Below are 141,891 nucleotides of genomic sequence, written 5' to 3' on the forward strand. Positions count from 1 at the left end.
CAACAACAAAGGAAAGCCCCACAGCCCTGTTCTGCAGTTGGGTAAACTGGGAGCAACAATGTGCACAATCTCCAGATATCAGGAGAGAATTAAATCTGGGATTACCCCATGTTCCTCTTCACCTCTTGCTGTAAGGCAGAACTGACTCCTGCATTGCCCACAACAGAGCCCCCTGCTCCCAAGGACATTTTCAGGCAGCATTAATCAGAACTCTTGAAAGTGACCTGCCAAAGGTCTGCCTGGAAGTGGGCAAACGTGTTAGGGGGTTTTAATAGGAAATTGAAATAGTTTATTCTTTAATAACTCTGTGGTAAATTATTACCATCTTTCTATTCCTTGGGCAGGGCCCCATGCCCAGAACCAGCAAATGCCCAACAGCAGCTCTGTGAGCGAGTTCCTCCTGCTGGCATTCGCAGACACACGCGAGCTGCAGCTCCTGCACTTCGGGCTCTTCCTGGGCATCTACCTGGCTGCCCTCCTGGGCAATGGCATCATCCTCACCACTGTAGCCTGCAACCACCGCCTCCACACCCCCATGTACTTCTTCCTCCTCAACCTCGCCATCCTCGACCTGGGCTGCATCTCCACCACTCTCCCCAAAGCCATAGCCAATACCCTCTGGGGCACCAGGGCCATCTCCTATGAAGGATGTGCTGCCCAGGTCTTCTTTTTAGTCTTCTTGTTTGGAGCAGAGTATTCCCTTCTCACTGTCATGGCCTATGACCGCTACGTTGCTATCTGCAAGCCCCTGCACTACGGGAGCCTCCTTGGCAGCAGAGCTTGTGCCCAGATGGCAGCAGCTGCCTGGGGCAGTGGCTTTGTCCATGCTGTCCTGCACACTGCCAACACATTTTCACTGCCCCTATGCCAAGGCAATGCTGTGGACCAGTTCTTCTGTGAACTTCCTCAGATCCTCAGGCTCACCTGCTCAGATTCTTACCTCACAGAGATGGCACTCATCATGTTTTCTGTCTGTTTAGGTGTTGGTTGTTTTGTTTTCATTGTGTTATCCTATGTGCAGGTCTTCAGGGCTGTGCTGAGGATGCCCTCTGAGCAAGGCCGCCACAAAGCCTTTTCCATGTGTCTCCCTCACCTGTCCGTAGTTTCCCTGTTTCTAAGCACCATCATGTTTGCCTACCTAAAGCCCCATTTCATTTCCTCTTCATTCCTAAATGTGGTCATGGCAGTTCTGTACTCGGTTGTGCCTCCAGCAGTGAACCCTCTCATCTACAGCATGAGGAACCAGGAGCTCAAGGATGCAGTGAGGAAATTCTTTGGATACCTGATTCTTTAGCATCAGTAATGTGCCTATAATGCTAATGGGACACACAGGTTATTGGGAAAAACAAAACAAAACACTCAATACAATATCTTGTAATTATTTTATATCATTATTTCCTAAAAGATGTGATTTTGATTTTATGTTATTCTTAGCATCTTCTCTCTTAATACATTTATTTACTTTTCCCAGTCATCTCATGTACATATAGCAGTGGCTTCCTGTGTAAATAAAGACAATAAAGAAGCCCTGAGAACTCAAACAGTCTCAGCTGCCATTTCTTCCCTTCTCCTCTGCAGCTGGGGGAGAAGCCCCAGCATGTAGGAGGGGCTCAGGACCAATAGCCCAGCTTCCACATGGAGGAGCAGCACCAGCAGCCCTTTGGGCTGCCCCTCAGTGCCAGTTAGGCTTTTCCCTGGCTGGAAGGGGGCAATTTTCCAAACTGGGGCAAGCTGATGGGTACCACCACGGCCACTTGAAGGGACCTGCCTTTGAGTCTTTCAGCCTAAATTTGCCACAGATGACCCAGATGGTTCATGGATGTTCAGGTGTCTACAAAGAATCAGCCAGAGTTTCTCATATTCCAAATGACAATTTCATCTATGAGTCCCAAGAACCCTCTCACTTCTCTTTGAAGGAGTTTCATGTGCTGGTCTAGGCTGCAGTTACAGAGACAAAGACTACTGCTGGCAGTAGAAGTGCCTTGGGAACTCCACTTGGCTCTATCTGAATTTCCCCCAGGAACTCTGGTCTCCTTCAGGTCCTTTCTGACAGCTGCCAGACACAGGAAAATACTCATATAACAGAGCTCTGCAGGTGTCACTGGTTGCTTATGGTCAGACAGTGAAGCTCTATCTGAATACCTGAGAAATTTCTTCAGTATTTTTAAAAATGAGCACCTACTCATCAACTGAAATGGTTCAATCCTTTCCATAAAGTATCGCAGGATGAATTTAATTTCTGCTAAGACAAAACATGAATTTGTAGGATGTGTATTCACTATATTAGAAGAAAGTGATCTTCCCCTCTAGTTGCAGCGCCACTACACTGTCGATTATTATGTGCATTTAGTTTCCCTCATCTTCCAGGTACTTCCACCTGTCCTGGTAACCATCCTGGAAGTCCCCTTTCCAGCTGCCTATCTGGACCTATGCACATCCCATTGTTCTCCAGATTTGCCCACCACATACTCTTGGAACATTCATTCCCCTCTCTAACCAGTTATTGCTTTGAGCTTCAGGGAGTTTAGACTTACCTGTTTTTAAATAGCCTGTCCAACTGTATCCTTAGCCAGCTCCTCAAATGCCTTTATATTTATCTTTGTAATCTAGCTGTTTGAAAAAAATTACTGAAAAAAAATACAATACATCTACATCTACACTCCTGATACATTTATCTCATGTGAAAAATGAGGCAGCCTGGACTTGACACGCAGCTGAGGAACTTGTTCCCTGTTTTGGTAAATTGTATTATGGTTTACTTTTGTTTGGGTCAAAATAAGAAAAACCCTTCTGTGCTTATGTGCAGCCGGACCTCTAAGGAAAGCAGGTAGGAGTTGGGGCAAAGGTGAAGTGACATTCATCTGATGATTTCAGTGGGGAAGTCTGGTGTAAGGAAAAGCAGTGCAAGTCCCAGGTAGTCAGAGAGAATTGGCTGAGCTGGGCAGGTGAAGAGGTTTGTCCAGACAGTGTCCTGCTTCAGTATATTGCTTTTCCTACTTGCCCAGACCTCCTAAGAAGACACTATGGATCAACATCAGTGGGGGAATGTTGCTATCACTTTTTGCCTAATCTCAAGAGCAATGAAAAATATCCGTAAACATGAAAAAAATCATTCTTTATCAAGTGCTCATTGCAGTCTTCCTCTTTAACTACATTTCTGAAACTTCACTGATCAGTTTTGCAAGTCTTGAAGACTTAAGGAAGTTGCCAGAACAGACATGGCTTGTTAGGGTGTTCGGCATTTTAATGACCCCTATGGTGTATTTGGTGCTCAGGTACTGTGAGGAGACTGAAGAACCCTCTCCAGAAGCTAAAGACAGAGCAAATAACAAAGATTCTTGGAGAAACACACTGGCCCCACTTAGGGTCAAAATTGACAAAGTTTCCGAATGGACATATCTGACCAGATAATTGGAGACCATGATTTTAGATTGGCTAAGAGAATTGTGCAGATGGCTCTGATGCTGAGAAAAGCCTTAGCTTTTATGAAGCAGAAAGGCCAAGCCCTGAGCCCAGCCCTGGAAAGAGAGATCCTGTCCCTCATCTATGCGGAAGTGGGATGTGGGCTGTGTGATGCTGAGTGCAGGACAAAGGTATGACACCACAGGACCTGTCTGCGGGGTGGCAAGAGGCAGCAAGGCCTCAATGTCATGAGGACAATGTGTCTTCTCATAGGCCTCAGTGGCAGAGACATCACCCATAGCCAAGGTGAAAAATAACTTCATCCTGATTGACTCTCCTGTCTCTAGCTGTCTCTCTGCTCAATGGCCCTCTTCCCAGGAGCTTTATCTGTCCCAGGAGCCTGGCCCCACTTAGCAGCACAGCACCTGACCATAATCAGTCTCTGATCTCTCACACTTGGAGTCAGTGGGAGCTTTTTGATCCTATGGTTAAATGCATCACAGGACTTTGCTGGAACTAATCTTTTTGTAATTCTATAATATCACTTGCTCTGTCCCATTGGGCTCCCTTGAAGTGTCCCCAAGGCCTCAGGGCTGACAGACTCTCCTGGGGTCTGGTTTTTGAAAGCAGACTGAAATCTTCACCAACTGCTCCTCTCTGAGCAGGAAAGACAGATTTTAGAAGTGTGGTTTATAATTAAATAATAGTATAATCATTAAGGTTTGAAAAGACCTCGAAGATCATCTGCTTCAACTGCCCCCCTGCCACCAATATTATATACTAGATCATGTTCTCACATACCACAACCAAACTTTCCTTTAACACCCCAGGGACGGTGAAGGGGAAGCATACGGTAGGCGAAAGTAGCACACCTGTTAGTAGAATCTGCCTAGCAAGCGACACACAAGGCAGTTGCTTGCCAACAGCTGAGCGATGGCCATCAGGTCATGTTAGCAGTGAAGGGGAAGTGTGTGGTAGGTGAAAGCAGCGCAGTGGGGCAGGCATACTGGGGTGGTTGTGCTGGGCGCTGGCCTCCCCCCTGCAGTGGTGTGGGCATGGGTGGGTGTAGGGGGTTAGTGAGTGTAGCATTGTGAGGTGCAGAGCGTGTGTGAAAGCATGGTGGTGTTGGTGGCAGTGAAGAAAAAAAAAAAAAAGAGTTGGTATGGTGTGGGGTGTGTGGGAGGTATGCAAGGCATGTTGGGCATGTCAGGTTCAGGTGGGTGCAAAAAAGGGGGTCAAGGGGTCAGGCATCTCAGTTGGGTGGGTGGAAAAAAGGACACTGGCTTAGCGTCCTGGGTCTGGGCTCAAACCCATGACCTCAGCCTTTGCCCTGGGCCAGGTGAGAGGTAAGCATCACAAGTGCAGTGTTACAGTTGGCCCCTGGTAAGGAGGGGCACCTGCCTCAGTCCTGTCCTTGTGGTTGATTTACAACATACTCTGTGTGTTAGCTAAAACCTGCAAAATCAACATGCTTTCCCTTGTTCCCTGTCTGATGTTTTCTTTTCTTTATTCTAAGCAAATTCTTTGCATACAACACTCCTTCTTCATTCAAAGTTTTCATACAATTCTTACCAGTTTTTATTTGGTGCTTGATTTGGTTACGCTTCCAGGTTTCATATTCATCTAGTGCTTTTATACAGCACCAAAATGCACACTGTACTAAAACACAGGTTAAGAATACTAGTAAAAGCAAGATCCATATTCCTATAACCAATTGCTTAAGCCAAGAAAAGTTGGATAACCTTCAATTTGTTCTGTAATTCTCAAAAGCCCCACAAGGTGTCATCTTGAACTACCTTTTGTAAGATCTTGGTCTTTTCCCAAATATTTTTGAGATCAGTCTCAACTCGCCCTGCCTTATTTATATGCATACAGCAACTAATATTTATTAATGTGCATACTCCCCCTTGGGAGGCTAATAAAAGATCTAGTGCCTAAAACGTTCTTATTGATTTGTTCTAGTTGCTTGCCCAAAACTATAATATGTTGTCATAAATACTGGAATCCTACTTGTGTTAGATCTTCTCCTTTGTATGGCATTTGGTAAGGCCTGCAATACACTGGTTCTGGGAACACACACCATTTCCTGCCCAATATCTGGTAGCTGTATGACACTCCCATTTGCTCTAGTACCTGCCACTACAGGCCAGGGGAATTTAAACCCCCAGTCTGTTCCCTAATCCATTCACACTGGTGAAGCAGTAGCTACTATTAGCATAAAAACTGGTCAAAGAAACTCTCTAAGACTCAATTTGGAGATTTAGAAAGTGGGCATTCTTTGATTGTGTGCCAAACACACAGGGCATCAATCCACCTACTGTGCGTGCTGAATTGTTCAAGCTACAGGAGTTGCATACAGTCAAAACATACATAGTCATTAGATTTCCTAGAAATAATCAACATACTCATACTATTTCCCATATCTCATTAAAATATTCAAATGTCCCTGATATATGCGCAATTGTTTCTACTGGTTTTTCGGGGGTCTCTGGTGGCTGTCAATAGTTTTCCTCACTATGTTTGCTGCTTGAAACCAGTTCTTGTGCATGCTCAGACCATAACTTTCTTTTTTTATCTTCTTGTTTTAACTTAGGCATGCATACTAAGCTAAGTCATTTACACATCCAAAGACACGGGCATACTTTGAGTTCCTAACCTATTCTTTTCAGGCACATCCTCCAGGCCTAGGTTATGTTGCCCCCCTGACCTGTCCTGGGATACAATTCTGTACAGTCTTATGGGTAGGGATGACTAATTAGTGAGTAAGGTATCACCAGAGATACAAAGTTTCTAAACTTCCTCCTATCTAACTAAACATAGTAAAGGTTTGGCCTATCTGTTCATGAAACACTTTGGATTTGGCTCTATTATTCTATCATGGAGAGAAACGTATGTCCTGATTCAGTATCACTAGCCTCTAGACATTGCAGCCATCTCGCACACACATACCAACACTCACCCTAGTATCTGTTTTTTGGGACTCACACCATTCCCATCTCAGGATGGTTGGTGGGGATAATCTTACTGAAATAAACATTCTGACATTCCATTCTGATATTCCATCCCCACTTATCAATTAGGATTGCTGACCGGCTTGTTTCTTGTTACTGCTGTGAGGGCCCAGAGAGGACAGTCCTGGATGACCCACTTAGAGGTTGATGTTCAAAGTACCCTTGGGCTGCATTAAGGTGACATAACACCAAACAATCTATTGAAAAACTTTATTGATGACAGAAACTATTCTGGCAGAAACTGATTAAATCTTGTATTTAACAGGAGCTATTTAAACCTTGTTATTTAAAAAACAAAACAAACCAAACTAACCAACCAACCAAACAAACAAAAACAACAAGAAAAAACAAACAAACAAACACCTGAACAGCCCATAACATTGAGAGAGAGAAAGAGAGTTAAAAAGGCAGAAGTAGAGGAAAGGTCCAGATAACCAGCCCGGGTTCCAGCAACATCTCTGCTCCAGTCATTGTGTCTGTGATGATGGTGGGGGCACATGTAGCCCCTCTGAGTTGTGCTATTTATGAATTAGTCCCCACCTCCAGCTCTTGCTTTGTATGCTAATTATTCCAAGACTGTGTCCCAAGACCTTCTTGAGAGGGTGTTGGTGTGGTGGTAGGGCGTTGCTAATGCCTTTCTCCCCCAGCTACAGACCACTCATGCCAAGGTATCTCTGATGCTTATCCTAGAAAAGGAAATAGGCCCCAGGAAAGTGGTATCCCGCCGCCACAGGATCCTCTTTTCTGACAGTATCTTACCCTTTGTTAGCCTTATAACACCTTTGCTCTGACAAGTTGACAAGTGTTTGAGGTTTGTTTTTTTTTTTTTTTTTTTGGCTTTTCAATCTCTTGCAACTGCCCTTGTCATTTGTTGATCAGGTATATCTCTCTATGGTTGTGTTTATTGCTTCCTCCTTTTCTCATCATTCATTTTGTTTTCATTGAAAAGGCCCTTGACCACATACTGTTAAAGGAACAGATGTTTTGTACTTCCATATAACTTTAGAGAATTTAAAGTTACTTGTCTTACTTGTTTTCAACCCTGTTATATGAAACATAAGATTATGTCAATGTAGGGCTAACAGACACAGTATTGTTACAGCAAGTATTGTTGGAAGTTGCAGTTCTTTCACATACAACTTCAGTCAGTTATCACAGAATCACAGAATTTTTCTAGGTTGGAAGAGACCTCAAGGTCATTGAGTCTAACCTCTGACCTAACGCTAACAGTCCCCACTAAACCATTTCCCTAAGCTCTACATCTAAACGTCTTTTGAAGACTTCCAGGGATGGTGACTCCACCACTTCCCTGGGCAGCCTGTTCCAGTGCCTCACAACCCTTTCAGTGAAGAAGTTCTTCCTAACATCTAACCTAAAACTCCCCTGGCTCAACTTAAGCCCATTCCCCCTCGTCCTGTCACCAGGCACGTGGGAGAACAGGCCAACCCCCACCTCGCTACAGCCTCCCTTGAGGTACCTATAAAGAGCGATAAGGTCGCCCCTGAGCCTCCTCTTCTCCAGGCTGAACAAGCCCAGCTCCCTCAGCCGCTCCTCGTAGGACTTGTTCTCCAGGCCCCTCACCAGCTTTGTCGCCCTTCTCTGCACCCGCTCAAGCACCTCCATGTCCTTCTTGTAGCGAGGGGCCCAAAACTGAACACAGTACTCGAGGTGCGGCCTCACCAGAGCTGAGTACAGGGGGACGATCACCTCCCTAGCCCTGCTGGTCACACCGTTCCTGATACAAGCCAGGATGCCGTTGGCCTTCTTGGCCACCTGAGCACACTGCTGGCTCATATTCAGCCGACTATCCACCATCACTCCCAGGTCCTTCTCTGCCTGGCAGATCTCCAACCATTCCTCTCCCAGCCTGTAGCTCTGCTTGGGGTTATTGCGCCCCAGGTGCAGGACCCGGCACTTGGCCTTGTTGAACTTATGAATAATTGGTTCTGTAAAGGTTTGGATGACTCTTTTTTAGTAATAGCCAATATTCTAATATTATTTTGAAAAAAAAACAAAAAAACAAAAAAACACACACACACACACAAAAAAAAAACAAACACCACACATACACACAAACAAATCACAAAACCACATTATTTTGATTTAAACAAAAATATGTATTCCTCCACCAAGATCCTTGTATCAGAGCAGAATAGTTTTCTGATGTGTTGGGTTTAGTCATCAAAGCGCTCCCATGTATAGGAAGGATCCATTCACACACAAAAGCAACCCTGTAGTAGATTATTCCTTGAAAAACAATAAACTGGCAGACCATGAGCAGTCAGGTGATGACTGAGCCAGCAAACAAAACTGTCTTAGTGGTCTTACTCATCTATACTGCCAGGAGGAAGTGTGTTTTTCCCCATTACACTCTAACCTGCATCTCCTCAACCTACCGACTGACCTAACAGTATACAAAACAGCTTGTTCCTCAACCCTCTTTCACCTTGTTGTTATTTAAACATTTGATCTGAGGATCCAACACTGGATCAAGCACAGCAAAAAAAAAAATGAACACAATTGCAGTGGAAAGTACTTTACCTAGTGTTGGTGCTGAATTGTTCAAGGTACAGGGGTTATATACAATTAAAACATACATATTCATTTGATTTCAAAGAAATAGCTAACATATCCACACTTTTTCCCAGAACTCATTAAAGTATGTAAATATCCCTGACATAAGGAAATAGGCCCCAGGAAATTGGTATCCCACCTCCACAGAATCTTTTTTTTTTTTTTTTTTTTTTAATGCTGGTTGGTTTTCGGGTTCTTCCAATGTTCTTCCATAGTCAACTTAGGCATGCATACTAAGCTAAGTCATTTACACGTCCAAGGACATATGAGCTTGGACCACGAGGACCATGGTTTGGGCCAGAAAGACCATGAATTCCTCTACTAATCTTTTCAGACACATCCTCCAGGCCTGGTTCATCATTTACACATACAAAGTTTCTAAACAAAATTTCCAAAAATCCTGAAATTTCTCCATTTGCTTATGGTGGATCATAGTATAAAGCTACGGCTCAATGACTACTAATTTAAAATACATTTGCTTAAACTTTTCAGTTAAAACAGAATTCATTCCTCCTCCTTTGCCCCTTCCTTTCAGGCCTTTCCTTCACTACATCTCCATGACTCCCAGCTAAATCCTCAAGAGATCTTCATGTGGTGGATTCCCTGGGAGAGGTTTTAAAGAGTGGTACTTCATCGGTTTTGTTCTCCACCCTACTTGCTGTTGCTGGGTTATGAAAACATCATTCAGTGCACACAGGCAACATAATTGAGACAGACCATGAACACTGTTGTCACAAAAGCAGGAAATGTCAAGAAACACTTGTGATACAGGAAAGCAAGAAAATAAACTAGATGGTATTATGCAATAAAAGACACATTCTAAGCAATTTTTGGAAGCTTTTAAGATTCAATTCTATGTTCTTTAAAGAGTCTGTGTTCTGACACATTCATACCAGGGACGGCAGACACCGAGGAGATAAAATTGTATAGCACTTTCAGAAAAACTTAGATCTCTAAATACAGAAAAGGTAAGTTTTCCAGTTTGTCTGTTTTTTTTCTTTTTTTCCTTTTTTTTTTTTTTTTTCCCTTCCCTTCCCTTCCCTTCCCTTCCCTTCCCTTCCCTTCCCTTCCCTTCCCTTCCCTTCCCTTCCCTTCCCTTCCCTTCCCTTCCCTTCCCTTCCCTTCCCTTCCCTTCCCTTCCCTTCCCTTCCCTTCCCTTCCCTTCCCTTCCCTTCCATCAGTCAGATATATATTTTGTAAAAGGAATTTGGTGGTTGTGGCAGGGACCTTACCAAGAGGGATATGCAGTAAAGCTGTATTGTTAACAGGTTGTATCTTCACAATCCTTTCAAAAAAACATACACCTTTATTTTTTAGCTTAGGAATTTCCTATCTGCCATTGTTCCAGAATTCAGTTTTCCTTGATCACTTATCTCTTGATCATTCTTTTCTGAACAGCTGATTACCTAAACATGATACAAGGACTAGTGCTGTTTGCTTCCAGTTCTGCTATTGCCTGGTTTGAGCCCAGATATTTATTTTCCCCTAGGTAACTGTACTGCCATAAAGGTGTGATTATGTAATATTTTATGCTATTTTCTGGAGAAATTTGCGCTATTGCTAAATGAAAGGAGGGATGGAAAGGAGCAAAGCTTTGTTTTAACAGGTAGAAATTGATATCCTGTTGTTCTTATTGATCCTTATTTTTATTTATTTTATTTTATTTTATTTTATTTTATTTTATTTTATTTTATTTTATTTTATTTTATTTTATTTTATTTTATTTTATTTTATTTTCTTGGAGAGATATCAGAAGAAGAATATCTTTCACATAATGCAAACACAGGAAAAGTCACTAACTATCTCCACTTCTTCTCTAGACTTTACTTTGTGGGTTTGAGATTAATCATGGGATTTCTCCATTTCTGTTTCTGTTGTATGATTGATCAGCTTTTGCTTGCAGCAGAGTTTGTGATGTAAGTTTAAATTGTGACCAGAAAATTTCAAGTAGTTTTAAATTGTGACCAGATAATTTAAACCAACTTGTAAACTTAATATTAATCCTGTATATTTTTAGTCTGTATATACTTCTGATACTAATTCATTATTAATAATGAAAAAAGTGAAGAATAATGTCCTTTTCTTTCCAGGTGTATAGACTGTATATTGTATATTGCCAACCAAATGATTAACATGGAGAATGCAAGCAGTGTGAAGGAATTCATTCTTCTTGGACTTTCAGAAAATCAAGTAATTCAGAAAATATGCTTTGTTATGTTTTTGTTCTTCTATATGATTATCATGTCAGGAAATCTGCTCATTGTTGTCACTGTAATGAGCAGTCAACATCTGAAATCGCCCATGTATTTCTTCCTTTCCTACCTATCCTTTGTAGATATCTGTTACTCTTCTGTCACAGCTCCCAAAATGATTGCTGACTTCCTCATTGAAAATAAAACCATCTCCTTCGTGGGTTGCATAATGCAGCTGTTCGGGGTACATTTCTTTGGCTGCACCGAGATCTTCATCCTCACAGTGATGGCCTATGATCGTTACACTGCCATCTGCAGACCTCTCCACTACACCACTCTCATGACCAGGCGTACTTGTGACCGGATGTTGATCTGCTCATGGGTGGCAGGTTTTGTGCATTCCATGGTGCAAACGCTCCTAACCTCTTTTCTCCCCTTTTGTGGCCCCAACAAAATTGACCACTTCTTCTGTGATGTCCACCCCCTACTACAACTGGCTTGTACTGACACCTATGCTGTGGGCATCCTTGTTGTTGCCAACAGCGGAATGATAGCTCTGAGCTGTTTCTTCATCCTGGTCGTGTCCTACATTGTCATCCTGGTTTCCTTGAGAAGACAAACATCCGAAGGGCGACACAAGGCCCTCTCTACTTGTGGGTCCCACATCACTGTAGTGATTCTGTTCTTCGGGCCATGCACATTCTCCTACATACGCCCTTCCAGCAATCTGTCAGAGGACAAGAGTGTGGCAGTGTTTTACACTGTCATCACACCCATGCTGAACCCACTCATCTATACATTGAGAAATGAGGAAGTGAAGAGTGCCATAAAAAAACTGTGGAGTAAAGAAGCAGGACATGAAAAGGGAGAGGTGTAGAACAACAGTAACTTTTCAAAAGTGTCAGAGATCAAGTATCACTCACGATAGTTCCTCTTCTGAAAATTTCCCAAGAACTCCCTCTGAAAGACAAGCTGTATTTTAGCTCCTATTGTAATTAGGAAGATCTGAAGGTGTATCTTCTGATTTGAAGAACAATATAAACTGTAACAAGAAAGGATCCCTTTTCTGTTCTCTTATACTGTCACAGACCCAGGCCTAGCGTTCCTGAGCACTACCGAAACACTAGCAAATAAATAAATACTATCAAAAGTATCAAAAATGTCATCTAGACCATTACTTGGAATTCTCCCATATATAAACTTTCAGATAAACTTCATCTGCTCTGTAACCCTGGGAAGAGAAGACTACCCTAACCTGCTGCTGGTAGCAATCACATCAAAGTAGGCCCCTTTCTGCTAGCTGTAAATTCCTTTTCCTGAGAACAACATTCTGTTATTTTGAATCCATATATTAGCAATTAAAAACCTGATATTAGGTGCTAGTTATGTTATTTTCTGATGCAGGTAACAGGAGGAGAATCTTCTCCCTTCCAATTCAAAGGCATCAAGTCCTTCTTGCAGTATTTCAGGTGTCATTGACACTATCCTGTGGTGGTTTTACCTTGAGAGGGCAGCTGAAAAGCAAACCGCTTTCTCACTCCCTCTCCTCAGAAGAAGAGGGGAAGAAGAAATTATGCTGGAAAGAAAAAAAAAGAAAAAAAAAAAAAAAGGCTAGGCTCATAGGTTGAGGTAAGGATAATTTAATTAAAGGAAAAAGGAAGAGGAAAAAAGCAAGCAAAGGCCATGCTGATTTTTTTTTTTTTTTTTAAATATATTTTTTAAAAATATCGCTCTCTATTTCCCATCAATTAGCAATGTTTGCCCATGACCCATAAAGCAAGGCCACAATATACGTAGAGGTAATCTGGGAGGACACATGTCTGTAGTGGGTTTACGTGGCAAGGTTTTGGTAGCAAAGGGCTGCAGGGGTGGCTTCTGTGAGAAGAATCCAGAACCTGCCACATGTTAGATAAGGGCCGGTTTCAACAAGCTCCAAAGGGACCTGCCACTGCCCAGAGCTGAACCAGTAAGTGATGTTGATTGTGTCTCTGTGATAGCAAGAAAGGGAAAAACCTGCTGTGCAACAGCAGCCGGGAGAGTGAGGAGTGAGAAACAGCCCTGCAGGCACCAAGGTCAGTGAAGAAGGAGGGGCAGGAGGTGCTCTAGGCACTGCAGCTGAAGTTCCCCTGTAGCCTGTGGAAAGGACGATGGTGGAGCAGGCTGTCCCCCTGCAGCCCATAGCGTATCACAGTGGAGCAGGTTTCCACTCTGCAGCCTGTGGAGGAGCCCTTTCTGGAGCAGGTGACTCTGATCTGAAGGAGGCTGCGGCCTGTGGAGAACCCCTGCTAGAGCAGGTTCTGGACCAGACCTGTGGCCCATGGAGAGGAGTCCATGCAGGAGCAGGTGATCTGTCAGAAGCTGCTGCCTGTGGTGGACCCAGGCTGGAGCAGTGTGTTCCTGACGGATGGACCCTGTGGTACGGACCCATATTTGGAGTGGTTGTTTAAGACCTGCTGCCTGTGGGAAGGCCGTGCAGGATCAGTTCGGGAAGGACGGCATCCTGTGGGAGGGACCCCATGTTGGAGCAGGGGAAGAGAGGGACTGAGAAGGAGCAGCGGAGACCAGGTTCTATAGACTGACCACAAACCCCATTCCCCTGTTCCCTTGTGCCACTCAGGGGGAGGAGGTGGAAGAAGGTGGATGGGGGGGTTGAATGTGTGTAGGTTTTTTTAATTAATTAATTAATTAATTAAATTTATTTATTTATTTATTTCTCACTTCTCTAGCTAGTTAGTAATAGGTAATAAATTTCCTTAATTTCCCTATGTTGAACCTGTTTTACCCGTCATGGAAATTATTAAGTGATCTTCCTGTCCTCAACCCTTGAGCCCTTTTCATTGTATTTTTTCCCCCTTTCCCTTTGAGAAAGGGGAGTGAGAAAGTAGTTGTGGTGGGGCTTGGTTGCCCAGCTGAGTAAAACCACTACAACATCTTCAGAGCCCCTCCTCCCCCCTCCCACCCACCTTACCCTTTCCCACTTTTTTTTTGCTGAGTGTGACCTCACATGGTATGGAATATCCCTTTGGTTGGTTGAAGTCACCTGCCCTCCCTATGTCCCCTCCTCACCTCTTGCCCATCCCCAGTCTGCTGGCTCTCGGGGGGTTTTGGAGGGAGTCCTGATGCTGTGCCAGCCTTGCTCAGCAACAAACAAAACACTGGCGTGATACCAATGCTGTTCTAGCTATAAGTGCAGAGCACAACACTATATGGGCTGCTGCAGGGAAAGTTAATTCCATCCCAGCCAGACCCTGTACAAACCCTTATTCCATAGCATTTGTGTCACACTCAGGTTCCATGTATTTCAGTATTCTCATCACCACCGTTCCCTGTCCTTTAACAGATATATATACAGGTACTTCTTTTCATTTGATAGGCCTCTCCCAAAATGTTCATAAGAACTGTTGATGATTTAGGTTTCATCTGTGAAAGTGGTCACTCAAGACAGGCAGAGTAGGATTTCTGGACACCAGCAGCAGCTTAGCTTCAGTCGCTGCACTTGCCCAGTTCCTCGTGAAGTTGACCTGTCATTGGTTCTGCAGTGTCTTCCTACAACACGTAATTTAGATTACAGATTATTATTTTTTTTTATTATTTTTTTTTTCCCAAGCTTAAATCTCCTTGAGTCACACACTTGATACTCCCATCCTTTTGCATCACCCACCACAAGTAGTCCATTTTTGGGGTGAAGACAATCCCACAAGTGGATTTGCCTCTTCCCTTGGGAGCAACCCACACTGACGTCCCCAGTCACTTCCCTACATGCACTATGTGCACTACTTTAGCTCCTCCCACAGCATGTAGGGGTTTTGTTTCAGCAGGACCAGGATGGTTGTCAGATCCCCTGGTGTTCACTAGCCCAGTGGCTTCTGGTAAATTAATGTTTCAGTGTTTCCATGTCTCAGCTCCTAATGCTTATTACATGATCTTTAACGGCCCATTGTATGTCTCAACCTTTCCAGAGGCTTGTGGGTGATAGGGGATGTGATACACCCACTCAGTGCTATGCCTCTTGGCCCAGGAGGTGACAAGATTGTTTTGGAAGTGACTCCCACTGTCTGATTCAATTCTCTCTTGTGTACCATGATGCCACAGAACTTTCCTTTCCAGGTCAAAGATAGTGTTTCAGACAGTGGCATGGTCTACTGGGTTTGTTTCCAGCCACCCAGTAGTTATGAAATGACAGAACCCCAAAATGGCCAAGGTTGGAAGGGACCACTGAAGATCATCCACCCCTCTGCTGTACAGCATCACCTAGAGGATGTTGCACAGAATGGCATCCAGGTGAGTTTTGTATATCCCCTGAGAGGGAGACTCCACAACCTCTCTGGGCAACCTGTTCCAGTGCTCTGTCATCCTCACAGTAAAGTGCCCTCTCATATTCAGCTGAAACTTCCTGTGCTTCAGTTTGTGCCCATTGCCTCTCGTCCTGTTGCTGGTCACAACTGAAAAGAGCCTGGTTCCATTGTCTTGACACCCTCCTTTCACATATTTATATGCATCAATGAGATCTCCCCTCAGTCTTCTCTTTTCCAGGCTAAACAGGTCCAGTTCTCTCTGCCTGTCCTTGTACAACAGGTGCTCCAGTCCTCTAATCATCTTTGTAGTCCTCCTCTGGACTTGCTCCAGTAGTTGCTTCTACCATGGTGAGAGTTTACCAGGCATCACCATATCGAACTCCTAGCCACCGCCCCCTATTCCAGGGAGACATGGCTCTCTTGATCACAGCACAGGTTTCACATTTATGGGTGACCTGTGTGATGGCCTCAATGGTCAGGTCCACCCCTCAATCACAAGCCCATCTGTATGTGGCTTCCCTCCCCAGATGTCCTGATATTTCATAGGCCCATCAAGCTACAAACAGCTCACCCTTATGTCCGCAGTCCAGGTCCACCTGAGGCAATTCAATTGTCAAAGCTCGGTCCACCTGTCTATTATTCTGATGCTCTTATGAGGTTCAACAAGGCCAAATGCAAGGTCCTACATCTTGGCCAGAGCAATCCCAAGCACAAATACAGGATGGGTGGAAAATGGACTGAAGGCAGCCCTGATGAGAAGGACGTGTGGGTACTGGCTGACAGGAAGCTTGACATGAGCTGGCAATGCACACTTGTAGCACAAAAAGCCAACCATATCCTGGGCTGCATCAAAAGAAGCATGGCCAGAAGGTGGGTGGTAGGCAATTCTCTGCCTCTACTCTGTTCTCTTGAGATCCCATCTGAAGTGCTGTGTTCAGATCCACTCAGTCCAGTAAATCTAGTTGTCACTTTCCTCTTACCTATTGTCCTATTACTCTTTGACAGGTATAGGCTAGGCCCCAGCACAGTGCAGCAAGCTGGAGTTCTCTGGCATTGCCAGGATCAGGACACACATCTTTCAAGCATTCTGTCAGTTTTTCAGGATTTCGCACTTGTTCAGGGGTAAAGTTCAAAATCATCAGAAGAGACAACCATGACAGGTACTTGCCCATATCCTCCCACACACCTTGCTGCCCACCACCACACTTTTTTTGGGGCAGATTCCAGCATGGCATTCTTAAGTGATTGTTTAATCTTAGGAAAAAAAAACAAAAAAAAGAAAAGAAAAAAAAGAGAGAAACGCATTCCTGAAACCTAGCAATAGGAGTATTTTGGTTACCCATAGATGCTAGAAAAACTCAAAAGGTGCTTTAATTACCCCAAAGGGAAAGAAGGATATACCATTCCTGATATCATTTACAAACTGACTTCCCCTTTTCCCCCTGCCTTTCCTCTTTCCCTTTTTCCACCTTTTATTGCTGAGTGTGTCATAATATAGTATGTATATCATGTATGGTATATGGTATATAGTATGTATAGTATGTACAGTATGTAGTATATATATCATGTGGAGTAGAGTAGAGTAGAGTACAGTACAGTACAGATATAGTAATATCTCTTTGGTCGGTTTAGGTCAGTTGCCCTGGCGATGTCCCCTCTTCACCTTTGCCCACCCCTAGCCTACTGGCTTCTGGGGGAGTCAGAGGGAGTCTTGCTGATGTGCCAACATTGCTCCACAACAGACAAAACATTGGTGTGATAAGAGGGCTGTTCTAGCTCCAAGTGCAGAGCACAGCACTATATGGGCCGCTGCAGGGAGAGTTAACTCCATCTCAGCCAGACCCAGTAAGGAATCATATAGGAAAGGAACTCAAGTAGGACAGGGAAGGACAAGAGAACTGCTTGAGAGTCCAGCACAGAGCCACAAGGATGATTAAGGGAGTGGAGCATCTCCCTTATGAGGAAAGGCTGAGGGAGCTGGGTCTCTTTAGCTTGGAGAAGAGAAGACTGAGGGGTGACCTTATTAATGTTTATAAATATGTAATGGATGAGTGTCAGGAGGATAGAGCAAGGCTCTTCTCAGTAACACCTAACGATATAACAAGGAGCAATGGATGCAAGCTGGAATATAGGAAGCTTAAAATATGAGAAGAAACTTTTTGATGGTGAGGGTGACAGACCACTGGAACAGGCTGCCCAGCGTGGGTTGTGGAATCTCCTCTAGAGACATTCAAAACCTGCCTGGATGTGTTCTTCTGTGACTTGATCTAGGTGTTCCTGCTCTAGTAGGGGGGTTGGACTAGATGATCTTTCAAGGTCACTTCCAATCCCTAACATTCTGTGATTCTGAAAAAAAAAAAAAAGGAAAAAGAAAATTATTCTCCTTAAAACTGATGCGAATAAAGTGCATATGTCTAATTGCAGGAAAGGTGGCTCCACGGGGAGCCCACAGAACATTTTAATGGTCCCGTTGTGCCTAGTCTACTGTGTCTTGGATTCAGAGACTCTGTGGCCAACCAGAAATTCAACAACCAAACAGAGCACAAGTATATGAATGTGCATGTAAGCTGCTAAAATACCTCCTTTTTGATAAGGAACAAGAGATTTTCTTCTCCTGCAGGTACACTTTCTCTTTGTATCTATACAGATACAGTATATTTTTCATTCTAGTTTGAGAGAATGTAAATCCCATAGTGTCAGGAGTCAATAAAGACTATGCATCTTGCATTCAAATCTGCATTAGCTGAATTTCCTTTTTCTTTTACAGGACAGTCCACTGACATGAGAAGAAACACCAGTACACCCAAGCATGCTACAGTGTTTGTAGCAAGGTAAGAACAGGCTTGGAAATAAGAGTTTTGTGATGAACACAAATGCCTAAACATATTTTATACTTTTTTATTATTATTATTATTTTTTTTGTGGGTTGATTCCCCCATATCCATTCCTTACAGTATAGCAATATGAGTATTCTTGAAAAAAACTATATATATATTTTAAATTTATTTATTTTTTCAAATTGTGGGAGCTGAGTTTACTAGCTTTCTCATTTTGATGAGTTTCTCTTTGACATGAGAACACACTCTTTAATTCAAGACAACAATTTGGGGGCAGGGGGTAAGACAGAGCAAGTCATTTTCATTTTAATTGCAATGGGAAAATTTAGGTTAATCTCACGGAGAATACTAACTATCATGTTTATGAGATCATACTTATGTTTTTGAGAAGAAAGGCCGAGAGAGCAGAGGATGTTCAGCCTGAAAAAGAGAAGACTGTGGGGTGACCTTATTGCAGCTTTTCAATACTTCAATAGGGTTTATAAAAAGGTGGAGAGAACTTTTTGCTCAGGCAGACAATAAGAGGACAAAGGGAAATGGTTTTGAACAAGAAGAGGGGAGATTTATATTAGATGTTAGGTGGAATAGCTCCACTCAGAGGGTGATGAGACACTAGAACAGGTTACCAAAGAGGTTGTGGATGGAGGTGTTCAAGACCAGGTCGGATGGCAACTCTGGGCAACCTGATCTAGTGGGTGGCATCCCTGCCATGGCAAGGGGATGGGAACTGGATGATCTTTAAGATCTCTTCCAAGTCAAGCCGTTCTATGATAACATTCTATAAAGAAGCAAAATTAGTAGGGATCATGGGCAATCTATTGGAGAGTTTAAAGAACAAATCAGACAAATATTTTCATAAGTTACATCAACAGAGTTCATTCTTCCTTGGAAAAGTGAAATGGACAAGATCAGTTCTTCCAAGGTCTCTACTTAATTTTTTATTCCTGGGCTTATTTCTAGCCTTCAGAAAGCGAATGTGCTCAAGAAGTCAAATGATTATAATTCTCATGTTATTCTTGAGTTTTTGAAAATAATAGCAGAGCAGAAGTTCTGCTCCCTTTCAAGCTGAAATGCCATTAATATTTATAGGTGAGCTATTCCAAACCCTTAGCTTTGGCTTTCTGCTTACCATAATTGACCTGAAATTTTGACATAATTATAAGGTGTATATGTCTGACCCCATTTCTTTTGATAGATTTTCCTAGTTTAGCATGTGTTTGACTTTTATATATTATATATCATGTTATAAAAGTTATTTATATATAACTTTGTACATTGTTATGTACAAAGTTAATTATCCATATGGGAAAAATGAGTATTTAAAGAGCATCCTGCAAATCATGTTTGAGTAAACATCTAAATTATGTGAGGTGAAACATATACTATGGGGTTAATGTTAGCTGTGCAGATTACTCATTTACACATTAAATTAAGCATTTGTGGAGGAAGAGGTAGTGAGATCTGCAGTAGTAAGTGTGATTTGTTAACCTGTGCTCATTCAGAGTACACTGAAATAATACAAGGCTTTGAAATGCAGGAAATGAAAATGAGATAATTTGAGTTCAGAACTTAAAAAATGTAAATAGGAAGACTGGCAAAGTTATATCTTTACCTTACATCAGCGCCTGACTCCAGCCAGTTTGATGTATTGATGGGCATTTACCTTTTTTTTTTTTTTTCAGCATAACTCTGTCTTTTCCTATCAATGATAGATGGCAGAAGGGAATCACACCGTGGTGACTAAGTTCATCTTATTGGGATTCACCGACAACCTGAAGTTACAGGTTCTTCTCTTCACAGTGTTTCTACTTATCTATCTGTTGACCGTAGTGGGAAATCTGGGGCTGATTGTGCTCATCCAAATCAACTCCAAGCTCCACACCCCCATGTACTTCTTCATCAGCAACCTTTCTTTCTTAGATGTCAGCTACTCCACCATCATTATACCCAGTACACTCATGACCCTTGTGGCTGAGACAAAAGTCATATCATACACAACATGCACAGCTCAGCTCTTCCTGTTCTGCATCGCAGTGACAGGCGAGTGCTACCTCCTGGCGGTGATGGCATATGACCGATTTATAGCCATCTGCAACCCCTTGCTCTACCCTGTCATTATGTCTAGGAGGTTCTGCATCCTCCTCGTGTGCATGTCCTACTTCATGAGTTGTGTGAATGCAACCATTCAGACTTTATTTATATTCCACCTGTCCTTCTGCAATTCCATCATCGATCATTTCTTCTGTGATGTGCCCCCCATCCTGAAGCTCTCCTGCTCTGATACTTACATCACTGACTTGGTACATTTCACCTGTGCTACCGTGCTTATCATCTCAACCATCCTTCTTATTCTCATCTCCTATATCTGCATTGGGATTACAATCTACAAGTTGAAATCTGCCAAAGGCAGATGCAAAGCCTTCTCCACGTGTGCTTCCCATCTGACTGTTGTTGCCATCTTCTATGGGACAGGCTCCTTCATGTACTTACGGCCCAGTTCAAAATACTCTATGGAGTATGACAAGATCATCTCTGTGTTTTATACCCTGGCAATACCCATGCTGAACCCTGTAATTTACAGCTTGAGGAACAAGGAGGTCAAAGAAGCCCTTCGAAGAACAGTAACAAGTCTATATTGCTCTCTGTGAGTACTACAGAGATTCAGGAGTCCAAGTGGGAGTGAGAGAACCTGAGAACTGTCAAAACAGAATAATTAAATATGCAATAGTTTGGTTCCTGTCTGACAAAGAGAAAGGAAACGGGAATAGTACCTTAGACATTTTTTTGCCATACCTGCATGATGTGAGAGAGTAGGCAGCCCCCCTTTGCCATTGCAGGGCTTCTTATTTACACCCTCCTAACCCCCCCTCCCTCCCCCTCCCTGAGGGATGTGTCACTGAGTAGTCTGAAGGAACTAACTTTTCAGATGGTGACAGTCACTATTTCAATAGCAATAGGCTCTGTAACATAGTAGTGCCTTACATCTGATCTCATGTTGTGACCTCTGCAACTATAGACAGTGTAAGACAAGTCTACTGGGTATATTCATAGGCATTTTTATTCTCTGCACCCCATCCCCCACCCCCATTTGGAAGACAAAGATAGTAGAATAGATTTCTCAGCAAACTTGCTAAGGATAAATTCAACTCCTGCATCCTGATCATTGATAACAATGTTGAACAGGACAGGCCCTAGAACTGAGCCCTGAGGAACACTGTTAATGACTGCCCACCAGCCAGATGTAGCCCCCATTCACTATGACCCTTTGAGGTCATAGTGAATGGTCATCTACTGATGAGCCAGTTCATTATCCAGTGTAGACTGAACCTCTTCAACACACATTTGGACAATTTGTCCAGAAGGATTGTCCTGGTTTCAGTTAGAACAGAATTAATTTTCTTCCTAGTAGCTGGTGGAATGCTGTGTTTTGGCTTAGGATGAGAAGAGTGCTGATAACACCCCGATGTTTTAATTGTTGCAGAGCAGTGCTTATACCAAGCCAAGGACACCTCAGACTTTTGCTCTGTCCTGCCAACAGGCAGGCTGGGGGTGCAGTAAGAGCTGGGAGGGGACAGACCCAGGACAGGTGACCCGAACTAGCCAAAGGGGTATTCCATACCATCTGACGTCATGCTAAACAATATATAGGGGTGGCTAGCCGGGGGGAGGGGGCCGGACTGCTCAGGGTTAAGCTGGGCATCGGTCAGCGGGTGGTGAGCAATTGCATTGTGCATCACTTGTTTGTACATATTATTATTAGTAGTACTATTATCATCATTGTATTATTATTATTATTATTATTATTATTATTATTTTCCTGTCTTATTAAACTGTCTTTATCTCAACTCACGGGCTTCACTTTCCATTTCTCTCCCCCGTCCCAGAGAGGGAGGGGGGAGGGTGAGCGAACGGCTGCGTGGTGTTTAGCTGCCAGCCGGGTTAAACCACGACAAGGATCCTGTGAGGGATGGTATTTAAGGCCTTACTAAAACCCAGAAATATTATATCCATTGTCTTCCCTTCACTCCACTCACAAAGAAAGTGACCTTATCATACAAGGAGATCAAGTTATTAAGGCAGGACTTTCCTTTCATAAATCCACGTTGACTATGCCTGGTAATTGCTTTGTTCATTAACTGCCTTTCTGTATACCCCATTAGAATCTTCTCAATTTATCTGCTAGGTACTGAGGTTGGACTGACACGTCTGTAGTTTTCTAGGTCTTCTCTCATGCTCTTTTTGAAAATGGGTGTAACATTGACTATCTTCCAGTCAGAAGGAACCACCCCAACACTAGTCAACACTATTCAGCACCCTTAATGGGAAGAGAAGGTCTCTGGATCTCATCCCACCTCCAAAACATGTTCTGTTGATAATCCAACTCTGGATACAGACATTGTGGCTAAATCAGAGAGCCAGCCATTGATGCTCAGTTGTCCCTGTAGTCAAAAAGAAACATAGAATCACAGCATCATAGAATGGTTTGGGTTAGAAGGGACCATAAAGATCATCTAATTCCAACCCCCTGCAACAGGCAGAGACACATTCCACTAGACCAGGTTGCTCAAAGTCCCGTACAATCACAGAATCACAGAATTGTCTAGGTTGGAAGAGACCTCCAAGATCAACTAGTCCAAACCTCTGACCTAACACTAACAAGTCCTCCACTAAACCATATCACTAGCCTCTACATCTAAATGTCTTTTAAAGACCTCCAGGGATGGTGACTCCACCACTTCCCGGGGCAGCCCATTCCAATGCCTAACAACCCTTTCGGTAAAGAAGTTCTTCCTAATATCCAGCCTAAAACACCCCTGGCACAACTTTAGCCCATTACCCCTCATCCTGTTGCCAGGCACATGGGAGAATAGACTGACCCCTACCTCACTACCTCCTTTAATGTACATATAAAGAGCAATAAGGTCACCCCTGACACTCCTTTTCTCCAGGCTGAACAAGCCCAGCTCCCTCATCTGCTCCTCATAGGACTTGTTCTCCAGACCTCCCACCAACTTTGTCACCCTTCCCTGGACTCACTCCATGTCCTTCTTGTAGCAAGGGGTCCAAAACTGAACACAGTACTGGAGGTGCAGCCTCACCAGAACCGAGTACAGGGAGACAATCACTTCCCTAGACCTGCTGGCTACACTGCTTCTTATACAAGCCAGGATGCTGTTGGCCTTCTTGGCCACCTGAGCACACTGCTGGCTCATATTCAGCCAACTGTGAAACAATACTCCCAGGTCCTTCTCTGCCAGGCAGCTTTCCAACTACTCATCTCCCAGTCTGTAGCTCTGCTTGGGGTTATTGCGCCCCAAGTGCAGGACCTGGCACTTGGCCTTATTGAACTTCATGCAGTTGACCTCAGCCCATCAGTCCAGCCTATCCAGATTGATCAATCTGCCCTTTGGTTGTATCTGTGCCCTATGGTGTGACTATTTAACACAAGTGCTAAGGGGAGGAAGACTGCGCAACCTGATTCCTTTTTATATTGGCAAAGATCTAAATCCTGGAAAATTAGAGACCAAAAGACAGTGGTCACGCAATCCTATAAACAGTGATCCCAAACAAGAACTCTTTGAGCTCTCCAGGGTCTGCAGCGGGCTGCACCCTTGATCTCCCCCTGAGCTGGGCTGCTTGTCAGGGGATGTACATCTCACGGCTAACTGAGGAACAAGCTCATCTACCAACAAAGGAGTAGTGTGAGTAATTCACACTAGCAGGTATTTTGGAAGCACGTGACTTCCATTCCCCTTACCCCTGGTCTCAGGTGAACCTTGTCATTCATGAGTCTTTAAATAAATTGTTGTTTCTATTGTAGCAATTTTCTTTAGATCATTCTGTTAATTGACTAATAGATACTGATTAAGTGCTGTTAAAATCATATAATTTTGTTATCTGCTATAAAGATATAGAATAAATCCTTACTTGCTGCTGCATTAGAGTTGCATAAATTTAATTCTGCAATACTCATGTATGGTGGCAAATGCCCTTTGGGAATGGTTACAGCAATGGAAGTAGAGTAACTGTCAGTGCTAAGGCAAACCCATCTGGGCTGCCACATTGTGGCAAGATATTGCTGCCCAGGTAGAAAAGCTGGTTGTAGAAGTATGCCTTCTAAATGCTAATATACCCAAGAGTAGTGCCACTGAAGAACACCAAAACAACCAGCAGGTGAATCAGGCTGCTAAGATTGAAGAAGCTCAGGTGGATCTGGACTGGCAATTTAAGGGGAAGTTATTTATAGCTCAGTGGGTCCATGACACCTGAGAATATCAAGGAAGAGATGCAACATATAAATGGACTTGTGATCAAGAGGTGGACTTGATCTTGGACACTATTGTACAGGTGATCCATGAATGAAAAACATGTGCAAGAAGGACATGGAGGTGCTCAAGAGAGTCCAGAGAAGGGCAACGAATAGGTGAGGGGTCTGGAGGACAAGTCTTACGAGGAGCAGATGAGGGAGCTGGGTTTGTTCAGCCTGGAGAAAAGGAGGCTCAGGGGTGACCTTATCGCACTCTATAGGTACCTTAAAGGAGGCTGTAGCGAGGTGGGGGTTGGTCTGTTCTCCCATATGCCTGGTGACAGGACGAGGGATAATGGGCTAAAGTTGTGCCAGGGGTGTTTTAGGCTGGATATTAGGAAGAACTTCTTTACCGAAAGGGTTGTTAGGCATTGGAATGGGCTGCCCCGGGAAGTGGTGGAGTCACCATCCCTGGAGGTCTTTAAAAGACATTTAGATGTAGAGGCTAGTGATATGGTTTAGTGGAGGACTTGTTAGTGTTAGGTCAGAGGTTTGGACTAGTTGATCTTGGAGGTCTCTTCCAACCTAAATGATTCTGTGTGATTCTTTTCTTTCCTTTCTGTTCCATTCTTTTTTTTTTTTTTGTTCTTTTTTTTTTTTTTTCTTCTTTAATTAAACTTCCCACATCTCAACTCATGCCTTCTTTCACACTTCTTTTCGATTTTCTCCCCCATTCCACTGAGGGGGTGGAGGAGTGAGTGAATGGCTACACGGCATTTAGCTGTCTGCTGGGATAAAACACAACAATTGGACAGTTACTCATGGAGCCTGTGGCAGAAGTCCATGCTCTGGCTGAGGCTTGGGCTTTTCATGCCTTTTATCCTCCTAAACCAGGGCAACTGCAGGGTGTGAGGACACTCATTGGATGACTTGATGTGGAATCCTGTTAGTTTTATACTACCAAAGGAGAAAATATTCTGTAAATATTATGTTTTCACCAGACATAGTTGCCGTTGTTGGGAGAAGTAATGAAACTGCTCAGGAAATAAAGCTGTGGTGGCTTTACCTTGCTACTCATCTGAAATCCACCACAACTGCTCTCTCACTCCCCTTCCTTACAAGAAGAGGGGAAGAAGATAGTATGCTGGAAAGGAAAACAAACAAACAAACAAACAAAAAACACACAACAAAAACAACAACTCAGGAATTGAGATAAGGATAATTTCCTTAAAGGGAAAAGGAAGAGGGGAAAAGCAAACAAACAGAATCATAGAATATAGAATAGAATCATAGAATATCCTGAGTTGGAAGGGACCCTTAAGGATCATCAAGTCCAACTCTTGACACCGCACAGGTCTACCCAAAAGTTCAGACCATGTGCCTAAGTTCACAGTCCAATCTCTTCTTAAATTCAGACAGGCTCGGTGCAGTAACCACTTCCCTGGGGAGCAAAGAAAACAAGCAAAAGCCATGTGGAAGTACAAAGAGGAAAGAAATGATTCTCTACTTCCCATCAATAAGCTGTACTTGACAATGTTCCTGAAGTCAGGCCTCAGTACATGTAGCCGTTGTTTGGAAGGACAGACATTTTCATAATGAGGACCCCTCCTCATCCCTCCTTCCCCTTTCCCATCTTTCATTGCAGAGTGTGACATCATATGGTCATTTGTTTGGTTGGTTTATGTCAGCTGCCCTGGGGATGTCCCCTGCTCACCTCTTGCCCACTTCCAGCCTGCTGGCTCTTGGGGGAGGTGGGGGTTGGAGCAAGTCCTGATGCTGTGCCAGTATTGCTTGGCAATAGTCACAACACTGGTGTGACACCAATGCTGTTCTAGCTACAAGTGCAGAGCACAACACTATAAGGGCTGCTGCAGGGAAAGTTAACTCCATTCCATCCAGACCCAGTACAAAAGCTCAGCTCCATCAAGCTTTCTGTATTTTCATCTTTTTTTCCTGGGCTGGCCCTGATAAATAGCTTTCTTTTCAGCCTTCAGATGATGCACTGTCAGCCAGTCCCAGGTAGGTGTTCTTGCTACTTCAGGTTGTTGGACAGAGTTACATTTGATTGTTGGCCCTGCGTTTGATTAACTGAATTGATGTCTAGATTCTACACACATTTTTGTCCAATTCATCTTTGCCATATAGAAAGTTTGGGTGGTCAGTGCCTACAAACATTTTTAGGTGCCTGAATGAATGATACTCTTAAATATTAAATATTGTTGTTTTTATCTTCAAACTGAATCACCTAATTTTTCAATGGCTACAGTAAAGCAAATTAGTTACAGCCATCCATGTTTGTGTACACATTCACTTCAGTTGTATGCATCTGGAAAACACTGAAGATAAGGTTGTCAAATTTTCATCTCTGGGAGTTTGTGTCTGCTAGGAATCAGACTGCAAAGCCTAGGTAAGCTGGAGTTTTGTTTTGTTTTGAATAACAGCTAAAGTTCAAAGTTACCATAAACAAGTTCTTTTAGAGATAAAAATTCTTAGCTTAACTGAAATATTTCAACACATAGATTTCTTGAATCAATTCAAGGCTGTTTGTTTGGTCCATTAAACATACTTATATGCCTTCACGCAGACCCCCAGGACGTGCAATTTTGTATTGAGTTTACATGGCAAAAGTTAATTAGCAGGGACGCTGCAGTGGTGGCCTCTGTCAGAAGAGTCCAGAATTCCCCCATGATAGTTAAAAGCCAGCTCCAGACAGCTCCAAAAGGGGCCCACCACTGGCCAGAGCTGAGCCAATGAGTGACATTGGTTGCACCTCTGAGAGCATTTTAAGAAACATAAAAAACCCCACTGTGCAATAGCAGCTAGAGGAGAGAGAAGTGAGAACCCACCATGCAGACACTAAGAGCAGTGAAAAAGGAGGAGAAGGTGATTGGACACTGGAGCAGAAGTTCCCCTGTGGCCTGTGGAGAGGCCCATGGTAGAGCAGGTTATCTCCCTGCAGCCCATGGTGTGCCACAGCAAAGCAGAGTATTCTGGAGATAATTATTGGAGATAATTAGAGATAATAAGCTTCTACACCCTCCATTACTTTAATTGGTAAAAGACTTTACTAGCTCAGACCTTTTTGCTGCAAGGGAAGCTTTCCCATAAAAGAAGGGGAAAAAAATAGACAAAGAGAAAGAGAAGAAAAACAACCAACCAACCAAAAAAAAAAAAATAAAAAAAAAATCACGGACTCCTTTAAAGGACAACCCTTCAGATAGTTCAGAAAAACTCTATCTGATACCTCTGCTTGTTGCAAGAGTTTAATGGCCAAATGCATACTTGGGAATCCTGAATTGGTAAGCAAGTCTTAATGTTTTCTTGTAGTAACAGATGACACAAGAAATCACAGATCCATTCTGGTGTAAGTTATTGATCTGAATGCTTCAAAAACAATTTATTCTTTGTTATGCCATGTACTTCATGTAAACTGACAGTTGTATGATATGGGAAAATAGCTGTAAATTAAGAGTAATAGCAAAATGTATTAAGTCTTTTCATCAGATTTTCCCTCTTAATTGAAAGTGCAAGAGTTTGAAACTGCTGAATGCTAGAACTCCTTGTCTCCAGTTCTTTTGTCATCCCTTAATCAAAGGACCATACTTATTCAGGTAGGTAATGAAAGAAAATAGCTAAAGAGTATGTTTCTGTTCTCAGTAAATAAGTACATCTCTTGTGTTGACATCTTTCTTTCTTAGCTTTCCACAAACTTGCTTGTATTAATGAGCTGTAAAATCTACAAGCAAGTAGATTGGGATGAGGTATGTTTGTGTGTTAATTATATGTTCGTTTCCCTTAAAAGCAGTAAGAACAAACCTTATTTTAAATCCTCTATTTTAAATCATCTACAGTTCTACTATAAACAATGGCATCTACTTAAAGGTTAATCAAGGGTCACCGAAATCTCTAGAAATAGGCATTTCTAGAGTGCAAATACATTATATATTTTAGCATGTTACATCTGAAGACTCTGTTATACTCTAGGTTATGAATGCTCAATTAATGCCTATTGTCCAGGTATCCATTGATGGAATATCTGAAAAGGAATCTAGAGCACAACAGTTAACAGAAACATGTAATGTCTACTTTAAGTTATTGAAATTAAAACATCCACTAGATAGATGTCTAGAGCTAAGATGAAGATATCAAAGTGGAAGAGAGAATTACTCTTCTCTTTCTAAGATGTGTTTCAGTTAGATGAATTGTGGGCTGAAGGAGCCAGTCTTGCCACTCACTGAAAATCTCATTTGACTTGCTTAAACATAAACTACTAAAATCTGTAATATTTTGAAAATGATCTGTTCAATTTATATTATTTTTCTTAAACATTTTTGTCTACATACTCTCTGAGCTTTTGTGGTGCTGTTTTCAGCAGTGTGAATGTTAGTCTTTTTTTTTTCTTTCTGTTTTCTTTTTTTTTTTTTCTTCTCTATACTACAAGAAAACAGATAACTTTAAGAAGGTCTTCTGGTGCTTTTTCGTTCATTTTTGGTTTGTTTTGCTTTTTCCAGTGTTGCTATTAAAAGCGAGATAACAAATCAAGGGAAACAATGATGGGTGGACCTCTCACTTCATTCTGGTCATAAATTTTGGTTCTACTTAGTGAAAAACAGTTTCCATGGGAAACAGTTTACTAAGTGACCTAATTCTTCACACAGTCTTCCTTTTGTGGAACTCTTAACATTTTTCTATTTCTTCTGCTTTGACATCTGCAGGGATAGCTGTGTGCACCCAATATGTTATGAAGAACCAAACCACTATCGATGAGTTCATTCTTCTGGGATTTTCCTATGGGATGCAGATCCAGACCTTACTTTATCTGGTCTTTCTTGTCACCTACATGGTGACAATCACTGAGAATGCAATCATTATCTTTGTGGTGAAAAGGAACCATCATCTACAGAAGCCCATGTATTATTTCTTGGGAAACTTGTCCTTCCTGGAGATTTGGTATGTCTCAGTAACATTGCCCAAGCTTTTGTTTGGGTTCTGGTCACAGAACAAGACCATCTCATTCTCCAGCTGCATGACCCAGTTATACTTCTTTATCTCCCTCATGTGCACTGAATGCGTCCTCCTGGCTGTAATGGCCTATGACCGCTACTTGGCTGTCTGTCATCCCCTGCGCTACCCAGCCATCATGACCCACAAGTTGTGCTTTCAGCTGTCAATTCTTTCATGGACAGGAGGCTTTTCTATTTCCTTGGTCAAGGTATCTTTTATTTCACGCCTCACATTCTGTGGCCCACAAGTCATAAACCACTTCTTTTGTGACATTTCTCCAGTCTTGAACCTTTCGTGCACTGACATGTCCCTTGCAGAAACAGTGGACTTTGCACTGGCTTTGGTGATCCTTCTGGTACCTCTCCTGATCATTATTTTCTCCTATTGCTGCATCTTGTCAACCATCTTGAGTATGCCTTCAACCCAGGGAAGGAGAAAAGCTTTTTCCACTTGCACATCCCATTTCACTGTTGTCATCATCTTCTTTTCAGCCACTCTCTTTATGTATGCCAGGCCCAGAAGGATCCATCCATTCAACCTCAACAAGATAGTGTCCATCTTTTATGCTGTATTCACTCCAGCGCTAAACCCTCTAATCTACTGTCTCAGGAACAAGGAAGTGAAAGAGGTTCTGAGAAAGATCATAGTCACAAGCTGCTCTGCACATTGCTAAGTGCCTAGGATGAGGATACTGATGAGCAAGGACACTACTGAGAAGCTTCCCTCTTGAAATGCATATGAGTAGACCTCTACTACTTACTCCTTCATGGTTGCTTCAGTCATCAATGACTTGTTGCACTGAAGTCTGGTAAGGAAGAACTTGTATCATTTTTCTATGTGGAAATATCTCCTTCCTATTTGTGAGGATGCTTATATGACTAAACTCACCTGGCTGTAAATTATTCTGCTACAATAATAATGTAATAATTCCTACCACGTTCTCGGTAATAGAAAAAATTCTTTTAGAAAACCTAATAATAAGATCTATTGTTTTCAAAACCGTGTAGGAAGATGGATATCAATGAAAATCAGTTAGCCAAATCCCTATGGACAGAGATACAGAGAGCTAAGTACATGTCAAAGAAATTGTCTGATTTTCTTATACTATCACAATCTTGCTGTATACAGGAAATGTCACTCTTGCTGTATGTATACTATTTGTGTTAGCCATACCTTCACATGACTTCATGTTTGGCTTATAGTAATCCTGACTGAAAGGCAATTGTACATGGACGAGTTAGTAATCCTAATTAATGTAATTTTTAACCTGAGCTGGCATAAGTTTGTGCCATGCTGCACATACAGCTCAGTGTTCAGGCCTGTATTGTGATGTGTGCATCCATTGGCAACAGGGTAAACTTTGCCATTTGATTTTTAACAGTAGAGCCTTCAGTATTTGTGATCATGCCACTTGTATCCTTGCCTTTATCTAAAAGTGCAGCAAGAACTTCACATGTGAACATGTGTTCTGTTTGGTTGAAACAGTAGAAGAAAACAATTCTATCCAAGAAAATACTATACTGGTTCAACTGGCCAAAAAGATAACATTTTGGCAGAAGGGGTATGCACAGCATGCTATAACCTGATTTGAGGTCTGTTTGATGCTATACAATTCAGGATTGCCAGCACCTGAAAAAGGATGTAAGATTATTAGGAAGAAATGCTTCACTGTAAGGGTAGTGAGGCACTGGAACAGATTTCCCGGAGAAGTTGTGGATGCCCCATCCATGGAGGTATTCAAGGCCACGTTGGATGGGGCCTTGGCCAACCCGATCTAGTGGGTGGCATCCCTGCCCATGACAGGTGGGTTGGAACTAGATGACCTTTATGATCCCTTACAACCCACAACCCAAGCCATTCTATGGTTATTAGTACCCTTTTCTTTTCTTTATACTGGTAGCACCTATAAATTACATTTTGAGCAATACTTTACAAAATCTGAGTTCCTTTCTTACTGGTTTCATAATAAGCCATCAACTCCTGCTGCAAAACACAGGGCTTGAGGCAATTCCATTCTTACCACTGCTAGGAAGGCCATTTAACTCATAAGGGCCAGAACTAGCATGAGACCCAGGGTACAGTCATAGATTTAGGTCTTCAGTGTCACTGAGAATAATACGCACACAAAAAAGTAAAAATGGCAGGTGTTCCAAGCATCTGAAGTGACTTGATTATCTATGCTATCCATTTCTTTACAGTGCTAGCTCCAATAAATGACATTTGAAGGAATATGTTATAGACTGAGTGCTTTTTTCGTGAGGATCATAAGGACCCAGCACTTTCTGGTATAAAACACCTAGTATGGAGAGCTTTATACTAGGAATGATGCATCTTGCTAATGCTTTCTTTTTGATAGATGTTCCTTTAGAAAGCCAGGACCAATTTGCCTTTACCTGGCAATAAAAGCTATATACATTTCATGTTCTGCCTCAGGGATGTACACGGTCCCTCTGTTAGCCACCAAATGATAGCAGCTGACTAGCAGTATGGTCAGGTACCATCACCATTTATCATTATATTGATGATCTACTGATTATGGCAGAGTCAAAACAAAAAATCGAAGTAGCTATCAAATCACTGAAACCACACCTACAAGACCAAGGCTGGGCAATTAGTCCAAAGAAAATACAAGACCCTAGTACTACTGTGCAATTTCTAGAAACAGTCTGGTATGGACAGACTAAAGAAATACCAGAAAAGATACAGCAAACAGTCCAGCAATTCCCTGTACCAACCACAGTGAAACAACTGCAGACTTTCCTGGGACTTTTAGGGTATTGGAGAACCTTTATTCCACATCTGGCAGTATTAATGCACCCTCTGCAAAAAATGACTAGAAAAAAAAAGCTGTTTGGCAATGGACCAAACAACAACAAGAAGACTATGATGCCTACAAAAATGCTCTGAGCACATACAATTATATACTCCAAGGCAGTGATACACTTTTTAATTAGAAATAACAATTCTAAATGATATAGTTTCATGGGGATTATGGCAAATGACTGGGCTGAAAAGTCAGAAAGAACCTATAGTATTTGGGTCCAAAGATCTGCCATGCATATGTTTCTCTGTCATACCCTGATGGAGAAACAAATCTTAGAGGTAGTTTGGGCAGTGAAAGAAACTGAAAGAATTGCAGACCAAGACAATGTAACTGTACATCCACCCTTTACTATTCATAGGTGGGTTACAGGTAATTGTTTTAGGGCCCACACAGGGATAGGCCGGGCAGCCACACATTTACAGCAATGATTCCTGCCAGGAAAACCACATGTAATCACTCCAGAAACCACGCTTGTAGGAAGTGTATCCTTTAACTGTGGGCCCGCACTATGGGAAGCTCCATGCCCCATACCTCCCACCCCACGTACCTCCCCAAATCTCTTGTGGGTGAAGCACACCCTTACAATGAGTTAACAGAAGAGCACAAAAAAGATGCCTGGTTCACCGATGGGAGTGCAACATACACTTCAGCTGGATGAAGACAATGGAGAGCAGTTGCATATGTTCCAGTTTCAGGGATTATATTGCAGCAAACAGGTGTACAGGCATCCAGTCAGTAGGCTGAATTGATTGCAGCATCCTTGGCTATCCTTGAAGGAAAGGCACATTATTTGTACACTGACAGCTGGGTTGTATACAAAAGCCTCACAATGCGGTTACTGTGATGGGACCAAGAAAATTGGCATATACAGAAATACCCTGTATGAGGGCAGACATATGGCAACAAATTTGGCAAAATATCCTTTAAGTATCTCTTAAAAGTAAAGTGTGTCTCACCCCACCAAAAAGACAATTTGTCTGAGTCGCAAAACAACAGGGAAGTAGATGATACAACCTCTGCCGAGGTATATGGTCAAGCTATAAATTGCACATATAGCTTGCGGACATTGATCATCTCATACTGCCTGTGCATTGCTCACAATCAACCCCCTTTACAATTACATATGTAAAAGGCATGTGCACATAATTGTGCTATTTGTAGACAGCTACCTTTAAGAGCATGATATAGACCCCAGGGGAAAATAAAATGGTGTCAGTAGTCTTTAAATACCTGTCAGGTTGATTACATTGACCCCCTGCCTCCACTGAGGGTGTGGCAATATGTATTCACTACTGTTGATACAGTGTCAGGATTACTGTTTACTAAACCCACCAAACATGCTAATCAACATAGCATAATTGAAGCATTGGAGCAACTCATTCATCAACTTGGACCTCCTCAACACATACAAAGTGACAAGGGGGGAGACTACAACTTCCCAGACATATCCTGGAAGCACAACACAGCCCAGAGAAAGCAGTCTAGGAGGTTCCTGGAGTGTGTGGAAAATAGCTTCCTGACTCAACTGATTAGTGAGCCTACCAGGGGAGGTGCCCCGCTAGACCTGCTGTTCACAAACAGAGACTATCCAGGACTGGTGGGAGCTGTCTTGGGCAGAGTGACCATGAAATGGTAGAGTTCTCTATTCTTGGTGAAGTGAGGAAGGGGACCAGTAAAACTGCTGTCTTAGACTTCTGGAGGGCAGACTTTGAGCTGTTCAGGACACTGGTTGGCAGAGTCCATTGGGAGGCAGCTCTGAAGGGCAGAGAAGTCCAGGAAGGCTGAGCACTCTTCAAGAAGGAACTCTTAAAGGCTCAGGAGCAGTCTGTCCCCACATACCCAAAGAAAAGCCGGTGTGGAAGAAGACCAGCCTGGCTGAACAGAGAGTTGTGGCTAGAGCTCAGGAAGAAAAAGAGGGTTTATGACCTTTGGAAAAGAAGGCAGACCACTCAGGAGGACTATAAGGATGCTCCGAGGCTGTGCAGGGACAAAATTAGAAAGGGCAAAGCTCATCTGGAGCTCAATCTGGCTACTGATGTTAAAGATGACAAAAAAAAAAAAAAATTATAAATACATCAACACAAAAAGCAGGGCTAAGGAGAATCTCCATCCTCTTCTGAATGCGGGGGGAAACTTCGTGACAAAATGAGGCTGAGGTGCTTAATGCCTTCTTTGCTTCTGTCTTTAGCAGTGAGACCAGTTGCTGTCTGGATACCCAGTCCCCTGAGCTGGTGGAAGGGGACAGGGAGCAAAATGTGGCCCTCATACTCTATGAGGAAATGGTTGGCAACCTGCTACAGCACTTAAATGTATGCAAGTCGATGGGGTTGGATGGGATCCACCCAAGGGTACTGAGAGAACTGGTGGAAGAGCTGACCAAGCCATTTTCCATCATTTATCAGCAGCTTGGCTATCAGGGGAGGTCCCAGTTGCAAATGTGATGTGCATCTGCAAAAGGAGGCAGAGCGTGGACCTGGGAAACTATAGGCCTGTCAGTCTGACTTCGGTGCTGGGGAAGCTCATGGAACAGATTATCTTACGTGTCATCATGCAGCACTTACAGGGCAACCAGGCGATCAGATCCAGTCAACATGGGTTTATGAAAGGCAGGTCTTGCTTGATGAACCTGATCTCCTTCTATGACAAAGTGACACACGTAGTGAATGAGGGAAAGGCAGTGTATGTGCTCTATCTTGACTTCAATAAGGTTTTTGACACCGTTTCCTACAGCATTCTCCTCAAGAAACTGGCTGTTCATGGCTTGGACTGGCGTACACTTCATTGGGTTAAAAACTGGTTGGGTAGCCGGGCCCAAAGAGTTGTGGTGAATGGAGTCAAATCCAGCTGGAGGCTAGTCACTAGTGGTGTTCCCCAGGGCTCAGTACTAGGGCCAGTTCTCTTTAATATCTTTATCGATGATCTGGAAGAGGGCATCGAGTGTCCTCCCAGTAAATTTGCAGATGACACCAAGTTAGGTGCGTGTGTCAATCTGCTTGAGGGTAGGAAGTCTCTGCAGGAGGATCTGGATAGGCTGGACTGATAGGCTGAGGCCAACCGTATGAAGTTCAACAAGGCCAAGTGCCGGGTCCTGCACTTGGGTCACAACAAGCCCAAGGAACGCTACAGGCTGGGAGATGAGTGGCTGGAAAGCTGCCTGGGAGAGAAGGACCTGGGAGTATTGGTTGATAGTGGGCTGAATATGAGCCAGCAGTGTCCTCAGGTGGCCAAGAAGGCTAACAGCATCCTGGCTTGTATGAGAAACAGCGTGGCCAGCAGGTCTAGGGAAGTGATTGTCCCCCTGTACTCAGCTCTGGTGAGGCCACACCTCGAGTACTGTGTTAAAAAACGTAACTGTGTTAAAACATAAAACTGTGTGTGTGTGTGTAAGGGGGGGCTGAAGGGGAGAGGGGTATTGGCAAGGGGGATGCCTTTGTTTGGGAACTGGCTGGGCATTGTTTGGGTGATGGTGAGCAATTGTGTTCTGCATCACTTCTTTTGTTATTCTTTTAGTTGCTTTTTTTTTTTTTTTTTTTTTTTCTTTAACATAAAACTTTCCTTATCTTATCCCATGACTTCTTCCACTTTTCTTTCCAATTTTCTTCCCCATCCCACTGTAGAGTAGGGGAAATGAACAAAAGGCTGTATGTTGTCTAGCTGCCTGCTGGTTTAAACTACAACAGATACATGTCTTTAAGTTCAATGACAAATACTACTGCCAGGCTGGGGAAGAGAAGCAATTATTTGTTTCTTTGATTGGTCCCTTTGGAAGAACTAACCAAATGCACAAATGAAGTCTTCAGGAAAGTAAAGAAATCATAAATGGATATCAGAGCACATTCTCTCCGAACTTCTCACCTTCTCTTTGAACATCAAGCAATCCATTCAACATTGGGAGAAGGATTCAAATTTGTAAGTGAAATTGTAGTATTTGCTATTTAAATATTTCTTACTGTAAATAAAAATAACACTTTGTGTCTTTCATGTATTATATTGGTTAAGGAAGATGGTAAAAATATGACAAAATGTATACATTTTTAACTAAATATTTTTAGTGAGAAACCACAAAATAAATCTTATTTCTCATACAACATGAATTTTCATGCAAAGAAGAAAAATAACACACACGATATCTTTCAATCGAAGATACCTTTTGTCAATCTTTTCCCTTCCCTTCCCTTCCCTTCCCTTCCCTTCCCTTCCCTTCCCTTCCCTTCCCTTCCCTTCCCTTCCCTTCCCTTCCCTTCCCTTCCCTTCCCTTCCCTTCCCTTCCCTTCCCTTCCCTTCCCTTCCCTTCCCTTCCCTTCCCTTCCCTTCCCTTCCCTTCCCTTCCCTTCCCTTCCCTTCCCTTCCCTTCCCTTCCCTTCCCTTCCCAATTCATTCAAATAACTTTGAGAAAAAGGACTATTGTTACAAAAAGACACTATGAAGACCTCTATATTTAAGCACTTAAGAACTAAGCACATTATGAATGTTAATGTAATAGATTGCAAGAGTTTTGAAACCTTTTTCAAGAAGTTCTTCAAGGTATAATCCATATGATTTGCTTTTAATAACAAAAATATGTACTTTGAAGCCTTTTGAATTTAGACATATAAGTTTGTGAAAGCCAACATTGGCTCTCTTAACAAAGAAAAATGAGAAAAAAACTCAATGTTTTTCATTCAGATACATATGTTATCTGGATTTCAATTTTATTGTTTCTTTTTCTCCCCAATAATTGGACAGCAGTGATGTGATTCAGCTCTCAGAATAAGAATTCTTAATTTTGGGGTCTATATGTAGGTGTCCTCATGTGAGATAAGAGTTAAGATTCAATTGTCAAAGTGTCTAAAGCTGTCTAATACCCCTTGAGATATACTAGATGATAACCTCCAATTAATGATGGGCATGTAACAACTCATGGGTGTATATTGGATAGCTTAGGCTATCTTGAATAATAGTAAGTAACTATTTAGATAACTTAATCAGTCTGTATGTGTCAAAACTTCTCTTGTAGTAGCATGTCAGTGTTCAAAAAGTGTTTGGACAATACACTTAGGCATATGGTTTAACTCTTAGGTTGTCCTGTGTGGAATCAGGAGTTGGACTAGATGACCCTTTTGAGTCCCTTCCAACTGAGGATATTCTATGGTTGCATGTTAGCTAACAGACTTACATCAGTAAAGACAAGAAAGTCAAGATACCAATTTAACTTAACAAAAAAGATTTGAATAAATTGTCCACCATTGAGGTGCTCAGAAATGTTCTGCTCAGCTCCCAGCTGCCATTTCACCAGGTCAGAGGTCCTTTTTAGGTCCTGTGTTATATCTAGCTAAAAGTAATTGATAATTACAGTACCTCATTGTATCTCAGCTGATACACACATTTGGAAATCTCAGATATCTTGAAGTTTCTTAAGTAGTACTACATAGCTATATGTATCCAACTGAATTTGTCCTTGAGGAAAGAGGATCCCAAAACTCAGTAGTTATTCAAGTTTGTACCCTTTCTATACAAGAACTGGAACATATTATGCAAAATGGGAACACACAAATTTTTCAAAATTCTTTGAAAATGTGACACAATATAGAAAATTTTCAAATTGGGTTGTGGATTAAGACCACAATTTCTGGATGTGTGGTCTACAGAGCAGAAAAACTTTATTTATGATAGCTATTTTAATTTCATTATAGTTGCAGCTTAAGTTCTGACTTTTATAAAAATTTCCGCTTTACAAAGTAATAATGCATTGGTAGTGACTACGTAGATGCTGCTAATGATGTTGATAACTGTGATTTTCACAAGTATCTATGGGGATTGATTTTCTGGCAACTCTGTTCACAAACCCACAGATTAGTGCACTGTAAAATTTAGAAAAGGACAAGACAGAGTAACAGATTATTCTCTGTAGAAGGTCAAATAGGAGTTAGGCATTATGTAGCTCAGAGAATTCATAATCCTCTTGAGTTACGGTAATTTTCTTCTAACTAGCATGTCTTTGACTATCTTAATGATTAACGGTACTAGTAAGTATAGCACTATCAACTCTAACGTAGTGTGAAAGAAATGTAAAACAACTGTAAAATGTGAGAGAGATACAGAGAGACAAGTGAATTATATTCACTAATAATAAGTCATTGATGTCATTGTCTTTACAGAGGTAGATGGGAGACATGGAAGTTGGCAATCACACCACAGTCAAAGAGTTCATCCTTCTTGGATTTCCCATTGCTCCTCACTTGCAGATTCTCTTCTTTGCAATATTTCTCATAGCATATATCTTAGTTTTAGCAGAAAATGTAATCATCATTCTGGCTGTCTGGACAAACTATAACCTCCACTGCCCCATGTATTTCTTTCTAATTAACTTGTCCTTCCTGGAAATCTGGTATGTGACAGTCACACTTCCCAAGACAATGCTGAGCTTTGTATCAGAGGCAAAGGAAATCTCCTTCATGGGATGCATGACACAGCTGTACTTCTTCCTCAGCCTGGGAAACACTGAGTGCCTCCTCCTAGCAGTCATGGCATATGACCGCTATGTCGCCATCTGTAAGCCTTTCCATTACTCCACCATTATGAGACATATTGTCTGTGTCTACCTTACTATGGGATCCTGGTTGACTGGTTTCTTAATTTCTGGATGTAAAGTATTTTTTATCTCTCAGTTAACTTACTGTGGACCCAATATAATTAACCATTTCTTCTGTGATGTTTCGCCTCTCTTGAACTTAGCCTGCACAGATATGGAAAGAGCTGTTCTTATGGATTTTGTGGCTGCCTTATTTATTCTCCTGATGCCTCTCTCCATAGTAATGCTATCCTATGCCTATATTATCTTCACTGTTCTTCACATTTCATCTGTACAAGGTTGCCAAAAAGCCTTTTCCACCTGTGCCTCCCACCTTATAGTGGTTATTGTCTTCTATGCAACAAGCATTTTCATCTATGTGAGGCCCAAAACACTTGCAGTTCATGACTCACACAAAATTGTGTCTGCTTTCTATTCTATTGTTGTTCCTCTCTTCAACCCCATAATTTACAGCCTAAGGAACCAGGAAATCAAGGATGCTGTCAAAAAGGTTTTCTTCAACAAAACAGATTCCTTGCAGAAGCATCAGCAGGTTTAATGAGAGATTGGAAAGATAAGAAAACCATATAAAAACATAGGATTTTATAATTAAATCAAGTTATGAAAATCTCTGGTTTGTACTTCAGAAGCTGAAGCAAGCTGGTCCAAAAAAAAAATTTTTTTTTTTTTCTTTAAATTTTGGAATTGCAGGGAACTGAATGATACACAGTCATACTCATGGTCTTATGTCACTATGAACGTCCCCGTAGGTCCTTTTAAGGAGAAATAATAGTAACAGTCAAAGGTAAATGTGGTGTTAAGGTCAGGGGAAAACTCCCGCTTTTGCAGTTCATTCTCCTGTATAATCAATTCTTGTGATTTAACCTGTCATGCAGCTAAGTACCACACATCCATTCACTTACTCCCCTGTACTGGGACAGGGGAAAGAATAAGAAAATGTAAAAGTGTCAGAACTCATGGGTTGAAATAAGAACAGTTTAATAAGAAAAGAATAAAAAAAATAAAAATAAAAGCAAACAAACAAACAAACAAAAAACAATACAGAGAAAAGAGTAAACAAAACAAGTGCTGCACAACACAATTACTCGCCACCAACTAATTGATGCCCAACCAACCCCCAAGTAATGGGAGCTCCTCACTGGCCACCTTCCCCAAGTTTTATTGTTCAGCATGATGTCATATTGTATGGAATACCACTTTGGCCAGTTTGGGTCTGCTGTGCTGGTTGTGTCCCCCACAACTTCTGGTGCATCTCCAGTCCCCCAGCTCCTCTCTACCTGGCCAGGATGAGAAGCTGAAAATTCCTTGACTTGGTGTAAGCAATGTTCTACAACTAAAATATCAGTGTGTTATCAGCATTATTTTTCTGCTAAATCCAAAACACAGTACCATAACAGCTACAAGGAAGAAAATTAATCCTATCCCAGCCAAAACGAGGACAATATCTACCTCTTAGTCTATGTGCATCATGCTCACGTCCCACACTTTCCAATACATGCCAGTTAATCACCACCACACTTCTTGTCTTTTGACATATAAACACAGATATCATACCCTTAGTCTATAAGCCTTCCCACTAAAATGTCCATTGAGTTCATTTAGTTTATAATTTTGGGCTCCACCTGTCTTAATGGGGCATTTCTGAGGGCAAGAGAGATGGTGTATGGTGTTGGATAGTTGCATGATGAAGTCAGCTCTGATTCCATCTCCGCTTCACTTCGCTTGGTTCCACCAAAATCTTTTCTTCATTAGTTTGGATGATTCTTACTGTAATAACATTGACATGACATATAGCAACCATAGCAATGATGGCATCATATAGCAACTAACATCTTACAATTAAAATCATTGGCTATTCTTTGATAAAATCAAATCCCCTCAAGATACATATCAGACTTGCCAAACCCTATGCATTTTTCAACAAGTAGTCCCAGATCTTCAGCAAAAGTAATCCCACAGATGTGTTTGCCTTTGCCTGAGGCAGCAATAACCCAGACTGTCTTCCCCAGCATGTTTTTTGTACGTGCTCTTCAGGGACTTTATCCCCTTTTAAAGCACATGCAGGTTTCAATTGGGAGGACCATATCAATTAGCAAATAATTGAGTATTAACTAACCAAGTGGCTTTTGCTAAATCTGTATCTCCGTGCTTGAATGTTCCATCATCCATTGCTCTCAGTTTTTAAAAGTCCACCATATTATTGTCTTCCCAGGGGCTGGTGCATGACAGGGAATCTTATACACCTACTCAAAGCCATATTCTTTGTTTCAGGTGTCTATGAGGTTGTTTCAGAAATGAGTCCTGTTTTCCGATTCAGTTCTTTCTGGAGTGTCACCTTGCCATAAATCTTTCTTTTCAAGGCCCAGGACGGTGTTTCCGATAGTGGCATGAAGCACTGAGTGTGTTTCAAACCTTCTGGTGGTAGCTTGCACCATAAAGCCAAAAGGTTGTGGTCAATGGTTCTATGTCTCTGTGGAGACCAGTCACAAATGGTGTCCCTCAGGGGTTGGTCTTAGGACCAGTGCTCTTCAACATCTTTATCAATGACATAGATGACGGAATCAAGTGTACCCTTAGCAAGTTTGCAGATGACACCAAGCTGAGCAGTGCAGTCGATGCAATATAGGGAAGGGATGCCATCCAGAGGCATCACCTAATGCATCACCTAATGCAAGGTGTTGCACTTGGGCTGGGGCAATCCCAGGTATTTACATAGACTGGGCGAAGAATGTGAGAGTAGCCATGCAGAGAAGGACTTGGGGGTCCTGATGCGGCTCTAGGCAGCCTGCTCTAGTAGTTGGCAACCCTGCCCAGAGCAGGGGGGTTGAAACTAGGTGATCTTTAAGGTCCTTTTCAACCCAGGCCATTCTGTGATTCTATGATAAAAGAAGGGAGATTTAGATTAGATGTTAGGAGGAAATTCTTTACGCAGAGGGTAGTGAGGCATTGGAACAGGTTGCCCAGAGAGGTTGTGGATTCCCTGTCCCTGGAGGTGTTCAAGACCAGGCTGGATGAGGCCCTTGGGAACCTGATCTAGTGCGTAGCATCCCTGCCAGAGGCACACATTTAAGGTTAAAAAAAAAAAAGAAAAAAAAAAGTTTTCTGCTGATGCACCTTCTCTCCTTTGCCTGTAAAGCTTTTCTAGGCAGCTAGCTCAGTTTGTAACAACTATATTGTAAATGTGTAATGTCAAGACACCCGAATGTAATCCTAAACTTCTTGTAGACAAAAATGGTAAGATTTATCACCCAAACGTAGATTCTACAGTACGTATATCTAATTCTGAGCCAGTAACTCTTTAGAACAGATGATGGCAGTATTAGCTATTTTTTATTAAATGTTTACTGAACACACTTTAAATGCATCTCTGCTTGTTTGATAACAAGTTTAAAATCTGAAATTACATCAACAACTGATTGAAAATTTCCTTTAAAAACTTAGCCACTGAAATTTTGTTTTTCAATAAATATATCTTATTTCTGAAAAATATGAGACACGACCCAACATAGGGGCTTCATGAGGTTTTCTTATTCTTTTTTTTTTTTTTTTTTTTTTTTCATAGAATCACAGAATATCCCAAGGTGGAAGGGACCCATAAGGATCATTAAGTCCAACTCCTGGCACCGCACAGGTCTGCCCAAAAGTTTAGACCATGTGACTAAGTGCACAGTCCAATCGCTTTTTAAATTCAGACAGGCTTGGTGCAGTGACTACGTCCCTGGGGAGCCTGTTCCAGTGTGCAACCACCCTCTCGGTGAAGAACCCCCTCCTGACGTCAAGCCTAAACTTCCCCTGCCTCAGCTTAACACCATTCCTGCAGGTCCTATCACTGGTGTTTACAGAGAATAGGTCACCTGCCTCTCCACTCCCCTTCGAGAGGAAGCTGTAGACCACGATGATGTCCCCTCAGCCTCCTCTTCTCCAGGCAGAACAGGCCCAGTGCCCTCAGCCGCTCCTCATACGTCTTCCCCTCTAGGCCCTTCACCATCTTCATTGCCCTCCTCTGGACAATCTCCAACAGTTTAATGTCCTTCTTGTTCTGTGGTGCCCAGAACTGCACACAGTACTCGAGGTGAGGCCACACCAGCGCAGAGTAGAGCGGGACAATCACCTCCCTCGACCGACTAGCAATGCTGTGCTTGATGCACCCCAGGATACGGTTGGCCTTCATGTCTGCTGGGGCACACTGCTGGCTCATATTCAACTTGCTATCAACCACAACCCCCAGGTCCCTCTCTGTGGGGCTGCCTTACAGTGTCTCATCGCACAGTCTGCACATATAGCCAGGGTTGCCCCATCCCAGGTGTAGGAAAAATACATGAATGCAGCCCCCCTCTACCACAAATTATGCAGTCGAGTTTCCTGCATTTGGGGAAATTGCAGGAGTCAGCACACCCGGAGTGCAGGGGATGAGTCTTGCCCTGGGAAAACCACCTGCCTGATCATGGTGTCTCCCCTGCTAGATAAGTAGAGACACAACCCAACATATGGGCTTCATGAGGTCTTCTTATTCATTATTTTTATTATTATTATTATTATTTTTTCACAACAAAAGGAAGTAGAAAAGGTAAAAGAAAATGGTTAGATTGTTAATTGTTTTCTTTCTAGCTCTTGGTAGGTGTTTTTGTTTTTGTTGTTGTTGTTGTTGTTTTTCCAGATTGATATATTCGAATTTGGGTTACAGAATCATGCTTGGGCAGTATCATTTTTCAGCTAACTTTCCTTCAAAAATATTATTATTTTTCATTAGTTTTACGTCATTTTTCAGTAAAGGATTATATATACCTTTGATGGAATCTGGGAATATTTTACATTTAAGTTTCATGGTTCTTGAATCCAAAAACTTTTAAAGTTTTGGTTGCCTAAAAAATTGAACAAATTAAAACATAACATTGTTACTCGTTATTTTTTAAGCTGCTGCTAAAGCATAAAGGATTTGGATTTACTCTCCTTTTTCTCACTCTTATTCTTATCCTTATTCTTATTCTTATTCTTTTCTTGTTTATTTTTCATGTAATGAGGGAAAAAAAATCAGACATTGTAGATAAAGTGTTGATTAAATAAAAGATTTTTTGGCATAGAGAAACATAATTTCCCAACCCTATGAAATCTCTGGTCAGTAGCTATCCACTATTTCCTTGAGTTTTCTTGACAAGTCTGTGGTACCAGTTGAATATTTGTTTTCACTCTTTGCTTTTGCAAGGCCTTCCTTCCAATACAGAACCATATTCACACAGTGAAGAGAACAAAGAACTTCAGCTTTCTGATGGGTTGGTAATGAGCTTGGAAAATGAAGTATACAAATGAAGAAATGAAGTATCCAAATGGTTGGGCACACTGAGTTCCTCAAGACAAAAAGAGAAATGGCCAGGGGCTACAGTGCAGGACTTCTGGAATGAGACTGAATAGCAAGAGGAAGTGTAGAGCAGAAAGAGCCTGACTTCAGCTCTGAGTTGTGACATGGTGCCCTCACAGACACAGGGGACACAGGGAGAACTAGAGCACTGTCAGTCATCCAAGTAGAAATGTTACCCTCCCATTTTTATTTTATTTTATTTCATTTTATTTTATTTTATTTCATTTTATTTTATTTCATTTTATTTTATTTTATTTCATTTTATTTTATTTCCAGATGTCTGTCCAGGCCACAAATCAGATCAGTTCATGATGATGTCATTGCAGCAGTTTCAGATGTTCTCCTGTCACACACTAATCCAAGGTTGTTCACATCCTGTTCACATTGTCCTGTTTGTCATGGCTCACCACTTCCAGCTACTGTATGCATATGTATTGCTTATACAAAGCAAGGCTATGATACAGCAACTCAGCTAGACAAATACATTGTAGTGAAGCATGCTGAAATTTAGGCCACATACTTAAGTGATCAAGGTGAGGTAATACTTAGCAAGTCACAATGCCAGGCAAAGTACTTGCAGCAGGTACCTGTTTCTTGTCGGGTAAATCCAGTTTCATGCCTGGCTCATAAAGGCTTTGGAAATGGGCTTGTTTCCAGCCCAAGAGACTCCGTCTGTAACAGCTGTCCCAGGGAAGCTGGGGACTGGGCAATTGCAGGCACAGAACACCACTACTCAGTGGCATACACTGTAGGTTCCATTTACCAAGTTGATGTCTATGGCAGTAGATGGCAACTTCTATTCACAAACACATAAATCTGGGCAGAGCTCTGACATGAGTCAAGGTCCGAGATCCCTCCTCAGGAGAGCGAGACACACACTGCAGCTGTTTGAGGTGACAAGACGTGGCTGGCAAGCAGCAATTTCAATACAGCAGTTCCACCTTCAGGACATGATGTTGAGATATGAGTAGCTTAGTGGGTAGTATTGATGATAGGATGTTTGGACTAGGTGATTTTGTAGGTCCTTTCCAATCTTGTGTTTCTATGATTCTATGACAGTCCTGTTGACAGTGCAGGCAGTTGGTGGGTGAATTTCTCCCCCGGGTTACTGCTTTCACTATGTACTGCGTTCTAACGTAGACATTCAACATGAGCTCCCAACTGTTTCACAGGTCACATCACCCCAAAGCCAAATTCAGAGTTTCTCCATCTCCAAAGCCGATTCGCTGTTGTTACCCAGGTTCCTTTCTTACCTCTCCATGCAACAGCCATAATTCCTGCCTCACTCACTGTTTAAATTAATAGATGGCCACACTCCCATTTCATCACATTCTTCCAATAGGCGTCACCTGTGTCACGCTACACCCCCGTTCCCCTCGCTTTGACCTGGGGAGCCGCACGTTCCCCAGCGCCTGCCGGGCTCACGGCAGCCGTTTCTCCGTCGCCACCTTCCCACCACGGGACCCGTCACCCATGGCGGCCGCCTGCCGCCCTTGGCGTTCCCGCCTCAGCCCCTCCCGTCAGCGCCCGCAGCACGCGGGCCCTTTAAGGATCCCCCAGGGGGGTGGGGAACTGCACGCGCCGGGACACCAAGGGCGGGAGGGAGACCGACTGCGCTCGGCGGGCGGGAGCGGTTGCGCATGCGCAGCCGGCAGCAATGCGGGTGCTGGTGGGTGAGTGCGGGGCGCGGCTGCGCGGGGAGCTGTGAGGGGATCTGTGAGGGGGGGGGGCGGCTGCTGCGGAGTGGGGTTCCCCGGGGAGCCGTAGGGCGCAGGGGGGGCTCTAGGAGCTCTGAGGGAGATGTGGTTTGGGAATTGGGGGGGGGAGGGGCTGGGCCTGGATTCACGGAATCACAGAATCGTTTAGGTTGGAAGAGATCTCCAAGATCACCCAGTCCGACTTCTGACCTAGCACTAACAGTCCTCCACTAAACCATATCACTAAGCTCTACATTTAAATGTCTTTTAAAGACCTCCAGGAAATGGTGACTCCACCACTTCCCTGGGCAGCCCATTCCAATGCCTAACAACCGTGTCGGTAAACAAGTTATTCCTACTACCCAACCTAAAACTCCCCTGGCTCAACTTAAGCCCATTCCCCCTCGTCCTGTCACCAGGCACGTGGGAGAACAGACCAACCCCCACCTCACTACAGCCTCCTTTAAGGTATCTGTAGAGAGCGATAAGGTCACCCCTGAGCCTCCTCTTCTCCAGGCTGAACAAGCCCAGCTCCCTCAGCCGCTCCTCATAAGACTTGCCCTCCAGACCCCTCACCAGCTTCAATGCCTTTTTGTGGACACGCTCGAGCACCTCAATGTCCTGTGTGATTCAGCATAATGTGGGTAGCCGTTGGGATCCAGTCACCCTGAGGGATAGGATGCAGTGCGTGGAGCCAGGGTATAGGGAGTGGTGGAGGCCTGCAGTGGGAGGGCTGGGGAGAGGGTGATCAGGGCCCAGTGGTGTACCCTAGGAGGATGGCCATGGTAACAGGAACTCCTGCGGTAGCTTTGCAAGCTGCTTCTGGTCTGTAATATCCTGTCTTTTTCACAGGTGGTGGGACTGGATTTGTGGGCAGAGCCCTGACCCATTTGCTTCAGAGCCATGGTCATGAGGTGACCCATGTCTCTCGACAAGGGGGCAAGAATCGCATCAGCTGGGTACGAAATAAGAGTGATTACAGAAGGGAGACCATGTCAAGGCTGAGGAGCTAGCCTACCTGGCATGGCATGCAGGGAATTTGCAGTGGGGAAACTGTTTCCCACTGATGTACCCTGCATCTCCTAGGTGCTGTACTGGTTGTGGTCAGTTGGGGTGGGTACTGCTGCAGCTCCAAGGAGCAAAATGTTCTCCATTCATGCTTGTGCGACAGGCAGTGTTTTACAAAGGTCAGGAAGTAACTGGCTGGATGTCTTGGGAGCTCATCCTGCTTGGTTGTTGGGAAGGCTTGAGAAGAGGGAAGGCTGGGTGTGTGATGTCTCTGTTACTGCTGCCTAGGAAGAGTTGTCCCGCGTTGGACTGCCCCAGTGCGATGCAGTGGTGAACTTGGCTGGTGAGAATGTCCTCAACCCTTTCCGCAGGTAATGTAGTGTTGTAACTTAGTGTTCCATAGTGTTGTGGGGACAAGGTGAAGGCAAGACAGCCCAATGTTGTCAGAAAATGTGGAGTGGGTCTGGCAAGGGAGTAGGGTGTCCAGAAAGGACAACCTGGGTTCCCTGGCTGTTGACATCTGAGTCTTCAGGTATCCAAAACATTTCTGTAGGCCTGTCAAGTCCCCAGAGAATTTTAAAAGATGCATTTTCTTCTGGACTGACAGGTGGAGGCCAGGCAAAGTAGTTGCATATGTCCAAAAAGGCACCAGATGCCTATGCTTAGACAATACTTAATAATATGCTTAGATAAAGTCAGAACCAAAATGGACTGTGGAAGTTGTTCTTGTATTGCTGAGGGTGTTTTTGGAAATGCCTCTTCCAGGTGCTTGAGGAGAATTCACACAGCTTTGGTGCCCACATTTTCTAATGTGTTTGCCCTAAGGGCATCCAAAACCTATAGCCTGTTCTGGGAAATGGTGAGCCGTGTTCTCCCACAGTTATCGTATGTTTAGGTAGTAATATTCTATGTCCTCCTTCTACTCTGGGGTGGGGGGAATTTATGTGACATCTCCTGTGCTTGTGAGGTGACGGTGGGGGCTCCCCATGGGGCTATTGTTTCCTGGGATATCCTGGTGGGACGTATGAGTGGCTCTCCTTTTTCCAGATGGGGAGATGCTTTCTGCAAGGAAGTTATCAGCAGCCGAGTTGAAACCACCAGGACCTTGGCCAAAGCCATTGCTGATGCTGACCAGCCACCCAATGCTTGGGTCGTCGTCACCGGCGTAGGTATTGGTTGGGCCCAGCGTGCCTCATGCTGATGAGGAGAGGTGTACCTCCAGACAGAAGCATGCTTCTGGGGAAAATATGTCTTGCCTTGAAAGGCCAGCTTTATTGTCATCAGCATCACTGCGACTAGGCAAGGCTTGGTCAGCTTTTTTTTGTACTGCAGTGGAACTTGGATTCTCATGCTTTCACTTGGTAGCATTAGGACAGGACTTAATGTTTTCCCTGTGAAAGCCTTAAGGCATCTGTAGAACCAAGTTGTCTAAGCTGAATCCCCCCATACATCTCCAGCTTTGCATTTCTGCTTCCTACAGGCTTTGAAGCTGCTGCGGGTTAGCATTTATGACAGACAGGAAGCTCCTTTCTATGCAGCCAGCTCAGTGCCTTGTTTGCTGGTGCATTTGATTCATGGCGTTGCCATCTCAGCTGGAATACTAGCACATGCTGTTGAACCTGCAGAGTGCATTTGTAGTTCAAAACCTAGTGCTGTTCATATGAGGATGTCCCTGGAGACAGGGATAAGGGTTGGGGAGAAGAGGGCCAGCTGATGTTGGGATTCAATCCCAACCCGCTTTTTGCTGTTATACCCACAGGCTATTACCGCCCTAGCCCCACAGCTGAGTATACTGAGGATAGCCCTGGAGGGAATTTTGACTTCTTCTCACGTCTGGTGAGCTCCTGGGAAGCTGCAGCTGTCATCCCTGATGGTCCAACTCGTGGTGTTCTGGTGAGATCTGGTAAGACAGGGCATCATGCATGACTGCAGTGGCTCTGCTTTGGAGCTGGGGCAGGAGGGGAAGGGGTGGGAGAAGTGCATCAGATTATGTATCTTGTCTTGTTGGGGTGCGGTCCCAGGTCCCGCCCTCTAAGGATTGTCTCCTGGCTGTAGGTCTGGGGCTGGAGAGGGTCCCTGTCTCACTCTGTTCTTTCCACAGGTGTAGTGCTGGGCCGAGGTGGTGGCGCAATCTCTCAGATGCTCTGGCCATTCTGGCTAGGACTGGGAGGCCCCATAGGGTCTGGGCACCAGCCATTCCCGTGGATCCACATTCAGGACCTGGCTGGGATCATATGTCATGCCCTGGAGAATGAGTGCCTGCAAGGGGTCTTTAATGGTGTCTCCCCATCTTCTCCTGCCACCTCCAACAGCACCTTCACTCAGGAGTTTGCTGCAGCCCTGGGACGCCCAGCCCTACTGCCAATGCCTGCCTGGGCCGTGCGAGCTGTCTTTGGGGTCGAGCGGGCTGTTATGTTGTTGGAGGGCCAGAAAGTGGTACCAAAGCGCACCCTGGAGAGCGGCTACCATTTCATCTTTCCTGACCTTTCTGCAGCTTTGAAGGACATTGTGGCTTGAGCATTCCTTGTTCAGGCTGTTTAGGGCCTTGTTTTGTGGTTCCCTGGCTCATATACCTTTCCTTGGGTGAAAGAGGGTGTCTTTTCCTGTTCTGTCTTCTTTTGCTCATCGCCAGTTTAGGAGCTCTTAAAGGATTGTGACTGCTGAATCTGCCATCTCTTTTCCACAGCATTTATGTGAGCTGCTCACAGAGCACTTTGGGGGAAGGATGTCTCTGCCCCCTGCAAAAGAGGTATGGTAGCAGGGAAGATTTTCAGGTGTTGTAACTCTTCTCCATGTTACTGGAAGTCTCTCTTCCTTTTTTTCCCAATGTCTTTCACCACATGATCACAAGAGACTTAGTTACGCTCTTCTGTTTTCCTTGTCTCAATCTCATAGGAAATTGTAATTAATTAATTGTAAGCTTGTAATTAAGAAAGGGGGGGATCCATTTGAGGAGGTACAGAGAGTGATGGATATGGGTGACTTGGAGACCTTGCCTTCTCCTTTTTTTCTGGTAGATTCGTGCTAGAGCAAAGGTGTCAGAACCTCCAGCTGACTCGGCCTGAGCATTGTGCCCCTACAGGTGGATTTGCAGGATTCCATAGTACGTAAGGGTTTTCATTCATAAGTTTTTCTGCTTTATGACAAGTTACTACAAATCACTGCTAGCATGTATACGTGTGTTTAATAACACAAGTATATTTATCGAGCTATTATGAATTATTATCAGGAAAACAAGTGTGTGTATTTGTATGTGTTTATATATAAAAAGTCAATAGCAGTAGTCAGTAATAAAGCAGTAAGCATATATACTAATATTACAGGTTATTACAAACAATGCTAGTGAAATTGCAAGCATTCTCATTATTGATTACTTATAGGCACATACATATATTCAAAACATAACCAGTGCCACTAGCTAACAAATCAATCCCCAAAGTGGGGATCAAGCTGTCTTCAAAGTGGTCTAACTAGGAAAACCACCCTCAGAAAGGGGTTAGTAGAGAAAGCTGACCTTAGAAAAGTCAATTTTCAACTTGACAGTTTTATTTTGCCAAATGGTATGCAGAAGATAGTTAAATGAGCAGAAGGCTACAAAGATAATGAGGGGAGTGGAGTACCTCTCATACGAGGAGAGGCTGAGAGAGCTGGGCCTCTTTAGCTTGGAGAAGACTGAGCGTGGGTCTTATTTCAATGAGTACAAATACCTGAAGGGAGGGTGTCAAGAGCATGGGGTCAGACTCTTTTCAGTGGTGCCTAGCAACAGGACAAGAGACAACGGGCACAAGTTGAAACACAGAAATTTCCAGCTATTAAGGAACATTTTTTTACTGTGAGGGTGACAGACCACTAGAACAGGTTGCGCAGAGAGGTTGTGGACTCTCTTTCTTTGGATATATTCAAAACCTGCCTGGATGCCATCCCATGCAATGTGCTCTAGGTGATCCTGCTTGGCGGGGGGGCAGATGATCTCAAGATGTCCCTTCCAACCTCAGCCATTCTGTGATTCTGTACGGTGCGGTGCAGTGCCTTCTTGCATATTAGTGGAGACTTTGTGGATGGAGCTATATTTAGCATATTCTGCACCTACATTGTCTATGAAACATACACTCCAGTAAGAAAACCATGTTCTCTGAAATCCTGGTTTTTCAACAAAAGGAATTAATTTTTCTCAACAAGGAATTATTTGGCCAATTCTACTTGAGAGGCAATACAAGAGGTAAATTACAGGGAAAGTAAGCGCCAAGACAGAAAAAATGGCACAGTTTATTTCAACTCAAAGCAGAAATTGTGTTGGTTGAATCTCTCCCTAGAAATGCCTTTTGCAGGAATCCTTAGGAATCCATAGGATTCTATGTTGCAGATGCCTATAACTGTATAGAGAAACACTACAATCAATGTGTGATGAGGTAGTGGAAGAGGTTGCCCTGGAAAGTTGTGGATTTCCCATCCCTGGAAGTGTTCAAGGACAGGTTGGATGGGGCTTTGAGCAACTTGGTCTAGAGGGTGGCATCCCTGCCCATGGGAGAGGGTTTGAAGTTAGATCATCTTTAAGCTCTCTTCCAATCCAAATATATGATTCTATGCCTCCCATAAGACCATGACCACATTGCCTTTGATTTTCACTTAACAATTTCAGTGGACTAGCTATGTTGGATGAGAAGCAAAAGCTTGCCTACAAACTAGATGATCCAGCAGCATACACATTGTCCCTTTGTGGGGAAGCAATCAACTCATTCAAAGGCAGCGATGGAAGAGGGGAGGCAGTCATGCTCCAGAAAGGCAGCATCAACGTTCAAAGTTCAACTATAAACTGAAATCTTGAATTAACATGCTTGCAACCATTTTGACTCTCTGCATCAGAACCTCAAGTCCATTAATAATTCTAGAAAGTCTCAAAACCTACCAGATTATTTCTCAAAATAAAAAAAAAGAAAAAAAAGAAAATAAGAAAAGAAATATTTTTAACAGTAACTTCATAGCACTACTCATATGATTCCTTTACACTGCTTGGTTCTTTTCTAAATGATTACATACTGTAATTAGTATCACCCTATGGCTTTTTTTCATGGAAGAAAATTTCTTAAAGATTACTGATTATACATTATGCTCTTACATAATGTACGTCATGGAATTGCTCCTTAGAGAACTTTATTAACAAACAAAACAACAACAGTTCAATTTACTTTAAAATACTTGTTTGTTTGTTCGTTTGTTTTATTTTTCCACACGTAAGAATGTATTTGCTGACCAGCTTCCACACTGAGCTTCTGATCTCCTTGTTACACAGGGTATAGATTATGGGATTAGTCAGGGGGAAGATGACTGTATGGAAAAGAGCAACAACCTTTTCCATTGGGACAGCTCGGAAGGGTAAGACATAGATATACATAGCTGGGCCACACATGACAAAAACCACAATGATGTGGGAAACACAGGTGGAGGCAATTTTGCTCTTTGCCTTGGAGGGCTGTGTCCGGAGCTTCAGCAGCAGGACAGTGTAGGAGATGAGCAGAAGTGCAAAGCACATGACAATGACAACTCCATTGTTGAGAAACATCAAAAGTTCCACTACGTGAGTATCAGCACAGGCCAATTTAACCAGCTGATGGACATCACAGAAGAAGTTGTCCAGGATGTTGGGGCCACAGAAGGGGAGAGCAATGGTAAGAGCAAATAGAGTGATGCCATGGATGAAGCCCCCTGCCCATGAAGCTCCAACCAGGACATAGCATACTGCCCTGTTCACAAGCCTGGTGTAGTGAAAAGGTTTGCAAATGGCTACATAGCGGTCATAGGCCATGGCCACGAGCAGGAAAGCTTCAGCTGCTCCCAGGAAGTGGAGGAAGAAAAGCTGGGCCATGCAAGCATTGTAGCAGATTGTCTTACGGTGTGAGAAAAAGTCAGCCAACATTTTAGGTGGGGTCACACAACAGTAACAGATGTCCAAGAATGCCAAATTGGCCAGGAAAAAATACATGGGTGTTCCCAGTTGGGACTCTCCTTGAATTGTGAGAATGATAAGGATGTTGCCTGGGAGAATTATCATATAGAACAGCAGGAAGAAGAAGAAGAGAAGCATCTGGACTTTGTGGGTTTGAGAAAATCCTAACAGAACAAACTCTTTAACTACTGTGTTGTTCTCATACTCCATTTGGACTCTGTAAAACCCTGAAAAACAGTAATCAAAGAAAAATGAACAAATACCAGTGTAAATATACTAAAATATTTAATTAACTTCAGGTATACTTAGACTGCCTAATAAGCACATGCTTTGACCATTGCCTAGTTTTAAGGCACTTCTTATGGTGAAATACTTGAAAGCTAGTAATTTAGATTCCCATTAACCTGGGCATTGTACTGGAAATATAAACTGAAAACATCCACACGTCATCAGGTGTTCCACATTTTCTCTACACCCCATGAACGGGCACCAGGATTAAGTGTAAGTCATAAAGTATCAGTCCAGTCTCCTATAGTAAGCTATTTTTTGTGGTTTACAGTGTAACTGTCTATCTGAACTACTCCTGTATACATCCTTTCCAAACGACAAAAGTAGGCCCTTCCAGGGTACTATACAATTCATTCTAATGTAGACAGTCAAACAAGTCTAGATGAATTGCACTCCAATAACTCAGTAAACCTAACAATCACATCCACGGATTATGAAAGAAAGCTAAGTATAGATCACTCATATCTGAAGTGTATTACAACTGAACAATTTAAAATCGCTTTACAGTCAATGATATCTGTACAACCAGCCCAAGGAATAAAGAATTCCATCATAAATTTTTTCAATTCACGCACTTTTTAAAAGAATATATTTTCCTCAATTGTCTTTCAAGGGAGCCGAGATCACATACTGACTTCCATCTTTCCTCAAAGAAATCCCTCAGCAGTGTCTAATTTTCCAAAGAAATCATCAGACCATTGGAACCATGAAGAAAATTCAATTATCTAAATCTCTCTCTGAAATTAATCCACCAAGAATTGACTTGAAGGGAGATTTTGAAAACATATTGAGCTTTTCCATGGAATGGATCAAGTCATTTAAATTTCCATACATTTTGAATGAAATTGTGGATTTTAACTCCTCTCTCACAAAGACAGACATTACAAACAAACAAACAAACAAAAAAAAACATAGGAAAGAAAACAAAAACAGTCAACTTTAGTTAAATAGAAAGACTTGTAAAATAAGTTCTGTCATTCCTCCCAATTCCAGTTCTGTTTCTTCTGAGTCAGAAGAAAGTTACATGAAATTTTGTCTCCCTTTCTTCTCTAATAGCTTTCTTTCATTTTGCTGCAAAGATGGTATGTTTGTATGCATGACTATGTCTGCCTGTTACTGCATTAATTAAAATAAAATAATGAAATAAAGGAACATAAGGAAGGAAAAAAGAGAGAAAAACACCCTTTAAGACACTTTTTGATGTTTCTGTCAAATATCAAAATTTCTCATCATGCCTTGAAATAAACAAACCAAAACAACAACAACAACAACAACAACAACAACAACAACAACAAACACATTGTTGACATTTTGTGTTTTCTTTATTTCCTCCTTTACTACATGGACAGTTGAAAGGCTCATTGTGCTAGATGTGTGTATAAATAGGTCCATAATTGTCCACTATTTAATTTCTCAGCTACCTGCAAATCCATGCCAACAGGCATCTGGAGCTAAGTGTCTCTTTGCCTCACTTTAAACTTCCTCTCATTGATTTGGTCGGCTCTGGAACTAACCTAACAACCCTTCCCATCCCATCACGTGTCAGGAAGATTCCTGCAGGAATCTATTGCTCCACACTGCTGTCCTTTATCTGACCCTACACACCCATCCAATGCAGTAACACTCACCTCTGCTTGCCTATAGATACTTCTGTGGTTGCACTTGACTTTCATGACTTCACATCTCTACCACCTAGGTTTCTCATCCCTAACTGGTATAGAAGCAACTGAAGCTACATCCTCTTGTGCCATTTTATGTGCTCTGCTCTACAGTTTCAGATCTAACAGATCTGACAGCACTGAATACCATGTCCAGCTCTTTGAATTCCGCTCTACATGTCTACCTCAGACTTGCATTTTTTTCTTTGGACAGATCAAAATTATATATAATCTCTGAATTTATTCCCTGGTTCTGACTGGCATTCTTGAACCTAGATGTCTGTGAAACTACAGTTCTCACCTTTCTTGTCATCCACCGTTCAAGGCAGAATGTCCTTCCTCCTCAGGCAAGGTTAGCAGTCAACATCTCAAACCCCATACTGGGAGGAGAACAGTATTGCCTGTAATTCTTCTCTTCCTTATTGGTTGTGATAGTTCATTGATTTGGGGTAATTCTCACTGACATCAATTTTAGGTAAGACAGCTAAGACCTGAACACCCCTAATTCTTCCATCTCTTATCTACTGTTTTCCCAAGTGCTTCCCAGGTACCAACAGCTCTCCAGCTACCAAACTCTTAGCTTCTCTCCAAGCTGTGACTTTATTTCTGAAGCAATCCCAGCTTTAAAATCCTACAAAAGCTAAAATGCATAAAAGCTTCAATACATATCTCACTTTCAGGATCTCTGTTGGTAGTCCATCATCTCTGCTTGAAGTCTTCTTTCTCTTCCTCTCCCCCACACTCCTATGTTTAGCACTGCTGTGCATGCACCACAGGTTTGGTTCTGTTAAATTCCATGCCCATTTTCAGTGTTTTTTTTCCCTGTCTGCTTGTCAGCACTAGCACGACAGAATGCAAACAGATTGCCTATGACCTTAGATGCTTCACTCACCTCCTGCTGATAAAGGACGAAAGGTGTATGCCAGAGGATGAAGAAGATTTTGTTTCTTTGCATCCTCTGTATGTTACTTTCTTTGTCTCTTTAAGAGACAACTGGGGCTGCAGGTGGTTTCTTGTTCCAAGTGTGGAGGTTACACAATTATAGAAAGCAGCCATTCTTCCAGAGTGCTAACTGAGATGCCCAGGGGTCTTAACAAAAGCCCTAAGGTATGTGATTATTTAAGAGCAGGAACGAGTGATAGTCCTCTGGCTTGACCAAGCTCAGTAGCCTCTCTGTGATGTCGTGAATGTGTGTTCAAGGTAGGCAGCAAACCTCTTGAGAGATTGTGTGGGTGGCAAATGGGTCCCTCAGTGCCTCTCAGAGAGGAATCTCCAATTACCAAGAGCTAAACTTAGTGAGGGATGCAAAGAATAATATGAAGAGGTTCTACAGGTACATTGGCCACAGAAGAAAGACTAAGGGAAGTGTACCACCTCTGACAAATGAAGACAGAGATCTGGTAATGACAGATGTGGAGAAGGCAGAGATACTTAACAATTTCTGTGCCTCAGTGTCTTTACTAATGGTCAGGCTTCCCATATCTCTTGAGTCCCCGAACCCCTAGGCAGGGGCTGGGAATTTTCCTGAGGGAATTGGCTGATGTAGTCATCAAGCCTGTCTCCATCATATTTGAAAAATCAAGGCACTCAGGCCAAAGTTCCTGGTGACTGGAAAAAGGGAAATATCACTCTCATTTTTAAAAAGGGTATAAAGGAAGAGCTGGGGAACTATAGACCAGTAGTTGCTCTCCTCTCCTACTTTTGTAGCCCTTCTCTGGAAATGCTCCATGGTCTTCATGTCCTTCTTGTAGCGAGGAGCTCAAAACTGAATACTACTCAAGGCGTGGCCTCACCAGAACAGAATACAGATCACGTCCCTGGTCCTGCTGGCTACACGATTCCTGATACAAGTCAGGATGCCAGTGGCCTTCTTGGCCACCTGGGCACACTGCTGGCTCATGGTCAAGCAAGCATCAATCAGCACCCTCAGATCCTTTTCCTCTGCACATCTTTTGAGCCACTTTGCCCCAAGCTTGTAGTGTTGCATGAGGTTCTTGTGGCCAAAGTGCAGGACCCGCCACTTAGACTTGTTGAGCCTCATCCCATTGGCCTCTGCCCATTGATCCAACCTGTTCAGGTCCCTCTGCAGGGCCTTCCCGCCCTCCAGCAGATTGACATTTCCCCCCAGCTTGGTGTTGTCTGCAAACTTACTTGGGGGTGCACTCAATTCCCTCTTCCAAATCATCAGTAAAGATATTAAAGGTATAATCTGGGTGACTCTTACTGTAATACTGCTGATGTGGCATATAGCAACCATAGTAGCGATGACATATTGTATTATATAGCAATTAACATAATACAATTCAAATCATTGGTTTTTCTCAACCGAAATTAAATCCCTTTGAGCAAAATATGGGGCTTCCCCATGCTTATGCATTACCATCAAGAGCAACCAGGTACTTGAGCAAAAGCAGTCCCACAAATGCGTTTGCCTTTACCTGAGGCAGGAATAACCCAGACTGTCTTCCCCAGTAAGTTTTTTATACAGGGATATTATCTCCTTCTACACTGCATAAGAGTTTTGAGTGTGCAAAGACAGTTTGGTTGGCAGATACCCTAGTGTTGAGTAACCAGGTGGCCTTTCCAAGTGTCCATGGTCAGGCCTACCCCTCAAGCAGCCTATCCACGTGCTGGCCTGTATATTCCTGACTCCAAAACTCTAGGGGATGACTTGGGGTCTCCCTTGGTACTTTCTGAAAGATGTTGCAGGTGGGGCCATTCTTCCCCAGCTGCAGTGTAGAGCATGTTTTTTAGATTTTTGTCCTTCCTGGACTGGCCCAATGGCTACAGCATGATGAATATCCTGATTAATTTGTTCTAAGACTTGTCATTGGTCAGGGCCCAATTTGAAATTGTTCTTCTTCCGGGTCACTTGATAGAGACAACATACAATCAGACTGTAGTTTGGAATTTGCGTTCTCCAAAAACCCACAATGTCTAAGAAAGCTTTTCTTAGGCCAAAAAATCCTAAGAAAGCTGTTTCCTTTTTGCTAGCTGGTGGAGACATAGCTGTTATTTTGTTGATCACATCCACTGGAATCTGACAATATCCAATTTGCCATTTATTTCTAAAAACCGGATCTGCTTTGCAGGTCCTCACTTTGGTTTACAGCAAAACCAGCTTTCAGAAGGACTTGGAGATATTTTCTTCCCTTTCTCAAATACTCCTTCTGCTGTACCGTCCCACTTGATGATGTCATCAATGTATTGCAGGTGCACTGGAGCTTCCCCCTGTTCCAGTGCAGCCTGGATCAGTCTATGGCAAATGGTAGGGCTGTATTTCCACCCTGGGGCAGTTGATTCCAGGTGTACTGGACACCACTCCAAGTGAAAGCCAAGTGTGGCCTGCACTCTGCTGCCAAAAGGATTGTGAAAAATGTATTAGCAATATCCGCTGTTCTTCAGCCCTCTTCAGTCCCACAACAGAAGGGTCTTCTGAGAGACTGGGCAAGGTAGGCAGCTGTTTAATTTCCTCTGTCTCCAAGGCAGCTATGCCAAAAGCCCACTAGTACCCTTTGGCATCCTTAAAATACCATACCATGAGGTAGTCTATGACAAAGATGCACCAGAGCCTCCAGACTTGTCACCAAGTGCTTTTGCCACTCAATTCCTGTTAGACTCACCTCAGCCGCCAATGCAACCAGCTGTCCCTGTCACTCCAGTAACAAAGATGGGTTCTGCCCCTTTCTAACTTGATGGCATTAAGTTACACCGTGTATTAGTGTCCACTAGAGCCTAATACTTCTGTGGGTCTGATGTGCCAAGCCTTTGAATCCACACAGTCCAATAAACCTGATTGCTCCTTTCCTCTGCCTGGCTGGAGGCAGGGCCCTTCCAATCAGTTGTGGTCACTGTGTTGAAATTCATTACTCACTTCATGTAAATGTGGATCAAATGTCCCTTCACTGAAGCCAGGAGTAAACTCAACTCATCTGTTCTGGAGATCTGCTCACTGGATACTGGAGCAGTCATTTTCTTAGCAGTCCCTTTTTCAGTCCCTTTTTCCATTGTTTTTCCTTGTAATTCGTGTATCTATGTGTTAGTGTTGAGGTAGATTTTCCATCCCACTTCCTCATGTCCTCCCTGTGGTTGCACAGGTAAAACCACAGCATGGCACATGGTGTGTACCCGCTATGTCCTCTCTTGGGCAGAGGAGCACTTACTCCTAATAGCTGAGACACTGGTTCATATAGATAAGGATTAGGGCATAACTCTTTGATTTGCTGGACCTCTTGGGGAAGTTTCCTCACAGCTGAGACACAGGCCCATAGAGCGGAAGAGAGGCTTTCTTCACACTGCTGAAGTTGGACAGACAATGCATCTGCCTTGTGTTCCTCTCCATCTTTCCAGGTTATTACTGCCAATGAGTTGGTGTACAAAAAGAAATGAAAAAGAAGGAAACAAACAAACAAACAAACAAACAAAAAAACATCATTTGGACATGTTGGAATCAATAGTTCATGTATGGGAGTTAGAGACATGAATCCAACCATAAGCTGCTGCCTAGGTCTATTTTGGCTACATCCTGTGAAGCCAAGATCTACTAAATGGCACAATTTAACCAGAACATCCGTTCTTTATGAAGGAGACAGGATGGCATGTGTGAGTGAGGTAGACTCTAGCAAAATCAATAGCTGTGTTTCTTAGACACCAAAAACCAGTATTTATTATTAGGGGTGAAATTCTGATTTACACTAGATGAAGACCAATCTCATTATCAACAACATAAGTTCCTGTTTGTGTGAGCTATTCATTTGGGGTTTGTTTCATGCACATGTGGCATATAGAAACAAGGAACAGGAGAGGTGAATTCAGGGAACATGATATATTGCTGGTAGAGTCTGATGGGTGGGCTCATAAAAAAAAAGTTTAGAATTAATGGATGAATGATTTTGAATGTTTATTTCCTCTTGGAGTGCAATCTGAATCATCTTTAAAAGAGGCAAAAGTAAAATCTGTAGCCATTTGAAAGGCATGTTCCGTTGAAGTGATTCAGGCTGATCACTCTAGTGTTACTGTATTAGAGTAAATAATCTTTTTACAAAATAAAACAAAAAGTCACTTTAGATCTTACCTTGCCCGTTTTGGAAATAAATTTTTTTTAAAAAAATCAATTTTTCTAACTCATTTCTTGGAGGTAAAAGTAGATCAGCTCTCAGAAGCAAAGTTAGTTGAAGCTTAAGTGAAGTTTCCTTAAGTTTGTTTCTCCAGCGTTTTAATTAGGCTTCCAATGTTGCACAGGGAAGTTAATTTCCCTGGGCACATCTAAACAACAACAACAAAAAAATGCTAAATATAATTAACCATTTTGCCATTAGTTGTTTGTTGTGAAGATTCTGAAGTCAGGCAAACAATGTACCCTGAGATGGCTTATGTTACCTTTCTCTTTAAAAAGCAAACTAAAAAATTAATATTTTGTAGGCCAGTCAGCAGAGTTTGCATTTCATTCTGTCAGTGTTCCTCATCCAATTCTTTCTTCCTTCTTTTCTTTCTTTCTCTTTCTTTCTTTCTTTCTTTCTTTCTTTCTTTCTTTCTTTCTTTCTTTCTTTCTTTCTTTCTTTCTTTCTTTCTTTCTTTCTTTCTTTCTTTCTTTCTTTCTCTCTCTCTCTCTCTCTCTCTCTCTCTCTCTTTCTTTCTTTCTTTCTTTCTTTCTTTCTTTCTTTCTTTCTTTCTTTCTCTGTCTCTCTCTCTCTGTCTCTGTCTCTCTCTCTCTCTCTCTTTCTCTCTTTCTCTCTTTCTCTCTCTCTTTTTCAAGGGTGCTCTGTGTTCTAGCTATGTATGTATATTTGTACATACATATGGTGTGTAGGTTTGCTCTGTGTGTGTGTGCCAACTGGGGACAGATGTTCAGCCGTGGTTCTGGCTGGTCCTGGAGACATGGAGCTGCATCAGCCTCATCTTCATTGCTAACATGATGTATTTATCTGTAATACAAAGAGGTGTCCTATGGAGTTATTTTTTTTCCCTTCTAAAAAAACATCTTGCAGTGCAGCTCAAGCTCACTGCTTAAGACTGGCTGTGTTTTTGTTATGATCAGTTAAGCTAGACCTCTCTCAGAGACCAATAAAGCATCTTAAAATGTAATTGTTATTATTACATGCTGAAGTGCCTGAACCATTACCCAGAAGAAGGTTTGAAACATGAATGCCAAAGTGCCATTGTTACATGCAATAAGGTAAGGTCATCTAGGAGTGTTTGAGAGCGCAGCAAAAGCCGGGATAGCTTTACAAATTGTTTCTGGTGAAAAAAAGTCAAAGTTTATGTGGTGTCAACCTTACTGCCAATAGAAAACAGAAAATGGAGTGAGCTCTCCTCAGAACTGCACCAGTCTTCGGAACATCCTAGAGGTTGGATTTGAAGCAAGAGTAATCCCAGATGAGTAATCACAGGAGGCACGGAGGGCAAATTGTACAGGTAACTTAATTGGCAAAGTGAAGATATTTCCTAAGGTGGCCAAAATTTAAACAAAATCAAGGCAGTGAAGTAACAATAGAAACAACCCTTTCCATTCCCGTACACTAGACAAAGAATAGCTTGTCTCCTAGACTAGGCCTGGAAAAACATGAGTACCAGCTCCCTTACTCCTTCTCTGATAAATGGATGTTACTCCCCTTTTGAAATTGTATCAGCAGCTGTGGTGATTCATCTGACCAGTTTGGGACAACTCTAATTAGATAAATTCTGCTTATAAGTAACTATCTTCTCCCACTGCTTACAGATAGGAACTGGATGATATGTGTAGACTTAGTCAATTAAATTTTAGGCAGCTATGTTTAAGTGAGATGAATCCTATCATTCTATCTGTCTACATTATGCTACCTAGCAGATCTCATTGCCTGGAAAAAAAAAAAAAAAGTGAATAATCTTATTTGTTTGCTTGTATGCTTGCACGCTTGCTCACTCCTAATTAAAGTGTCTGAATGCTTAAATGTATGTGGAATACACCCCCTTCACTCATGCGTTAAACCAGCCAATCACATACTCAATTATGACAGTTTTACTAAGCAACTACCTGTTGCAGTGCTGCAATCATTGACAAGCCCTTAGCTGGAATTATTCAGAAACTCATCGGAGATAGACATTAAGATTGTATAGTCGAAGGAGAAAGCAATACTACTGAACTTGCTTTCGTTTACTTTGGGGTAAACACCTTAAAGGTCATTTTTAAAGCTGTGCTCTGAAAAGAATTGTTTCTTTGTGTTTAGTGTGAAATCAGCGTAGACAACTAGCTAAGATGAATCTTGTAATTGGAACTATCAAAATTTGGATAGACAATTTGCATCTTTAAAGAGAAGGGTAAAACCCTGAGACCAGCTCTTTTATACTGAGCATGCAGACTGAAGAAACACTTCTGTTTTTCCAAAAGGTACAAGTAACACTGAGAACACATACCTTGCAGATTCTACAATATTTTTAAAGCCCTTGAAGATAAATTATTTTTTTTTTATTTTAGTGTATGTCACATGAAAGTGAAGTGTTATCTGCAACAATCTTTTTACCCACTAGCAGGAAGCTTGAGCCTCCACCAAACTGCACAAGGAATAACAGATATCTTTAGAATATAACTGGCTCTTGTGTATCTGAAGAATCCATACCTCACGTCATCTTTGCTGATTTCAAAGCTAGCTATCCCAAGAAGTTTCCCATCACAGCTCTTCATCATCCATACCACAGACAAGGAATCAGGCCACTTTTGGAGAAGAAGAAACTCCAGAATCTGCTAGGTATGTCATTTTGCCTGCCTATTGACATGCAAACAAGGATCAAAGTATTTCTCTAACTTTTGTGAGGTCTTCTTGGTGTGATTAAAAAAGTAGCTATATTGCAATATGGGAAATAAATACAGCAGGTCTGCAGTTGCATGCAGAGTCATTAGAATGAGGGAATAAATGAGGAAGATGAAGAAGGGAGGAAGGGAAGAAGGGAGGAAGGGAAGAATGGAGGAAAGAAGGGAGGGAGGAAGGAAGGGAGGGAGGAAGGAAAAAAGGAATGAAGAAGGAAAGGAGGGAAAGAAGGAAGGAGGACACATCTGTGGAATTTCCACTTGAATCCCACACATAGACTGAACATTTGGAACATGGACAGCTGAAGGAATAAGTTTTCTTTTACAGAGAGTATTTTGACACTCTAGTTTTTGTTTGACTTTACTGACCAAAGCCCAAGGATGGAATTCAGCTGACTAAACACATATGTCTATGCTATATGAGATCTCCTGGTGATACACACCAGCTATCTCTAAAACAGCATGATGCCAAGGTTTAACATAGATACTATGTCACATCTCCCAGTTCTGTGATTATATCTGGATTACCTAGGGATATCTAAAATGACACTGAGCACTTACATTTAGTCAAATCATGCCCACCTTCTTTAACTATAGCAAAAGCTTAGAAGTGTAGTTTACATGAAGATGGACAAAATGCAGATATGCAAATTCAGGTGCCAAAATTCTGAATTGAAACCTGCATTTAGAGTCAAATGACATGAATCCTATGGCTGATCATTTTCAAGGATGTACTGGAAGACTTTGTAGGAAGAGGACTTCTACAGATTAAAACTGCAGTGCAAGAAAAGCTAAAGAAATACAATGGCCTATCACATTTGAGGCAGAACAGTAGAATAGCTAATAGACTACTCTTAGTAAGTATATTTATGAATAATAACTGCTTCACCTAATCTCATCTCTGTTGGTTGCATCCTATAGGGTAGTAATGGAGCTGGAGAATTGCACCACCACTGTGAAAAATATTTTCTTTGTTGGTTTTACTGAAAGTGCCATGTTACAGTATGTACTTTTTGCAACTTTCCTCATAATTTACACAATGACTTGGCTTGGAAATGTCACCATCATCACCACAGTAATCATAGATCAAGAGCTTCACAAGCCTATGTACTTTTTTCTAGGAAATTTAGCCCTCATAGACCTCAGTGAATCCTCAGTGACTCTGCCCAAGATGCTATGGGACTTCCTGTCTGAGTATAAGTCCATTAGTTTTGGAGGATGCATTGCACAGATTTTCTTCTTCCATTTCACAGGAGGTGCTGTGGTTTTCCTCCTCACAGTGATGACTCTGGATCGGTATGTGGCTGTTCATAAACCTTTGCAGTACTTAAATATCATGAATCACAATGTTTGCCTTGGCCTGGTTGCAGGAGCATGGATAGGGGGATTTGTTCATTCTATTGTGCAGGTAGCACTGATCATTCAGTTGCCATTCTGTGGACCAAATTTACTAGACAATTTCTACTGCGATTTCCCACAGGTAATCAAACTAGCCTGTACAGATATCTATGCGGTTGAGTTGCTCATGGTTTCCAACAGCGGACTGCTTATGATCCTCATATTTATTGTCCTGATTGTGTCACATGTTGTCATCTTGGTCAAAATCAGGGCACATATCACACAAGGGAAGCACAAAGCCTTTTCCACTTGTGGAGCCCAAGTTGCAGTGGTGAGCATCCATTTTGTACCCTGCATCTTCATCTATGCATGGCCATTCAAAAAGTTTGTGGCGGACAAAGCCATGTCGTCTCTTTATACTATCATCACCCCAATGCTGAATCCCATAATCTACACATTAAGGAACACAGAGATGAAGAATGCCATCAAGAAACTTCTCAACAATGTCTTTTTCAGAATGAGAAATTCACAACTGTCATTCCTTTCTTAGATGGTTGTTTTCTTTTACAAATAAATGTAAAAGCAAAGTAGATAATGTGTTAATAACTGATTTTTGCTTTAGAAGAAGAATCATAGAATCATAGAAAGAAATTTAAATAACAATTGACGCAAGACTAAGATGCTGTCTCTGAAGGTAATAGCTGCTTGGAAATCAAAGTGGTTGTAGACTAATAAAACAATGAACCTGTATGAAAACAGAAAATCAACAACACGAATTAAACCAATGAAAACATCCCTTGTCCATTACAGTGGTTCATTTTACTAAGGGTCCAGTTATTTTTTAAGTTTCTATTTTTTAAAAAATTCTAGGGAATTTATATATGGTTGTTCCATATATATGAACGTATATTTATTTTTTGTTTGTTTCTTGGTTTTTGTTTTGATTTTCTTTTCATGTGGACTATTTGTGATCAGGTGAAAAAATGCAGAACATAAGACTTGACAATAAGCATGAAAATATTTTTGATTGCTTTTGAAAGCAGTATATATATTCTATTTCAAAATTTTCAAAATGTCCAAACTTTCTTTTAAGAAATATTCTTTGTTCAGATCAATGCATTGCATGAAATATTGTTAATTTATCGTTATCACAATAATATAGTAGTCCAGGAAATTAAGGAGTGATGAACAGAGAACAAAGCTATTGCATAAGAATGGGAAAGTCTTACTCATTTAATATACATGTATTTACCACAATTTAGTTTAGTTTAATTTAGTTTATGCAACTGTGTTCCATCACAGAAGAGGCAAAGGTTCATCACAGACTTATTCAGATTTTAGGATTTTTCGCTGAGTATTTGGAGAACTGGACAGCCAGTGTGCTGTGGTTTAACCCAGCCAGCAGCTAAGTACCACACAGATAAAACTCATGGGTTGAGATAAAGACAGTTTAATAGGAAAGAAAATGGGGGAGAGGGGGAAGAATACAAAAAACAAGTGATATGCAACACAGTTTCTCGCTAACACCCAACTCATGCCAAACCTGTCTCCAGATAATGGTAGCCCCCTTGGTCAACTCCCTGCAGTTTTATTGCTCCGTGTGGTGTCATATGGTATGGAACACACCTCTGCTCAGTTTGGGTCAGCTGTCCTGGCTGCGTCCCCTCACAATTTCTTGTGGATTCTAAGCTTCCTCACTACCAGGGCAGTATGAGAAGCTGAAAAGCCCTTGGCTTAGGGTAAGAACTGCTTAGCCACAACTGAAACACCAGTGTCTTATCAGCATTATTTTCCTCCTACATCCAAAACATGGCACCATAGCAGCCACTATGAAGAAAATTAACTCTGTCCTAGCCAAAACCAGGGCAATATCCACCTCTTATTCTTTACCATTTATGTCATGGTCAGGTGTCACAGTTTCCAAAACATTCTCATTAATCATCACCGCCTTTCCAGCCTTTTGATATATACACACAGATATCCCTTGGTCTACGGCCTATCCCTCTGTGGTTCAGCCTTCTATGCAAGGGCTGTAGCTTTCATGACTTTGGGCTCCATCAGACATAATGATCTTTCAGGGTAGAAGAGGTGGTGTGTAGTGTTAAATTTTTGCATTCAGAGACCAGCTCTGGTGCAATACTACGATACTTCTTCAGTTGTATCATTGCTGCACTTTGGTTCCATCAAAATTCATTCTTCTTTGGTTTGCTGTTGCCTGAGGCAGGAATAACCAAGACTGTCTTTGCCAGCATGTAGTTTGTTGTTGTTGTTTGCTTGCTTATTTTGTTTGTATGTGCATTACAGGGACTTTATCCCATTCTACGTTAAATAAAAGTTTTGACGGGGCAGGGTCAGATCAATTGGCAGATTTCCTAGTGTTGACTGAGCAGGTGGCTTTTTCCAAATGCATATTCCAATGTTTGAATGTCCCAGCACCCATTGCTCTTAGTGTAGTCTTTAACAGTCCATTGTATTTTTCCATTTTTTCCAGAGGCTTGTGCATGGCAGGGGATGTGATATACCCACTCAATGCCGTAGTCTTTGATACTGGTGTCTCTGAGGTTGTTTCAGAAATGAATTCTGATGTCTCAGTTCTTTCTGGGGGTGACGTGTCATTGTAAAACTTGCTTTTCAAGTTTTTTTTTTCCTGGGAAGGGAAGGGAAGGGAAGGGAAGGGAAGGGAAGGGAAGGGAAGGGAAGGGAAGGGAAGGGAAGGGAAGGGAAGGGAAGGGAAGGGAAGGGAAGGGAAGGGAAGGGAAGGGAAGGGAAGGGAAGGGAAGGGAAGGGAAGGGAAGGGAAGGGAAGGGAAGGGAAGGGAAGGAGGGGAGGGGAAGAGAGGGAAGGGAAGGGGAGGGGAGGGGAGGGGAGGAGGGGAGGGGAGGGGAAGAGAGGGAAGGGGAGGGGAGGGGAGGGGAGGGGAGGGGAGGATTCAAAATAATTAGCTAGAAATGAATGAAATGTCAGCTACAGCCCCTAAAAGCATCCAGTCCAAATAGACAAAGACAGCAGACTAGATCAGGGAAGGGAGGGGAGAGGAGGGGAGGGGAGGGGAGGATTCAAAATAATTAGCTAGAAATGAATGAAATGTCAGCTACAGCCCCTAAAAGCATCCAGTCCAAATAGACAAAGACAGCAGACTAGATCAGTGGTTAAGGTAGGGCTAAAACAAAGCTTTCTCTCCCATAGTTATATCACTTGAATCACACATCTTTTGATGTTTTCAGCTATTTTTCACACCCTCTTGCTTAACAATGATCATCAACTCTTTCAGGATGCACAATTCATAGCATTAAACATGTAAAACATGATATGCTTAAGTCTGAAGAAGTCACTCTGATCCCCCTTTACAGACAAGTAAGAGAAGTTTGCCACTCAAAATAGCATTTAATCTACTATTAGAAGTATGGAATTGGCTCGCTCCCTCCCATTGTCTACAGAGGGAGCCTCAAGTTCAGATCAACCAACTTCTACAGTTCCAAAGTCATCTGAAATAGATCCCACCCAAAAGGGAAATAGAGATTTCAAGAGAGTCTTCTTAAACTCGGAGTAAATGATGACTCAGAGGTAGTTCAGATATTCTCTTGGCCAAGAAACAAACCAAACCAAACCAACAAAAATGTAAGCTTTGTGAGGGGACACTGCAATGTAAGCTGGCTGTAGGCATCATCGGTCCAATGCTGTCCGTAATGTAAGAAGAAAAAAAAAAGGAAATTCTTCTAGTGAAAATCACCTAACCCATTTTGGAGACACTGTACGGCAGAGCTGCCGAAGGTAAGACACTTACTTCAAAATGCCTATTGTTATTATACAAAGGAAGTACTAAGGAAGTTCTAAGACCAAAAGGAAGTATTAAGACCAAAACTTGTAAGTCCTCATAGTTACTAAAAAAGAAGTACACAAAGTAAGAGTTGTTCTTCACAAGTGTTTTTCATTAGGTAATAAAACACTAACCTATCAGTAAAGCAATGACTGCCACGAGTTTAATTAACTTTAATTAAAAGCTAAACCAAGGCAATAGGTTAAAACTTTGTACCAAGGCAATAGGTTAAAACTTTGTAAATGATCAAAGAGCTTAGGCAGATTCTACTTCAGCTAATTGGACCTCAAAAGTTAAGAAAAGTATTGTAAATACATGTCCTTCCAGTCTAAGGGTAACTTTTAATGTTCTCTATTCTGAGTAGGCTATATCAAGGTCTCTCTCAAAACTGGAACTTCAGTAATGTACTATTCTTTCATTTCCATCCCAATAGAAACAATGAAAACCACAAAGATTCCCTTCAAATACATTAGATTTTTAAATGCCTGAAGATGTTAAGAGTTCCCTTATTTTATATATAAATTAAAATCATCTGTGGCTCCCACGTCCACAACTTTGACTTCCTTGTTCATGTTGGAAAAACCACAGACAAAAGGGCAGCAAAAGGGTAAGATACAGCAGACAAAGAAATTGGATTAAGTATTTACAAAAGGTGGCTGAATCATGACAGGGTTGTGAGCATTGCTCTTGTTTTGATAATGTATTATTCTCTTTTGTTGTGGTCTCTTGACAAGGTCCCTATATGTATTGTGGAAAATGTACTTCCGCACCACTCTCCCCGTATAAGGATACACTTCTGCCACCAAAGAACATTTTGTGCCTTGAGATTCACTAGTGTAGTCCAATGTTGGGTTCCCCCCTAGGTAACAGAACTTGAGCCTGGAGAATGCAGAGTTAATGACCGTTTGTTCTGCTGTGGCAGTCTAATTTCTTCTCTCTCTTTCTCTCAGTTTCCCCTTCTGGGCAGTAACAAAACATGAAGCTGCCACAGTTGGCACAGTGCTGCATAGTGCTCCATCTGCATCACACACATAGAGGCACTCTTCAGGATAATGAATCAATGTGACTAATGAGGCAGACAGCACTGAACTTCACTCTTTATGCCTTATTGGTGTTCTCTGTGGGTATCTTTATTATCCCTTCTTTTGTTAACAGAAAGAATAGACAAAGGCTACTTGGTTTTGCTTTGTTGTATTCCTTTTTCTTCCTTCCTTCCTTCCTTCCTTCCTTCCTTCCTTCCTTCCTTCCTTCCTTCCTTCCTTCCTTCCTTCCTTCCTTCCTTACTTCCTTACTTCCTTACTTCCTTCCTTCCTTCCTTCCTTTCTTCCTTTCTTCCTTTCTTCCTTTCTTCCTTTCTTCCTTTCTTTGGTTTGTCAGTGTTTTCGTTGTCAGCTGGGCTTTGTCTTTAGTGCAGGGAATTCCTATGGAACCATCTGGGACCACTAACCTGACATCTGGGGGAGCACATGTTCTTGGCAATTAACCCTACGCCTGTAATGAAGCAAACCCTTAAATACCAACTACTAATAGTTGTATGTTTGGGTCACTCTCGCACACTATGAAACTTAGTGAACACCAGTGTTACACTCTTACAGCACACACAGCAATTGCCTTCTTTGTTCAGCAAAGCCACCTCCAGAGTGGTAACCCTCAATCCAATGCCTCCCCAGGGATTCCCAGAGGCTCCTTGCTTCAGTAACTGGCTGAAACGCTCTGATCTCATTGCAGTGACTACTCCTCTGACACCCTGTCCATTTGCTTCCTCCCAGATGAAGCCAACAGAAAGACCAGAACTAGGAAACCATACTCTTCTGACAGAATTTGTCCTCTCTGGATTGTCCAACCACCCAGAACTGCAGAACTTGCTGTTCTTCACATTCTGCTTGATTTATACATTCACTATCACTGGAAATCTTCTCTTCTTCATTGCCACAGTGCATCCCAACCTCCACATGCCCATGTACTTCTTCCTCCGGGTCTTATCCTTCCTGGATGTTTCTACAGCATCCATTGTTGTTCCCAAGATGTTAGTAAACTTCCTGTCAGAGGAGAGGAGAATTTCCTACGTGGGCTGTGCCACACAACTCTACTTTGTGATTTTCTTAGGAGCTACCGAATGCTACCTGTTGGCAGCCATGGCCTATGACCGCTATGTGGCCATATGCAACCCCCTTAGATATGCAATCATCATGAACAGCAGAGCTTGTTTTTTCCTAGTCCTGCTGTCATGTGCTAGTGGTAATGTTGTGTCTGTGGTGCAGACAGTTTGGGTGTTCACATTGCCATTTTGTGGGCCCAACAAGATTAACTACTTCTTCTGTGATATTCCACCAATCATTATGCTCTCCTGCACTGACACCTCCTTCTATGAGAAGCAGACAATTACAGCCACAGTGCTGGTCATCTTTACACCATTTTGTCTCATCCTGGTATCCTATGCCTGCATCTCACACCTAATTGTTGTAACACTATATTATGGTAGTGGGACCTTGATTTACTTACAGCCCAAGTCCAGTAATTCACAAGACACTAAGAAAATCATAGCTCTCTTTTACACAGTCATAATTCCTACATTAAACCCCTTCATTTACAGCCTGAGGAACAAAGAAGTGAAAGGAGCACTAGTCAAAATTATAGCTGAGCTGAGTAAGATATAAACTTATGCTGCTTGAAAGGAATCTTTCTTCTCCTCTGCATATTTGGATTGTATGTTTCTTTTATGTTCGACTGTTTTTAAATGTCCTGACAACTTGAATCACTAGGAAATGGGAGGTATCTCAAAGTGCACTCAAGAACTTTTTGTTTCTTTTGTCCAGTATGAGTATATATGAAACTTACTAATTCAGTATTCATAATGCATCACCTTGTATCAGATGCTAGAGATGAAGATTTCTCTCTTTTTTTTTTTTCTTTTTTTTTTTTTGAATTTTATTGCTTTATGAAAGAAATATTCTTTATTTCATAGATAAACAAAAATTCTCCACCCCCCACATGCTCCCAACATCTTGTAATAGATCATACAATCATTCAGGTTGGAAAAGACCTCTAAGATCACCTAGTCCAACCTTTAACTTAGTACTAAAGTCCACCACTAAACCATGCTACTGAGTTTTGTATCTACACATTTCTTGAAGACCTCCAAGAATGGTGACTCAACCACTTCCCTGGGTAGCCTATTCCAATGATGCACAACCCTTGCAGTAGTTAAATTTCTCCTAATATCCAATGTAAACCTTCCCTGGCACAGCTTGAGTTCATTTCCCCTTATCTTACCACTTGGGGCTTGGGTAATGAGCATCTCATTATTTGACAGGGGAGGAAAGGGAAGAGAAGAAGAAAAACCAATACTTGTTTTGAGAAGAGAAGAGAAGAGAAGAGAAGAGAAGAGAAGAGAAGAGAAGAGAAGAGAAGAGAAGAGAAGAGAAGAGAAGAGAAGAGAAGAGAAGAGAAGAGAAGAGAAGAGAAGAGAAGAGAAGAGAAGAGAAGAGAAGAGAAGAGAAGAGAAGAGAAGAGAAGAGAAGAGAAGAGAAGAGAAGAGAAGAGAAGAGAAGAAACACAGTAAAGTCACTGTAGCAGAGACTGCAATGCATCTTAGACAATTATCTTGCTACCCAGGCCATACTGTCATTTGTATTTTGCATCTCTCTGCTACTTGTTCTTTATGCCATGAATAATAGCTTTTGGCAAAGTGACTGAGAGGTTTGTAGAAGCAATTGCAGATATGTGACTCCAGGACATTAGAGTATTCATTCAGGAGGAGGGAAGAAAACAGCCCTAGCTTTCTCAGAGGGGGAAGGAAACTGGAATCAGTCTCATCCACGGTCAATGAATGCTCTAAGTCCATAAACGATGACTGTATGTGCCATTTTACCTGGTAAATCAGGACATCTAGGCCAGATTTCCCATAATTCTTCTGCCTCATATTTTTGTACAGCACACAAGGTTTCTCTTTGAACAAACTCCAGAAACCAAGACACATCATTTAGTCTTCCAAGAGTAAGTAATGTGTTATTTCCAAGAGCAAAATGTATTATTTGATCAATTCACCTAAGCACAAAAAATACCGTAACAGGAAAGAAGAAACCTCTGTTGGGATTCATCTCCTCTGAGCTTTGTGTGTTGCCTTGTAGGGACAAATATTAGAGATAAGCATGATTGTAGGTCTATAAGCTGCCACGTTTAGCAGTACAGATATTGTTGATCACCTGGTCAAAGCTAAGGGTTTTAAACTGACCCTAACTCATGGGACTGCATGGGGAAGCTGATGTGTCAGAGCTGATGTGTGGAGACATTACAGACTGTCATTCTGTGGTGGCAGCTGACAGAAACTCCAACAAGTGGAATAGAACCTTACATGCTCCTCCCAGGTGGGTCACAGATTTGAGATGTTATATTACCTTATATACACCTTATCAGCTTATTCTTCCAATATCTGGCCCACCAATAATCATAGGATCTTGTCATGGTCCTCTTCTTGGGTCACTTTTTTCAGGTATATTTAGCCAGTGTTGAGAGTCTGCTATCAAAAATATGTTGTTTAAAAGAATAAAACAATTGTTTATTGTTTAATGCATACAAAAGATTATTGGAATGTACCAAGCTCTAAGGCTAAGCATTTGTGTGTTTTTCACTTCCGACAAAGCACCCAAAGAGCCTTGGATGGCCAAGCAGGATTCCGTCAGGAGGGGAAGTAGAAGTCCCATAAATCCTGATGGCAGCTGCAAAGGTGTCTGAGTCATCAAGAGATGTGTGGGACTGCAATGCTTACTAGCATTTAAACAGAGAATTACTGAAGTTGGAAGGAAGCTTTTAAGATCTCTAGTCCAACTCACTCACTCAAAGCAAGTCAACTACAGCAGCGGGCTGAGGGTCTTGCCTAGTTCAGTTCTGAACATCTTCAAGGATGGAGACGCCACAGCACCTCTCGGCAACCTGTTCCATTGTTTGACTACCTCTGAAGTTAGAATGTTTTTCTTACATGTAATCAGAATTTCCTGTATTTTACCTTGTTCCCATTGCCTCTCATCCTGTCACTGGATGCCAAAGAGTAGAGTATCGCTCCATCTGCTATGATCCATATTCTTTACTTATTTTTCATTCAGTTGTATGCATTCAACATAGCCCAAATACTCGATCATGGATGAGGTTCATACATTGCAACTGCAAGCCCAGCAGCAGAACTTCTGTATGGTGCATCTAGTGGGGAATTAAAATCTCTTTCCCACAGCTCAGAAACAGAAAGCCAACAGAAAGTATGGTACAAACACCATCTTAAAATGATGGACCCTGTCTGTCATTTTCAGTGCCAACTTACTATTTCCTTGGCAGCAAGAATCCACTGCTGCAGGATGGGAGCAACTTAGTGCACTTTGGTGACTCCAGCCCTCAACTAAAATAGACTTTGCATTGGGGAACAAGGAGGTCTAAGTGGTCCTCAAAACAGTACCCCACCTCTGGATATAGGCTCACCCATTACCAAACCATTTCCAGCTTTAGCAATCAATTCTCTGTGGGTGTGTGCCTTCAAACAAGCTCAGCAATGTCTACAAGAAAGATCCAAGACGCCCATGTCTTCTTCCAAGGCTTCTTCACTGCTCTAAAATTGGCTCCATACCTGTATCCTGTTGGACCCAATGAGGCATGTTGGCAAAGCAAAAGGTGTAGTGGGTTTAGGTGGCAAGGTTTTGGTAGCAGGGGGGCCATAGGGGTGGTTTCTGTGAGAAGGATCTAGAAGCTGCCCCATGTTTGGTAAGGGCCCCACTGTTGACCAGAGCTGAGCCAATAAGTGATGTTGTTTTGCACCTCTGTGAGAGCATATTTAAGACAGGGAAAAAAATGCTGTGCCATACAGCAGCTGGGAGAGTGAGAGGAGTGAGGAACAGCCTTGCAGGTGCCAAGGTCAGTGAAGAAGGAGGGGGAGAGGTGCTCCAGGTGCCGGAGCAGAAGTCCCCTGCAGCCTGTGGTGAAGACCATGGTGAAGCAGGATGTCCCCCTGCAGTCCATGGAGTACCACGGTGGAGAAGGGTTCCAAGCTGCAGCCCATGGAGGAGACCATGGTGGAGCAGGTGGCCCTGCTCCAACGGAGGCTGCCGCCTGTGGAAGACCCCTGCTGGAGCAGATTCCGGGCCGGACCTGTAGCCCATGGAGAGGAGACAAAGCAGGAGCAGGTGACCTGGAAGGAGCTGCTGACCATAGGGGAGCCAGGTTGGAGCAGTTTTCTCCTGAGGGATGGACCCCATGGTATGGACCCATATCTGGAGCAGTTCTGGAAGAGCTGCTGCCTGTGGGAAGCCCACACCGGATCAGTTCATCAAGGACTGCATCCCGTGGGTGGACCCCACAGCACAGGGGGGACAAGATGTGACCGACAAGGAGCGGCAGAGAAGAAGCGCTGTAGACTGACCATAATCCCCATTCCCCTGTTCCCCTGTGCCGCTCGGGGGGAGGAGGTGGAAGAGGGTGGATGGTGGGGGGGGGGGGGGGGGGGAAGGTGCTCTGGGTTTCTTTCCTTTGTTTCTCACTTCTCTAGCTTGTTAGTAATGAGCAATAAATCTTACTATCTCCCTATGCCAAGTCTATTTTGACCATTACAATAATTACTGCGTGATCTTCTCGTCCTTATCTCAATCTTTGAGCCTTTTTCATCATATTTTCTCCCCATTCCTCTTTGAGGAGGGGGAGTGAGAGAGTGGCTGTGGTGGAGCTCAGCTGCCCACTCGAGCGGAACCAAAACCAAAAGGCAGGGAAGAGCATCGGGAAGGCCAGCTGATGAACTTGTTTGAAGTACTTGTGTGAGTGCAGGGTAAACAGAGGTGGCCATTTGGAGACACTACCTGATCAGCACCCACTTTTGCTTCTGGCTGTGGGGTGCTTCCTGAGGGGAACACATGAGCCTGTCCCCATCCCCTGAGCCCAGTCCCTCAGCAGAGTGGGCAGTACTGGGCAGACACCCCACCCTGTGCATCGCTGCTGTAGGTTGCTCCCTGATAGCCCTGGCTGTACACAACAAGCCTTTGGCAAGTGGCATCCGTGGCTCGGAGTCCCCAGAAGGTGGCCAACACATTACATGGTCTCTGTCAGTGCCTTTCCTAGCCTCTTTCCTCCATCCAGGCCCAAAAAGCACTTCCCATTCAGATTCCCCATGGCCTTGTTTTCTTTATGGCTCCACTGACATCTCAGAACAGCCCAAAGACCCTGAGCATCCATACACCCAGTGCCTTCCACCCATCCCAACAGGCAGGGCTGGCAGTATCTCCAGTCCCCCCTAGCCCATCCCATCAGGAAGGACCGGCAGCATCTGTGGTTCCCAGCCCTGAGTGCACATTTGTCTGCATTCCAGGCAGCCACACAGGCACTGTAACAGGGAACTCAGTTCCTATCTGTCCCTCCCACTTCCTGCAGAGATCAGCCCTCCTCCTCCTCCTCCTCTTCCTTCTCCTCCTCCTTCTTCTTCTTCTCTGAGCACGTCTGTCCATACTTTCATGCTGCAGCTAACAGGGTTCAGTCACAGAACCATTCCTGTGTCTGTCTGCTCGTTGGTCCTGCTGCAGCCTCCTGTTCCATGGTGAGTGTGTGCCTCTACATCCATCCTTACATCTGTTCCATGCACATGCGCACGTTTGTTTGTGCTTGCTGTACTGCTGCAAAGGTTAGGAGGCTTCTCCGTGTCTGTCTGTTTTTTATTGCTCAATCCTGCCAGGCTGAGGGGCATGGAACTTGTGTTGCTGTTCGTTTCTGTTGCTCTGTGCAATGAGTCTCTCCATCTCTTGTTACTTACAGGGCTTTTGCATGAGACTAAGAACAACGTTATGCCCTCAGGGAGAGTGCAGAAATAGAACTGGTTTGAGTAAGTTAGTTTAATGTTGTCTATATATTTAGGCCTCTTCATGGCTGAGGACAGAAAGTGTGCAAGCTAAGATTCAAATTGCCGTGAGATCATACACACAGAGATCATGATATTCAGAAATTCATATTAACACAGAATAAGTGAATAAGCATACATATTTTGTTACTAGATTTCTTAAAATTGGTTGCTGATAAAACAAAATTTCTACTATGATCACAGAATTTATATCCTTAGTCAGATCTCTACTAATTTAGCAGCACTCAGTTTTATTCAATAGAAATGGTCTTCACATGAATCCCTCTGACAATGGGGTCCTCCAGCAACTGGAGGTTTATCCACGTACAGCTTAAAGAAACTGGCAGCAAGGATGGCTGACTGGAGACAGGGGTCTCTGGCAACATCAGGGACAAAGATGATGTGTATATGAGAGTATCGCTTTCTTATATGAGTAAGGTGCAGACACTTATACCTACCCTTACTTTTTGTGGTGAATGGTCCCTGATGGCAGGTTTTGAACATAGTCATTTTCCTTCCTTTCTTCTTTTCTACTTTTCTCATTCTGTACTTTTGCTATGTGAAGACCCCAAACCCAGACCGAAAAAACTGTCTGATTTTTATGAGGTCCTTTCAAATTTACATGTGTTAAAATCCCCTTAACTCGGTAACTGTTTGGGGCAGTACTGGCAGAGAATACAAGACTGCCATTAATGCTGAGCTGAGTCAGGGTTGCTGGAGGCTCTCCATCTCCTGGGAACAAAAGGGTGGTTCCCAAAACCATTCCCTCAGAAATCTCACCCTGACTGCAGATGATCATCAAGAGCTAACAGTTCTGAGCTCTCTCTAGGTGCTGTATCATTATGCCTGGAATGGAACTGCATGGTCATGCATCACTATCTTCCTGGCTGAGAGCTTAGAATGACTTTGCAAGACAGTTCATCCCCTTCCCGCCCCCGCCTGCTTGTGTTAACATCATGTTTACTCCTGGGGCAATGGGGTGGATTTCCATTCATTAGACTGACTTCTGCTCCTGTATGTTGGACAGTCATAGCCCATTGCTTATTACACCATCTGCCCAGTGTTACAAGCAGAGCACATGGGAGACACTCATCCCTCCCACCCCCGCATGCCCCAGCCTCCCAGCCTTCACTGTGAGCCATGCTGCAGAGGGGTCCCCCCTTGCCTGGTCTCATTTGCAAGGAGGTGGGACACAATTCAGCAAGATGCCTCTTCCTCATCGACTGGGGAGAGGCAAGCAGGGACGATGCCCCAGTGCTCCAAGCTTCATTTCAGCCCCTCTCCTTTGCCTTCGTCATCTCCAATGGCCAGATAGAAATGCTGTTGCCATACTTGTCCACCTACTCCGCTCTCCACTCCTCATCCCAGGGTCACCAAGGTCTCCAATCCCCGTTTTCCCCAACAAGAAGCTCATACCTCAGAGGTGCCCAAGCCACCCCGCCCTTCCTCCCCACTGTTTGCAACCTGTCACCCACGTGCTCCTGCACGGGCAGCTCAGGCAGAGCCACTTTAGCTCCAAATATCCCTGTGGCTTCTTCAAGCACTTAGGTACCAACCAAACACAGTGCAAATTTTCCTTCCTTACACCTTACTCCTTGAAATGAGTTAATACTTCAGCTGGACTGGAACATTGAGGCACTTCCTTTTCTCTTTCCAAAAGCACCAGGGAAGTCCCCTGAGCAAATAAATACCTTGCAGCTGCCCCCACACTTTCATGCAGGCTAGCCGGGCACTCATTCTGTCTTCCTCCTTTTCCAGAAAGGCATTTCTCACTGGGATCTGATGCCTGCATCAAATGTTTTGCACCAGGATTTGCTGGTTTACTATGATCCCATTAAAAAGGACACTCAGATGCTGTAAAATATCATTTAAAATGACATTCTATGTTGTAGGACAGTAGAGAAATATGAGACATATAGAAAGAGGATAGCATAGATAATCACATCCCCATCACTGTTGGGAACCCCAGGCTGTGCAACATCAAATGGTGATCTACCTGATCAGCATGCAATATGTTACAATGTGATATGTTACAATGAGCAGGCTACAGTGTCAGCCCTGTTACAGTGATCTGGCTGAGGTTGTCTTGCAGCCAAGGCATTTGTGCAGCCCAGCACAATCCCGAAGGTGAAGCTGGATGTGCAGCACAGCGCAGAACAGGCCTGTGCCTCCTCAGGTTAACTGTTGTGTGGATCACCAACTCCTTCGTGTGTGATGATTCTCCAGCCAAGATCACTACGGCACATTCTGGGTATTTACCAGAAGCATGCGCTAGGTGATGCTCCTTGCTCACTTAACCATCACCACTCAGCCACCTACTGGCAATACTGAACAAACCTACAGGACAAAGCAGCCGATAAATGCAGTGCCAATTCTTCTACTGATACGAAAAAGGACATCTGCTATGATATGACATCACTTGGGGAGCGTATGAAGCATTTTCTCTTACTGGAAAGTGTGAAGCATTAGCTAGTGAAGAAAGAAACTTGGGACTCTATGAAGAACATGCTTAATGATCTTTAACAGCTTACATAAACCACGGCACATTAGTGTTATAATCACAGCAATAGCAAATACATTTAGGTCAGTTAAGTCTGATGAAATCTGTCAGCATGTGACTACAATATAACTGTGCTGTGATTAACTCTGATAATTGTCAGTGAATACCTACCAGAAACGTTAGCTGCACACAATCATGGTTACTGATAGCAGTATAATGTTAAAGGTATGCAGACCTTTCCAGGTTCCTTTAGGACAAGCATTTGCACATCCCTGAGATCTACTAACCTGCTGAGGTCCACAGGACCTGTGTATTAGCCCTTGGAGTCAACATTCACAGCACAAGGGCTTCAAGATCCTCCCTCCTGACATGCTGAGCAGGCCCGGAGAAGATGTTTGCATCATGTTTTGCATTAAGAAGAAAAAAAAAAAAAAAAAAAAAGCATTCAGACTTTGTAAAACAGCTCCCATGCACATGTGGGGGAATGGGGAGAAAAAGAAACTGAAACAATAAGTCCACGCAGAAGCACAGAGAGAAGGAAAAAAATTAATCTCTACTTCAAGGCTTTTGACACCGTTTCCCACAGCATTCTCCTCAAGAAACTGGCTGCTCTTGGCTTGGACTGGTGTATGCTTCGTTGGGTTAGAAACTGGCTGGATAGCCGGGCCCAAAGAGTCGTGGTGAATGGAGTCAATTCCAGTTGGAGGCCGGTCACTAGTGGCGTTCCCCAGAGCTCAGTACTGGAGCCAGTCTGCTTTAATGTCCTTATTGATGATCTGGACGAGGGCATTGAGTGCACCCTCAGTAAGTTCGCAGATGACACCAAGTTAGGTGCGTGTGTTGATCTGCTTGAGGGTAGGAAGGCTCTGCAGGAGGATCTGGATAGGCTGCACCGATGGGCTGTGGTCAACTGAATGAAGTTTAACAAGGCCAAGTGCCGGGTCCTGCAACTGGGGCGCAATAACCCCAAGCAGAGCTACAGACTGGGAGATGAGTGGTTGGAAAGCTGCCTGGCGGAGAAGGACCTGGGAGTATTGATTGATAGTTGGCTGAATATGAGCCAGCAGTGTGCTCAGGTGGCCAAGAAGGCCAATGGCATCCTGGCTTGTATCAGAAGCAGTGTGACCAGCAGGTCTAGGGAAGTGATTGTCCCCCTGTACTCGGCTCTGGTGAGGCCACACCTCGAGTACTGTGTTCAGTTTTGGGCCCCTTGCTACAAGAAGGACATCGAAGTGCTCGAGAGAGTCCAGTGAGTGGCAACAAAGCTGGTGAGAGCTCTGGAGAGCAAGTCTTACGAGGAGCAGCTGAGGGAGCTGGGCTTGTTCAGCCTGGAGAAAAGGAAGCTCAGGGGTGACCTTATTGCTCTCTACAGGTACCTTAAAGAAGGCTGTAGCGAGGTGGGGGTTGGTCTGTTCTCCCACGTGCCTGGTGACAGGACGAGGGGGAATGGGCTAAAGTTGTGCCTGGGGTGTTTTAGGTTAGATCTTAGGAAGAACTTCTTTACTGAGAGGGTTGTTAGGCATTGGAATGGGCTGCCCAGGGAGGTGGTGGAGTCACCATCCCTGGAGGTCTTTAAAAGATGTTTAGATGTAGAGCTTAGCGATATGGTTTAGTGGAGGATTGTTAGTGTTAGGTCAGAGGTTGGACTCGATGATCTTGAAGTCTCTTCCAACCTAGAAATTCTGTGATTCTGTGATTCCCATCAATGAGCAATGTTTGGCCATGTTCTGCAAAGCAGGGCCTCAAAACGCGTAGCGGAGGAACAGCCCCGTCTCCCACGAGAGCCCCCCTTTTATTGCTGAGTGTGACATCAGGTGTTATGGAATATCCCTTCGATTGGTTTAGGGCAGCTTTCCTGGCGATGTCCCCTCCCCATCCTTTGCCCACCCCCAGCCTGCTGGCTCTTGGGGCCTTGGAAGGAGTCCTGATGCTATGGCAGCACTATGCACCAATAGACACAACACCGGAGTGATACCAGCGTTGTTCCAGCTATGAGTGCAGAGCACAGCACTGTGTGGGCTGCTGCAGGGAAAGGTGACTCCATCCCAGACAGACCCAACACATCAGGTTAACTAGTATGTGGATCAACAGCTCCTCTATGTGCAATGGTCACTTGGTCAAGATTGCTACATACTTACAGCAGTTTACTAGACCCACTAGTTTACAGTGGGTTCTTCACTGGTAATTTTCTTCCTAATGACACCACATAGACCCTGAGCTGTCTTTTATCTCCTCTAAATTCAATGGCCTGTAGCTTTCTGTACTTCCTCAATTTCTTCAGGCAGATTGTTCATTGTCCTTGCTAAGTCAGTTCTGTCTTTTTGAAGAGTCGGTTGAAACTGACCCAGAAGCAGCCACTTTGTCCTTATTCTGGAGCTTCCCTATTAGAGGTGTCATTATATTATACATCACATGGACTAATAATTAATTATATACGCTCATGCAGCAATTCTGCAAGCAATGGTTAACTTCTGCCATTCCATAATCAAAGCTAAATATATTTGTGCTGGATCATGATTTAATTCTATGCTCTAATGGTCCCTCTTTCATTTCCTGTGAATCCAAGATTTACATCTCCTCATACACACTTTCTAAGCTGTCTTTCTCCTGCCTGATAGCAAAAGGAACTCTGTCCTTAACACCTGTGAAGAGCAAGCTGGGAATAACTTCAGGCCTAGTAATGGGACTGTTGAAGTCTAAGCAAATACCCTTCATGGAACAAGTTCATGGGGTAACTCAACTGTTTTGTTGGAGGGAGCTGTCTTAGGACAAGCTCTCACTGAGAACCTGTGCCTCTTCTTCCAGTAAGTATGGAGCCCCTGAATGGAATCTGAACACTGACTGATGTGTGTTCAACCCTGCTTTCTCTCTGACAGTACTTTCTTTCACAAATATTCTCTCTCCTAAGGGCTCTTTGTGAAGGGAGGGGAAGAGAAAACCAACAACATAGCATGGAGAAAGAATGGGAAAATGTTGGCATTTGGGAGCACACCTGATTCTAGGTGCTTTGATTCCTCCTCCCTCTCTTTTTGCAGACTGTGCTTAGGAAAATCTTCATTGCTGATGGAGACAGATCAGCATCTGCACAAACTGATGTGCTGGTGAATTTGTCCAGCTTGGAGACCTGCTACACTTCCACCACAATGCTCAGGCTCCTGGCCAGCTTCCTGACTGGGGACTGGACCACCTCTGCTCAGGGCTGTTTGGCTAAGCTCTATTTCTTTGGCTCTCTTGCAGCTTCTTAGTGCTGCTAGCTGGCAACCATGTCCTACCATTGGTACTTGGTCAAACTGATATCAAATCCAAAGGACATATGTTATCCCCCTTTCGATAGAGCAATGGAGCAAAATTTGAAATGCATTATGAGCAGATAGGTCTAACCTTTGCTATGTTTAGTTATATAGGAGGAAGTTTAGAAACATTGTATTACTTAGCCAGCTTCATCCGTAAGCAAATACAGACTTGAACCTCAAAGTGAAGGCAAGATGATGCAGGCCTGGAGGATGTGTCAAAAGAAGATGAGATGAGGATGATATGCATGAGTGCTATGCATATGTCCTTGGATGTGTAAATGACTAAGCTCAGTATGCAGGCCGAACATGAAATAATAAGAAAAGAAAGAACAAGATGTCTAGATCATGCACAAGAGCCGGGTCCAAGCAGCGAACACAGTGAGGAAGACTATTGATGTCCACCAGAAAACCCCAAAAGACCACCGGTAGAAACAAATGTGCATGTTTCAGGGACATTTGAATATTTTAATGACTTCTGGGATGTAATATGAATGATAATTATCCAATAGAAATCTAATGATTTCTAATGAAATTTAATGATTTCGAATGATGATCTAAAGTTTTGGTAGTGGGGGGCTGCACAGGTGGCCTCTGTGAGAAGAGTCCAGAAGCTGCCCAGTGTTAGATAAGGGCCAGTTTCATTAGCTCCAGAGGGACCCAACCCTGGCCAGAGTGGAGCCAATAATTTATGTTGTTTGTGCCTTTGTAAGAACAGATTTAAGAAGGGGATAATCTGCTGCACACAGCAGCTGGGAGTGAGAGGACTGAGAAACATAGAATCCTAGAATATCCTGAGTTGGAAGGGACCCATAAGGATCATCAAGTCCAACTGCTGGCACCGCACAGGTCTGCCCAAATGTTTAGACCATGTGACTAGGTGCACAGTCCAATTGCTTTTTAAATTCAGACAGGCTTAGTGCAGTGACTGTACCCTGGGGAGCCTGTTCCAGTGTGCAACCACCCTCTCGGTGAAGAACCTCTTCCTGATGTCCAGCCTAAACTTTCCCTGCCTCAGCTTAACACCATTCCCACAGGTCCTATCACTGGATTTTACAGAGAATAGGTCACCTGCCTCTCCACTCCCCCTCGCAAGGAAGCTGTAGACCGCGATGATGTCCCCTCAGCCTCCTCTTCTCCAGGCAGAAGAGGCCCAGTGCCCTCAGCCGCTTCTCATACATCTTCCCCTCTAGGCCCTTCACCATCTTCGTTGCCCTCCTCTGGACAACCTCCAACAGTTTAATGTCCTTCTTGTTCTGTGGTGCCCAGAACTGCACACAGTACTCAAGGTGAGGCCGGACCAGCGCAGAGTAGAGTGGGACAATCACCTCCCTCGACTGACTAGCAATGCTGTGCTTGATGCACCCCAGGATACGGTTGGCCTTCATGGCTGCTGGGGCACACTGCTGGCTCATATTCAACTTGCAGTTGACCACAACCCCCACATCCCTCTCTGTGGGGCTGCCTTACAGTGTCTCATCGCCCAGTCTGTACATATAGCCAGGGTTGCCCCATCCCAGATGCAGGACTCGGCACTTGCCTTTGTTAAACTTCATGTGGTTGGTGATCACCCAGCTCTCCAATCTGTCTAGATCTCTCTGCAAGGCCTTTCCACCCTCATCAGAGTCCACAACTCTCCAAGTTTGGTGTCGTTGGCAAATTTGCTCATCAACCACAACCCTTTGAGACCTGCCTGTCAGCCAATTGCTCACCCATCGTATGATGTTTTTGTTAAGTTGTATGCTGAACATTTCGTCCAGCAGGATCCTATGGGAAACCGTGTCAAAAGCCTTGCTGAAGTCCAAAAAGATCACATCAGCTGGTTTCCCTTGATCAGCTAGATGGGTGATCTTATCATAAAAGGAAATCAAATCTGTTAGGCAGGACCTGCCCCTCATGAACCCATATCGGCTGGGACCAATGACCGCATTGTCCCCCAGGTGCGCTTCAATAACTTCAAGAATAATCTTCTCCATAATTTTACCAGGCACTAACGTGAGACTGACAGGCCTGTAATTGCTAGGTCTTACCCTTCTTGAAAACTGGGACAACATTTGCCAGTTTCCAGTCCACTGGGACCTCTCCAGATTCCCAAGATCATTGAAAAATAATTGAGAGAGGACCCGTGATGACATCAGCCAGCTCTTTAAGCACCCTGGGATGGATCCCATCCAGACCCATGGACTTGTGTGGATCCAGGTGGAGTAGCAAATTCCACACACGTTCAGGGTCAGTTGGGTTTTTGTTATTCCCACCGTCATGGTCCTCCCACTCAGCGCAACCAGGGTCCCGAAGCCCACCATCAGCATTGAAGACAGAGGTGAAGAAGGCATTAAACGTCTCTGCTTTGCATATGTCATTGTCTGTGAGGAGACCTTCCCTGTCAAGCAGCGGATCTACTACATCCCTGAAGACACCAAGGTCAGTGAAGGAGAGCAGGAGGTGCTCCAGGAGCTGGAACAAAGTTCCCCTGCGGCCTGTGGAGAGGCCCCTGCTGGAGCAGGCTGTCCCTCTGCAGCCCATGGGTCCCACAGCAGAGCAGATCTCCATGCTGCAGACCGTGGAGAACGGGGTCCCACCATGGGTTCCACAGTGGGGCAGGGGATTTGGGGTGTGCTGCCACCCATGGGGGACTCATGCTGGAGCAGTCTGCTTCAGACAGGTGGACCCTGTGGTACAGACCCATATTGGAACAGTTCTTGAAGAGCTGCTGCCTGTGGGAAGCCCACACAGGATCAGTTCAGGAAGGATGGCATCCCATGTGAGGGACCCCATGTGGAGCAGGGACAGAAGGACTGTGAAGGAGTGGCAGAGATGAAGTGCTATATACTGACCGCAGCCCCCATTTCCCCATTCCCCTGTGCCAATCAGGTGGAGGAATTGGAAGAGGGTGGATGAGGGGAAGGTATTTTTTTTTTTTTAAGTTTCTCATTCCTCTGTTTTGTTAGTAATAGGTCATAAATTTCTCTAGCCTACCTATGCTGAGTCTGCTTTGGCTGTCACAATAATTACTGAATGATTGCCATGTCCTTATCTCAGCCCTTAGGCCCTTTTCATCTTATGTTCTCCCTCTTTCCCTTTGAGGAGGGGTAGTGAGAGAGCAGTTGAGGTGGAGCTTAGCTGTCCAGCTGGGTAAAACCACCACAAACTCATCTTCGCCCCACTGGCCTGGATGGCCATCCTTGCATCCAACTACAAATTCCATCTTCCTGCCCAACTTCCCATACATTCATATTTTGCTGCCATTCACTCCTGCTGCCACTAAATACTGCCCTCTTCAACCAACAGCTTTGGCACTCTCCTCCCACAAATCCATGTATGCATCCACCCATCTGCCCAGACTACGTTTCATTTGCTCTTTGTCCACCCCTCCTCTGTCCATTTCTTCCTGTCATCATTGGTGCTGGTTTCCTCCATGTGCAGTTGCCATCGCTCAGGCCCAAACCCATGCTCTGCCTTGTTTCTCAGTCTCTGACCATTATTTCTGCCACCTTCCCTTCCCTGTCTAGTGTAAATTAAGCACACACACACACCCCTTGAGCCAACAGATTTTTTGGACATCTGCAGTTCCTATTGCAGGCCTCTCTCCTACCAATCTACTACCAGGCTAGTGAAAAACAATCTTGAGATAAGGATATGAGGAAGCAAGAGTCATCTTGGCCATGTATGCTGGTGGGAGCTTCCTGTCTTAGAGGAAGGGAAGATGGAGGTGCTGAGTTTCTTTCATGAGGTCCTCATAACTCACTTTATGCTCTTTCCCACACAGAACCTGTCTTCAACCTTCAAGTCAAGATGAGGCCAAGTGGCATGCTGAGAAAGCGTCGTATGTACAGGGGTGAGTTGGGGCCAGGAGTGTGGTGTCTGTGAACAGTGGGGAGGATTTTTACTTGGAAAGCAATGTGGAAAGGAACTGATTTCTTGAATGGTTGAGAGGGAAGCACATTTCTTTGTGTTCTGGGACTCAGAGGCATGCCCTGTAGTCAGTATTTACTTTTTCTGAGTTGCACAGGAAAAAAGAGGTTGCTGTACATGTGATTCATTTCACCCATAGTGCTCAGGGCTTTCCAGGGAAGCCATCAAGAAATGGGGTGATGATGTGGACCTCCTGTGACTACCTTTTATGTTATGCTAGGGTCCCTCCTTCCTTTTCAGTAGTGCAAAATGAGTCGTATATGCACTTAAGTTAATCTCTCTGGAACATTAGTCTCCAAACAGGAGGTAGGACTTGCTTCTTGTCTCTGAGATACGGTATGAAGGTTTGAGGAGCTGCAGAGAACTTCCTGCCATTTGCATGAAGCTTGTTGTGGGGCTATCTCGTTCCATATATTGAAGGACAGACTCCTCACAGTGCCATGATAGGTCTGAATTAAGGTGAAGCATGGAACAATTAGGTGATCTGAGGTCTATGCGAGACAGTACGGGGCTTAGAGAGATGAGGAAATGTGGTCCAAGTGACACATACTGGCAGCCTTAGGGACCTTTAATTGCTGTTTGTCAGCTTTTGCAAATTGTATTTCTGTGACAAGTTTGGACACACAAATGATGCCTGTTGCTAGCAGACACTTTAAATGTAAAATACTCTACAGTCAACCAGTGAGTCTGACAACTGTTATGTCTTCCTCAGGATTATTTGACAGGGGAATATGGTTCTTTTCAATATATCAAGAAATACAGCTGGAATCTGTGGCAGTAAATGTAACCATCCAGGACTTTGTGGCTGATGTGGAGTCTAAGCTGTTTTTCCGCAATAAGCAGCAAGTCTCTGAGGAGATCATGTTCGTCTTTCCTGTGGACCCTGACACTGTTGTATACACCTTCTATGCTACCATGGGGGACACCCGTATTGAAGCAATGCTCTGGGACAAGGAGGAGGTACTCTGATTCTCTGGGGGGGAGTGGGGATGGGGGATTGATAGGGCAGGGAGAGGGGTTCAGGTTGAAGTGAAGTGTGGAAGTGAGAGAATAAAATTCTGCTGTGACCTCAGTAACACATTTTTCTCGCTTTGTGGTAGGCCCAGAAGCTGCACAAAGCCACTTCAGGCATGGAGAATTTGAGATACCTGCAAGATCAGCCAGATATTTGGGGTCCAGTGTTTGTCTGTTTCTTGGGGACCCTGCCTCCTAACAGGGATGTGGCCATCAACCTGTGCTATATCCAGGAGCTGCCGCTGCATACTGATGGAGCTGCCTTGTTTTGCTGGCCACAAGACCTTTTCCCCCAACATATGCGCTTTAGTGAGTGAGCCCACGGGTGCCTATACCAGGGAGGAGCACACTCCTCCTCACCATCTCTGTGGGGCAGGACCCCATAGCTGCACACATGCCACACCGATAGAATCTGAAAATAACCCCTCATACCTCACAGCCAGAAGCCCCCCAAGTCTCCCCACATATTCCACAGCAAAAGAAATTCCTATACAGTCCACACTGTGAGACTACAGATCCCCCCATACAAGCATTGCAGTGAGAAAATCTCAGATTCCACATCTGACCCACCACCACCACCCATGACAGATAGTACTCCACAATCACTGTCTGCTGCCCTACATTCTCTCCTTTCACTTTCTCACATCTTTTTGTCCCTACAGGCTGGCAGATTTCTGAGGACGAGATACTGGAAAACCTGCACTTTAGAATCTGCCTGCAGTCAGCCTGTGGTGTGTCTCATGTAGACATTAACAGCAGCCACACCCCTCTGCAATACACAGCTCCAGATCAGACATCTGCTGAGGTATGGCCCTGTCAGATGCCAGAGTCCCAAAGTGGCAAAGTAGGGAAGGGTCTGTGATGTACTGATGATACTAAGGACTCCTTGGTCCTTTTATTTGGTTCCCTTTCCTCCCCACACCCTACTTGTCCTCAGGTTTCCTTGAAATCAACACCCTGGCACTTTGATGATTTGCAATTGCTTGTGTATTATAAACGGCCTCACAATCTCAGTGCTGTGGTGGAGAGCAGAGATCCCAAAGCTGCACCTGGTGAGTGTGGATGGCAGAACTGGGCACCACGGAGACTGGGGAAATCTGAGGAATTTTCAGGCAATAGCTTCATCAAATTAGAGAATCACAGAATATCACAAGTTGGAAGGGTCCCACTTGGATCATGAAGTCCAACTCATGGTTTCACTCAGGATTACCTAAGATTAAACCATATGCCTAAGAGAATTTTCCAAATGCTTCTCAAAGTCCAACAGGCATGGTGCTATGACCGCTTCCCAGGGCAGCCTGTTCCAGTGCCCAATTGCTCTCTCAGTGAAGAACCCTTTCCTAATATCCAATCTGAACCTCTCTGGACACAGCTTCATACTATTCCCCAGGTCCTGCCATTGGTCACCAAAGAGAAGAGATCTGCACTTTCTCCTCTACTCCCCTTCATGAGGAAGCTGTAGGCCACAGAGAGGTCTCCCCTCAGTCTACTCTTCTCTAGAACAAACCAGCCAAGTGACTTCAGCTGCTCCTGATAAGTCTCCCCCTCTAGACCCATCTAGAATTTGGCACTTGGTCTTGTTAAAGGTCATGTTGTTGGTGATTGCCTAGCCCTCTAATTTGTTAAGATCTCTTTGAAAGGCCTCTCTATCCTTGAGGGAGTCAGCAGCTCCTTCTAAGTTAATATCATAGGTTGGAGCTAAGGGCAATATGTAGGACAAAAGCAAAGAGACAGAGAAGGGGGTTCCAACCTAAAAATCCTCCTTGCTTCTCCCCCACGCTCCAGGATCCCTGCTAGGAGACTCTGTGGTGATGGTGACACTGAAGCCCAGCATTCCTGAAGTGGTGCCCAGTACAGGCCAACTTGGGGAATTCCTCTTTCTCATAGACTGCAGCCTCTTCCAGGATGCACAGGTACCATCTGAGGAGGTCTTCAGTGTGGACTTTTCACAATACTTCTGCTCAGGTGGTGGGGATAGAGGCAAGCTGCTTCGTGGGAGTGGATGTTCTGCCTAGCTTTCCCATCTAAGCTCTTCCCATCGTTCTGTCTGTCCCTAGAACACACTGCTCTTCCTCCTCAAGAGTTTGCCTGTGGGCTGCTATTTCAACATCTACAGTTTTGGGGCCACTTTCAAAGCCTTCTATCCGTGAGTTGGGGGTGATGTTGGGGCAGGGCCAAGAGGCAAGTTGAGTATGACTCTTCTAAGTGAAACTAGGGACAAGCTCTAGCTGGATGGCAGCTGCTGGGTTGGATCTGTTAGAGGCACTGATAGAGTACGTTCTCCTTTCAGGCTGCTTCTAGAACACTGGTAGTGAGATAGGGCTTTCCTGGGAAGTGGTCATGTGGGGATAGCTGTGGACTGGGTTCTCTCCCTCTGACATTCTGCTTGCTCTCCCATAGGCAAAGTGTGGAATACACGCAAGAAAGCATGGACAATGCTGTGAGACGCCTCTCTTCCATCTGCCCTGATCTAGGGGGCTGTGACCTCTTGGGCCTCCTAAAGTCAATCTACAGCACACCACTCCTTCATGAGCATCCCCGCCAGGTATCAGGGCACAAAGCGTAATGGGGAAGTGAAAGAATGTAAACAGTGGGGCAAAGGCAGATTTCAGTATGCATCATGAGTCATGCTGCTGGCGCTTGCATTGAGAGTTGCCATGTAGGGGGGCATTCTAATGTCAGAACGTGACACCGTCATTGGGGAGAGCAGCTTAGGAGGGCTTCTGTGGAATTTGCCTTTGGAGAAAGTGGATATTCCTTGTGGCATGCCACTTTGTACTAGCAGATGTCTTGGTGTTCCTGAAAGGAAACACAATCTCTTTCCCTCCCTCTTTCAAGGTGGAAGAGGGTAAGGCTGCCTGCATTTTAGGAGAGTGTCTTTCCTCTATGAGGGTTCACAGCCCTAAAAATCTTTGTTTCCCCTCCTCTCCGCCTCAGCTCTTCATATTCATCCAGAGGAAGATCTCCAGTGAAGAGGAAGCTATCATGGCTGAGGTCCACCGCTACCGTGATGACCAACGGTAATGGGGGAGCCCTGTTCCTGTCCCCCAACATGGTCACTCACCCTGACTGTCAGTCTTTCAAAAATTCTCTCAGGGCCTAGTCTGTCCTACATCTTCCCTTTGATGGGACTTCAGCAATGACCTCCACACACACTTTCCTTACCTCATGAAGACTGCCTATACTCTTCTTGTAGTGGGCCTTCTCTCACAATTTTTCCAGTCTGTTCTCAGCACTTCTCTTTTTCCCCTCACCATGCAATACCTCAGTATGCTCTGAGGGCCCAAAATCCATTCCCATGACCTCTATACCCCAAACCAGTTTAACCTCTCCCTACACAGCAGGCAAACTCTCTCACTCCAGGGTGAGAGAAAGCTGAATCACAGTTTCATTCCTACAATTAAAAACAGTCTTACCTTTCCTTTATACCAATCTTGCCATTCTTACCTCTCACCTTTGTCCACTCTCTAACCTTTCTCTCTTTTCCTGTACAGGTGTTTCTGTTTTCCTGTTAACAGCTGTGACAGCTTCAACCTTTGCCAGGCCATTTCCCTGGAGACAAAGGGTGAATGTGTGTGCATCCACTCCAAACTGGACATGACATCTGAGGTAACTCCCCAGGCGCCTGTGCTTCCAGCACTCCCACTCCCACTGCTCTATACAGCACTTCCAATGGTTCTCCTAGATATGCAAGGCAATCCAAATGCCATCATCCACGCCAACTCAGAGACCCCCTCCAGCAGTCTGTGCTCTCTGTGTCCCCTCACCAGGCAGTGAAATGCCTGCAGCAGGCCCTGAAGCCTCTGGCAAGTGAGATCTCACTGCACTGGGACCTTCCACCAGGCCTGGAGGTGACAATGATTAGAAAAGCTCCCGAGTCAATCTTCCAGGGACATCAGAGCATCATCTATGCCCAGATCCATGGACAAGCACAGGTGAGAGATCAGATCCAGGAGCAAGGCTTTCTGGAAGGTATAGGAAACACTCCCAGTTTCATGTTCTCAACACAGGGAGTCGTTCACCTCTACTAGACCTGGGAAAGACCAGTGTTATGTCTCTGTGAACCCTGTTTTTTCCCTCCGAGATGCCACTGCCTCTGCTCCAACTACGGACATCTATCTACTACTTTAGCAGAGCAGAGATGGAAGCTAAGTGGCCAGCCTCCCTGTGCTTTGCAGATAAACTTTTCTGTCTGACTCTTTCTCTTGTGTCCCCAGGATCCAGAGGCAGATGTGGCAGCTGTGACCCTAAAGTACCTTGTAGGCAGCCAGTCCTTCAATTACACACTCAGGTTCTCACTGTTCCCATCAGCAGATGACAGGTGAGAGGATAACACAATAGCCCACAAAGACAAAGGGACATTATCAAGGTCTCAAGGAGGGACAACAGGTGTCCTTTGCTTGCATACCTTGAGATGGGAAGACAATATAGGTTTCCAGTGCTCCCAACTTATCTCCTCTGCCTTGACATGGGGAGAGGATTTGGGTGACCATTGCCCCACTGCCCCCTCATCTTTACTCCTGCTGCTACTCCACAGCAGCCTTGGTTGAGGGAAACGCAGTTGACGTTTTCTACCTAGACTTCAGCAAGGCCTTTGACATGGTCTCCCACAATATTCTCCTGGAGAAGGTGGAAGCCCATGGCTTGGACAGGTACGCTTTTTGCTGGGTTAAAAACTGGCTGGACGGCTGGGCCCAGAGAGTGGTGGTGAACAGATTGAAATCCAGCTGGCGACTGGTCACCAGTGATGTTCCCCAGGGGTCAGTGTTGGGGCCCATCCTCTTTAATATCTTTATTAATGATTTGGATGAGGGAATTAAGTGCACCCTCAGTAAGTCTGCAGACAACACCAAGCTGGAGGGAAGCGACGATCTGCTGCAGGGCAGGAAGGCCCTGCAGAGAGACCTGGACAGGTCAGATCAATGGGCAGAGGATAATGGGATGACGTTCAACAAGTCTAAATGGTGGGTCCTGCACTTTGGTCCCAACAACCTCATGCAATATTACAGGCTTGGGGCAGAGTGGTTCAAAAGCTGTGCAGAAGAAAAGGATCTGAGTGTGCCGATTGATACTCGCCTGACCATGAGCCAGCAGTGTGCCCAGGTGGCCAAGAAGGCCACTGGCATCCTCACTTATATCAGGAATAGTGTAGCCAGTGGGACCAGGGATGTGATCTGTATTCTGCTCTGGTGAGGCCACACCTTGAATAGTGTTCGGTGTTGGGCTCCTCACTACGAGAAGGACATTGAGACCCTGGAGCATGTCCAGAGAAGGGCTAAAAAGCTGGTGAAGGGTCTGGAGCACAAGTCTTATGAGGAGCAGCTGAGGGAACTAGGGTTGTTTAGTCTGAAGAAGAGGAGGCTCAGGGGAGATCTTACTGCTTCTCTACAGCTACCTGAAAGGAAGCTGTGGGGAGCTGGGTGTTGGCCTCTTCTTGCAGATAACCAGTGATAGGACAAGAGGGAACGGCCTCAAGTTGCACTAGGGAAGGTTTAGGTTGGAAGTGAGGAGACATTTCTTCTCAGAAAGAGTAGTCAGGCATTGGGACGGGTTGCCCAGGAAGGTGGCGGCGTCACTGTCCCTGGGGGTTTTTAATGAAAGGTTGGACGTGGTGCTTAAGGACATGATTTAGTGGGCGATATTGGTGGTAGCGGGATGGTTGGACCAGATGATCTTGGAGGTCTTTTCCAACCTTGATTGTTCTATGATTCTATGATCTCATCCCCCTACCCACAGTGGAAACAAGGACTAACCCCCTTTCTCTGCAGGCTGCCTGTGCACCGTATGGCCATGATGCATCTGCTGTGGAAACTGTCCCGGGATGGGACAAGCAGGTCAGAGAAGGGCATCTGGCAGAATGCAGTTACGTTCAGCCTCAGCCTGGGGGTCCAATCCCCCTTCACATCCAGCATAGCTGTACGCATGGAACTGATGGATACCTGGCACCACGGTAAGGCCAAGAATAGTGGGGATAGGATTGTAAGGGGAAAGTGGAACTTGCTGGTCTGATGCCTCCTCACCATCACCAGCCCCATAGCCTGTGGGCCTGAACAACCTTTTGCCTCTCTCTTAAATATATTAGTCTAACCCTCACTCCCCATCTTCCTGCCTCTCTCTCAGATTCTTTGCCTCTAGACTCCCCTATGCTGCTTCCTCCCTCTCACAACCTGGTTCCCTGCCAGCTTCTCTGGTGTGGCTTCAGGCCTGTGTGGTTCAACTCCACCAAGTTTTGGATGGTCCAAAAGTTCCAGTTCTGTCTTGAGATGCTTCATCCCAAAGCCTCTGATGCTGTAGTACTGACCAAGCTCTCATCCCCCCGTAAAGGTAAGTAGAAAATTCTCAACTGTGGATCCTCTGATGTGTTGCGTAACAGTTAAACTCTCCGTTCAGTATTTATTTTCTCACCAGACTTCCTGATTATCACTGTGCTGGTGACGGATGGAGAAATAGGCAAAGCAAATTTGCCCATAGTGCATTGGAAGCCTCAGTCCAGACAGAGCATGAAAGGAAGAGTCTGCTGTCTAGGTCCTGAGCTGAAGAGAGAGGCTGGTGCTTCTCTCTGGTGCTGGGGCAGAAGTGCCCTCCTCTGTGAGAGTTGTACTCTAGACAAGGCCTGGAGCTGCTAATTGAAGGAACTAAAAGTAATGAGCACACTCCACACCATCAGGGTGAATGGAGAGGAGATTGCTGTGGTCTTTGTGGAAAGTCTGCAAAGAGAAGATTTTGAGTGACCTGAAGCAAGGACATCTGGAATTCACAGTCAGAATGAAGAAAGCTGGAGGCTTGTGACTGAGTCACAAGCTGAGTCAGCTGAGCCTGACTCTAGTGTCCAAACAGAAAGGAAAGGCATGTGAATTACTGGAAACTCTCTCATTACGATAAAGGCATTGATATACTAGAATGAATCTAGAGGAAGGCAACTAAAATGAGGGGGCTGAACTACATGGCATGCAAAAAGAAGTTGAAGGAACTCGTTTTGTTATTAAGGATACCTTATTTTTGTCTACAACTACCTGATTGGAGGAAGATCCAAAGAATACAGAGACTTGGAGGTACATGGCATTAGGATAAGAGGCAATTGATACAAGTTGGAACAAGGGAAATATTGAATGGGTATAAGGAAGTTTTTGTTTTGTTTTGTTTTAAATCATAATAACCAAGAACTGTTGGAATCCTCAACCTTGGAGATGTTCAAGATAAGTTCCTGGGTAAGCTGATCGAAATGAAAACTTCCTTGAATTATGGCATTGGACTAGATGACCTCCAGAGATTCCTGCCAAACTAAATTACATTGTATACATTTAGGCTAGCTTTACATGATCCCTAGTTCTGCCCCCAACTTCTTTGTTCCCCAATACTTCTTCTGCCCATAAAAGCTGTTAATTCTGCTGCAGAACTCGGCCATGCCTAGAACATTAATATCCTATGGTCTGTGCTTGACCCACCTCACCTTCATGTATTACAGTGCTATTGTAGCTTCAAAGAAGTCTTATATCCCAGAATGTGGAAAGGAGCAGCTCATGATGAGACTGGGTTCAAGAATTGATGGTGGAGAAGGATGAAGCAGGGTTTAAAATGCTATAGAATCATAGAATGGTTTGGATTGGAAGGAACCTTTAATGATCATAGAATCATTTAGGTTGGAAAAGACCTATAAGATCAGCAGTGTCAGGATACCTGTGAGGGACTGGGAAAATTTGAGGGTGCTCTGGGAGTTCTGGAAAAGTGCAGGATGCTTTTGGAGGTCTGGGAAAACTTTGGAAAGCCCAGGAAGGATGTAGGACAGTTGAGGATATCTGGAGAAGGCAGAATTTAAGGTTACTAACCATTGCTTATTTCATAGGAGCTATGTGAATATTTCTGTCTTCCAGAGCAGGAATCTCCTCCTGAAGAGCTGGTGATGGAGGAACCACCACCATTTCACATAAGTTGGGACTGGAAAATTTCACCATTGTCAACAAGACTGTGTGACTTCTCCAGTCTCAGGGCAGTAGTGGCACTCTGGAAAGCAAATGGCTCATGGGACCTGACCTCAGCCCTGACCTTAGCCTTGGGGCTCAGCAAGGCTGAAGTTAAGGGCCAAAAGCCCAGTAAGGTAAGCAGATCAGGGGCGGGTGGGGGGAAATATCATGAGCTGAGCTTTTATCTTCTCCAAGTTTCCAGTCTGAGCTGAACCAGCAGGAGAAGATCAGAACAGTCAGGATATTGAGGCTGTCTGCTTGTAGAAAGGAGAGATGTAATCAACACAGGTATCTGGGAACTTTCTGGCACTGAGGATTTCAGAAGCTCAGAGAGTTTGTGTGTGTGTATAGAAGTCCTCCTTTCAGGCAAAGATTTGTCCAAAGCTTTGTGCTATTTTAGGTTTGGTCTTTCTTTTCCCCCTGACTGTTCCATTTTCCTCCACAGCATGTGAAGCCGACTGCCTGGGCCACAGTGTTGGCCTTAGTCTGGTTGCACCGGTATAAATGGAGGGTATCTTGGTCAGAACTTCTGGAGGCCAAGTCTTGTAGGTGGCTACAGGACCAAACTGGTAAGTAGATTTTGCTAGGAGGAGTCATACTCTAGGCATTTTCCACAAACTTGCACAGCAAACACCCATGTTCTTCTTTCCCTGTGCTCCTGTGTGGCAGTCTATGAGACTGTCAGTACACACTGTCTTCCCTTTCTGAGTTGTGTCCATCCTCTACCTTTTCTCTCTACTTGCAGAGATCCATCTGAATGAATGTCTGGAAGCAGCAAATTCCCTCTTAGGTTGCTTGGTAGAGCCCATCATCTTCAGGATGTGAACTTCCCCATACTACTGGGAGTGAGCAAAACGTTGGTCAGGGAAGCAGCCAGGATTAGTGACCTAAACTGTCTGAACGGATATTCAGTATCATTAATACAATGCTAAAGATAAAATATGAAAAGGAGAAAGGGAGGGGAGAGGAGAAGAGAGGGCAGGGCAGGGCAGGGGGAGGGGGAAACTGGGGCAAATTGAGGCTGGGGCAGGGGACATTGTCTTCCAGAGAAGGCATTGCTTAGAGATTGGATGGGCATCGGTTTACTTGTAGGAGATGGTGAGTGCCTTTGCATCAGAACTGATTGCCTATGCATTATTTGCTTTTTTTCCCCTCTTTTCTTCATTTATTAAACTGTCTATATCTTGACATGAGTCCTCTTGCTTTTGCTCTTTTTTGTGCACCTGGTCCTTCAACCAATTGCCTCAAAGCCCTAAAGTCCCTTTGGGTCACTTTTGGCCTTCTCTTTTCTATCTTATCAGTGCCAACATGAAAAACCAATAAAGGGTAATAATCAGAGGGATGTACCAGGTGAGTGGCTTTCCAAGTGATGTCTCTTACTTGAGCCCCAGGGAGACAACAGATTTTCCTATAGGTTGGGTCTGGATGGCAAATCAGGCCTTCTATTCCCTTCAGAAGGGAGTCCCCTATGACAATAACCCTTCTTTTTTTTTCTTGGTGGGAGTTGTTGTGATGTGGGGCATAGATTGACTTGCCCTTGGCAACTCCCCCAGTGTGGATGGACCTTTGTCCACATTGCCATTTGCTTGCCCATTAAGTTCCAGAGCCTCATAACTGTTGCGGGGGGGCACCTGGGAAGGTGAGGTAGACAACAGGGGGGTTCACCTGCTGTGCTGAACAAGAACCTGCTTCCACTCACCTGGTTCTTAGGTCACATTCCTCTGCCTAGTGGCAAGGGGGTAGGGGAGTCTTCATTTCTTGTGTAGTGGCTGGCTGAGCACTACCCCCCTCCCCCTCCAAGTCAATCTTTTTCTCTCTGATGCTCCTCAGCCTGCCCACTTCCTCCCCAGTCTCTGCCACCAGGTGAAGCTATTCTTCAACTTGGGCACACCTCCCACAGCTGTGCTCGCTACTGCCATCCTGTACTGACATAAGAGTAGGGCACACCCAGCAGCCTGACACCTGAGTGACAGCATATTCCCCCCGGAGCTCATGGAAGAGAAAAAAAAACATCTAATTGTTACTGAAAAATAGAAACCACATCTGGCTTATACTATCCCTGATCTGCAAATGATTGGAGATTGGAAGAGTAATCAGAGGAAAGCAGAGTATTCATGAGGGTTTGTCACATTCTTCCTGAGCATACATTTTTGTCCCTCTTGAAGACAGAACATTAGTTTAAATGCATCTTTGATCGCATTCACTGGAGCTTTTTTGAAATTCTTATGCAAACACATTGGAGAACCCTGGTAATCACTGGTAATCATTTCTTTCACTCAAATTTTGGAAAAAATGAGATTTGAAACACTCTTAGTGCAAGTCTATGACCTAGGAAACCTGACCAGGGATCCCAGTTGTGTTTCCTTGGTTCTGATAGTCCATGGAAATGAGTGCTGGGTCTCATTTGTCCCTTAAACACCATCCCTGGGAGTGTTTAAGGAAAGGTTGGATGTGGTGCTTAAGGACATGATTTAGTGGGTGATGGTGGTGGTAGGGGACCAGATGATCTTTGGAGGTCTTTTCCAACCTTAATCATTCTATGATTCTATGATCATGTCCCTTCACCTGTTGCCCTTCTTTAAGCAGGGATATATGACCTTCAGCCCAAACCTAATCTATGATTCCATGATTTTGAGATTCTAAGTGTCTCCTGAGTAAGAAAACAGAGACCAATGTCTTATAGCTTGATAACAGTCTCACGTTTGAACTCTGCCTCAATACATTGCATGGAAGAACTGAGCTCATACAGTTTAGATGAAAAAGCTAAAGAACAAACTTCATCAAAACTTGTCTAGGCAAATATAAATGCTGGTTCTTGACAATGATATTTTAGGCACATAAATGGGATGCATAAGGTCCTACCCAAAGGCAATACATACAGAAATCTGTGTCTTGCACGTCTTACTCAATGCCCACATCATGAGGACAAACACCACATATTGTGAAAAGCTGGGAGGAGGTATTTTAATCCCCAGAGGAAATGTAAAACTTGATTAAGTGGATGTGTGACTGCAGTAGGTTAGACATACACACTTTGCAACTCTTTTTAAGCCTCATTTATTTCTACCTGGTTTAGCTATAAAGAAAATAAACATACTGGTCGGGGGAAGTACAGATGTCGGTGCATTCAAGTTTCCCATTTTCATTCCTAGATATTTTTTCCCCTGACTAATTGTATGCTGTGACCAACAAAGGTGAAGCTATCCTAAAGTACGGACTCGTACACTGACAGTGTGGTTGCCTTGACTTACAGCTCCTGGTAAAAGTATAGGAGGTGCTTTTCTTTTCTTACCAGACTTTCAAAAAAATTGTATCCTGATCTGTCCTTGCTGGTATAGGTGACAGAGGTACAAGGCCTTTTTGGTCTTGGCTCAGCAAACCATGTGGAGAATATGCAGTTCCATTGCAAAACAGCACTGAAGATGTTTAGCATGTCAGTTATCAAATGCATAAGGATTTGCAAAATGGTTCTCTGTTGTGGCAAGCTGCGCATCTGCCTGTCTCTGTGTGTGTGTTGACAACTCATTGCCAACAAAACCTTTGTTTTCATAGTGTTTGGATACTCCTTACCACTGATCTGGCAAGCAAACATGCGTAAGCCAAAATCCATGGAGTACTAGCTTAAGCGCATCTACATACCACAACGAAGATGCCTGATTTCCAACTGGAACTCATTCAAAAGAAATTATTCTGAGTTTAATGAAATAGCATTTTTCTTGTAATGCTGTTGCTGATTTACCAACCTGGTTACACATAATCACACAGAATTGTTTATATTTGACAGGCTCTCTTGAGATCATGTAATCCAACCCACTGCATAAACAGGGTCAGCTCAAACAAGCTGTCCAGAACCTTGTCTGATTGGGGTTTCAGTATCTCCACAGATGGAGAGTCCACAGGTTGTCTGGGCAACCTGTTTCAGTGTCTGACCAACCTCTCACTAAATCATTTTTTCTTTTCTTGAGCTCAGATTCAATTTCCTAATTCTTTAAACTCGGTCTGAACACAAGAAAACACAGGAAAACACTAGTAAATTAAACACAGGACAGCTCTGAGGACTTTGACATTTTTTAATATCACAGGCATACTTGTCTAATGCCAGGATGTTATAGGCAATATTATTAGACTGGGACTATTCAGTGCACTATGGGACAAAGTCAAATACTTCTGCCATTGTGAACAACCTAGAGGTCAGACATTTAATATTTGATCAGTTTTAAATTTTATACACATGAAATGCAGAAAAATGAGCAGGTGAGAAATACAGAGTCATAAATTCATTGTTCTGCACAGAAGAGAAAACAATCAAACAAACATAAAAACTACCTTTGCATTCAGAACTTGTTTGTATGAGAGGAAGATAGAAGCAGTTGAATCTCTTGCAAAATTTTCTTACTATTATTGGACACATTCAGCTTTGCTTTTGCAAGGAGATCTTTGATGTTAGTCTCAGAGTAGGACATGTTACGAGTACAGAATTTACTTCTGTATTCTTCAATTTTATCTAGAAAACAGAAAACACTGTGTAAGTAAATGCCAAATATAAAGCTACAAAATCATCCAAGAAAAGCATGGACTTGTGGAAAATATTAATCCCTGAAGACCCACAAGTTTCACATAAAAATTCTTTATCACATTAGGGTAACGCTGGAGCCAGCAACATGAGACAGCAGAAGTTCAATCAAAATCCAGAGATACTTATTTGATCACCAGCTTTATCAGTTATCTAAGAGAGAGAGAGAAATCTGCACCAACCTGTTCCTCATCAGAAACTATAAGGGAAACAGTAATAAATATCCCCAATTTGGATAGTCTAGCTTATAAATGTGATATCTCCTCAACTTCTTTTTAATGGAAGGTCCACAATTTAATTAAAATGATCACAGAATCACAGAATCACAGAGTGGCCAAGGTTGCAATGAACCTCTGAAGACCATTTAGTTCAGCCCCCTGCTGAGCAAGATCACCTACAGCACACTGCGCAGGATGGCATCCAGGTAGGTTTTGAATATCTCCAGAGAAGGAGATTCCACAACCTCTCTGGGCAACCTGTTGCAGCGCTCTCTCACCTTCACAGTAAAGAAGTGCCCCCTCATATTCAGATGGAACCTCCTGTTCTTCAGTTTGTGCCGGTTGCCTCTTGTCCTGTCACTGGGCACAACTGAAAAGAGACCATCTCCATCCTCGTTACACCCTCTCCTCAGGTATTTATATATGTTATTGAGGTCTCCTCTCAGTCTTCTCTTTTCCAGGCTAAGCAGGCCACGTTCTCTCAGCCTGTCCTCATATGACAGGTACTCCAGTCCTCTAATCATCTTTGTAGTCCTTCTCCGAACTCACTTCAGTAGTTCTATGTCCCTCTTGTACTGGGGAGCCCAGAACTGGACACAATATTCCAGGTGTGACCTCACCAGGGCTGAGTAGAGGGGGACGATCACCTCCCTTGACCTGTTGGCAACACTTCTGAATGCAGCCCTGGATAGCATTGGCCTTCTTGGCCACAAGGGCATGTTGCTGCCACCCAGTCAGCCTGCTGTCCAATAGGACTCCTGGGTCCCTCTCTGCAGAGCTGATCTTCAGCAGGTCAGCCCCCAGCCTGTACTGGTGCTTGCGGTTATTCCTCCCTAGGTGCAGTACCCTGAACTTGTCCTTGTTGAACTAAATGAGGTTCCTCTTGGCCCATCCCTGCAGCCTGTCAAGGTCCCTCTGAATGGCAGCACAGCCCTTTGGGGTATCAGCCACTCTTCCGAGCTTTGTGTTATCAACCAACTTGCTGAGGGTGCACTCTGTTCCACATCCAGGTCATTGATGAATAAATCAAACAACAGTGGACCCAGTACTAACACCTGGGAGACACCGCTAGCTACAGGCCTCCAACTAGATTCTGCACTACTGAGCACAACCCTCTGAGCTCTGCCATCCAGCCAATTGCCAGTCCAACTCGCTGTCCACTCATCTAGGCTGCACTTCCTGAGCTTGATATAGAGAACAAACCAAAGATTACATAAAATCTTTTAGCCACGAGTACAGACATACATTTATCTGAGAGAATGAGGGTAAATCCTACATATTAACACCTGCACAAGCATCTGTTGATTATGAATAGAGCCTGCTCTCTTCCTTTTCTTCTTTGTCCATTTACAACAGCACTAGGTAAAAGAGGACTCTCAAATGCTTGGCACAAGAAGTTGAAGATATGAAATGCAAGTACATAGAGACAAAATAGCATCAAATATATGTTACCAGAACAATTCACTTTGTTGAAGAGTGGAAAGTGTATGACTGTAGGGCACGACTTGTCTCCTCGAAAGACATAACAATCAGAAGGGCTTTCCTTGTCCATTTTCTGCTTCTCTATCTTGGGAAATGGAATATCATTTTTCTGGCAGTAGTCAGCAGCTTTCTTGACAGTCTGAGACACAAACAAGATAAAAGATGTATACAATTTCTCTGTTTGTTTTTGAAAACCTAGAATAAATCAATCCTATCTCCAGTAATAAAATTAATTTGTACCAAATGATGATAATTTCTTAGACAACAGTAAATTATAACCTAAATTATGTATAAAAATCAAAGTTTTCTTCAGTTCTCTGAGGAATTGACTGAATCAAGAATATAAATGAAAATCCAGCACTTGCTTCTGGAGTCACTTCTACCAAGAATCTTTGTTTAACAAATTACAGCTACGTCCAGAAAGGCTGATGCTGAAAGATATCAAAATTAAAGGGTCTTGACATCTATACAACAGTCTGAAGATATGACCAGGTTCACAAACTTTCAGAACAAATTTTGCTTTCCAAAGCAGTCCTCCCATGCTTGCACTCTAGCAAAATTAAAAGGACCAGATCTTTTCCCTGGGCCCCTTGAACTTCATTTAATCTCAGGACTGGGCCTTCAGCCCCTGTCTGAGCTATCTCCTAGGTGCACTGGTCTCCTACTCATACTCAGCCATGTCTGTATCTTAGCTTTTTTGATCTGGACCCTGACCCATAGACTGACTTCCCAGCTTGACCTTGGAACAGTGTCATTGCTATGGACCTGACCAACAGTAACTAGGCTGGTTACTGGCACCAGAGCTGATACTTTTCTGCCACCAGTCCTGATCCATACTGACTCTCCAGACTGACAATGCCTTCAGAAATATGTTTTAACTTCTGGGTAGCTCTGGAGTGGTCAGGCAGCTGGACTAGATTCTATTCTGTTCTGTTCTTATCTGTTCTATTCTAATTTCTATTCTGTATTTCTACTCTACTCTACTCTACTCCACTCCACTCTATTCTCAATGCCTACTGTAATATATGGCAGTCCAAAGCAGCCAGTGCTTCCTGGTGCATTTACCTCCACTGTCCCTGAAGTGACCACACTGAAAAGAGCCAGAGAAGCAGAGTTAGAAATATAAAATAGTAGAAATAAAAATAAATGTAAACCGTATCTTTCCTGCTCAATGAGTAAGGAGTTTTTGTTTAGTTTAGTATTCTTCTCCCTCCTCGTTCCCCCCACAAAATAGAATAAAACAGAGTTAGAAACATAAAATAATAGAAATAAAAATAATTGTAAACAATATCTTCCATGATCACTATCTAAGGAGTTTTAATTTTGTTTTTGTTTGTTTCACTGAGAGTTTAACAACTTCATATTGTTTTAATTGTTTCAAAAAACAGCACAAAAATCTCTAGGAAATACCCTTGCTGTGTCATCTTTGAAACTGGTTGTATTTCTTCTCCTTTCTCTTCTCCAAGAATTTTCAGCCTCTGCAGTTGCTGCAGACTTTTTTGCTGGTGTAACTATTAATACCACATTTCCTCACGCTGCATACCTGAAGGATCTCTTTGAAGAATGTCATCAATTACTCTTAAGGAAGGAGTATTATCAGTTACCCACACAAAAGTTCTGACCAGCCTTAAGGAAAAAAGGGAGACTAAGAAATTTGTGAGCGCTCTCTTTGTTGCTTTTATGCACCTTTGATAACCTGATAGCTTGATAACCTGAGAGCATATCATCAAATACCTGTGAACAAGACAGATAAAGTGCCTCAAGTTCTAAAAATATATGTTTCTGCCAACTGCCTTGAAAAAAAGTCCATGCAATCAACCCCAAAGTAGGCTCTCCAAAGAGATAACCACATATGTACCTCAAAAGGATCTCCAGAGCTGAAGTCGAAGGAAAGGATAAGATCTGTCTGACGCTGTTTTTTAAGTACCAGAGGATAAGCAGAATTTATTGCCAGGCCAGCATCAATCAAGGAGATGGTTTTGTTTTCGAACAAGTGAGAGGACTGAATGTTAGCTAGTCCAATGGAAAAAAAAAAAAAAGGAAAAAAAAATAAAATAAAGCAATGAGATTCATGAAGACAAATATGATTATATATATATATATATATATATATGACCAGCCCCAAAAGAGTATATCAGACTTTATTGATTAAGCATCCCAAAAATGTATAGGAACCTGCATCTCACACCCAACCAGATGTCCAACTGTATTCTGACAGGAGGAATCTACATCCATATGAGCCATCTCTTTCTCTGACTGTGATCAATTTTAAACCAAAATTCCTGATGATCTTTTAAAAGAGATTATGCCCCTAGAAATATGCACTAGTCATTTTAAGATAAGATCTCTGAGGGAAAAATGAACAGATGAGCTAGCTCAAGATCATGACACTTAAATATATCTGTCTAAATGAAGGTTTCTGCTTTTAAGCCAGGTGCCCAAACTTCCATTATTTTAAGTGAGCATTCAGTTAGTGCAGGCGATAGAATCTAGAGACCCATGTTACTGTCCATGTGCCAGGAACACAACTCATTTTCATTAACTTTTCTTTCTAGTTCCACCTCCTTAGTCTCCTTTCTCTGTCCTCCAGGTTCTCCTTCAAATGGGCACAGGGGTTCTGTAGGTTTTCTTTTGTACTTTTTACCCTAATGTTGTAGTCCCCTGAACTCAGGGCAGTTTGTGTGATATTGGATGCCTGTGTTTATGTGATTGAATTGAGCTAGTATCTTATGTGTCTGCAATGATATTGCAGGTCTGAATTCCAGAAGTGTGAAATAAAATTCTGTTTGTGACTTGTTTAGTTGCTGCCCACAATGGGATGCTATTAAGAGAGGGTGGATCTTGGAAAGGAAAGTTATCTAACTTGCTGTATTAAAAAAATAAATAAATGGCAAAGACAGTTTTATTGGTTTAACATCACACAAGCACAGCCTAAAAGCTCTACCAGATCCCATGCATTCTGCTCCACCAATCAAGTCAGATAACATAACCAGTTTGTATTTTTTGAATCTTAAATAAAAAAAGATTTCATTGGAGTTTCTTACGGCACTTGTAAAGGAAGTTATTAGTTGTTCCCCATCTCCACTTTAAAGTACACTTCGTTGTTTTAGTCAGGATCCTGAAGATACTCCATAAGCCAGCTAAGAAGAGAGAAAACAATTTAGAACATAGTTGAATCTAGACAACTTCACTTTTTGACTGGTGCAACAAAATCAGGTGAAGATGCATCATGTCAGAAGAACATATGTGCTGATAGTATACAGCCAGCCTTAGTGCCAAGGCCCAAGTGCTTCCAAAGAAAAAGAACCATACTTTTCACTAGTTCAGATAATTAACATCAGTCAGTGGAATCTTAGCCCACTTGAAACAGATTTGAATACGTCAGTCAAGGCCTGATCTTTTCTGGGTCCCTTGCAACACTCTTGTGGCTCAGAGAGTGTTCTTTCTTTTAATTTTCTTTCCAGCTGAAAGTCCCATGGATAAAGTGAGAGCCAGGTTACAGCCCGGTAGAACAAACTTTGCAAGGTGGGGAATATTGGCAGAAAACCATGAGAAATTCAAGAGATCATGTGAGAAAATGTGAGAAAACCAGCTCAATGCGATAATTTGGAGGACTGTATTGGGCAAAGACAGTCCAGGTGTGATCTGTGTACACAGTCCTTGGAACAAGCACAGGAGATTAAAGAAGCAATGGCCATATTTAATCTCATAACACCAACCAATTTGCTCCAGAAGGAGTTGGCAAAAAGCTGCCCATACACAGTGGGTGATGGAACTAGTAGAGCACTGGATCTACATATGTGATATATCAGCTTAACATTGCAAATATATTCTAGGAACTTCAACATGAAATTCTTATTTGAAATTTACTTGTGTCTTGCTTAGACCTCTTCTCGGTCTTTTTTTAAAATAAATCCAAATAATCTTCATTCAACTCATAGTCCAATAAATATTGTAGATATAAGCTAAATGAGTTCAGTTACTTAAAACTTTAGTGCTAAAAGTAACTAAAAGTTACTTCTATCTAAGCAGATAAAAGGGTGGAGATTTTGATTAGCTGCCAAAAATGCTTGCTATAGGATTTCTTATTTCATGACTTTTCATTTCAAAATGTCTCTAGTGATGGATGTTCCAAATAACACTTGAGAGTAATGCATGCTAAGTAGCTAATAGCAATCCACTGAGAAATCCACTCTTCAACGTATTCTTCATCAGTTTGGAATGCCTGAGAAGTACAGGCTCACTCAGGAACAAGAATAAATGGGAAACTGATTGTTCAGGATTAGGCTTCCTAATTTATTTACTCCAGAAGGCAGATTCTAATTACTTTCACGAGAACAGAAAGCTTTATGAACATTGAAAACTGGAATATCATTGATACATTCTATAGTATAGTTTTCACTAGATCATCCCACAATGACCCTACATAAGATTTACATTGGAATTTATGTTCACAATCCTCCAAAGATGGATTTTTTTGAAAGCACATACGATATAAAGAGCAATAAGAGATATTAAAAATGAGATAAACTTGCCATGCAATGATCGTGACATTTCTTCTGGAGTACCTTCTTGTCCAAGACACTCTGAAAAAATGAAAGTGTTAAAAATGAAAAAATGAAAGGAAAATGAAGTGAAGAAAAAGCTAAAAGCCAGTGACATTAAAGAAACAAATACACATCAACTTACATGACAACTTTTTCCAACAAATGCATGTGGGCTTTTGTAGTAAATCACAGGATTTGTAGAAAATCCTGTGAATTTTTCTAAAGGGGGTGGGGAGAGCATCACCATTACGGTAAGCATTAATGTGCAATACTTGCCTCTAAATTCCTTTTCTATTTCTTTGCACAGATTAACACAGCTCTCTATTCTTTCCTCCTTTGTTTTCATCACCCAAGTCTTATGCAGTTTAAGGCACATTTGGTAGGATGCATGGTTTTTTTCATCTTCTTAAAAAGAGAAAAGAAGAAAAGGAAAGTATAAGAATACACAACAAAGGAATTTGTGAAGTCAGATTACTGAGAGTGCAGGTATTAAGAAACTTCCACATCATTCACTTGCCTGACAATATTTTCAACAATTTATTGAAGACTTCTTCAGGATCTCTCCCACTTACGGCACACAGCTGAAGTTCTAGTAGAAGCAAAACAATCTGAGAAAACTCGGTGGTATTTGACATACTTTCTAAGAAAGACAAGATAGAAGTTACATCAGGATGGAATTTATTTTACCAAACATCAGCATGATGGCATTGATCTAAGTAGATGGTAACTAACATGAATTAGTGAAGATGTAGTCATTGTATCAGATGGAATCTGTAGAAAGCCTGCCCTCATTTGTCTTATCCTAAAAAAGTTTAAACTGGTGAGAGGAACCATGTAGCAAAGTGAGTATTTCTCCCTGCTGACAATAAATACATCTAACACTGAGCTTTTCACATCTGGATGGCTATACAATCATACCAGAATAGAAATAGTCTTTGTTTTCATTCTGGAAGAAAAGCTCCATGAAACACAACAGCAGGGGGAGTAGCAAAAGCTGGAGTAACTGGGAATTAGTTACGTGTTGAAGACCTTACAAATAATTACATGTGTGAGAGGGGGAAAAAGGCCTGGATTTCCTTGTACCTTGCCTGACAATCCTAACAGTCCCCTAAGGGATTACATGGGGAAAGCAAATCAGAGTGTTTAATTAAAAAAAAAAAAAAAAAAAGGCAAAAAAGCACAAAGAATCACAATAACCCACCATGACCATATCCATATGGGCTGCATATCCTTGTCTCACAGGAACTTAGTAAGCTTTGTAACAACTGCTTGATATAGTCTAGAAAGAAATAAAAAAAAATAAAAAGATAATTAAAATAAGAATACCCCTTCTCATAAAATAGTCACTGTCTTTCAGCAAAAGACATCAAGAAATCTAGCCTTGCACTTAAATGTAAATATAAGTACAGTTCCATTTCAGATTCCTTGAAAGATCTCCCCTGTCTTCTGTCTGGCACTCTAGTAGAGCACTATTCTCCTACTGGTTCTGTTCATCACTCATAGATCTGTGTTTTAAGTGTCAGATAAAGAGTGAAGCAAAGAAGGACCAAGTAACTCAACTTTATGCATGCCCTTTGCCACCAGAATTCCTGCCTGCCTCCTTTTCAGCAGCAGGTCCACATTTTATAATATAAATACATTTTCTATATAAATACGTTTCTATAAATACATCAACACAAAAAGGAGGACTAAGGAGAATCTCCATCCTTTACTGGATGCGGGGGGAAACTTAGTTACAAGAGATGAGGAAAAGGCGGAGGTGCTCAATGCCTTCTTTGCCTCAGTCTTTAGCGGCAATACCGGATGTTCTCTGGATACTCAGTACCCTGAGCTGGTGGAAGGGGATGGGGAGCAGGATGTGGCCCTCATAATCCACCAGGAAATGGTTGGTGACCTGCTACAGCACTTATATGTGCACAAGTCGATGGGGCCGGATGGGATCCACCCAAGGGTACTGAGAGAACTGGCAGAGGAGCTGGCCAAGCCACTATCCATCATTTATCAGCAGTCCTGGCTATTGGGGGAGGTCCCAATCGACTGGCGGCTAGCAAATGTGACGCCCATCTACAAGAAGGGCCGGAGGGCAGACCTGGGAAACTACAGGCCTGTCAGTTTGACCTCAGTGCCAGGAAAGCTCATGGAGCAGATCCTCCTGAGAGTCATCATGCAGCACTTGCAGGGAAAGCAGGCGATCAGGCCCAGTCAGCATGGCTTTATGAAAGGCAGGTCATGCCTGACGAACCTGATCTCCTTCTATGACAGAGTGACGCGCTGGGTGGATGAGGGAAAGGCTGTGGATGTGGTCTACCTTGACTTCAGCAAGGCTTTTAACACCGTCTCCCACAGCATACTCCTCAAGAAACTGGCTGCTCTTGGCTTGGACTGGTGCACGCTTCGTTGGGTTAGAAACTGGCTGGATAGCCGGGCCCAAAGAGTCGTGGTGAATGGAGCCAAGTCCAGTTGGAGGTCAGTCACTAGTGGCGTCCCCCAGGGCTCGGTGCTGGGGCCGGTCCTCTTTAATATCTTCATTGATGATCTGGACGAGGGCATCGAGTGCACCCTCAGTAAGTTTGCAGATGACACCAAGTTAGGTGCGTGTGTCGATCTGCTTGAGGGTAGGAAGGCTCTGCAGGAGGATCTGGATAGGCTGCACCGATGGGCTGAGGTCAACTGCATGAAGTTCAACAAGGCCAAGTGCCGGGTCCTGCACCTGGGGCGCAATAACCCCAAGCAGAGCTACAGGCTGGGAGAGGAATGGTTGGAGAGCTGCCAGGCAGAGAAGGACCTGGGAGTGATGGTGGATAGTTGGCTGAATATGAGCCAGCAGTGTGCTCAGGTGGCCAAGAAGGCCAACGGCATCCTGGCTTGTATCAGGAACGGTGTGACCAGCAGGGCTAGGGAGGTGATCGTCCCCCTGTACTCAGCTCTGGTGAGGCCGCACCTCGAGTACTGTGTTCAGTTTTGGGCCCCTCGCTACAAGAAGGACATGGAGGTGCTTGAGCGGGTCCAGAGAAGGGCGACAAAGCTGGTGAGGGGCCTGGAGAACAAGTCCTACGAGGAGCGGCTGAGGGAGCTGGGCTTGTTCAGCCTGGAGAAGAGGAGGCTCAGGGGTGACCTTATCGCTCTCTATGGGTACCTCAAGGGAGGCTGTAGCGAGGTGGGGGTTGGCCTGTTCTCCCACGTGCCTGGTGACAGGACGAGGGGGAATGGGCTTAAGTTGCGCCAGGGGAGTTTTAGGTTAGACATTAGGAAGAACTTCTTCACTGAAAGGGTTGTGAGGCACTAGAACAGGCTGCCCAGGGAAGTGGTGGAGTCACCATCCCTGGAGGTCTTTAAAAGACGTTTAGATGTAGAGCTTAGGGAAATGGTTTAGTGGGGACTGTTAGCGTTAGGTCAGAGGTTGGACTCGATGACCTTGAGGTCTCTTCCAACCTAGAAAATTCTGTGATTCTGTGATTCTGTGATTCTGTGATTTACCTAGTCTTCCTTTTGATGATTATGTACCTACAAAGCCCTTCTTGTTGCCCTTAACATCCCGCACCAGATGTAGTCATGACTGACACTTCAAGTCTCAATTAGCGGTATCTTCAATGCCCATGTGTAATTTGAAGTGCCCAAGGGTAATTTGAAGTATATGCTCAATTTGTAATTTGAACATAGAGGCAACAGAAAAAAACAGAGTACCTAGTATAGCCTTTAGAATTTCTTCCATGCTTCCCAAAGCACTCCCCCATAAGCCTGAAAGAAAAAAAAAAAAAAAAAAAAAAGTGGTTAAAATACTTGTTTTATGTTTGTCTTACTAAGAATTCAACCCAAGATTACCTTTCAATAGTACACTCCTCTTACCTAACTTTCAAAACCTATAAGGTAGAAGTCTAAATCAAAACTACTTGCATAGTTTTCCATAATTGTCCACTGAAAGGATTATACAGCTTAAAATCTGATTTATTCCTTCTTCCTCATGCCAGGTCTACAGTTCAGTGGGCTATTTTTTATTTTATTTTTTTTTTACATTAAGGCCAGTATCCCATAGCAAACACTGAATACTCTCACACTATAGAACTCTTGGTTGAACACTTTGCTGTGCAGACCCCACACATGAGCCCAGAGCCATAAGTACTCTTCATTTCTTCACTGTATTTTGATTATTATTATTTTTTTCTGTCTGAATTAATTAAATAGCCAGAATTAGAGTGGATTTTATGTTTGTTTGTTGAGTTTGTGTTTTGTTTTGTTTTGTTTTGTTTTTCCTAGAGGGAATGATGCCAAGCACGTGTTCTGAGGAGACTGGGGCATGAAGTGATTAAATGCAAGATGTGTTTAAGGGTGATACATATATTTAGATGTGTTGTACACAAGTGAGATGAGATTTGCAGCTGTAGGTAGGGAATAAAAAGATTTGGCACCTGGACTGTAACAGAGTGAAACAAATTGAAATAATAGGAGGAATCAGTCCTCACAGGGTGCATCTGATTTGGGAAGCATCACTCCCTGTAAAGTAAATATGCTGAGATTATAAAACATTTAGACAGTTAGGCTGGGAATATTTTACTAACTTTACTAAGCTAGGATGGAGATCTCTAATTTTCCTTAACGACCACATAAAACCGGTCAGTTTAGGTAGTGGAGAGTAGAGAGGTATTCAGATGTTCCCATTTGGACGTTTAAAGAGAGACAAACTGGTCTCCAGAATTCTCCATTATTATGCATGCATACATAATACATATATACACACACAATACAATATTAGCTACATTATTAAAATCTGCAGAAAAATACAGAATAGTATACCTGTTTATATATACATATATATATATCCATATATACCTGTATATATATACAGAATACAAATATATATAGATAGATATTCTGCAAAGAAGAATCAGGAAGATTTACCTTGCATGTAACAAATGGTTTTCTTCTTATTCTTCTCCATCAGTGTACCCTTTTCAAATTTACTTCCAAAGTTCTCTGTACTCACAAAAGCACCCAAGGCAGTATATCCAGCCTCATGTGGAGTGAATTCAAACCAGGTCCCTGAGAAAATCAAAGAATATTGTGTTTTGTCACACAATATTCAGAAGTATAGTTGACCTCACCATCCCAAGATAGCATTCAGGTTGTTTTTCTTTTCCTTTCTCAAATCACCTGACTTTAGCTGACAAAGATGAATTTTCATATGGGGAACAAAGATAGTCATAGCATGCTATGTCTGCTGCTTTTTATGCTCTTGGTATCCTTTATAACCTGGCCTCCAACTGCTACACCTGAAAGGTCTGGGATTCCTGCAGATCATCCGTCAAATTGTACAGCTCTGAATAAATCTCTCAGATGTGCTCATAGGCCTCTCAATGCTTATAAACTAAGAGAGTCCTTCTGCTCATGTGGCGTGACTGCCCTAATACACTTTAGTGTCAGTGAAGAGAAGAGAAAGGGCTTGATTCAAGTACCCGCATATATGTTACCAGGGACTTATGGTACCAGGGACCTATCCTGAACTGAGTCATCTGCCTGGAGCTGACTATTATGATGTAGGATGGAAAGGAAGCCCATACTGTTATAGAGGAGTAGGTGAAGTAGGCAGAGTATGGTAAGAGTGAGGCAGGGGTTAACCACTCTGCCTGCTCTGTGCTTCGTGCTCTGCAATGAAAGGGTTAGACCTTCTGCCTAGCAGTTAGGACCTGATCACTTTGACTCTGCCCAGAGCTATAAACATTGGCCTGAACACTTTCATCTGATGGGCTGGGACCAACAAGCAGATTATTTGAGAGAAACACCAAAATTCCTGTTTTGAGAAAAAATCAGCTTCAGAGAAGATCAAGGCCTCAGGAACACATAACAAAGGATTGGTGCCAACCCAAGGCCCACACCTGTCCTGTGCCAAAGCTCTGTTTTGCATGGAATAAGGGAAGATGTTTTGCAGAGTTGCGACTGCTGTAATATGATTGTATATGTTTGCATAGTGCCTTATTGCAAATCGTATGTAAGCTACTGCAAATTTTGTGTGTGTGCTCTCTCCCTCTCATTTCCCTAATTGAGCAGCTGTCTCATGATCATGACTAAATCTTACCAAAAATGTTTACTAAAAGGAGGTACAAATTCTCCCTTTGTCACAGAACATCCTGAGTCACTTTTATGACATAAGGATTCTCAAATGTGAATAGAGAGAACTTTACAAAAGAACCGAGCCCCTCTGAATACTCAGATGGAGGCCAAGGAGTTCTATGATGGCACCAAATGTCTATATTCCAGCTTCTACATTGTCGTGGTGCAGACCCTCCCTCCACCTCACCCCCCACCTCCAGCAACTCTTCAATGTCAGGCTTGCCATTGTTACAAATGCAGTGAGTTGGGATGATTAGGCACTCCCTAACTTAACCTGGAACTCCTGCTACCTGGCTACCTGAACTGTACAATCTGGAAGGTACTAGAATTGTATGGTTGGTTTGGCAACACAAGGATTACCTAACCTGAATTGTGGCCAGAATGGAAAAATACTGACCAAAGCCATTCATCTCACAGTCCTATAAATACCGGTCCTAAGCAAAAAGCCCCCTTGAGCTCTCCAGGACCACAGTGGGCTGTGACCTAGGATCTTTCCCTGAGGAGGGATGCCTATTAGGGCAGATTCCTTGAGGTTCAATGATTGTCTGCTGAATAAGCTGAGTCAGGCAAGGGTGAGTACATCAACAAAAGAAAAGTTCTTGATCGCGAAACTCAATGGGTTGAATTTAGAAATCCCCCAATCCCTTGTTGTATAGAAATCACCTGTCCCTTGCTCTACAGAAATTACTAATACCTTGTGTGTGAGCATTGCTATTTACAAATCTTTAACTAAGTCACTGTATGGACTGCAGCAAACACTACTGACTTCTTGTATTAAATATGATAATGATTAACTAATGATAAAAAGCTGCTAAGGAAAAAAAAAAAACAAAACAAAACAAAACAAAAAAAAAACATACAAACTAATTTGTGATTTACTGTAAAGGAATTAATACATCTTAAATTGCTCCTACATGAGACCTGCATAAAATTTCATCTACAACCTACATTTTGAAGATCTATTTTATTGATGTCTTATCTAATCTGTTTAGTCTATCCTGTTCTGGAGTTGTCTCACTCTCCTATCATGCAGGTGACCTTTACAGAATATGATTCAGCCCCTAGAAGTGCCTCTTTTTCTCCATCATTTGTCAAAATGGGGTTCGATATCAGCACAGTTTATGTCTGCCATTGCCGTAAGGGAACCTAATGGTATTTAAGATATCTGATGGTATTTAAAATACTGTAAGATGAAGCCATATTTACCTGGAGAGCTTGCACCCGCTTCACTCAGTTTTTCCTTATCCACTGCTGCGTAAATTGGGTAAGGGTTTATTCCACTCTCTGAGGCATTCTTGTAATCAGTCAGCTCCTTCTCATCAAACTGGAAAATAAGTATGAACATCAGTCGTTGTTCCTCTCTTCTGTACTACTGGGGACAACCCCACTTTGGAGAATGGAGTTGGATTAACCTCGATACCTTTACATATCCAGAGATCAGACATAGTGCTCTAAAATGTTGCTTCAATTTATACAACTCCTCAAAACATTCACCAAAGTCAAATTCAGTTGCAATTACTTTGAGATGTTCAAAACATTCCCAAGGTGTTTGTAATTAGTTTCTTACCTGATGCAGTATTGTGTATACAACACAGGCCCAGACATCAGTGAGTGAGTAATTTTCATCTTCTGATGACTCCTCTAAATAGTCTATTGCCTTCCAAAAATCCCAACTGTCCACTGTGAGAATTTTGATCAGATTCTCTTCCAGGGACAATTTTTCTGACCATTTCCAATCTGTATACAGCATGGACATGCACCTTTTAAGGAGAAAGAAAAATCCGTTCCATAGTAAAGAGGGAAATGAATAGAGCTTTGATTTTTTTTTCCTTTCAATCTGCATGCAGATATTGGAATGATTTAAAAAATGTATGGGAAGAAAAAGAACTCATAGGCTTCTCCACAATCAAGGAACTTTGCAGCATAGAAGGATGTCATTGTTCCTTGATCATTTGCTTCCCACTTGCATTCTGATAATGTCATTTAATTAGTTAGATGACATGAAGCTGAATTTCAGGTGGTTACATGCCACTTATTTAGGGTAAATTGCTGTAGGAATACAGATTTTGCATAAATCTTTAGTGGGAAAGATGTGAAGCCTGATAAGAAATGGATAATCCATTAAAGAACATGGAACAAACTTAAGTAAAATGAATTACATCATGTCACCATTTTTACAAACTTGTGAAATTTTTAGTCTGATAGTAGGTCCAATAAATTTGGTATATTTTCAGTGTGGCATCATATCCTACTGAAATATCATCTCTGCTAACTACTTGCAGAGATGTGAAGGGCTCGGACTGTTCCAAGACCAACTCTATGGCCCTAATAACACCTAATAAATTAAGGTGTACAGAATTACTTTCTTCATCAAGAGCAGCCTGTTGTCTGTGTATTGACTCTGCACAATGAAGATCATAAAATCATAGAACCATAGAATAGTTTGAGGTGGAAGTGACCCTAAAGATAACCTAGTTCAATCTCTCCCTTTAATGGGCACAGACAACTCCCACTTGATCAGGTTGCCCAAAGTCCAATCTGGCCTTGAACATCTTCAGGGATGGGACATCCACAACTTCTCTGGGAAATCTGTTCCAGTGCCTCACTACCGTAATAGTCAAGCACTTCATAGAATCATAGAATTATTCAAGTTGGAAAAGACCTCTAAGGTCATCTAGTCCAACATTTAACCTAGTACTGACAAGTTCACCACTAAGCCATGTTTCTAAGTTCTACATCAAAATGTTTTTTGAAGACCTCCAGAGATGGTGACTTCCCTGGGAGGCCTATTCCAATGCCACACAACCCTTTCAGTAAAGAAATTTCTCCTAATATCCAACCTAAATCTCCTCTGGCAAAGCTTGAGGCCATTTCCCCTCATCTTATCACTTGGTGTTTGGGAGAACAGACTGATCGCCACTTCATTACAACCTCTTTTAAGGTAATTGTAAAGTACCATAAGGTCTCCCTGAGCCTTTTTTTCTATAAGCTAAATAACCCCAGCTCCTTCAGCTGCTCCTCATAAGACTTGTTCTCTAGACCCTTCACCGGATTTGTTGCCCTTCTTTGGACATGCTCCAGCACCTCAATGTTCCTCTTGTAGTGGGGGGCCCAAAACCGAACACTATGTTCATGGCGTTCATACCAGAGCTGGGTACAAGGGGAAAATCACTTCCTTAGTCCTGCTGACCACACTATTTCTGATACAAGCCAGGATGCTTTTGGCCTTCTTAGCCACCTGAGCACATTGCTGGCTTGTATTCAGCTGGCTAGTGACCAATACCCCCAGGTCCCTATCTGCCGGGCAGTTCTCCAGCCACTCTCCCCCAAGCCTGTAGCACTGGTTGGAGTTGTTGTGCCCCAAGTGCAGGACCCAGCACTTAGAGTTGTTGAACCTCATACAGTTGGCCTCTGCCCATCAGTCCAGCCTATCCAGATTCCTCTACAGAGCTCTCCTACCCTTGAGCAGATCAACACTCGTGCCTAACTTGGTGTCATCTGAAAACTTACTGAGGGTACACTCGATTCCCTCATCCAGATCATTGATAAAGATATTGTAGACAACTAGCCCTAATACTGAGCCCTGGAGGACACCACGAGTGACCAGCCTCCAACTGGATTTAACTCCATTCACCACAACTCTTTGGGCCCAGCTACCCAGCCAGTTTTTAACCCAACAAAGCATACACCTGTCCCAGCCTTGAGTAGCCAACTTCTTCAGAAGAATGCTGTGGGAAACTGTGTCAAAAGCCTTACTGAAGGTGAAGGTGATGTGGTAGACCACATCTACAGCCTTTCCCTTGTCCACTGAGCACATCACCTTGTCTTAGAAGGAGATCAGGTTTGTCAAGCAGGATCTGCCTTTGATAAACCCATGCTGACTGGACCTTGTCAGGGCCTGATCAACCCTGGGCCAGGGTTGTCCTGCAAGTTCTGTGTGATGGCACTCAGGATAAGCTGCTCCACAAGCTTTCCCAGCACCAAACTCAGACTGACATTTCTTCTTAATATATCTAATTTCAACCTACCTCTTTTAGTTTAAAACCATTATGCTTTGTCCTATCACTACACTCTCTGTTAAAGAGTTCCTCTTCAGCTTTCTCATGAGGCCCTCTTTAAATACTGGAAGGCTGCTGTAAGGACTCCCTGGAGTCATTTCTTCTCCAGGCTGAACAACCACAACTCCTTCACTCTGTCTTTGTAGAAGAGGTGCTCCGGCCCTCTGATCATCTTCGTGACTCTCTTCTAGACCTGATCTAACAGGTCCATGTCTTTCTTATGTTGGAGCTGAATACTGTTCTCTAGATGGGGTCTCATGAGAGCAGAGAAGAGGGAGTGAATCACCTCCTTCAACCTACTGGCCATGCTTGTTTTGATGCAGCCCAGGATATGGGCTTGGCTTTCTGGGTTACCAGCACACATTGCCAGCTCCTGTTGAGTTTTTCATCCAGCAACACTGCCAACTCCTCCTCAGGGCTATTATCAGTATATTAACAGCACAGCCTGTATTTGTGTTTAGGGTTGCCCCAGACCAGAAGCAGGACCGTACACTTGGCCTTGTTGAACTTCATGAGGTTCAAAGAGGCCCACCTGTCAAGTCTGTCTAGGTCGTTCTGGATGGCATCATATCCACCTAGTCTGAGGATGTTTGGGATTACTGCAGACACCACATAGGGCTCCTAACCACAGTTAGTGACACTTGAGGTGTAAAGTGTCCAAGACTTCCACAGGAGCTGTAGACCTGTGTCCTTGGAAACCATCTGAAGAAAAGCAGAATTTTCTTCTATAACATCTAAGCTGTTGTTATGTCTATCTTTACAGATCATAAACCTATCCCCTTAAATAAAAGAGAAGGCTAGGTGTATATTTCATATACAGGCACATGTATTTAGTTGTCTAAATTAAGCGTGCAACAATCCATGCATGTCGCTGACAATGGTGCACACAGACTTTAAAGTAAAATGGCTGCTGTTCCCGAATGTCGTTTCTTTCCATTGCATAAAAGATACATCTGAAAAGTAAATCAAGTACAAAATTTAAGAGAATAACCATGCATATATATAACATTATTTAACGTGTCATGTGTTAGAGACATCACTACAAATTTAGTAGATTTGATGCAGTATATGTAGGAGACCCAGTGCTTTTCCCAACAGGAAGGGGGCAGGCAAAGTAGGTAAAATGGTAGTAGGTGTTTACATTTATGCACCCTGAGTCATTCCCATACACTCGAAAGATGTAGCTAAGTTTTATAGACCCTTTCTAAACGTTACATAGGCCCTATTAAACAAGCCCCTTTACTTCTGAGTAGTATGGTACCCAGAAGTTTTCAACATTTTCCTGGCTGGTTGTCACTTTTCTGCTCTCCTCATCGTCATTAACCTGTAAATAAGGGGAATTATAGCTTCAGGAAGGTAAGACAGAGTTAGCTTAATTGAGAGGTTCTTCCTCTCTAGGGATGAAAGATCAGTCTTGCTGGACTGTAGGTGATATTATAAGTATTTCCCGTGCCTCCCACCCTTTTACAGGCCACATCTCACCTGTTCATCAGTTCATCAGGTTCATCAGTTGTCAGCCCCATACAGGGTTCTGAACAGTGAAGAAAGGTCAGATTGCTACTGAATCTATGAAGCAGTTCACTACTAACACACCAGTCAACAGATACCTACCAAGTGGATCCTGACACCCCACACAGATACATGACAGCATCCAAGATATTCTGATTTTTCAGCTCCACCAAGGTTCCTAGCAGGGCTATCATAGCACGCAGGCCTCCTCCTGATCCCAGAACAACAATGTTAGGTACATTATCCTGAGGAGAGGAAGACAGAAAACACCAGTACATAAAGGTTGATCTTGATGCACTCTTTTTAGAGCAAAGGCTTAACAAACAGTCAAGGATAAGGGCCCTTGAAGTTCTCACCTCACCTGTTAGTTTTGTTTAGGACACATTCCATAATCTACCTGCTTTCCCCTATTTCTCTTTTCTCTTTACATAACGGTCACAAATTATGTTCTCCTTTATATTGTCCCACCATGAATGAACCGCACTTGTCTTTCTGATACATAATTTTGTTCTGACTATGTTTCTGTGATGTTGCTTCAAAATATAACTGTATCTTGAGATGTACTGTGTTTCTCTGTTCCCTTTCCGTCACCAAGACCTTTATTTATTTTTTTTTTTTTAAAGTGAAAGATAGAAATATTATAGCCAGCCAAGACATTTCTAAAGAAGCATGCTGTACTGCATTTGACTAGATTAGAGTCAACTTTCTTTATAGCAGCCAATATGGTGCTGTATTTTGGATTTGAGGCTAGAATGGTACTAATAACACACCAATAATTTGACTGTTACTGAACAGTGCTGCCACAGCATCAAGACTCTCTCATTCCCACTCCACACTCCACCCCCAGAAAGCAGGCTGTGGGTGAGCAGGAGGCTAGGAGGCAGGAGGCTAGGAGGCAATATAATAGGTATGGGACAACTGACCCAGATGGACTAAAGGAATATTTCATACCATGTGATGTTGTGCTGGTTTTGGCTGATATACAGTTAATTTTCTTGAGGTCAATAATTTGACCTCACTTCAAATGACAGTCTGTGTTACATCACAGGAGTGTTATCCTTTTTACCTTAACATGATTGTCAGTGCTTACCTCCTCAAAATGAACATCAAGTAATTCATGCAGGCACGTCTTCACTCTTTCTCTTCTGTTCTGAGTGGCTTTTATCTCACCTTCTGAGAGATCGCTAGACACACGAACTTCATTATCCTCCTGGCATAAAAAGTGAAACACATTCAGGGTAAAACCATTTCTCACTACATAAAAATTAATATATGGTATCCATACATATGATCCAGCTCTCCACAGACTAACCAATGTTTACCCTGATTTAATACCTAACATCATCAAAAAGAAGATCAGAGAACTCATTTTTCTAGTATACTTTAAATAGAGGATAGAAGGGGCCGAATTCTTGTTGAAACAATTTATCAACTGCAGTCGAATTCAACAATTGATTTCCTTGAGTCAATGATATATCTTTCAGTTAAAAACAAATGTCTAGCTGGAACTAATGTTCACAATAGCCTAAAGAAATATAACTTTCCCAGGTTTCTCTTATAGATCTGATATATGTTTGTGGCAGCATTCATTTCACTTCATTTCACTTAGATTTCACCCTGAGATCTACAGTACCCTGAACATAATAGAGTCATAGAATCGCATAAACACTGAACAGTTTTGGTTGGAAGGCACCTTTAAAGATCATCTAGTTCCAACACTCCGGGCATGTCTGGGAAGACATACCTTCCACTAGACCATGTTGCTCAAAGCCCCATCTAAGCTGGCCATAAACACTTCCAGGGAGGGAGCATCCACAATTTCTCTAGGCAACCTGTCCCAGTGCCTCACTACCCTCATCGTGAAGAATTACTTCCTTATATCCAATCTAAATTTACTCTCTCTTAGTTTGAAAACATTGCCCCTTGTCCTCTCATTACACACCTTGGTAAAGCATCTCCCAATCTTTTCTGGAGGCTTTCTGTAAGTATTGGAAGACCTCTATAAGGTCTCCCTTTATTGCCCTCTCCTCTTCCTTAGAGAAGAAGACTTCTTTAACTCAAATAACCCCAGCTTTCTCAACCTATCTTCATAGGAGAAGTGTTCCATGCTCTTATCATTTTTGTGGTTCCCCTCTGGACCGACTGTAATAGGTCCCTGTCTCTCTTGTGCTGGGGGCCACAGAGCTGGATGCAGTATTCCTAGCAGGATATCATGAAAGCAGAAGAGATTGGGAAAATCACCACCCTTGATCTGCTGGCCATGGGCTTTTGATGCAGCTCAGAATGGGCTTTCTGGGTTGTAAGCACACATTACCAGTTCATGTCAAGTGTTTCATCCACCAGTACCCCCAACTCCTTTTCTGCAGGGCTGCTCTCAATCCATTCATCACATAGTCTGTATTGATATTTGTGATTGCCTGAACCCAGGTGCAGAACCTTACACTTGGCTTGGCTGAATTCCCAAAATAGAACCCTGAGGGGATGAGACGCCACTCATCACTGGTCTCCACCTGGACATTGAGATATTGACTGCAACTGTTTTAATGTGACCATCCAGCCAATTCCTTATACACTTAGAAACTTCATCTCCCAGTTCCCTCAGCATCCCTGGATGCAACTCATCAGGCCCCATCAACTTGTGCATATTCAGACTCTGGTATCGAACCTTGCTTTCTCCTACAGATGTGGGACTTCATTCCCCCAGTCCCTGCTCTGAGATTCTGTGACCTGGGAGGTATTGAATGAGCAGTTGCCTGTGAAGACTGAGGCAAAATGTTGTTGAGTACCTCAGCCTTCTCCATGTCAGTTATAGCCGTTAACATTACTTGACATTAACACTAATGTCTCTTAACATCAATGGAGAGAAACAACCTCTTCTAGAATACCACTCCTGAACCATATTTCATACACCCCAGAGATACTATTGCACTATTCCACTTCACTAGGAAATGCATTCATGATTAGCTCATATGTAGAAATCTATGTTGCAGATGTTTGCAGTCAGTGAGATGAATCCTATCCTTGCTCTCATTCATGTTTTGGAGGTTTATCTTTTGATATTATCTAGACAGGAAGACTCAAAAAATTGAAGTTAGTCCCTACAAGTACTTTGCAGAGTAACATACGCATGAAGTACATAGAACATCCATTTTCAAAATCATTATTACATAAGTGTCATAGAATATGGACAATGAAACAGACAGAAGAAGAATTAGAAAATAGAGAGGGAAACTAGGGTAAGGGAAAGAGCATACCTTGGTAGCCATTGAGATGTCTGTCTTGGTATCCTATAGATCTTTGAAAAAGTTATGAAGAGCAATGTTTTAGTTCAGAGTAAATTTGCAACTGGAAAGGAGCTGAATTTATTACTTCCAAGTCTGTTGGTTGGGGGGCTGGGGGGAAGGCGGGCTGGGGGGGTGGAGGAAGAAGAAAAGTAATGTTTAACACAAGGACTTAGTCATTGTCATGTTGCATCATGCTAGTCACCACAAATCCTAGGGATTCATGATTTACAGACTGGTGGCTTTGGTTGCTCCACCTTAGCAACACTGCCCATATTCCCATAACTGCCATCGAATGTTATCATTTGAACAAGACTTCTTATGCTAAAAACATTCATAAATACTGTGTACATCCAAAGGCAAGAAAAAGACCAGTGTTAGCCTAAATATGTGTACAAGTAGTATACTACTACTGTATAACTGTTTAGGCTAACACTGGTCTTTTACTAGCTATTAATGGTTAGTTGACTCAGATTGATTTGATAATTTAAATCAGAAAACTGATTTAAATTATTATGAATTCCCAGCATTCTGCTTCTTAAAAAGAGAATGGAAGTTTTATGATAAAGCATTAATAACCCTTTGGTATAACACACAAATTTAACTACCTAATTTCAAACTTAATCAAAAGGTAACGAACAGGTGTGCACATGTGTACACAAAACAAACTGAAATATTCATAGAATCATAGAATGGCTTGGGTTAGAAGGGACATTAAAGATCATCTAATTACAACCCTCTTGTCATAAACTGGAATGCCACCCATTAGATCAGGTTCCTCAGGGCCTCATCTAACCTAGTCTAGAATACATCCAGAGATGGGGCATCCACAACCTCTCTAGGCAACCTGTTACAGTGCCTTAACATGTTCTAAGTGAATAATTTCCTCCTAATCTCTAATCTAAATCTCCCCTCTTTTACTTAAAAACAAACAAACAAGCCAACAATCAAACAAAAACTCTTACCCTGTCATTATCTCATTCGGCAAAAAGTTGCTCTCCACATTTCCTATAAGTTCCTATTCTACCCTTTCTAAAAATGGGAGTGATGTTTCCCTTTTTCCAGTCACCATTAAATTCTCCTGATTGCCAGGACTTTTCAAATATGATGGAGAGAGGCTTGGCACCTACATCAGCTGATTCCTTCAGGACCCTAGGATGTTTGTATCAGGCTCCATAGACTTCTACTTGTTTAGTTTCATCAGGTGGTCTCAAACCTGTTCTTTGCTTACAGTGGGTGGGACTTTCTCTCCCAGCCTCCATCTATAGGTTCAGGGAAACGAGAGTCTTGGGAAGCCTGACTGGCAGTGAAGACTGAGTCAAAGAAGTTATTGAGTAACTCAGCCTTCTCTGCGTCTGTTGATACCAGTTCACCCTTCTCATCCATCAGAGATGGTACACTCCCCTTGGCTTTTCTTTTCTGAGCAATGTACCCATAGAATCCCTTCCTGTTATTCTTTGCATCCCTTGCCAGACTTGGTTCCATCTGTGCCTTGGCTTTCCTTATCCCATCCCTGCTCATTTGGACTGCATCCCTGTACTCTTCCCAGACCATGTGTCCTATCCTATATATTCTAGTTACATGAATCATTATTAGAGAATGCTAAGTGGGATATCACTATGTTCCTGCCTACTTCTTAATTATCTCCATCAGGATCTACAAGGCCACTACCGGTATCCAGTAGAGAATTAGTATGTCCTAGTATGGCCATGCTTCAATATTCATTTTTGCCTGGTATCATGACTCATTTTTCCAGCAGCAAATATGGTCTTTCCTTAATATGAGAAGTATAACACTTTGTCAACCAGTATATAGCATACTATACTGATCACAGCCAAATCCTAGGATAACAACATTGTAAAAGAGAGGTCACCGTTTAACAAACTGTATAAAACATAATCATGTATTAAGTCAGTAGTTTCTGTGTTGGCATGTCTATGCATAAACAGATGTACTCATCAAATAACAAAATGGATGATCACTGCAGAGCATTCAGCACTGTCAAGGTCCTGCAACCAAAGGTTGTAAAGCCCTGGGTTTTGCAATGCAGACATGGTAAGCAATAAGCATCATTTTATTGATTCTTCAAGATACCCAGGCATAAGATGTAACTTGGCACATCAGTCTTTTCCAACACTCAAAACGAGTCCTGGCATTCTTTTTTAAAAATTAGGGAGGAAATTAAGCATGTGCCCACTGTTACCACTGTTACTGTCTGCACACAACTCATTGCTTGCTTCTCCAGTTACTTTCATTCGGTCTTATTAAAAAGCATGTGCTGAGAAGCAGTTTCTAGGGTTCTTCCTAAGAAGGAAACAGGAAATTCAGCTGCAGTTAAAAAGAATATTTTATGTACCAGGAAGCTGTGAATGAGCTGACTACAACAGAAAAATCAAGGCTGTTTTCAACACACCTTATTTCAACACCCTCATATATCATACTGCATACTGGGATGTTGTTTGTGGTTTTGCTTTCCACATTCTTTACTTGGTCCCTTTCACTTGGAAAAGCAAGTTCACAAATATCACACCTTACATTGCAAAGATTTTCTATTTTTTCACATTCAGCAAAAAGTTGCTTTCCATCTTTTTTATAAGTTCCCTTTAAGTATTGAAAGGCCGCAACGAGGTCACCACAGAGCCTTCTCTTCTTTAGGCTGAACTCAGCCTTCCTTCAAGGAGAGGTGCTCTGGCCCTCTGATCAACTACGTGATCCTCCTCTGGAACCGTTCTAACAGATCAACTTCTTTCTTGTACTGGGGGCTCCAGAACTGGACACAGTACTCCAAGCGGGGCCTCATGAGGGCAGGGTAGAAGGAGACAATCCCCTCCCTCCACCTGCTGGCCACTCCTCTTTTGATTCAGCCCAGGACGCAGTTGGCCTCCTGGGCTTCAACCACGCACCACCAGGTCATGTCGAGACTTTCATTCACCAGAACCCCCAAGTCCTTTTCTGCAGGGCTGCTCTCAAAGAGTTCTGCTCCCAGTCTGTACTCCTGTCTGGGTTTGCCCTGACCCAGGTGCAGCACCTTGCACTTAGACCTGTTGAACCTCATTAGGTTCACATGGAACCACTTCTCAAGCTTGCCCAAGTCCCTTTGGATGGTGTCCCTTCCTTCTGTTGTATCGACTGTTCCGCTCAGCTTGGTGTCACCTGCAAACATGCTGAGGGTTCACGCGATCCCACTGTCTATGTCATTGATAAAAATATTAAACAGTACTGGTCCCAGGACATTGCAAAGATTTTCTGGATGTTACATTTCATCTTGTAACAGCTACATAGTAATTAGAAATGTGTTTATATGTTTTCCACCCCTCATATTTCTTATACACACATATATGTGTATATTTCTTATGTATGTTTCTTATGTGTTATCAGCAGACTTTCAGACCTTTTTTGTTTGTTTGTTTGTTTTGTGGTTTTTTTTTTTTTTTTTTTTGACATATGTAATGTAAGTCCAAGGGGCCCTGATGGGATGCACATATATGTGCTGAGGGAGCTGGAAGATGTTATTGTGAGGCCACTCTTGATAACCCTTGATTAATCATGATGACTAGGAGAGGTGCCCAAAGACTGGAGGAAAACAAAAGTCATTCCTATCTTCAAAAAGGGCAAGAAGGTTTTAGAGCCAAAGGAATTAGCAATAATTCATTGCAAAGTTGATGAAAAAGGACAAGGATAAGTGATTCAAGGAAATAGAAAGACCAATTTGGCAGCTAAAAAAGTGGCCTTACAAGAATATGTGGCAGGAGCCTTAATACTGTGTGGAGAACTGAATATGGATCCTCCTTAATATTCTGGAAAGTATTATCAGCTGGCAGAAACATTTAAGTTTTTAAAAAATGCAGAGGGATTGTAGGTAAGTCCTAACTGGCAGGTTCTTACAACAACCAAAATGATAGAAAACATCCTTAAGAAGTTAAATGAAGAAATCTGCATGGGAGTGGATGCAATGATCAGCAATACCAAAAGATATACTATAGGAACAAACACAGATATAATACTGAAAAGGTGTGTGATTTGCCATGTAAACAATCTTAAAATACAATGGTGGCCTCCTGCAGGTGAAATGAAAAGGGGTATTACTCCTCGGGAACAGTGGCAACCAGATTTTTCTGAACTGCCAAAATGCAGACAATACAAATATTTATTTGTTTTAGTAGATACCTTTTCAGTATGGCAACAGGTTTTTCACTGCTGCACCAGTCAGGCTAGACAAGTAATAAAAGCTCTGCTAAAAGAAAATAATTCCTAGATATCCAGAGTACTGTGTTCAGCACTGGGGCCCCCAGCACAAGAAGGGCATGGAAGTATTAGAATGAGTCCAGAGGAGGGCCATGAAGGTGATCAAGGGTCTGGAGCACCTCTCCTACAAAGACAGGATGAGAGAGTTGGAGTTCTTCAGTCTGTGGAAGAGAAGGCTTCAGGGACACCTTACAACAACCTTACAATACCTATAAAGCCTACAGGAAAGCAGGGGAGGGATACTTTATCAGGGATTGTAGTGATAGGACAACGAGTAATGGCTTCAAAGCCAAAGAGGGGAGATTTAGATTAGATATTAGGAATAAAATCTTTTCTGTGGGGGTGGTGAGGCACTGGAACAGGTTGTCCAAAGTAGTTGTGGATGCCCTCTCCCTAGAAGTGTTCAAGGCCAGGTTGGATGGAGCTTTGAACAACCTGGTCTAGTGGGAGGTGTCCTTACTCATAGCAGATGGGTTGGAATTAGATGATCTTTAGGATCCCTTCCAACCCAAACCATTCTAAGATTCTATGATTCTATGATTTGGACTTCTTGAAGGGTTATCCTCAGATGATGGGCCTCATTTCCCTTGGGAGGCGGTTCTGAAGGGCAGAGGAGTCCAGGAAGGCTGGGCACTCTTCAAGAAGGAAATCTTAATGGCACAGGAACAGTCTGTCCCCACGTGCCCAAAGACGAGCTGGTGCAGAAGAAGACTGGCCTGGCTGAACAGAGAGCTGTGGCTTGAGCTTAGGAGAAAAAAGAGGGTTTATAATCTTTGGAAAAGTGGACAGGCCACTAGGGAGGACTATAAGGATGTTGTGAGGACTATAAGGATATGCAGGGACAATATTAGAAAGGGCAAAGATCATCTGGAGCTCAAAGTGGCTACTGCCGTTAAAGATAAAAATGTTTTTATAAATACATCAGCACAAAAAGGAGGACTAAGGAGAATCTCCATCCTTTACTGGATGCGGAGAGAAACTTAGTTATAAGAGATGAGGAAAAGGCTGAGGTGCTTAATGCCTTCTTTGCGTCAGTCTTTAGCGGCAATACCAGTTGTTCTCTGGATATCCAGTACCCTGAGCTGGTGGAAGGGGATTGGGAGCAGGATGTGGCCCTCACTATCCACAAAGAACTGGTTGGTGACCTACTACAGCACTTGGATGCATACAAGTCGATGGGGCCGGATGGGATCCACCCAAGGGTACTGAGAGAACTGGCAGAGGAGCTGGCCAAGTCACTTACCATCATTTACCAACAGTCCTGGCTATCGGGGGAGGTCCCAGTTGACTGGCGGCTAGCAAACGTGACGCCCATCTACAAGAAGGGCCGGAGGGTAGACCCAGGGAACTATAGGACTGTCAGTTTGACCTCAGTGCCAGGGAAGCTCATGGAGCAGATTCTCTTGAGAGTCATCACACAGCACTTGCACGGCAACCAGGTGATCTGGCCCAGTCAGCATGGGTTTAAGAAAGGCAGGTCCTGCTTGATGAACCTGATCTCCTTCTATGATAAGGTGACACGCCGGGTGGATGAGGGAAAGGCTGTGGATGTGGTCTACCTTGACTTCAGCAAGGCTTTTAACACCGTCTCCCACAGCATTCTCCTCAAGAAACTGATTGCTCCTAGCTTGAACTGGCGTACGCTTCGTTGGGATAGAAACTGGCTGGATAGCCGGGCCCAAAGAGTTGTGGTGAATGGAGTCAAATCCAGCTGGAGGCTGGTCACTAGTGGCGTCCCCCAGAGCTCAGTACTGGCTCCAGTCCTCTTTAATGTCCTTATTGATGATCTGGATGAGGGCATTGAGTGCACCCTCAGTAAGTTTGCAGATGACACCAAGTTAGGTGCGTGTGTCAATCTGCTCAAGGGTAGGAAGGCTCTGCAGGAGGATCTGGATAGGCTGCACCGATGGGCTGAGGTCAACTGCATGAAGTTCAACAAGGCCAAGTGCTGGGTCCTGCACCTGGGGAACACCAACCCCAAACAGAGCTACAGGCTGGGAGAAGAGTGGTTGGAAAGCTGCCTGGCGGAGAAGGACCTGGGAGTATTGGTTGATAGTCGGCGGAATATGAGCCAGCAGTGTGCTCAGGTGGCCAAGAAGGCCAACAGCATTCTGGCTTGTATCAGAAGCAGTGTGACCAGCAGGGGTAGGGAAGTGATTGTCTCCCTGTACTCGGCTCTGGTGAGGCCATACCTCGAGTACTGTGTTCAGTTTTGGGCCCCTCACTACAAGAAGGACATGGAGGTGCTTGAGTGGGTCCAGAGAAGGGCGACGAAGCTGGTGAGGGGCCTGGAGAACAAGTCCTATGAGGAGCGGCTGAGGGAGCTGGGCTTGTTCAGCCTGGAGAAGAGGAGGCTAAGGGGTGACCTTATTGCTCTCTACAGATACCTTAAAGGAGGCTGTAATGAGGTGGGGGTTGGTCTATTCTCCCACATGCCTGGTGACAGGGCAAGGGGGAATGGGCTATCGTTGAGCCAAGGGAGGTTTAGGTTGGATATTAGGAAAAATTTTACCGACAGGGTTGTTAGGCACTGGAATGGGCTGCCCCGGGAAGTGGTTGAGTCACCATCCCTGGAGGTCTTTAAAAGATGTTTTGATGTAAAGCTTAGGGATATGGTTTAGTGGAGGACTGGTTAGTGTTAGGTCAGAGGTTGGACTAGGTTATCTTGAAGGTCTCTTCCAACCTAGACGATTCTGTGTGATTCTGTGATTTCATTTCAGATATAGTTCAAGGAGTATCAAAGTGTCTTCTGATTCAATGGGATGTACATATCCCTTGAAGGTCACAGTATAGTGGAAAAGTCAAGAGGATGAGTCAGACCCTAAAAAGACAGGCTTCAAAGTTATGTCAGGAAACTCACCTTAAATGGGTAGACACTGCCTGTCTCTTTGATGAGAATTAGAATCACTCCTAGGGAGGAATATGTCCTTTGGAAATGTTATACAGAGAACCTTATCCTATCAGTAGGGCAGAATACCAAAATGGTCTTATGCATATTCAGGGCAATGAAAGATTACTTGATACCTCTTTTGTGGCTACTGTTTTCTCCACACAGGTATCCTAACTAGTGAGACTTACTTCCCTTGGATGTCCCAGAGCATGATTTCAGGCTGGGAGACTCAGTCTACATTTGAACCTGGAAGGAGGAACTACTAAAGGAAAGGTGGGAGGGACCTCACCTTGTACTCTGGACTACACACACTGAAGTCTATCTTATCACATCTACATATCTTATTTGATCAATAGGAATACTATCTTCCTCAGAAATAATGACCAACCAAATGCAGAGGAGGATTATGGCCTTAATACACTTAGCGATATTGGTGGTTAATATGAATGTCAACAATATAGTGGTACAGGCCACACCTTGGAAAGAAAATCCTCACTTATCTAACTCAAGATAGCTGAGTTAGCTAATAAGACTAATCATTGGACTTGCACCACTTTCCCTGAACATGCAGAAAAAGGATTATCTTAATTGGTGTACCTATCCCTTCATTTGTTTCTTGGAAGCACCTTTGGGCCGATACAAACTTCAACATTAATGAAGCAACAGACCCCAAAGAATAGGAAATATTTGCCTCAATGCCATATAATATCTACTCCATTTGTATACAGAGGTGTAGTCCTCCCAAAGGTACAAACAAGCTAGGTTACCTAAAACGGTACATTTTTACATTACCCAAGTTGCAACAGAACCATAGATTTCAGAAATGCTTATCAGTGTGAGAAAAGATTGTGCAAGTTCGCTGCATGGCCAGTCCCTGATGGAAGAGACCAACATTGGATATGTAGCATTAAAGCCAGAAAGTGGATGTTACCAAATTGGGATGGCATTTGCACCCTGGGGGCTGTACACTTTTCAACATGAAAAGTGTAGAAAAAGCTGAATAAGGAACAGATATGGCTTAGAATTTCCATGCAGAGAAGTAAAAGAGTACAAAACCCATTAGTTGAAAGGAATACTGTATTTCATTCTTTTGACAGGTGATTTATTCTGTGACTGAGGGTAAGCGAACCAGAGAAGGACATAATTAACATTTCTGCGATAGTAAAGGCAATAGGGAACAGGACTTCTGATGCACCATCAGTCTTATAGGAAGAAGTGTCACAGCTAGTGATAAAAAACAGTACAGGATAGGCTTCAGACATGCTGTTAGCATCACAAGGGGGAGTATGTACAGTAATAAGTACCAGCTGCTATCACAGGAATCACAGAATTTCTAGGATGGAAGAGACCTCAAGATCATCGAGTCCTACCTCTGACCTAACGCTAACAGTCCCCACTAAACCATTTCCCTAAGCTCTACATCTAAACGTCTTTTAAAGTCTTCCAGGGATGGTGACTACACCACTTCCCTGGGCAGCATGTTCCAATGTCTAACAACCCTTTTGGTAAAGAAGTTCTTCCTAAGATCCAACCTAAAACTCCCCTGGTGCAACTTAAGCCCATTCCCCCTCGTCCTGTCACCAGGCACGTGGGAGAACAGACCAACCCCCACCTCGCTACAGCCTCCTTTAAGGTATCTGTAGAGAGTGATAAGGTTGCTCCTGAGCCTCCTTTTCTCTAGGCTGAACAAGCCCAGCTCCCTCAGCCGCTCCTCATAGGACTTGTTCTCCAGGCCCCTCACCAGCTTCGTCGCCCTTCTCTGGACCCGCTCAAGCACCTCCATGTCCTTCTTGTAGTGAGGGGCCCAAAACTGAACACAGTACTCGAGGTATGGCCTCACCAGAGCCGAGTACAGGGGGACGATCACCTCCCTAGCCCTGCTGGTCACACTGTTTCTTATGCAAGCCAGGATGCTCTTGGCCTTCTTGGCCACCTGAGCACACTGCTGGCTCATATTCAGCCAACTATCAACCATCACTCCCAGGTCCTTCTCTGCCTGGCAGATCTCCAACCACTCTTCTCCCAGCCTGTAGCTCTGCTTGGGGTTATTGCACCCCAGGTGCAGGACCCAGCACTTGGCCTTGTTGAACTTCATGCAGTTGACCTCAGCCCATCGGTGCAGCCTGTCCAGATCCTCCTGCAGAGCCTTCCTACCCTCAAGCAGATCGACACACGCACCTAACTTGGTGTCATCTGCAAACTTACTGAGGGTGCACTCAATCCCCTCATCCAGATCATCAATGAAGATATTAAAGAGGACCGGCCCCAGCACCGAGCCCTGGGGAACGCCACTAGTGACTGGCCTCCAAGTGGACTCGACTCCATTCACCACGACTCTTTGGGCCCGGCTATCCACCCAGTTTCTAACCCAACGAAGCGTGCACCAGTTCAAGCCAAGAGCAGCCAGTTTCTTGAGGAGAATGCTGTGGGAGACGGTGTTAAAAGCCTTGCTGAAGTCAAGGTAGACCACATCCACAGCCTTTCCCTCATCCACCCGGCGTGTCACCTTATCATAGAAGGAGATCAGGTTCATCAAGCAGGACCTGCCTTTCTTAAACCCATGCTGACTGGGCCAGATCACCTGGTTGCCGTGCAAGTGCTGTGTGATGACTCTCAAGAGAATCTGCTCCATGAGCTTCCCTGGCACTGAGGTCAAACTGACAGTCCTATAGTTCCCTGGGTCTACCCTCCGGCCCTTCTTGTAGATGGGCGTCACGTTTGCTAGCCGCCAGTCAACTGGGACCTCCCCCGATAGCCAGGACTGTTGGTAAATGATGGTAAGTGACTTGGCCAGCTCCTCTGCCAGTTCTCTCAGTACCCTTGGGTGGATCCCATCCGGCCCCATCGACTTGTATGCATCCAAGTGCTGTAGTAGGTCACCAACCAGTTCTTTGTGGATAGTGAGGGCCACATCCTGCTCCCCATCCCCTTCCACCAGCTCAGGGTACTGGATATCCAGAGAACAACTGGTATTGCCGCTAAAGACTGACGCAAAGAAGGCATTAAGCACCTCAGCCTTTTCCTCATCTCTTGTAACTAAGTTTCCCCCCGCATCCAGTAAAGGATGGAGATTCTCCTTAGTCCTCCTTTTTGTGTTGATGTATTTATAAAAACATTTTTATCTTTAACGGCAGTAGCCACTTTGAGCTCCAGATGAGCTTTTGCCTTTCTAATTTTGTCCCTGCACAGCCTCACAACATCCTTATAGTCCTCCCTAGTGGCCTGTCCACTTTTCCAAAGATTATAAACCATCTTTTTTCTCCTAAGCTCCTATGTATATATTGATCAAAGTGGAAGGATAAAGTGGAAGGATAGCTATGGATTTAAATGAAATTTGGAAACAGATGTACATTTTACATAGAGTACAAAGGAACAACACTTCTTTAGGTTTCTCCAAGGTCTGGAAATGGCTTACTTTCTGGTTTCCAGACTTGGGAATTTGGTTCTGAAAAGTGATTGAGTTAGTGGTAACCAGGGAAATTATGTTTGTATGTATATATGTCATAATCCAATGTTGTGTAAGCTGCTGTAGCCAAATACTCAGAAAAAGGGCTAGACAGTCAGTTGAAACTCTAGTGGAGATGAAGGAGAAATCCAACACAACAAACAAAGAAGATTTTCTGAGAACTCTTGAACAATTAAGAAGAAACAGAAATAAGAAGTGAGACTTGAATAAAATAGAAGCTAATACTCTTCATTCTGGTCTCAAAGAGAATTATAGTGATAGTGAATTATATAAGTAAGAGTTGGTGGAATTTCACAGAGAAGGAAGCATGATGATCAAAGGTTAGTCACAGAAGGCTAGGCCCTAAATATGCAACCAAGGACATCCTGGCTCAAGGAAGGGGAGAAAGGGGAGGATTCCATGGTAAATTCAGAAATGAAGAACATAGGAAAATGAGTTCTGACTAAACACATAAATTGACACTTGTCAACAATAAGGAGATAAGAAATAGCTGAAAGAGCAAGATGACTTGTTGGTTGAACTTTGGGTGAACTATCTTCATTTACATCTGAAAACCACACCTCCTGATCAGAAATAGCCCCTTCCTCACTTTTAACCCACTCCTCATATGGTATTTGCAGGGAGTTTAAGTGTCATGGTGTCTTTAAACCAACGCAAGACAGGGAATTAGCCAATTAGAAGTTGTCATTCTCATTTAGCCACCAATTGTATTAAGTTTGTGTCTAATTGATTTGTGTAAAGATGTGTTTGCAGCATTGAAAAATGTGCTAGTTTTGTGGAACTACCACCTAAGCACCCAACTCTGTACAGATATGAAATAAACAAATATCTCAACTCTGTGTGTTAATCATCTCTTTGCACACTGGGTAGAGAACCCAGCTGTGGGACAACAATTTAGTGACCCAGATGGGATGGCCATAAGGCCTTGCCTGGCTCAACTTGCTGCCTTTGGATGGGAGAGGGTACAGTCCAGAGCGCACCAATCTGTTGGTCGGGGACTCTTCCACTCCCAACAGCACCAGAGCGGTAAGCAACTCAATGGTGCAACACCAAGCAGAGATGGGTGGGGGGCAGCAAGAGAGAAGGTAGTCATGGAAGGATGAGTATTGACCCCTTACAAGTGATGCTCCACCTGTTGTGCTTTGAAGTACACAGTGGGAACCCACAATAAACACATGCAGACATCTGACATCCAGTAAACTATCTTTACTGACAGGTGATCAGAGCTAAGTGCACAAGGAAAACCTTTTGAGAAATATGGGATCTAGCCAACATTGGGGGGATGTTTAAATCCAGTTGTGCACTTCCAAAATACCCCATAGAGTGAACTACTCACCCTACTTCTTCATCAGTGTTTGTCCAGGGGTGAGCTTTTTCCTTGAAGGGTCAGTATTGAGATGCACACCTTCCCCCTGGGGTATCCCCACTTTCTTGTCGGCATTTGCCCACAGATGAGCATCTTCCTCGAGGATTCAGCCCTGAGAAGCACATGCTCTCAGGGGTACCCAGCTCAGGGGGAAATCAACAGTACAGCCCACTGTGGTTCCTGTGATGAAAGGCTAATGAATAAAATAAAACAAGAAGACCATAGTATGAGTCACCAAGAAAGAACAGTATGATCTTGGGCATGCACACAAATAAATAAATAAATAAAAATTACAGACAGACAGACTTAATTCCAAAAACCAGGAAACCTCACTTGGCTATATTCTATAAAGTTACCCAAGTCAGCTAGATGAACTTAATTCATTATCATGTGAAATACTTTGAAAATCACGCCTTCTGAAGGCAAGACCTCTCCTCACATTAGCCCCCTAGTCATAAAAAGACCACTCCTCGCTTAAGACCATTCCTTATATGCACATGCATAGCAGATTAAAACATTACTGCATCTTTACATGTTATTTAGAAATATAGGAACTAACTTCTATTCATCAGTTTTAATAATTAAGCAATAATAAGGAAATAGACTAGTATAAAGAAACTGCAATTGGGACAATCAGTGTGCTAGCTCTGTGGAGTTATCACTTAACACCCATCTTTGTGCAGACATGAAATAAACAAATATCTTGACTATGTGTGTTAATCAGCTCCTTGCATACCAGGTAAAGAGCCCAGTTTTGGGACAACACCTGCAGATTTCAAGGGACTCTTCTCTTAGGACTACTAATTATAGAACCATGAGATGATTGACTATTACTTAGTACCATTCCATCCTGCCCACGATGGTATGATAAAGCAATTTTGGTATTTTCCACCAACCTTGCTATTCTGGTACCTTCCAGAATGCACAGTGCTGGTACTCCCCAGAAACCAGGCTGCAGGGTCTAAGATACAATCAAGGAGTGCCTGTTCATATTCACCTGATTCACTCATTGCTTGCTTCTCCAGTTACTTTCATTCGGTCTTATTAAAAAGCATGTGCTGAGAAGCAGTTTCTAGGGTTCTTCCTAAGAAGGAAACAGGAAATTCAGCTGCAGTTAAAAAGAATATTTTATGTACCAGGAAGCTGTGAATGAGCTGACTATAACAGAAAAATCAAGGCTGTTTTCAACACACCTTATTTCAACACCCTCATATATCATACTGCATACTGGGATGTTGTTTGTGGTTTTGCTTTCCACATTCTTTACTTGGTCCCATTCACTTGGAAAAGCAAGTTCACAAATATCACACCCTACATTGCAAAGATTTTCTATTTTTTCATATACCACAGTGAATTGCTCCATACAGACAGTGGGGTCTGGAGAGTATACCATCTCTCTCAGAAGCAACCCCCTGGCAAGCTAAAGTGATCTTTATACACTGCTGAATCTAATGACAAAGGTCTAACTTCAGCCACCCATATATACAGTTGATGCTACTTTATACACCCTAGGATGTCTCTCCTGTCATCCAGCTGTAACTCCAAAAGAAAAAAAAGTTTATCACTATACTCATAATCTTCAAAGACAGAAAAGGGGCTTTTCTAGAACATGTTCATAGAAAGCTGTCTAGCAACAGAAATTTCCAAATCTATAAAAAGAACATTTCTGGAAAACAAGTCAAAGTTTCTAAGCCTTCATTCCTTTTGCATAATTGCATACAAACAGAAATGAGGGTGAGAGAGGAAAGAAAGAGAGAGATCTAATTCATTTATCTCATGTATGGGCCAGAGAAATCCCAAAGAAGGCTTGGAAAAAAAAAATATAAATGAATTATATGAGCTTGTGGAAGAGGATCATTTTTCTCTATTTGTCACAGAATTACAGGATAGTTGAGGTTGTAAGGGACCTTTGGAGGTCATTTGCTGCAAACCCCTTGCTTAAACAGGGCTACCTATAGCGAGGACCATGTCCAGATGGCTTTTTAGTATCTCCAAGAAGAGAGACTCCACAACCTCTCTGAGAAATCTGTGCCAGTGCTTGGTCATTCATACACAAAAAAATAAAAATAAAAATCCTGATGTTCAGATGGATCCTCCTGTTTGTGTCTTCTGCCTCTTGTCCTGACAGTGGGCATGACTGCAAAGAGCCTGGCTCTAGCCTTTTTGCAACCTCCCTTCAGCTATTTTTATACATGGATGAGATTCCACCTGAGCATTTTCTTGTCCAGGATGAATAGTCCCAGCTCTCTCAGCCTTTACTCATAGGAGAGGTGCTCCGGTCCCTTAATCACATGTGGCCACTTGTTGCCCTCTGTCCAGTAGCTCCATGTCCTTGTACTGAAGAACCCAGAACTGAATACAGTATTTCAGGTGCTGACTCATCAGTGCTGAATAGAGCAAAAGGATCACTTCCCTCTTCCTTCTGGCAACACTCTTCCTAATGCAGCCCAGGATACCATTACCCTCACAGAGCGAGTGCTCCAGCCCCAGCAGTTTCAGTGACATTCCACTGGACTTGCCCCAGTTTATCTATGTCTTTGAGGAGAACAAAAGTGGACATTAAATCCAGGTGTGGTCTGATGAGTCCTGAGGAGAGGGGGACAATCCATTGCCTTGATCTACAGGCTCTGCCCCTGTGGGGAGCTGGATACCCTTGCTGGACATTCTCTTCTGCATATGTATTCACCTCTTCTTAATTTCTTTCTGTACATTCTTTTATTTAATTATTTTTCAGTCTAATTTCTCCTGAAAATTTCTATCACCTGTCCACCTCTCTATTGAGCCAGCTCTTTTCAGGGTTCATGTCCAGAAGAAACTGGATTTTGTCAGACCCACAGGAAAAACGATGTCATTTAAAAAAAAAAAAAAAAAAATAGACTTTCTTACTTTCACTAAAACAAGCCACAAGACTTGAAATTTTTGGGTAATGGTGATGAATATTCCTCCTGCTTCTGTGCATTGTTAGTACAACAAATAAAGACGGGGTAATTAGAGCAGGCATAGACTCTGCAAATAGCTGTGGCCCTTCTGTGGGCTGCAGTAGCAAGAAAAGAGACTGTAACAAGAATTGCTTTATTCCCAGAACATGAACCAAAGGGTGTCTCTGGCTACCAAAAGATACTTTCCTCTTTCTGCCTGATTCCCACCAGGACATAAACCAGAATAATTTCCTTTCAAAATATCTTCATTTTCCATTCTTGCAATACATAATTAAAACAAGTGACAAACAAAAGTGATGCTGTATTTATTCACTGAAACACATCTGAGAGCTCCCTAATTAGCTACACAATGTTTACAACTCTGAAGAAAGTGGCTGGAAACCACATGCAGAACTCATTAGAGCTGCTAGCATTTTAATGAGTCCCTTGAGGAATGTGGTGCTAAAGTCTCTGTTACTTTGCAGCTCTGGTAAAATCTGGCAAGGTGCCTTGACAAAATGAAAGGCAGAAGCAGAAAGAAAAGTTACTTGTACTTTTAATGGAGACCAGTGTTAGATGCAAGACTGGAAATGGAGTTGGACAATATGTTCACACTGGAGCTCATCAGAGTAGAAATTCACAGGCTTTGATTAAAGACAGAACAGAAAGTCATAGACTTCTTCGGTATCAAACTTCCCTTACAGAAGTCAAACAGCAATCTCCAGGTGTTGGGAAACATGATTCTTTCAGTCAGCAATCCATCCCACACAGAATGTGGAGAGGAAATTCCATGGATCCACCTACACAAACTCATGTTTCCAAGAGACTGGCAGATGCACAGGACCTGCTCTCCAGGCCTCCATCATAGTGATCAGCCAAGACACTCTGATGGCAATACATGTGCCTGAGACGTTTATCACAAGCCTGCTGACAGGCTCCATCCTAACTCACAGCTCCCTCCCCTCCATCGTGATCCAGGTCATCTCTGGATTTATGTACGGGCTTAAATGTTGCATCTCAGCCCCAGTCCACTGTTATATAAGCCTTTGAACACCCCTTTCTCTGCTCGGTGCAACCAAACCCATGGGCTTAATGGCTTTTCTTGATGTCCTTCTACTTCTGAGGATGTTCCAAGTACAGAACTACAATATTTCACTTTATGGCTGGTATGACAACATAGTGAACACAGTGTTCTTTATCTCCTGCCCCAGCCCTGAAAGCACTTAAGGTCAGGTTGGATATGGCTTTGAGCTACCTGGTCTAGTGGAATGCATCCCTCCTGGGGGGGGGGGGAGGGGGTGGCAGAAGGGGAGAAGGGTGGGGGGTAGGGGGAATTCGATGATCTTTAAGGTCCCTTCCAACCCAAAACATACTCTGATTCTATCATTCTACGATTCCTCATTACAAAGGAGACGAAACAGACTAAACAAATGGCTCCTTGGCACTGACCCTCTACCTCACAAGTTCTTCTCCCTGCCACTTGCTGAGTACACTCACACATCACAATCCTCTGATCACCATTGTTTCATCAGCATTTGTTTATTCTTTTGGAGTGAAACCTTGAGTTTACTCTATAACAAAAATAGGATACAGGCTTGTATACAGTTTGAGATGCCCTTGAGTTCCCCACCTGGCCAATTCAGAAGAGTTTGGCTTTCTTACACTTTCTACATCGTATTTACTGTTGATGCAGCCCAGGATGCCCTTGGCCTTCTGGGCTACAAGTGCACACTGCTGGCTCATGTCAAGCTTTTCATCCACGAGAATCCCCAAGTTCTTTTTGGCATGGCTGCTCTCAATGAGTTCTTCTCCCAGTCTGTGCTCATATCTGGGATTGCCCCAACCCAGGTGCAGTACCTTGATGCAGGTGGAAGATAAGGTTTAATTTTTAAGAGTCCTGTGTGGAGCCAGGAATCAGACTTAATGATCCTTGTGATTTCCTTCTAGCTTAGGATATTTTATATGATTCATTTGCACCAAGTCAATTGGAGACAACATGAGGTGTTCAACCAGTACTTGAAGGTAGTCATCTCCCAATGGCATGTTCACCCATTTCATTAAAGGACTTGATCTCTATAAGTTTAATGAGGCTGGTCTCACTGTGGCATAATTTGAAAAAAGGGCAACTAGAATTGTCTGTGATGATCAAGGCTGTGACACCATCAGCATAGCCCTTGGTGTCATCTTGTCTGAGGAGCACACCAATACATAGAGGCAGTTTGAAGAAAACTGCCCAGGTTTGGTTGACAATTGAGAGTTGTGCTGCAGGATCATCTGAAATCAAGTGTAATTTGGCCTCCTAGGCATCTATAGACCACAAATGAGGTGTGTTGTCTCAAACTGCTGCCTGGGTGGTATAAGCATGGAGCTATATTATGAGAGGAAGGTGGAGTCAGAGTATTCCAATCCTGCAGAGGCAACATACCAGTGAAAAGGAGGTGTGTGAGTCTGAGCTTGTCTACCAATTCTCTCCCTTATTCAGCTGGCCAGAATGTTGCGTTTGAGGCTTCACAATCTCTAACCCAATTAACAGCCTGCCACTAATCCATGTAAGGACTTGAGACAATCCTCCAAATCTGCAGCCAGTTCTGCTGGCCTGGCAGTGGGACAGGACAGTGGAGGGAGGAGTGCTGCCACCTCAGGAGCACACAAGACACCAGCCTGGCTGCACGAGGCCTTTGGCAGCTAATGCTCATTGCACCAGAAGTGAGGACTGAGCTGAAGAGCTGGGCAGTGTGGGGAGGTTTGGCCAGGAGCTTGGCCAGGAGGTTTGGCCACTGCTTGGGCAGGAGCAGTTCTGCTGAGGGATTTGCAGCACTGTCCTTGGGGGCAGCGAGTGCTGGGCACAGCCTATACAAGCCTGCGGCGAGGAATGACGCTCCCCGCCCCGCTTACCCTTCCCGTTCAGGCGCTGTTGGGAACAAGGCGTGGAGGCTGCACTGGCTGCAGCAACGCAGTCTGTATGCAGACGCTTCCTTGCCCACTGCCACTTTCGCTTCCGAGGTGGGACTTGGCGAGAGAGGGGTCCCGCCAAGTGGGGGTCCCTGCCCCCACTAAGTGCCGTCCACCGGGGATGTCCCCACGCTCCTCCTCGCCCCGCAGCCCCCCAGGCTTCCCGACACGCACGGCCCGTGCGACACCCGCCGCCCCCAGGGCAGCCAGACCCTCCGGCCGCACAGGAGGAGCTTGGCGTCCCCGACGGCCTCTCCCCGCCCCTGCCCGCCTTCCCCTGCCTGTCCATCCGCCCTTGCGTCCCTCCGTCTCTCTCCACATTGCAGACGCTTCTCCAGCTACGTAGCCCTGCATCTTCCCGTTTGCCTGAACATCTCTTGCTCGGTCTCTCCATCTCTTCCTCTTCCGTCCCTTCCGTTTGCCTGTTGTTTGCCTCTTACTGCCTCTTCCCCTTCCTCTTCTATCTCTTCAGTGCATCTGATTGTCTGTCTCTCCCAGCTGACGACCCCGGCTGTTATTCTGGTGAGTGCCTGCTTGTTTGTTCTACGTTTTGTTATTTGCTCCCTGTTGTCTGTTCATTGTCCTCCATCACTGGGAAGAGCTTGCTCCTGTTCAAGCCATCCCTCTGCCCATCACTCAGCCCTACTTCCGCAAGGAAGAAGAAAGAAAACACCCTATTTGGTTTCTTTGTCCACACTGTCAGCATAATGGTGGGGTGGGGATTTTTCTGATGCTGCTGACCCTGCCACCCCAGAACAGGAGAAAGTGAGGCAAGTGTATTGTAATCAGAGAAACTTATATGGGTGGCTTTGGGATACAGGTGGGGGAGTCCCATTCACCTCTAGGCACTTGGGCAGAAGGCAACCAAACATAACTTACCTGCACACTCCCCCCAGTGCCTTTCTGGGATTTGCTCTGTCACCATGGAATACCTGACCCTGCCTTCGTTTCTCTCTCTGCCATTTTCCCCCACATTGCCTGGCCTTTCAGCCTGTCCTTGCAAGCTACTCCATGAGTATACCCTCACAGGTGCTGTCTCTTGTGCAGCAGCATTCACACAATACTGCCTGTGGTGGGTCTGCACTCATCCCTTCTAAAATGGACCCTTCCACCTATCCATCCATTGTTCCATCTATTCATCTACTTCAACAAAAAATCTCCTGTCTCTCTTTGTCCATCTCTTCATCTGTCTGTCCCAAAATGGATCCCATCTGCCATCCTGTTCATCCAGACATGGATTGTTCATCACAATAAAATTACAGACAGCTACTCTTGCTTTCCTCTGTCTCCTGTTGCTATCCCTCAGTTCTCTTCAAGATTCTCCCATGATGGGAATGGGATGCAGACCTCTTCACTGCAGAGTCATTGCACAGTCTTTACAAACAGGGATTTCTGAATCCCTGGGTTTGCTCTGGCTGTACCTGGTGGGTTAGGGCCTTCAGCCACATACATAGGACTGGGGAAACAGCAAGGAATCTTCACCAGATAAAGGCTACCTGGTGGTATCTCCTCTTACAAGAGACTCCTTCCTGTCTACAGGTCTCCAGAGATGTGGCGTGAGAGCTTTGGACTTCTAGAAAAATCCTACGTCAGTGGCGGTGAGCTGTGGATCAGACAGGGATATTTTGGGAATGCTCCCAAAGGAGGGTAAAGAAAGAGGGAGGATAGGCTGGATCTTCCCAGAGGGAAACAAAGATTGGAATGGTCAAGGGGTCTACAAGATCAGGGTGGGGGACAGAGGTATGGAGGAAAAAGGAAGCTGAAATGTAGAAGTGGACACTGTTCTGTGGCAGGCTCATGCTAGACCTTCAACAATGTTAAACATGATCCATGGATAAAGACTTAGGATGCCCTTTTGCCATTGGGAGGGGAGAATCTGTCATTGTGTGCTATTCATTGGCCACCTAGTTTTAATTTCCTGGGTGGGAACACACACTTGAAGCAGCTCCAACCCTCTCCTTGTGTCATTCATGTGTGCTGATGGAAAGGTTGCATCTCTCCCAACAGCACCAGCATCCTTTTTGCTGGGGAAGGATCTCCATATACCCCTGTGCCCAGTACCTCTCTGTAGTGCAGTGGTGGATGTTGCCATCCAGGACTATGTGGCTGATGTGGTCTCTGAACTGATCTACCAGAACAAGAGTCGTACCTCCTCAGAAGTCATCTTTGTCTTCCCCCTCGCCCCCCACATGACCATCTACTCTTTCCAGGCCTTAAATGAGGATGCCAAGGTTCAGGCCTTGCTGCAGGATGAGGTACCAGCATTCAGGAAGGAATGGGGGGAAACACCAGACGGGCATGGAATGAGCAGCCCATGGTCTGCCTGGGGATCAGCTTTTTGTCCCTCCCCTTTCCGTCCAGACCCAGCAGCTGCACAAGGCTACAAAGGGCCAGGAGAACTGGGAGTACCTTCAGCATCAGTCTGAGCAGTCAGGCGAGGTGTTTGCCTGCTTCCTGGGTTCCTTGTCCCCTGGCAAGGAGATGGTTGTGACCTTACGCTATGTCCAAGAGCTGCCACGGAAGCTAGGTGGAGCAGCCCAGTTTTTGTTGCCAGCCACGCTGCATCCTCACTGGAACTACTACAGTGAGTAACCCCATAAGGAACCTTCCCTCCCAGTCACACACTCTACAGAAGGACCAGAGCTTCCTCTTTACTTTACAAGCAGATCTAATGCAACCTTTCTTTGTATCCACAAAGAAAGAGACACAAATTTTCCCCCATGCAACCCATGAACAGATCCACTCTTGTTGTGTCCCTTGAAACGGATCCACACCTCCCCCACACATTTCACATGAACAGACACTGGAACCCCTCTGTACACTTTATCAACCATCCCTAGTTATCCCCATATGTCTTATATATAGATGCCAAATCCCACATGCACTCAAGAGAGAGACTGTGTCATTGTCAGTACCATGTTTCTCCCTGCAGCCTGGAATTGTCTCAATAGCAAGCCTCACTACAGCCTGCTGCTCACCGCCAGCCTGCAGTCACCCCGTGGTGTGGTCAATGCCGAGGCCAACTGTGCTCTTACTCCTTTGATCTACACTGCCCAGGACCACAGCGCTGCACAGGTATGGCCTCCTGAGGGCCAGGATCCTGGGGATAGTGGGCAAGTGGCATCATCACTGAGAAAAAGGAGATGCGCTGGGATTGGTGCTTGTGCTCCTGGCCTAATGCTGGGCCTGGGCCTCTTCCTCCTGTGTATGACCAGGCATCCCTTCTCTAGGTCTCACTGGCTGAGACCCCTCCAAGAGATGATTTTGAGCTGCTCGTGTATTATGGAGACCCCACTGAAGTCAGTGCTGTGGTGGAGAAGGGAGACCCTGGGGCCCCCGTTGGTGAGTTCATCAGGGGAGGGAGCATGGGGGCACCTCTGAGTAACAGGAGTCATTGAGGCACAGGAGGACACTGGGGATTGTGGGGTGAGAGGCTTCATTGGACAAAGATAGGAGGCATTCAGATGGGATAGTGTGTGTCCTAGGGTTCCACAGTGAGGTGCTGGGGACATTGTGATGAGGTATTAGATGTGCCAGGATGGCTATGAGGACCCCTATATTAGGGCTTACTGGGTAACCTGTATTGGAGCCACTGGGCTGGAGTACTGGGGGCAATGTGTTGTGCAGCTTGTGTACATTACAGTAGGGTAACAAGGCACCAGTGTGGGTTATCAGGATCTCTGGGATGGTGTAAGCTGAGGGCACAATGAGGATCAGAACCAGGATGAGGAGAGGGGTCTCTAACTGGGCCTAACTGGGCTTTATCCCCACCCTATACCTCCTCCAGGCTCCCTGCTTGGTGACCCCCTCGTGTTGGTGACTCTGTCACCCAGCATCCCTGATGCAGTGCCTGGGCAGTGCCAGTCTGGGGAGTTCATCTTCCTTCTGGACACCACT

General features: G+C 43.6%; 11 protein-coding genes and 1 non-coding gene across 20 annotated transcripts in view; 9 read left to right on the forward strand and 3 right to left on the reverse strand.

Moving 5' to 3' along the window:
* Positions 1-11,120: 11,120 nt before the first annotated feature.
* LOC116498435 (olfactory receptor 4S2-like) lies at positions 11,121-13,204 on the forward strand (the record flags this gene model as incomplete). The annotated part of the gene is made up of 2 exons (XM_032202709.1): positions 11,121-12,021; positions 13,185-13,204. Coding segments are annotated over exons 1-2 (921 nt in total), but the record flags the coding sequence as incomplete, so codon positions are not given.
* A 6,819-nt stretch (positions 13,205-20,023) lies between these two features.
* LOC116498289 (olfactory receptor 1020-like) lies at positions 20,024-20,959 on the forward strand. Its single transcript, XM_032202536.1, has one exon. It carries the CDS (start codon positions 20,024-20,026, stop codon positions 20,957-20,959), a length of 936 nt encoding a protein of 311 aa, XP_032058427.1.
* Positions 20,960-29,299: 8,340 nt separating this feature from the next.
* LOC116498449 (olfactory receptor 6B1-like) lies at positions 29,300-34,208 on the forward strand. The gene is made up of 2 exons (XM_032202730.1): positions 29,300-30,190; positions 34,100-34,208. Exons 1-2 carry the CDS (start codon positions 29,300-29,302, stop codon positions 34,169-34,171), a joined length of 963 nt encoding a protein of 320 aa, XP_032058621.1. The 3' UTR covers positions 34,172-34,208.
* Positions 34,209-38,529: 4,321 nt separating this feature from the next.
* Positions 38,530-39,495, forward strand: LOC116498290 (olfactory receptor 6A2-like). Its single transcript, XM_032202537.1, has one exon. It carries the CDS (start codon positions 38,530-38,532, stop codon positions 39,493-39,495), a length of 966 nt encoding a protein of 321 aa, XP_032058428.1.
* A 3,769-nt stretch (positions 39,496-43,264) lies between these two features.
* On the reverse strand, positions 43,265-43,428 carry LOC116498626. Its single transcript, XR_004254190.1, has one exon. It is a non-coding gene; the product is annotated as a U1 spliceosomal RNA (small nuclear RNA).
* Positions 43,429-45,946: 2,518 nt separating this feature from the next.
* Positions 45,947-50,325, forward strand: SDR39U1 (short chain dehydrogenase/reductase family 39U member 1). Its single transcript, XM_032202731.1, has 6 exons — positions 45,947-45,986; positions 46,863-46,969; positions 47,307-47,389; positions 48,066-48,187; positions 48,778-48,921; positions 49,120-50,325. The coding sequence occupies exons 1-6, from the start codon at positions 45,971-45,973 to the stop codon at positions 49,533-49,535; spliced, it is 888 nt and encodes a 295-aa protein (XP_032058622.1). The 5' UTR covers positions 45,947-45,970; the 3' UTR covers positions 49,536-50,325.
* Positions 50,326-52,233: 1,908 nt separating this feature from the next.
* LOC116498291 (olfactory receptor 4N2-like) lies at positions 52,234-53,209 on the reverse strand (the record flags this gene model as incomplete). Its single annotated transcript, XM_032202538.1, has 1 exon — positions 52,234-53,209. A coding segment is annotated over exon 1 (939 nt), but the record flags the coding sequence as incomplete, so codon positions are not given.
* A 10,410-nt stretch (positions 53,210-63,619) lies between these two features.
* On the forward strand, positions 63,620-64,579 carry LOC116498292 (olfactory receptor 4D1-like). The gene has a single exon (XM_032202539.1). It carries the CDS (start codon positions 63,620-63,622, stop codon positions 64,577-64,579), a length of 960 nt encoding a protein of 319 aa, XP_032058430.1.
* Positions 64,580-69,615: 5,036 nt separating this feature from the next.
* Positions 69,616-76,492, forward strand: LOC116498293 (olfactory receptor 10A7-like). The gene is made up of 2 exons (XM_032202540.1): positions 69,616-70,469; positions 76,447-76,492. The coding sequence occupies exons 1-2, from the start codon at positions 69,616-69,618 to the stop codon at positions 76,490-76,492; spliced, it is 900 nt and encodes a 299-aa protein (XP_032058431.1).
* LOC116498447 (von Willebrand factor A domain-containing protein 5A-like) lies at positions 75,302-95,317 on the forward strand. 9 transcript variants are annotated; one of them, XM_032202723.1, is made up of 18 exons: positions 75,302-75,410; positions 85,264-85,332; positions 86,122-86,369; positions 86,510-86,732; positions 87,086-87,267; positions 87,361-87,475; positions 88,209-88,336; positions 88,481-88,569; positions 88,824-88,968; positions 89,361-89,443; positions 89,918-90,032; positions 90,194-90,358; positions 90,641-90,744; positions 92,192-92,373; positions 92,544-92,747; positions 94,295-94,518; positions 94,830-94,953; positions 95,130-95,317. In XM_032202723.1, exons 2-18 carry the CDS (start codon positions 85,290-85,292, stop codon positions 95,207-95,209), a joined length of 2,454 nt encoding a protein of 817 aa, XP_032058614.1. In that variant the 5' UTR covers positions 75,302-75,410; positions 85,264-85,289; the 3' UTR covers positions 95,210-95,317. The 9 variants fall into 9 exon arrangements, 7 of the variants coding, with proteins under 7 accessions (XP_032058614.1, XP_032058615.1, XP_032058616.1 ...); XM_032202724.1 differs by having other exon boundaries at positions 87,086-87,228; XR_004254180.1 differs by lacking the exons at positions 94,830-94,953; positions 95,130-95,317 and adding an exon at positions 92,814-93,631 and having other exon boundaries at positions 94,295-94,357.
* Positions 95,318-98,600: 3,283 nt separating this feature from the next.
* On the reverse strand, positions 98,601-118,734 carry PLA2G4C (phospholipase A2 group IVC). Its single transcript, XM_032202541.1, has 13 exons — positions 118,729-118,734; positions 117,967-118,086; positions 116,979-117,121; positions 116,611-116,713; positions 115,900-115,988; positions 112,877-113,069; positions 112,516-112,633; positions 110,101-110,241; positions 108,889-108,942; positions 103,702-103,797; positions 102,516-102,670; positions 100,628-100,796; positions 98,601-98,888 (listed from the first exon to the last, which is right to left on the reverse strand). The coding sequence occupies exons 1-13, from the start codon at positions 118,732-118,734 to the stop codon at positions 98,719-98,721; spliced, it is 1,557 nt and encodes a 518-aa protein (XP_032058432.1). The 3' UTR covers positions 98,601-98,718.
* A 19,571-nt stretch (positions 118,735-138,305) lies between these two features.
* The window catches only part of LOC116498295 (von Willebrand factor A domain-containing protein 5A-like), a 9,022-nt gene continuing 5,436 nt past the window's right edge, over positions 138,306-141,891 (forward strand). Inside the window, exons 1-7 of the mRNA XM_032202542.1 lie at positions 138,306-138,516; positions 139,534-139,592; positions 140,002-140,249; positions 140,356-140,578; positions 140,927-141,069; positions 141,225-141,336; positions 141,782-141,891. The exon at positions 141,782-141,891 is cut by the window's right edge and continues 18 nt beyond it. Of these exons, the coding sequence (XP_032058433.1) occupies positions 139,544-139,592; positions 140,002-140,249; positions 140,356-140,578; positions 140,927-141,069; positions 141,225-141,336; positions 141,782-141,891 (885 nt within the window). The 5' untranslated portion in view covers positions 138,306-138,516; positions 139,534-139,543. The remainder of the gene's footprint in view (positions 138,517-139,533; positions 139,593-140,001; positions 140,250-140,355; positions 140,579-140,926; positions 141,070-141,224; positions 141,337-141,781) is intronic.

Source organism: Aythya fuligula, chromosome 24, assembly GCF_009819795.1.
Source record: "Aythya fuligula isolate bAytFul2 chromosome 24, bAytFul2.pri, whole genome shotgun sequence".
Lineage (NCBI taxonomy): Eukaryota > Metazoa > Chordata > Aves > Anseriformes > Anatidae > Aythya > Aythya fuligula.

Excerpts from the sequence above, each read along its gene's own strand:
- LOC116498289 (XM_032202536.1), top strand. The coding sequence starts at position 20,024 with ATGGCAGAAGGGAATCACACCGTGGTGACTAAGTTCATCTTATTGGGA.
- LOC116498449 (XM_032202730.1), top strand. The coding sequence starts at position 29,300 with ATGAAGAACCAAACCACTATCGATGAGTTCATTCTTCTGGGATTTTCC. Across the intron at positions 30,191-34,099 it reads GGAACAAGGAAGTGAAAGAG|CTGTTCAGGACACTGGTTGG; the intron begins GTTCTGAGAAAG and ends GCAGACTTTGAG.
- LOC116498290 (XM_032202537.1), top strand. The coding sequence starts at position 38,530 with ATGGGAGACATGGAAGTTGGCAATCACACCACAGTCAAAGAGTTCATC.
- SDR39U1 (XM_032202731.1), top strand. Across the intron at positions 46,970-47,306 it reads GCAAGAATCGCATCAGCTGG|GAAGAGTTGTCCCGCGTTGG; the intron begins GTACGAAATAAG and ends ACTGCTGCCTAG. Across the intron at positions 47,390-48,065 it reads GTCCTCAACCCTTTCCGCAG|ATGGGGAGATGCTTTCTGCA; the intron begins GTAATGTAGTGT and ends TCCTTTTTCCAG.
- LOC116498292 (XM_032202539.1), top strand. The coding sequence starts at position 63,620 with ATGGAGCTGGAGAATTGCACCACCACTGTGAAAAATATTTTCTTTGTT.
- LOC116498293 (XM_032202540.1), top strand. The coding sequence starts at position 69,616 with ATGAAGCCAACAGAAAGACCAGAACTAGGAAACCATACTCTTCTGACA. Across the intron at positions 70,470-76,446 it reads AAAGAAGTGAAAGGAGCACT|CAAAAGGGTGGTTCCCAAAA; the intron begins AGTCAAAATTAT and ends ATCTCCTGGGAA.
- LOC116498447 (XM_032202723.1), top strand. The coding sequence starts at position 85,290 with ATGAGGCCAAGTGGCATGCTGAGAAAGCGTCGTATGTACAGGG. Across the intron at positions 94,519-94,829 it reads AGGGCCAAAAGCCCAGTAAG|CATGTGAAGCCGACTGCCTG; the intron begins GTAAGCAGATCA and ends TTTCCTCCACAG. Across the intron at positions 94,954-95,129 it reads GTGGCTACAGGACCAAACTG|AGATCCATCTGAATGAATGT; the intron begins GTAAGTAGATTT and ends CTCTACTTGCAG.
- PLA2G4C (XM_032202541.1), bottom strand. Across the intron at positions 117,122-117,966 it reads TTGATGTTCATTTTGAGGAG|GATAATGTACCTAACATTGT; the intron begins GTAAGCACTGAC and ends TCCTCTCCTCAG. Across the intron at positions 98,889-100,627 it reads CAACAAAGTGAATTGTTCTG|ATAAAATTGAAGAATACAGA; the intron begins GTAACATATATT and ends TCTGTTTTCTAG.